The 116,800-nt window shown below is 43.6% G+C and overlaps 1 protein-coding gene and 3 long non-coding RNA genes across 8 annotated transcripts; 2 read left to right on the plus strand and 2 right to left on the minus strand.

The window, feature by feature from the left end:
* The first annotated feature begins 12,049 nt into the window (after positions 1-12,049).
* On the plus strand, positions 12,050-69,280 carry LOC130513865 (cadherin-18). 5 transcript variants are annotated; one of them, XM_057013050.1, is made up of 14 exons: positions 12,055-12,340; positions 16,364-16,456; positions 16,866-16,925; positions 27,902-28,472; positions 35,885-36,179; positions 40,318-40,437; positions 48,803-48,970; positions 49,427-49,614; positions 50,183-50,436; positions 52,865-53,001; positions 55,179-55,300; positions 56,387-56,504; positions 63,055-63,306; positions 68,456-69,280. In XM_057013050.1, exons 4-14 carry the CDS (start codon positions 28,242-28,244, stop codon positions 68,995-68,997), a joined length of 2,427 nt encoding a protein of 808 aa, XP_056869030.1. In that variant the 5' UTR covers positions 12,055-12,340; positions 16,364-16,456; positions 16,866-16,925; positions 27,902-28,241; the 3' UTR covers positions 68,998-69,280. The 5 variants fall into 5 exon arrangements, with proteins under 5 accessions (XP_056869032.1, XP_056869029.1, XP_056869030.1 ...); XM_057013051.1 differs by lacking the exon at positions 16,866-16,925; XM_057013052.1 differs by lacking the exons at positions 16,364-16,456; positions 16,866-16,925 and having other exon boundaries at positions 12,050-12,235.
* Positions 69,281-74,231: 4,951 nt separating this feature from the next.
* LOC130514128 (uncharacterized) lies at positions 74,232-75,795 on the minus strand. Its single transcript, XR_008946926.1, has 2 exons — positions 74,872-75,795; positions 74,232-74,560 (listed from the first exon to the last, which is right to left on the minus strand). It is a non-coding gene; the product is annotated as an uncharacterized LOC130514128 (long non-coding RNA).
* Positions 75,796-79,507: 3,712 nt separating this feature from the next.
* On the minus strand, positions 79,508-81,776 carry LOC130514130 (uncharacterized). The gene is made up of 2 exons (XR_008946928.1): positions 81,672-81,776; positions 79,508-81,549 (listed from the first exon to the last, which is right to left on the minus strand). It is a non-coding gene; the product is annotated as an uncharacterized LOC130514130 (long non-coding RNA).
* Positions 81,777-95,159: 13,383 nt separating this feature from the next.
* LOC130514129 (uncharacterized) lies at positions 95,160-96,910 on the plus strand. The gene is made up of 3 exons (XR_008946927.1): positions 95,160-95,566; positions 95,773-95,861; positions 95,945-96,910. It is a non-coding gene; the product is annotated as an uncharacterized LOC130514129 (long non-coding RNA).
* The last annotated feature ends 19,890 nt before the right edge of the window (positions 96,911-116,800 follow it).

Raw genomic sequence — 116,800 nt, forward strand, 5'->3', positions numbered from 1 at the left:
AATGGCTTTAAACCTCCCACTACACTGGCCCTGACCGCTGAAATGTGACAGCCACAGCTCAACCATTTCCTTTTTTTTTTTTTTTACTTCTGTGGAGAAAGGGAACGCACAAATGATCCTTGATCTGTGGTTACGTGAACTTAACAACCCCCACCTACAGTAACTCTCCAGCTGTGCACATAACAGGCCGCCCCTATCGTTCTCAGGTCACTGAGTGTTTACAGCAGATGAACCTGTCATTGTACATCATCGGTTATTGTTATAAGACTGTCCGGCTTTATAAATGATGCCTCCTTAACTCTGTTGCTGCTCACAGGCAGCTACAACCAATTCTGAAGTCAACGCTATCGGCATTCTGTGGTTGGAATCTGAATTTTATTGCACATTATACAGTTTAATGAGGTACGAGATTAAGACAGTGCCCTCACATTGCAAAGGTTGCATTAGCACACTGGATTCAAATGAGCGTGTTCTGTGGCTACCTCTTCCTGCATTGTTTGGAGAAAGCGTGATGGAGTGGTTGGAGATTACTCTATAAATCTCTAATATGGATGTCAGTTCTAGCTGTGGAATTTGTAGTTATTAGGTGGGGATTTGTTTTGACCCTGTGAGTTTGACCAGACAGTTCTCGTTTGATTTATGTCAGAGGTTGTTGCGTGATGGAATTATGCTACGCCGACAATTTGGAATTTGCATGAAATTTTCCCCTGGAGTCCTGCAATCATTCTTTTAAGAATGGGCATTCCATTCAATGTAGATTCATTATTAATTAATGGCTTTTAAAGCTCGTGTGTACGTAAATACATTTCTCAGGTAGTAAATATTCAGAGTTTGGTGAGAAAAAAAGGTTGGCGTGAATTCCATTAAACTGAAACATTAATTTACGCAGCAATTCCGCCACTGTTCTTTACAATGGAGGGGTAAAGTTGGGTGAGGGGAACGACTCAAAGTTGATATGTCCCAGAGCTCTAGCTCAACAGACGGATTTATTTCAGCTTCTGCATTAACCCGGGAAATAAAGGTCTCTGACACCTTCGGGGCAGGATGCTACTCCCTATCTGTGCTGAGTGGGCTGTCACAGGGTGGGTAGTATTGATTTGGTTAGTTGTAAGGGCAGCTTATAAGGGAGTTAACAGACAACAAGTTCTTATTGTCCTGTCTTGATCTGGATGTTCTCTGCGGACAGGTTGTCATGTCTCAAGGTCTGAATCTCTTGGAATAAAGGGCACCTAGCGACACTTTGACAGAATGACCTTAGAGCTGAGAATTTAGCTTTCCTGGCAGACTTTATAGTAATGGAGCCCCTGTTGCTTTTGTGTCCATCCAGGACAGTTACGGGCCTCATAAACCTCATTATTGATCCCGATAGCTCTTAAAATCGAGGCACTTAAACTCGGATTTCCAAAAAGGCCAAGTGTAAATGTTCACAGGTGATGCGTACTTTCAGGACATTCGTAAATTTACGGTCCAACCAACGGAGAACCCGTCTCAGCGACTGCAAAGCACTTTGCTTGCTTTGCGAGACGAGATGTATATCCTGCCAGATTAGTGCCACATTCCGCAACACAGTGACTGAAAGACATATTTGGTGGCAGATGCTGACATGCTTGACCTCCGCCTGTGAGCCACACAAAATGGATTATGAGGTTACATGCTCCTGATTCCCTAATCCCAGATCTGTCTCGCAAAGATTAGCACTGTTGAAGTGCACCACAATTTAGGCTGAGAAGTGACGCATCTTTACCACCTCCCCCACCAGGACACACCCGGGTTCGACCATTTAATACCTTTTCTTCACCACTGAAGGAAAACAGATTCCAGGATATAGAATGATGTGGTTCCAGCTTCCTGTTATGGGGAGATGATAAAAACATTTTTAACTGAATATTTTTAAATTGGCAATAGCATCATGTTTCAATTTAAAACTTCGAAACTCAAATTAAACAGAAAAAGGTTTACAAAATGTTGTTTGCAGCCGTTTGGGGCTTTCAGATAAATGTATTTAGACTGAAATAGAGAGTGATTAAAATTGTGGCATTTATTTGTGTGAGTTTCTTGCTTTTTACATTTCCTGGCGCTACATTTAACACCATTAAAATCTAGTTTGATGAAGCGCATATTTATTTTTAACTGTTCAAGGTTAGTTACCCCGTTCCGACACACAGAAGAAACACAGAATTTGGAGTATTTGGTGTTGTAGAACATGATGAGCTCCAAGGAGCAGAGTGTGAGACAGAGGAGAAGGCAAAGCAGACCTGCATACAGATGATGAACCATTTGTAAACAGCCTTGTTTCTCAGCGAAAGCACTTTAGTCCGCCAACAATTTTAAGTCTCCTTTAAAGGAGTTGCGCAAAAGTTGGTTAAAGTGAACATTATGCCGTTTATTTCAGGGTTCAGAATGTGTAATGCAGGTTTTAACTCATTAGATTTCTATCCTTCTTTTCTATGCTGAAATTAACCTCGTGCCGGAGAGACATTGACACTCATTTGGCTCCCCAATATTGGAGTCTAAGCCAGTTTGAAAGACACTGATGTCACTACATTGGCTCGTGCTCATGCAAGTGACATGTGACAGTGTTGATTTCCACTGAACTGTTTGCTTCAAGCTTCTGGCACCTTTCTGTCCATCTCATCTGCAGCGACTCCCTTCCAGACACGGAGGTGATGTTGCTGAAGGAAGCGTACATGTCACTCTGTGTTTCATCCAGAGTTCTTGTGTCAGCATAATGAAAAAAAGACTCGAACAGCCAAAATGAAACCGGGACCCAGCAGCGCCTCAAAGCTGTGAACCGAGTTTAACCAACTGAGATGGTTTAAGAGATATCAGAGAAGATCCCAGGGCCTATTAGTGTGTGATACTGCATGTGAGACACAAGCTAAGACAGTGGCTGACTGGGACTTCATTGCTACAAGGAACATTAGTCTAATTGGTTCCTAGACCACTGCAGTGCCACTTTATGTCTGAAATTTCACCACACTATAACTCACAAATCTCAAAAATAATAAGCTTCCTCAGGTGCTGCCTCCAGCTTTGCATAATGTGCCGCACACCATCCCTTGTATTTTTATTTTTTTGTTGTGTGTGAAATCAAGCCAATACATGACTAATACAGGTAGAGCCTCTTTAGAACACAAGCCATCAGTTATCAGCCTGTAAAGTTAATATAGACATTATAACAGTTATTTCATATCTCTTATAAGAATGAAAGTAGAGTTAAAAACCACCAGAAGGCTGAAATTCGTGCCGAAAGTAGAAGTTCTGGGTCTTAGGCACTGATCTTTTCTCCATCTCTTTTAGTCTGACTTGAAATTTATGATTGTGCCCTGACTGAAAAATGTTCTCATTTCCAGAACGAATAGCTAAATAATTTTAAATTTGCACATATATTAGCATAATCAAATAATGTGGGATTTGATTGTTGTTTTAGGCCAAAACATAATGATTCTGCATAAAACACACCAATCCAAACGTGATCCTTAGCTTGATTTAAAAATGAATGATTCATGGTGTGTTTTTAATCCTCTACTCAGCCCTGAAGCCTTTACCAGTAACTCAACGTGTTTATCTGTTTTTAACTTTTCTACTTAATTTTCTCCACAATGTCCACTAAAATGATCCTAAATGCAGATTAATAGGTGTATCATTTGTCACACAAATAACACACTTTCCTTTGAACACAAAACATCACAGCTAACATTTGGCCTCAATGATTTCATGTCTTCTTTCTCTGGCTTGTTAGAACACAATATGCATCATTGGAAATCAGGTAACACACGTCAATCAGTGACAGCACAGAAAATGTTGATGCTATACATTTCAAATTTGAGGCCAATGGCTAAACCCATGGGAATGCAAACATGATCCTGGATTAGCCACCAGGCTACCAACCTCCTACATTGGTGAGGGTCTCACCAATATATCGACGTCTCCATCCTCCTCTCTCATTGGCTGAAAACTGTGTGTGCTCCCTTGTTCTAGAAGTGACACACAATAAGTTATCAATGTCAGTGTGTGTGTGTGTGTGTGTGTGTGTGTGTGTGTGTGTGTGTGTGTGTGTGTGTGTGTGTGTGTGTGGAGTCTCCTCCTCTGGCCACCCCTCATGTTTCGCGACACAAAGATGGACTTATTGTGTTTCCAACCTCCACTGCAGCATCGTTCTGAAAGCAGTGTGTGCTCACCATCGCCCGACATGCAGTCTCTCATCCAGCTATTATTATGGATGATTCAGTGCTTTGTGGTCACTTTGCCTGCCCTGATATTAAACTACTGACTTGGATTTCATCCACTGCTGCAGAGCGAGGACCCGGTATCGATCACATCAATGATTCAAAGGGCAAAGAGTTGCAAGCAGCCATGAAATAGTGGCAGTAAACAAACATGTAATTGTTTATAGTATTTCCAAGTCCCAGAGATTTTCATTCACCAGTGTCAGCAGAGGGAAACGCCCACATTGTTTTAAAGGTTTAATCAAATGTAATGAAGTGGAATGTGAGATAAAGTAGTTTGCAGGAGATGGAATCTCCTGGGGAAATGACTTGACAGCGAAGGTTTTCCTGCGCTACCTTGCAAGTCGATTCAGCGCCGTCATGCTGCAGGTGAAGCCGCTCATGTAACTTATGCCGCTTTTGCTGACCTAAAAAAAAACCCAACCCACACCATAAGATGAAGGCACGAAGCAGAGAGGTTGAATGAACACATTAGAAAGAAAACAGAAAACTAAATCCACTCCCAGCCTCGTTTAAACACACGTGCAGATAGCTCCTAAAACCTCAAATTTAAGTGTCTGCATTTGTAATTGATATTGTGACAACCATTGAGGCTATGACAGCGTGTATTTAGCACTTGCGATTGTATCGTAAACCCACCCAGTAATTAACCTCAAACCCGTTGTGTTGTAATCTTTCACATTTCTTTTTTTCCAAAAAGAAAACAACTAAGAAGCGTAATTGGTGTCATTATATCTATTCTCGAATAGGCTGCAAACCTGCTGATGAAAAGCTTTTACAAGTTGTGTCATATTGAAGGATTTATGTATCAACTTTTGACCTTGTAGAAATGATTCACTAATGTTTATTCACACTAATCAGCAGTAGTGTTCCGGAAGAAAACAAATACAGAACAGAAACAGAGTAATTCATTAAAAATGAGAGAAGACGGCGTATGAGAGGGCTGCTGTGGTCACATTATCCAGGTCTGTTCATCGCCGGCTGTGACATCATCAATGTGCGGCGCACTCATGACGACATAGAGTCAAAAAAACAATGTTTTACTGGTCCGAGGCTGATCAAGTGAGCCAGGACTGCTGCAAGATTTGCAAAGGTGCCTTTGTTTTAGGGCAGCAGAGAGAAACCTGTTCATTTATCCAATTTATTATTTATTGAATTTATTTATTGGATTATTAAGCTTAAAGCCAATCACAGCTATTGTGATTGATCTTGATCTACAGATCACCGGCCACACTGGAGCCGACAGACTCACTGGGGTTTTCTTTGTGGCAGCAAACGTTCCCTCGCTCGCCCTCCGAGCCTGACCGCAGGAAGTGAAGTTGTTCTCCTGCAGCATGACACAGACATGCTTTACACGGTCGTGCAGGAGTAATGGTGTATACTTCACCATGTGAAACGCTAAATAATTCATTAGCGGCAATGCTGAAGTCTTGTCAGACTGTCCATAATTATAATGCTGGTTTTATCTGCTCTTCTTGTTTTTAGTCTCCTCGTAAATCTTGTGTGCAACAGGGGGATTGAGTGGCATTAAAAAGCAGTAACTGTGCAGGATTCCTGAAAAATGGCTCTTCCTTATGTTCATGTTCTGGCTCTGCATGCGCGATCTGTCATTATTGCCCTTTTCACATCTTCCCTCCTCCTCCTCCTCCTCAAACTGCTTCTCCTCCTCCTCCTCTTCCTCCTGTGTGGTTTGGAGCCTGACTTGCAGTTTTCCTGTGAGCCTTCAGTACTCGTTCCTCAGACTCCTGAAATCCTCAGACCTCTTTTCAGAAATGCTATTTTCCGAGCGGGCGCCCGCTACCTCTTAAAGAAGTAAAGTAAGTCAATTAAATGAGGCTGAGTATTAAATTCTGAGGAAATGTGCCCAAAAAACTGTCTCCAAAGTATCTCAGAACTGTGTCCACGGGAAGTTGGAACCTGTGGGCCGCAGGAATTGGATCCCATTCAGTGATAGAGACTTAGTGCACTTGGCCACTGATGTGGCTCACAGTCAGTTTGTTTAAATATGATCAGTGGAAAGTTCATCAGCAACAGCATCAAGAACAAACGTGTTGGTATTCAGGCATCGGTCTACAAAAGGCTGCGAGCCACAGAGTTCTGACTAAGCTTAGGAGTATTAAAGCTGAATTTTATATTCAGTTGTAGTGTTAAAGGAGCTATAGGTAAAAACTGAATTAACTGTAATCCTAAAGTGGCCCTGACACGTCAGCAGACGCCCTTTTTATTTTAGTTTAGTTTAGTTTCACAGTTCCTAGTTTTTATACTTGCAATCGTATTTTACTGTTTGAGGCCCTTCGTTTTTACAACTAAGGGATACTCACTTTTTTAACCATTTCTGTCTGATCCTATACTTTTTATCTTATTTTATTTTAGTTTATATCGTCAGTTTTTTCATTTTTTTAAGATAATTGTAACAGGGGAAGGTATTCTTTGGAATTCTGATGCAACTGAAATGAATATTATGAATCTTGATGCACTTAGTAGAAAGTAATTTTGATTTGAGCAAAATTCCTTTCTTTTTTACTGTTGTCAGTTAAATAGAATCCCATTAAACATCCCATCATTTCAGAATGGATGAAACTAACTGCTAATTACAACTAACACGTTCACCTTTTTCACATTTTCATCTTTTTAAGATTCAGTTTTGAAGTGGGAGATTGGACATTTTTAAAACTACCATCACCTAATCCAAGTCTGGAAAGAACAAATGTTACAAAATTATGTTTTGGTCGAAAAAACACCAAAAAACCTCTCTAAAACAGTTTTTCAAATAACCTGAAAGCAGACTCTGCTTCCATTCTGATGGTGTCAACAGTGTTTTGGCCGGTAGGTACTGCAGCATTTTCCAGTGAGCTAAAACCAGTCTGGCTCTGCAATGGTGGGCCGACGCGTGACCTTGATGCGTTTCAGCCCCGTATAAATTGCAAAAGTCCGGCAAATTCGCTGCTCCCACCTCCAACACGGCTCACCGCCTGCACCATTTGTCTGTGTCCACTGCGTTCACCGCGCACACTTCCACCCAAACCAGTAGCTTGAAATGAGATTTGCTCAAGCGACTAATCCCTCAGTCCTGCTTAACGGTGATTAATTGACCAAACATTGGAGGGTCCTCAGAACCAGCTCGTACTATTAAAAAAAACACATCCCCAACCAACAAAAATCTTTTTTTTTAAAGTTAATCACAAGTTGTTTAGAGAAGATGATGTAGTCTTGGTGAGCCATTATAAAACCATCAGGGAAATGGGCATCACGGAGAGAGATGGCTTTTGGATCGATACTCGAGTATCCCTTGAAGCATTGCACACTATCATTACAGAGATCTGTTTCTCCCACATACTGTAGCCTTAAAAAAAGCTCTCCCTGTTTACCATCCAACCGTCCAGGCGGGTTTACACTGATGGTCCTTTTTACTCCGACTTCCCCCAAATAAGTGGATAAAAGAACAATTAGAGCTGTAATGTTTCCGCTTTGGTTCAGAATTAAAACGGAGCAAGGGAGGAGATGAGCTTACGATCTTTGCTGTTCTTCTCCAACAGAAAAAGCCCATTTTAAGGGTCACCAGCACCTTTTAATGGACCCAAAATTCAGTATATCCGAAAGGAAAATAATGCTGCACTGGTATTTAAAAGCTACCTGCAGAGCTTTGGCCCCTTCTGCTGCCTGCCAAGCAGTTCATAAGTAACTGCAGTTGCTGCTCGCTTCCATTCTGCATGACCTCTCCTCGGGTATTTACGAAAACGTTGCTCCGTTCTGGTTTCGCTCATGAGCAAAATGAAAGATGCAGGATAAGATCCTGGACTATTAATGGACGCGGCGGTTTTAATCGACAGGAAATCTGAACCATCCAGACAAAACTGTCGGATAAAATCCATTTGAAGGGGTTTCTTCTTGTAATGACATTGAAGCGTAACCGAATTATCCAACCAGCTGAGATTAGGCTGACTTTTACTTTTACATGAACGACAGGAAACGACTTCCTTCTTACAAGCAGCATTAATTGTAAGATGACAGGCGTGAAGGAGAGAGGAGCAATATCACATAAACCTGGTATTTGTGTCACAGAGAATTAAAAAAGAAATAAAAATCCAGCTTCAATTTTTAGTACGAATGTAAAACTGGGGTCTGAAGACATAATTCTGAATAAAGCTTGAGTTAAATAAATATAAACCCCTGCAGCAAGCTTGAAAAAGAGGGATTACATGGATTGTTTTGTTTTAATTTTGTTTAATTTCTGTTTAATGACAAAAAAACCCGATCATCAATATGTTAATATGGCTTGAAGGTGCTGCCCCTGACCTGCAGCTGGAACTTGATCTCCTTTTTCGGGGGTTTGACTTTGGCTATATGGTAGCGAGCAGCGTCCAAGTTCAAAGCTAGATGGTTGGAATTTAATCACCGATTCCTAAATAAAGCGAAACGATGCATCGGAACAAGAGCCTCTGCTTTCATTTCTCTTTTTAACCGCATTCTCATGCTCGGAAGCTGTCAGGATGGGTTCCTTGGACAATTTTACATAACACTCCATAGATGTCAGACCTCATTTTTTTCGAATCTGTCTTGGGTGGACTGCAGAAACGAGGCGAGAGTCCTTCAGGCCTTTTGTATTTCGAGGTGTCACTGGACATTAAAACCAATATACTGTCACGTGATCACAGTTTTAATTGAAGCAGAAATTTGCATAGTGCATATCCACATTGTATATTTATTTCAACTGAATGCCAGCTCCAGGCAGGGATGATGGAATCAGACATCTTGGGGTGGAGAATGAATCCTAGATGATAGATATAGCTGTAGGCAGGAGCCTCTGACGTCTCGGAGACCTCTGTCTCTCCCTGTGTACTTCCTTTTGACTTCCGCTCTCACACCCCCTTGTTTCCATTGGCTAATCTATCTCCTTTGTAAGCACACTCCTCAGTTTCATCTCCCTGCCAGCACCTGAAGCACCCCCCCTCCCCCCGATTCTGTTAATGTCTCCTCCACGGCCTAATTGATGGCTGAAGACTAACAAGTTACCCTCCCACCATCCTGTCACGGTCTGCAAGACCTCTCTCTCACCATCCCTCTCACTCTCACGCTCTCTTCTCGCCGCCACCCCCCCTTCCGCTTTTCACCACGCCGTTCATTATTCACCGTGTTTCCCTTTGGATCCAGAGCAAGCGAGAGCATGGCTGAATTCACAGGCAGACTCAACAGTTTGCCCAGGGGCACCTGAGCAATGTATGCATGAATGGAAGGGACACGGGAGGAGGAGCGATTGATTGACGTGCTGAATAATTGAGTGACAGCAACACCAAAGGTGAAAGTCCGAGAATTAGGCCACCCTGCTGAGAAATAAAAGCAGTTCAGAAATGAGAAATGTGAGCTTTAAAGTGCAGATGAGCTCAGGGGTGGCGGTTGGGCGAGGTGTCATCCCAGCCTGTCACAGCCTGACGTTCCATCATGTAGCCTCGCTTTTGATCCAGACGATGCCGGACACCTTCCTCGGCACAGCCGACCCCGTGATTACGAAAGGGTGCTGATGGATTCAAGAACCCAGAGGAGAACCGTGCATGAAAATAAGGTCCACCAAGTGTCCTCGCACACTTGTGTTTGGGACATCTGCTGACCGCTCTCCACTGCATGCACGCTAAAATTTGATCCGACTGGCCAGAAGGCTGCACCCTGTTTGCCCGGATAGGAGGTGGCACGTTGTGTTACATGTAACGCACAGGATGTGTAGCACGCTGCCTGAGAAGCATCACGCACGGTATCGCAAAATGTTGGGGCAGATGAGCAAAACCTTCGGAAAGTAAAGAGTAACAACACTAAAATGATGGAATGTTTTGGGCAAAATTGGCCAACTCCGGGCAAGAATTCTGCTTACTTCCTGTCTAGACTAGCGCTAATGTGTCACTGGAATGTGTCGGAGCCAAGAGCAAATATGCCATGCTGCTCGGGGAGAAAAGCCACCTCCAGTGGATGTCTGCTGCCATGTGCGTCAGCGCTTCCTGCATGTGCTGGTGCCACAGGAAGTGAAGTGAAGTAGTGATTGAGTGAAAGCAGGCAACATGAGCTCTGGCGGTGGAATCTAGATCAGCCCCACTTGCTCACCAGGTGAGGTGGGAACAGATATTATATCAGAATGGAACATTTTGAATTCAGAACAGTTTCTTGTACAATTTAAGGCCCACATGGGGGGGGGGGGGGGGGGGTACAAGTCCAACTGGCAGCATCACCCTTTTGTAAAATTTCATCGGATCATCACAATGGTCGGCTACTCTCCAGTAGCTCCATTGTTCACCGACAAGCTAAAGCTAAAATACCTACAGTCTACTTAATCTGTGATAGAACCCAGCCCATTGCTAAGATTACAGCATGCCTGGATCTCTCGGACACCCGCGATACAGTTGCAGCAAAGGATGTTTTTGCCGCCCCCCTCCTTTTTTTTTCTCAGCTAGCAGCTCCATTCTGTTGTTGCGAGTCTACACTGTCAAATCCCAGTCAGATTACGGCCAGACGACGTGCATCATCAAAATGTCCCGCGGGGAATGAACGCTGTCACAGGCTGTCAGTGACACCAGATGTGTGGGGAAGGCGAGTGTGTTTTTTTTTTTTAGAGATTGACACAGTGCAGGTTGAGGCGCAGGAGACTACAGTAAATATCTGGAGGAAAGAAAGTGTGAGTTTTACATTTTTTTTGCTATTTTTTTACTGTACACAAAGAGGAAAATGTAGGTGCAGAAACACTCAAGAGCAAGAAAACATTTGAATGACTGACCCTTAGAGATGTTATACAAGAGGACGCTTATGTTTTTCAGTTTGACCTGATAGTGGACTTAATGTCTTCCCAAGGTTAGACTCAAAGTAAAACTATTTATAATAAAGCAGTTTACTGTTCAAAATCCACAATTTGCTTCTCACCCAAGGCCAGATCAGCAAAATATCTCTCTGAATCACCCACCTGGTACTCTATTTTTTATGCCTGCTGTTGCTTGGATGTTGAATTGACTAGAATAATTGGCGGCTGTGCGTTTGCTGATGGCGCCACTAAGCTCATGGCGGATAAAAACAAGATGCAACGCTTTGATTGGTTGTAGATCATTCTGTTGACAACTCGACCGGGACCTGGATGGTTCTTGGTTCAATACCCGGTGTGGACGAAAACATGGAAAGGGTTCTGATAGGGGAAGGTGCCAGAACACCCTCAGAGCAATGCCAAGGTACCAAACCCAGAACTGCTCACACAGGGCCCTGCGATGAGCTGGCGACTCATCCAGGGGTGGACCCTGCCTTTGCTCATATGCAGCTGGGATAGGCTCCAGCACCCTCCATGTGTCCCCGAAAGAGATTAAGCGGTCAAGAAAACAAAGCTTTTGGTCTCCAAAGTCCCCTTGTGACTAAAAGGACCTCCCGATGCCTTTAAAACATGTTGCTTGCTAACTTCTCTCCACAAAATACATTTGGAAACTAGACTTCAGACTTCCAAAATAATTGGAGAAATAACTCAATTATAGTAATGACAAACTATGTTATATATACTGATGTACGTGATGCCATTTGAACATTACATGGATTGGTCTATGTATACTTCCTGATCTCTATGTTATATAATCACGTGTTAACAGGGACCGAGATGGGTAATAGGGGGAGAGGTATACAAGGAGAGGGAGAGGGGAGAGAGAAAGGGGGCGTCTAATATAGAGGAGACGTGTCCGATTCTAATCGTCATGGATTGATGTGAAATCCAACCAATCGTGGCGCAGCGCTCGGGTCTGAGCCGGAGCCGTAGCCGGGCAGGATTGGAGGACGATTCGATGGGAGAGAAACGGCGCACAAGAGTCGGGCGCCTCTCTCACTCGGCCCGTCGTCTGCACGCATGCACACAGTCTCTCTCTCTCCCTCTCTCTCCCACATACACACACATGCAAACGCACACACACACGGAAAGAGTACTGGCTCTCCACTAACCGTGCAGTCAAGCTCTGCCCTGGAGAGGATGGCAGCGGTAGGGCGAGCAAATTGAGAAGGTGAGACGGAGGAAATGAGAAATGAGGAGGACCAAACTCAAACTTGCGCCCCATTTTCGCCGTTGATCAGGTGCCATGTGCGTCCACGACAGCGCGCGCGGGCAGGTAAGAGTCGCGTTAAGTTCTACCGGCCGGATGCTCTTTTTGGTGGGTTGGCGGAGTTTGTGCATGTGCACCTGTGCCTGCGACGCGGTGCCGAGACATCTGGCACAGAAAATACGAGTCGTGTCGCTGCGCGCGGGTGCGCGCCCGCCCTTGTCGGACCGTGTGCGCAATGTGCGCTGTGAAATTTGTTATAGAAAGAGGACAGGGGGGGAAATGTGGGTGTGAAACGCCGAGCCGTTCTTTTATGCACATCTTTGGGTCTTTGCGCACGCTGCGTATCGGTGTTGCGCCTGACGGACGGGCTGCTCAGAGTAGGAGTTGGGGGTTCTATCCGATCCCTGTGCCGCACCACTGTGGCCAGTCTGAAATTTACGCGCACTGCAGGAAACAGGCGTCCATTCATTGACTGCAGCTCCTCCAGAAGTGAGGCTCTCTCTCCCTCTTTCTCTCTCTTTCTCTCTCTCCCCCTCCGATAGAGATCGGATGATCAGAGCAGGAAGATCAGCTGGGTGATCGCTCAGTTATCCGAAAGGCTTAAACAGTTGTGTGACGCGTAAACCAGATGATTAGCTGCCCTTTTTTATGTTGCATTGATTGGTTCCTCTTGGGCTCAGAGAGCCGCTTGACTGTCAGTTTGTTTTATTAATATTTGGCCGGGAGACATCTGTCTGCGCTGGTTGCAAACATATCCATGACCTCAGAAATTATTCCGCGGCGTGTTTGTGGGACAGAGTGTCAAGATAAGCTGAAGCGGGTGTGTTTCTCCACGTTCTGACTAATTTATGGGAGCTCTTGGTCTGCTGTGCTCTGACTCTGATGCAGCAACTGTACTGTTTTTTTATTTATTTATTAACACCCCCCCCCCCCCCCCCCCCGCCCCCAGTGTAACTGGTGCCTCGGGATATTTGAAGCTGTTACTGATCCACTAGATGTTTAATGGAGCAGGCCTACCATAATTTATCCCCATTATCAATTCATCTTGCAATTATTTTACCATAAAATTGCTTAATCGCTTGGTGTTATGTCAAAAAGGGAGAGATGTCTTCACTGTAAAATCAATTTGCAAGATAAACAAGACCAGAACGACACCGTTTCATGTCCAAGCTATATAAATTATTAATACTTACCCCAATATTCAGAATCTTTTCAGCATGGTTAAAACAGTTATTTAACATTCATGGCTTACACTTGGGCAATCTGCTTCACAGGACCCCTGCTGAGCTCCCAGCCATCCATCCATCATGTCAGTCAAGTTTTGAAGTGGTAATGCATTCCCATGTACAACACATTATCGCTCGCTTCTCCCCACATTTGAAAGCCGCAGGACTGAGACACATTTACAACAGCCCTGCTGGGATTGCACGTGGGTCCGCGCACGTGCACCAGTCGCGTCAGAGTATGTGCGAAGGCGCGCATTGATCACTGTTCGCATTAGGGTGTGTAAGTCTGGGAGGAAAGGCCTGATCAGGAGCTGTTCCTTCGCTGATAGGAATGTTTTCGGAAATTTCAACAGAGGCTCTGGTTGGCTGGTAAACAATCAAAAATGCATAAACAAACATGTTTACTGTCACAGAGAGGCTTTTTTAGACGCTTGCTCTGTCTGGAGTACTTTTTTTTTAGGAATGTAAAAGCTATGCGTCGACAGGACACGTTCATCCCCAGAGTTAGCCTGCTATCCCATTTTTCGTGTACCCCACACTTAAACAAAGCTCTGGGGACGTAGCAAAAAACAGTCAAATCTTTTATATCCAGATATGGGATACTTCAGTGAAGAGATTTATTTTTTTCTTTTTTTTTGCCAGCAGTCACAGGGGCCTACGAGGCCTCAAGGGTTCCCAACAGCTAGCTGTATGCTATTAGCGCACTCATCTTGGTCATACAATCACCCAACCCTTCAGACAGGACTAAAAGCTTTCCAGTCTAGTTTCCTGTTCTTCCCATTTGTGTCTGAAAGGTGTCTTTTCCTTTGAAGAGGTTTGCAACCAGGTGTTATGTTGCACTCGCTCCATCTGGAATGTGTTCACCATCTCCATATAACAACAGTAATAACCACACGTTTGTACGGCCAAATGAACAAAGCTCACACGTCAAAAAGAGGAGTCTTTTTTTTTTTTTTTGGTCCTGGACCGCACAGACCAAAACAAAACAATACAAAACGCGCCAGTTTTCCACAGTGCGACTGCCATGTGTTTATATGCAGACTGGACAGGCCCAAAATGTGGTTTGTTGATCGTGGAGCACATTCCAGGGGCCATTTAGATGATGAATCATGCTTCCCTCGTAACATCAACAGCTTTTTTTTTTTTTTCTACCAGCAAGCAGATAGAGACTGTCCAACGTCTCCATCTGCCAAGACTGGACGGGGCTTTCTCCAAATAATCAATGGATAAAGGATAAGGATAAAAATTGATCCCACATCGGGGAAATTACACGTTACAGTGGTAGCCCGTGGTGTACAAAACATAATAGTACTAAAAGAAAAAAGAAAAAGACTATTATATTATGTACATTACTATGTACATTTTACAGTATATACATAAATTAAAAATTATGTACAGAAGGAGTGGCGGACAGTGTGAAGAAAAATGAAGGTGCAAATAAGATGTGCAAATAAGACATTCCAGAGGTAGTTATGGTTAGTTAGTGCCAACCCTGGGTTATTGGTGCTACATTAAGAGTTGTAAATGACTAAGAAGCGTCAGGTTCTGTGATCCGGTCTTTTTCTTTTTCTTTTTTTAAGCTTGTCGTGGAGTTTAGCTGCTACTTTTACTGTAAGGTTAGGGTTAGGGTTAGGGTTAGGGTTAGGGTTAGGGTTAGGGTTAGGGTTAGGGTCCAACCAAAGATTCACTTGTCAGGATTGTGTTTTCTCACGCTCAGCATCAAGCATTGAGACGAGTTTTGTGTTTGGATTTGAATTTGACAAGTTCATTTGGTAGCGGAAGGAAATAGCTCCCAACACTATTTATGGATCCAATAGACACTGAATTATAAATGATTTACCATAAGCATTCACACTTGCAGCCATTTGAACTAACATAAACCATTATGTTGTTTCAGCACTGAGGCCCCTATGACCTTTTGATAAAGGTGAATTCTTAGCATTTTCTAACTAAACCTGGCGACCTGACCATTTTGTCAGTAATTTTCATCGCAACCCTCCTTTTCCACTTGTGATCTCCGTTTGCATGAATAATCAAACACAAGATGACAAAAAGATGCAACCAGACTTGATACATGATACCTGTTACATGATTGGCTGCCAGCGTGTCACCCTCACTGATCAGCGATCACCATGTCAACAGGTTAGAGAGCGAATGCCTTGGTTCAGGCAGCCAACCTTGATTCCCAACTTCTGGTTTCAGTCGAAGGTTTACTCACAGCCATTTTGATTGATATCAATGACTCGTCTATCACCAAACAAATCGTTATCATTTTATCGCCCAGCCCCGTATCTCAACACCACTTTGAGATCATCCCATTGAAGCCCCTTGAATTGGCTGATGGACTAACAAAAAGGCCAATCAGGGAACAAATGGAAAAGGGTGAAAGATGTTTCCCATTAACTCTAGATGGCGAGCAGGTGTGGGCACCAGTGATCAGTCAGAGCACGAGAACACCGTGGACATATCTGAAAAGGATTTTCTTCTTTTTTTATTGAGTGATTTTTTTAATTCATTTTTTTTAGAAGTTGTCCACTGCCCCCCTGTGTTATGAATATTATTGCTCCCAAGCTTTCATCAGTATGGGCGAAAGCAGCACGGGGATGATTCATGGCGCTCGTGTTGACAAATATCCACGCCGGAGGTTGAAGCTCCGATTTAAAAAAAAAAAAACAGGATGGTGAATTTAAAGCGAGCGGTATAAATGGCGCCGTCTGGCCGCATGCAATTTATTAATGCACAGGTGAGCCTGCCATTCAACGACGGGTGTGCTGAAGCAAAATCAATGTTTGCTCCCATTTGCTTTAACAGGAAGGCAGAGGCAACGTTCCGTTACTGAACATCTTCCTTTCTGTCTGCGTAGAGACTAAGGAAGTGCAGGGACTGAAAAATCCACACGTAAAAGGGACGCGATTGCCGCCGATGGATGTGGAGGAAATAGTCAACCGTACCTCAGGTATAGAAAGGCTTGGCAAATCATGGAAATAGAGCCGTTGAGCGTATGCACAGTTAAAGAGTTGGGGCGCATTCATCCTTTATTTGGAGGATGAATTGCAATTAATCACAGTATATTCCTTCTGCCTTGAGTATTCTCTTTCTCTGCATAACGACATCAGCGTAGTGGGTACGCCTTTTGTTTGCATTCAGCTCCTTTCAAAGGAAATCTGCGTCTCATTTATTTTGGCACATCCTTTAACATACATGCGCACCCTAACGCACCAGTGTGCAGGGAGTAAACTGGGCCGACTCTGGGAATCCTGCTCAGGGAGTTTTTAGCCTTGATCAATGGTAGTTATACAATGTCCAAAACCTGCACATTGAAGACATGCATGAATTATTTATCCTCATTTGCCTTTATTGCCTAGATTGCTTTGAGTGGACGCTCAACTCAAAAGGCCTTGTCACATCCTGACGGCGAGGGAAAGGTGAGTCACGCCAGCTACTTCCCAGTGTCACAGTGCAAAGAGAAACCCTGATATGTGGCGCTGATAAAACACTGGCGTGCAGCGGCGCCTGTCAGGCTCTCTCAGCCTTCACGTGTGATGCCAGGAGTGGGAATGCTAATGCTAAGTCTGACTGTGCCAGCGCTTTATTAGTGCGAGATGGCGAGGGGAGAGATGGACAGAGCGTACCTAATGATTCACAGATCTGAGGTGGATGAGAGGGAAGCCACAGGGAACTGTCCAATACAGTTAGAGTGACTACGGGTATGTTAATGCTGCTCGAATAACTCTGCAAATGGCTGTAAAAGTCCAACCTAAATATAGATTTAAAATGTAATGTCCACTCTCGAGAGCATATGCATGTAGTAGAAACGAGACTGGATCCTGTGGAAATATTGATTGATTTTGACAATCTTGTCCAAGAAAATCATGCGGTAACCTGTCAATACTTGACACTTGGAAAAAAACCAAATGATTCCCTCAATCCGACTAAAACTGGACGACTAAAGTGCATGTTAACGCGTTAGTACTACTAACATTGGAGTCCCCCTTATCCGACTAAGACTAATGTGATTATAGGCACATGCTCAACAACCACCAGGCTGGCATCTGACCAGAGAACAAAAGCAAGTCTTGAAATCACAATGACCACAAGGGAGGGCATGCGTGTTATCTGTACAACAAGTACGTACAAGATGAACAAAGCTGCGCAACGGTCCTGCTTGTTCGAAAATGCTGCTCTGCCACCTGGTTCCAGTTGTTTAATATGTGTCTAGTAGCCCAACTGGATGTTGGATGTTGAATTTAGAGTATATATATAGTATAGCTCGTTTCATATGTGCGAATGCATACATTTTGGGCCCTTCTATTCAGTAATGCCCGTATGCATAAATGGCAATTTCAGAATGTTCCACAGAAACAATTCTGACAAAGCGCAGGTAAGAAACGGACATTTCTTGAGGGGAATCTGCGACTAGTTCAAACATGTCTGTTTGAATTACTCATCATTGCAGCAGAGGCCAAAAGGAAGCTGGAAAACAAAAGTTCACCTCATTCTAAAGGAGCCAAAAGGTGGAGGTGCATTTTTAAGAAAATCAATTACCGGAGAGGATTGAATTAATAGTTGAGAGTTTCTCACTTCACGTTTCCCTTTGCGTTTTTTTTTTTTCCCGTTGAAGCCGAAGTCTGCGGCGTGTAAGCAGATTTGCGCAAAGAACACGCTCCAAAAATTTGATTGAACCGTTCGTTGGTAGCAACATCTGCCTGCCTTCTCGCCCAGAGGACCACGCTTGTGAGCCCGCACGCCGTTGCCAAAGTGCCAGGGAACGCGCCAAAATGTCACACAGCTCTTTCTGCACTGGAACAGATCTTGATGTGCCTAAACAAGTCGCCCACCCAATGCCGGCGGGGGGGAAGGGGGGGGGGAATTCTGCAATCCGTAAAAGCTGTAAGGTCATGTTTTTAAGAGCAACTATCAAACACACAGCAGATGATTTAATGCAAATCTGTTTTTCATTAAACCAGGCGCTTACATCTTACACGTGCGGAAATTAATTAAACACTTATCTCTCACGGGTTACAAGAACCAAGAATTACCTTCTGTTTGTATTCTCTGCTGTCTGCGCTGGCAGAAATGTGAACCACCGAAACCACATTCCCTTCAATTATATACTTTTTATGACAGAAAACGTGAGCGATCCCGCTACGGCTGCCACTATTCACGATATCTTCTGTCGGATTAGCTTGCGTAGGGTTGAACTAGCTTACCCTGTACAGGTATAGCACAGTTGGGATCTTTGATCTAAAGGTCACACTAGAACCTCATTATCAGCTTTAATCATGAAGATTATAGACGTAAATACATCACTGAGATTTGATGTTAATTATTAATAAATTCAACGCCATTTCATGGCACGTTTGTTGTTCTTCACTGAGCTCTCACGGCTGTTACTGAACATCTAAGCCTTCACTTGACATGAGAGAGGACACAGGAGCCGTCCTTCAGCTGCATTACAGTTTTCTATTTAAAGCACACCCTCGTGTTGCTGTGCATCACCCAAGGCTTCACGGCATTGGCTGTTTTCATGACAGAACATCTGAATGCAAGCCAGACAAATTCTACTTTTAAATTTATCATCAAGGATCTTCTGCTCAGTCCCACCAGAGAAGATTCTGTGGTGTGTGTGTGTGTGTGGCCTACATAACCATAATTAGAAATATTTCATCCATAGAATATGAGGTTGACTGGTGATCATGTTGTTTTGTTAATAATTTTCTTTTCCTAATGGACCCAAGAAACAATGACCGACCAATCGAGCTGACATTAAAGCAGCAGTTTGCCAGGTGCCGAGTCCCACAGCTTCCCCTGAAGCTTGATAATATATGAAATCTATCCAAATATTTAGAGGGATCCATTCAGGGTTATGCTTTGAAGTGGACTAATGCCGACCTGCATTCGCAGCGTGGCGCCTGAGCAGTAGTAAAATGCAACGTACCCCCAAAATCAGTATTTGAACAAAAAAGACTGAAGAAAGTCCAGAGGGAAAGAATCCCTGCTGGTGAACCAGAACAGACAGACAAAAGAAAGAATGTTAGTTGCTTTGCATTGTATTTCTGCCAAAAATTGACTTTATATGGGGGATTTTCACAGTATTTTTTTTTAGCTTTTAGCAACCATTGAAGAAAAAAACAAAAACAACCCCGCCACCTTCGCACCCCATGTTTCCACATATGCTAGCGCACCATCATGCCACCCAGTGACTAATGCTGCCTCCCTTCATCTCTGTGGTTAGCAGTTTATTCTGTATTTGGATGATGAGGTGGCACCTTTGTCTGTTTCTGCTATTAACACACACACGTCTCTCTGTGGGCACTCAGAAAAGAGTGTGGCGAGCATCTGTGGAAATCTCTTACACTCCATCCTCTCATGAGGGAATTTATCTGGCAGTGAGAATGCACATTTATCTGTGTATGAAATGCTAATGTGAGTAGCCACAGCCTGACTGTGCTGGAGAGCACTGAAGGCCTCTCTTTGCACTAAAAGCCACCTGCTATGTGTGTTTTAGCATGTGTCAAAAGACAAGGTGCACCACAGCTCTCCAGACTGAATTTAGACAAGCAGCGCCTGCGCCGTGAGTCAGAAACATTAACAACATTATGTCTTTAAATCCAGCAAATCCTTAATTTCACCAAGAAATCCAAAAAGCAATGAAGAAGTGATTCACCGCTCCATTCATGAATCGATGGACGGAAAATGTATCCTTCATTTTCTTTTTTTGGATTAACTATTCAAGCTTTAATCAGGCCAGTGTGGTCAAATTAGCTCTGTCTTTTTTATTCATGATTTGCTTTATTGTGGTGTGATTTCTGCCCTACACACCCTTTCTAATAATCGATACAACTAGGGGGTAAACGAAAGGCTAAAGGTCTTACTGTCCATGAGCACGACAGGCAAATGTTAGATTCTCGAAGGTTCGTCCTCTTCTGTGTTTCACAATGATTACACAGGCACACAGAGAGTATCGATTGGCCTTCACAATAGGGTGTCCAAGTTGTGTTTAGGGCTGGCATGGAATTTTCACACCTGATCCCTTTTTAATCCTCAAACCTGAAATGTGTCTCGAGCCCGCCGGCGGTTAATCTGTGTATAGCGTTGCCCATATATGCATATTTTATGGGTAGCGCAGTTTCAGGTAGAAGTGAAAGATGCCGATGGATTCACATGAAAATCACATTCAAGGGGAGAAAATGTAGAATTTCCATGAGTTATCCGTTAATATAGGTTGTGTTTATGCTCTATATTGTCATTTCAGTTGCCAGTACTCAGACAGAAGTACAGTTTTGTTCATTTGACTAATTGGTCTAAATGGGACTCTAGTGTAAAGTGCACTATTGATGGATCTCAGCACAACATCGACACCGCACAGTGTCTCCAGAATAAAATATTATGGCTGCCAGCTCCAGAAGATGATGGTGTGTGTTGAAAAATGATGTTTTCCCTTGCAGTGTCCAGCAGATGGGTGCTGTCTGCTCCTTCTTGGCACCACCTCCATATGATTAGAGCTTAAGAATCCAGTCATTAAACACACAACAGATGGGACTTTTTCCATCTTCCACTCAGCCGTCAACAAGAAGCCAAAAACACATACAGCGGACTTGATAGGTGCTGGTGTGTGCTCGGATTTGACAGAAAACGGAGAGAAAAGAAACTAAACCCCCCTCCTCCACCGATATAATTGTGGTTCCTTCACATGGCCTTTAATCATGAAAAATGGTGTCAGATGTTCCTCGCCTTCATCTCTCCAACCTTGGGCTTATGTGCGAGGAGTGGCCCATATTGGATTTGGGCTAATGGAAGCGGATTGCTCGGACAGATGGCGATTGGAGGATAGTGCATTGGAAGGACAAATCATTGTTGACTTTGGGAGACACGGTGGGAGGAGGTGACTGACACAACAGCCAGCCCACACGACTCAGCGGGAGTCATTAGTGCAATGAGCCTAATTACCTTCACTGCTAATCTGTGTTTAAAAACCTGCTTATTTATTACTTTTAATTATGTAGCAAACGTTAGAGCGAGATTGTAAAGGCGAGATCCCGATACTTTTTTGCACTTTTGCCTGTTTGCTCTTGGAAGACAGAAATGCACAAATTCTTTCAATGTGCCACATTTTCAAACCTTCCAATGCCTAATTGTGGCTTCAGTGTAGCTCTGTGCTGTTCCTGGTCTCTTTGTGTTGAGGGTTTTGACTGCCTCTGCACAGCAAATGCTTCTGACAGCTTGGCATTTTTGCTCTTGTATTTCACAGCTAACAGTTTCATTTAGTCAGACGGGCGCTCTGTATACACACACACACACACACACACACACACACACACACACACACACACACACACACACATGCAGCAGACACCTCCAACACCTTCATCAAGTTATTTTTTTCATTCTTAATGTCTCATCGCGTTTCTACAATTGGCATCTGTTGACCAGCAGATTAATGACATTTTGATGCCTGCCTTACCTTCAGGTTGAGTAGTTTATACACATTTAAATATTAAACTTTATTAACGTGTGCAGTTGATTAGAGTCTAAATGCCCAGGGGTCTTAAAGATCTTCATTGTTTTCCAGCCAGACAAAAACTTATTCAGAAAATTAGAACTACCGTGCATGTGAGGACCAGTTGCGTGCTTTGGAGTAACCCAGTTAATAAATCAGTCAACAAGGTGACAGTTTCGTAGGAAGAGTTACCTCAAAGCAATCTACACAAAAGAGATACATTGCAGATGGACATTTATCAGGAGGTAACAATGCTAACTAGCTAAATGAAGCAAATTCTGAAAGAAATCCTCTTATTTCTGCTTTATTGATCCAAATTGGAAGGAAATTGTGTGACCCAGTAATAGCAAACATGTTCAATAAACAAGTCCAAGTGTGGTTCCTGTTGATTGAGCCTTTGTGGAAGTCCTGCTTGATGAATCCCAACACCTGTTCACTTCAATTTTGAAGCATGTCGAGGTGGTGCCATGCGTTCTCAGAAAAGCCCTGCTTTTTAAGCTGATTGAGCTCATCTGTTTTCTTTCACAAATAAGGAACTGGCTCAAATCACCCGGCAGGCTCTTAGCTTTAGAACACTATCACCTGGGTCTTGTTTTTTGTATCCTGTATCCTGTTCTTATTTTGTGCACCATAGCCCTTCTTTTTAGTGCACTTTTTTAATGTGCCATTCTACTGCCAGCATATTAGCTTTTGAACGACTTTCAACCTGAGAAAAATTTTGTAAGAACATTTGGTGAATTGGTTTTAACCAATTAGGCACATTAGGCACATAACGATACCAGGTATCGGTATCGACCCGATACCAGCCTAATTTCAGCCTTATATTGGAACTTGTAATAGATGCCAATACCAGTCACTGTTACTCCAGGCAAAAACAAAAGGAACTTATGTTGAGCGTTCTTCAGCAAAAGATGGTGGTGCCGAGTTGTGACACTATGGTGAATCACAACCTCACCTCCTGTCTATAGCGTTTATACTACAGAAATAGCACGCTGCCCACACAAAGATGGCCGCCATCATCAAGGAAATGTCGTCGGTTTGGGAAGTGCACAACACAAACTGGTATGAAGAGTAGTTCCTTTTAGGCTTTCTGACAATCTGATTGGCTACATCGGATCGGCCGAGAGTGGTATCGGTACTCGGTATTGGCTAACCCTAACCCGAAACCCCTTGTACTCTGAAAAAGTGGTATCAAGCATCTCTAGTTTTACCTAAAATTTCAAGAAAACAGTTAATCTGTTGAAAAATAATATAATTTAGGGTTTTGTAACATACACTTTTAGAAGTTCTAATAAAAGTGGAATTGGTTTGTTCAGAGATATTTTATACTATCTAAGTATTTCAACAGATCTAAACATTATTAGTACTGTTTTTAAACAGGAGAGGGGTAGTTGATGACGAAAATCATCCAGAAGCAGGATCATACCATGATCAGGGGAGGGGACTTTGGTCTGACCCAAAGAATCCATTTGGGAGGGGGGGGGGGGGGGGGTCAACAATGATGCCGAGTGCTTTTCGGTGTGAGGTGGATGTTACAGATGTCCACGAGTGATGGGGTGAAACAGCGATCATCCTCATAGCTGCATTCACTGTGTGCTGCAGATGCACACAGCTGCAGCCACTCAGTGACGCAGCTGCCAAGGCCGCTTTCAATAGTGCGTCTGTGGCAGCACACGATGGGTGCCAGGCCTCCAGAGAGCTTCAGTTTCATGGTGCTGTTAATCCACAAGAGGTCAATTAAACAATCCATGTTCAGGCTGTAATGACTCAAAGGGATTTTGTAATGTGATTTAAACAAATACACATTGAACATACTTGTCATTTGTGTTTTCCTGCTGATGCTCGTCTCTTCAATTATCCCAGACTACAGGGGACAAAGCGGATCAGGTTTTCCTTTAGTCCTTAGGTAAAAACCAAAGAAATCCCTCTCTTTCTTGCTGTTTTTTTGGTAAAGCAGGTTGGTGATGTGTGACCTTTGCCTTTGACATGAGCAGAAATCTGATAACATGACACCACACGTGACAGGAGGACATGAGTTATTAATGCCAGCAGACAGCAGACACATCTAGCATGCGTTCCTAATGTGTCTTCGTATCACTGTTGAGCATATTTCCACATTTTTAATTGTGGATGTCGTGGAGAGCTGCTGGCTGCTCCCTAAATAACCCTTATAAGACAGCCTGGTTCTGGTTCCACTGTTCAAAATGTGGGAATAAAGAATGTTTTTCATCGTCCTCATTGAGGGAGGTGTGAAAGAGCTTAATGGGAAAGGAGTGTGGGATGTATGTTTTATGGTGCATGCTTTTATGCTGCATATATGTGGATATATAGTATAATATAATGTCTGCAATATGGAGTGCGGAGTCAGCTTTCTCTGGCATTATGGAATTCATACCAAGCATACATCAATTCATTACATTCTCGTATGACCTTCCAAAAACCACATCATGTACTCAGAAACTTTCAGTGGCTGTGCACCAAGCCAGGTGTGCCACTTTAGTGTGTTCCTGGATTGTTTTGCTCCCAATCAAGATGATAATCAGACAATAAAGGGTTTGATTGAACGGAGTTGCGGGAAGCAGAATCGAATCAAGGAAGAAATATTCTCACTGTATCACACCGTGACTCACCCAGGTGCCACAATTATCCGAGTGATGGTGGGACTGTGCGAGTAGGCTTGCTGCAGGGATGTGTTATTAAGTCAGAGGACAGATCTTACACCTGCTCCGAAGCAGACATTTTGCAACGGAGCGACTCTATCGTTGCACCGAGGGTTTTGTCGGTGGCTGAAAGAGGACAGCTGAGACCGGATTTGGGTGTTCTACCTATGCAGATGAGAATCTTCCTTCCAGATTACACATGTTCGGTGTGCAGTTGGGCGTTTATCCTCAACGTGGCTTTCATCCAACAGACTTTGCCGTCTCTTTCCCTACTTGAACTGGCAGCAGTTATTACTCATTACTGGAGCAACGACGCCAAAGGCTGCAGTCAATCGGCACTGTTTGTACGTAGTCGTTTAAAACACGGATATTAGTCAGGGATTTTCAGCCTCATCCTAATCCATACATGTGACAATTTTTGTATTTGCAGAGAAATATTTGGTGATTATCCGTTAAAGTTTGTGACAGTCGCCGCTTGCATGAAGGCCTCGCTTCCGTCTCCCTCTTATGTTGTCAAACGTATTGTAAAAACGCAGCGAGCAGCAGCCTTTGAAGTCTGTTGGCTACAAGATCCTATTAAATATCAAATGCATGTTTGTCCTCGCCATAATCCCCACAAAGCTGCTATTCTACTGTACAACTCTCAACATTGGACCAACTCTCCTGCACAATTTGTTACTCCTATATTAGTCATGAAAAATAGCATCAGCTTTTTACTGATTCCCCTTCATTTTCAGCAAACTTGATTAATATTGCCACTTGTTTAAGCATTTGGTGAAATTTCATTTGAAAAACAGAGATTGGCTGGAAATTATGGCTGGTGTATATTAAAATGCCTATAGATTTTCTTGGCTTGTCTATCCTGTTTGAGGTCTCTGGAAGGCTATCGCAACTGCCGATGGGTGAAGGCAGGATAAACCCCTAGAGGAGTTGCCAGCCCATTGCCCAATGTGAGCATTCGAGGGTTTGGTTCCTTGCTGGGGTTCTGGCATCTTGCCCTACTACCAGAACACTTTCCATGTGTTGTCTGCACTGGGAATTGAACTGGGAACTGTCTTCTTCTCAGCCCAGTCCCTCGCAGACTGAGCTACCGCCGCCCCTGTCTTACTTCTTATCAACTAAATTATTTCAACTAAATGTCAGAACACGTGATAATTCAACTGTATCCTGGCCTAGAATATCTCACCCGTTGTGCATTGAAACCTCCAGCACAAAAGATATCACAGTCTGTGTTGCTGTTGTGAATCTCTCAAAATATACCCTCAGGAACTCTTGTCAAAGGTGCCACAAATATTCAGCATAACGTTGCCAAACAAATGCCTGAGAGGTTAAACTAGGGAAATTTTCCATCGCGGGATTAAAGGTCACCTGCACTGGGTGACACGGTGTTTACTGGCCATTATGTAACCCCAAAGGTCACGACCAGGAAGTAACATTGTATCAAAAGCCCAGCATGAGACCATTTAAAAAAGATCAGAAACTAACGGCTGCTCCCACATCAAAATGCAGCAACGTTTAGGTTAATCTGCTTATTCTTTCCATTTTCTAATCGAAACATGAATTAGACCCCCTGTCTCCTAAAAGAGGGGAATTAGCGCTGTGTTATCGTATCTTCTTTCACCCAGCAGGGTGACCGACAACAACCTTAAGCCACAGCGTCTGCTGTCGGCTTATTTCCTGTCCCATTGACCCAGACGTGTGAGGCGCTGCCCCCCCTTGTTCACTGAAGTGTTGTGATGATCTATAACCACCTGTTCCACAGCGATCATGTGATGCCTGTGACTTTGGGGGGAAACATTTTGAAAGTGTACTCTAATTATAGCACACTGTCACCCACATATGTTGGCATGAGTCTAAGCTTATAGATGATAAAACAATAGCCCTGATAGAGAGACAGTTCTTGCATAGATACTATATCTGTTTTTGCATTAACACTCGATAGGATGCCGCCTTTCTTCTCTATGTGCCATTGACATACTTAGTTTTATCCCATGACGCTTTATTTTATTCGAGAACACAGATATGTTCGTAACCCCGTAGCCTCACATGCCTCACAGTATGTGTACCATTATTTTAAGTGTACTCAGCAAAGCATGGCAGAGATGATAAAGTCAGCAAGAATCTTTCAGTCTCATTTGCAAATCAAGTATCCCTCTCCACGTATCCTGCTGACTCGAGTTTGAATTCAGTGCTCCTTGCTTGAGTAAAGGTCTCGTATCTGATTCCCGCTAAAGTGATTCTGAATCGGAAACACAGATTTTCTGTGTTTGTCAAGGTCGGCGGGCACAATTCTCTCACTTGGAAAAAGATCAGAGCAGTGATGACAGACTTCATGCTTCAGTAGCAATAAAATAAAAGCCCTCTGACATTCCCACAATGCGAGTCCTCCATAAATGTGGCACAGCTGCACACGCAGGGGTAATAAATATTCTCTCAAACATCACAGGAGACCAACACAACTCGAGAGGCTCCGTAACAAACATTCTACAATGTTCCAGTTTTTTCGGGGGGGGGTTCGTACTTCGGTTCCTTTTTCAATTATGATACTGATGCTTTCTCTTTTCCATTTCACTGCAATCTAAAATTGAGCTCTGTCTTATACGTGAGTGACTAGATGATTGGGGCTCAATCACAGTAACTCCTCTTCTGTCTGCAGTATTTAGTATTCGCCTCGAATATTCGCACATGTCTCGGTGGCTGTAAAACAACCAAACCCAACCTTTCCAGGCCATCCTTTGGTTGCATGGTGACGGTGCTAATTTGCTCTGATTTATGACTCGGACCCCACGGAGCAGAATCACCAGTCACTGTTTAAAATGTGCTGACACGGAAAATGGTCTGATACTGGGCGCTTTTTTTCGAGTAACAAGAAGACCTTCGACAGCACCTGCACTTTCTTCGTTCCTTTTTTCGTGCAGGTCCATGTCAGACAATCACACGGTCTGCTGCTGGCCCCTGTAAATGCTGCAAATGAGGTGTGGTGCTTTTTTTCGTGTGCGACTTTGGCTTATGCTGAAGTGGACTTGGGATGCGAGGGAGTATGGCAGCCCACCAGTTTGGGATCAGAACTGTCCGGCGGACTGCTCCCAACCACTGCTGCCAGTAATGCTGGCATACTTTAACAGATTTCTTGCTGCCTTTTATCACCGTCAACCAATTTGGCAAGGATGTCCTCATCTGTAAGGATTTATGAGATATCTATCAAATTAATCTTTTACTTTTTTCTCTTTCCTTCTTTCAGGTAATCCAGAATGGCTTCTGGAATTAACCTCCGGTCTTGGTAAAACAACCCTGAAATCTTTGCCCATTTGCACAGCGTCTCACTTCCTGGGGAATTTCATTATGTAAATATCTGTTTTTTTGATATTTTTCTTCATCCAAACTTTGGCTTTTTGGGCCATGAACCTTGGAGGATCTGCCGTGTCAGTTTTTTCCGCAGTTTGGATTTAGTGTTGACTCTGGACGTGGCGACCTTGTGGACCCGCAACAGTGGTTGAAGGTGGAAGCTGTGGCATCAGCGTTGGCAGGACCGCGCCACCTGGGAGCACAGGAAAACCTTTTTAAAGCCACACAGCAGCACCATGCGGATATCCACCACCTCCTGTCTTTGTCCCTTTCTGGTTTGCCTCTGCTTCATCCAGAGGTGTTCCAGTGTGAGCCACCACACCCCTGCCAAAGTGCCCACCAAAAACCAGACCAAACTGGCCAATGGGGAGACGGAGGTGCACCACAGGCCGAAGCGTGGCTGGATCTGGAACCAGTTCTTTGTTTTAGAAGAACACACGGGGCCCGATCCTCAGTATGTGGGAAAGGTAGGTGTCTTCATTTCAAAACAATGCAATTCACAGACATTGTTTTTTTGTTGTTGCTTATTACTCTTGGACATGTCTGTGTTTGCATATGAGCTGTTTTCCGATTAGCTTCTTAGCTATGTTCTTAGTCCATCTTATCAAGTTTAATAGAAGTGCTTATTTTATAATGTCCAATAAATGTTGGTCTTTTTAATGAAGGGGTGTGTAACAGCGCATCTATCCCATTAGGAAGACCTGCATTTAAGAGTGGCTGTGGTTTAAAACTGGGAATGACCCTCTTCATCCAGCTATCTCAAATATCAGATTTGGTCTCTGTGGGGACCTGATTTGATCTCAGAGGTAGAAAATAACTTACCACTGACAAAGAATACTTACAAGTGCTGAAGTCGGATTTTTGTTTGGGAAGTCACTGACTCCTGTTGAGGCCTAAAAGATTATAGTTTGTATTCTTTTTCAGATGTGTGTGGAACGAGAGGTTTCCTGGTTGTTGGTGGCGACTTTTCTGTTCATTCTCCAATAAGCCACAGGGAGCTGGTTAAGTCCTCTGCTTGCAGATTGTCTGCCCTTATCTCCAGAAATGTGTTTCTCCGCTGCAGTGATCATTATTCTTGACACTCAGGCACAGGCTAATCCCCTCTGCTGCTCTCTGAAAGAAAGGGAATGAGAATGGCAGAATGCTCCCTTTGACTGCACATATGTCTGTATTCCAACGACAGTGTTGCGGGAGGGGGGGAACGGCATGGAAGGAGGGGCAGCGTGCTTGGAAAAAATAGGAAAAATCACTTTCCATCTGATTTAGTCACTCTTAATAAGAAATGTGTCTGTGAAAGCTACTGGACAGAAGCAACGGATGAAACATTTGCTGCATATTCAACCCATCAATTGTTGGGACCAACTGGCTCCCCGTTGCTTTGGTGTGATGGATGTTGGTGCTAATTCTACTGTTACCTCCAGGGTGTTGTTGTTTGTGTGCATGTGCAGTGAGCAATGTTGATGACATCAACCACTAATCCTTAACTATAATAATGCAGCGAGAGGAAACAGAAACACTATTAAGGAATCAATTTGATGTGCATGTTTAAAGATGAGGCCTCCAGATGGTTAGCACAAAAAATAACATTAAATAATGTGGGTTGGACTGTTGTGCAGTGTCCTGTGCGACTGGGAGACAGAATGACCCTTAATTAGACAAAGACAGGCGAGGAGGAGGAGGTGGAGGAGGAGGATTAATGCACTCACATGTACTCTGCTCGGTTTTTTTCTTTCTCTTTCTTCCTTTGCTTGATTAAAAATTCTGGACATTAGCAAGCAGCAAATGAACAGTTCCACAGTGGGGAATTGCAAACACTTTGTCGATAATTGCCGTCTTCAAAACAAGGGAGCACATGAACCACCCGATGATTGATGAGATGTGGGGAAGAGTGGAGTCCAAAGGTAAAATCCTGGTTGTTGTGCATGGGAGGACAGCAGATATGGACTCAAATATTGGCTGCAAGGACAGGATGGAGCAGAGCCCCGTGTAAGACTCGGCCATGACAGCTGGAAATGTCATGTCTATATTTCGACGACACACCAAAAAAATAAATAAATAAATAAAGACAGTATATAGTGACGAGAGTGACTTCTGGGAATAAGTGAAGCGGCCAGTCTGTCAAGAACATTTTAATCCTCCTGAGGTTTGCTATAATCCCCAGTGACACCTTTCTGTGGGGCTGAAGCATTTGGGAAATGACAGCTTCGTGCGTGAGTGAGACACAAAATCCTAGTGTGACCAGCCTTGTCCCGCACCGAGTCAGGAGTTAGCCCGCTCTTTCAATCCGAGGGGCAAGGGTTTGTCCTCAACTCAGCTTGTAGGTTATTCCTCAAAAGTGACACGAATCTAAGAAGCTTGGCGTGAGCATTCCCACTGGAACGTAGCAATCGTGCGAAAACAACGACAGTGCGTGTGGTTATGCTGCGATCAAACCAGGACGGTTGAGCCAGAACCTTGTTAAAGCTCCCCAGTAAATAATTGAGATTTGACAGAATGGGTGCTCCAACCCGGGCGAGAAGGAATTCCCCTTGTCCTCCCCTTTGTTCACGCCCCAACCTGGAACACATGTTTTATTCATGCAGCTAAAAATGGTTCCTGCTGTGACAGAATCAGGCAACCGTATTGTATGTGCTTTGGGAAAAAAAGGTGATGGGTTTTTCAGGCTGTTTTTTACAATGTGAGTTAAGGCGTTTGTTTGTTTTTTTCCTGTTCTAAACCAATAAAGTGTAATATGAAGCAATATGGCTGAAAGTGACAGCTGTGCTTTACTGGAGGGAGAGAGAGAGGAATAACCCCAATGATCCTTAGTGACCGCTGGATGTGCACAGATTTCCTTGCACGACCCGCACCAATGCATTTTTGTGCCAATCCTGTCTGATAAGTGAGTGAACGGATGTTCCGGGCGCTTAAACAAGGTGTCTGTCATGCATTAATCAAACCGGCGGCGTCGCTCTTCAGCGCCGCTGCTCTGTTAATCGATTGATTTTAAACTGGTGGTTCCTATTTTTCTATTTTTGCCTCTCACGCGAGATAAGGTATTCCGAAGAACTAGAGAGTTGAGAGTTTCTACCCGATGTAAGTCTCCCCCATGAAAGCTTCCTGTTGGGATTTTGTAATGACTTGCACGCACAAACCCAAAGCCGTCCAAGAAACTTCAATCTTGAATGAAAACCCCCGAAACAGAGATATTGTCATGCTGATCGGGCGACCTTTTGATCCCAAAGTCAGATCATCTCGACTGTTTCGAACCGCAGCCTCAAAATGAGCGTCAGGGTTGCTTCCTGGGAGACGGTTGCTTCTCCGTGTCCCTGCAGATGTCAATGCAGAGGACGGCCGTAAGCGCCGCACGTCTCCACGGCGCCCCTCATTACTGAGTCTTGATGTATGGTCATTAGGCTGCTGCTCTGTCATCAGGCTTTACTGTGACTATTACAAATCAATTGGAGAGAAGCGGCTGCCGAGACGAGTTGATTGGGAAGGGGGGGGCGGGGGCATGGGCCCAATGTGGCAATAATCAGACAATCAAGCACACCCCCGCATAAAAAGTGATTAAGTCCTCTTGAGTGAGGTAAAGGAGCCAAGATTTAATCAAAAACAAACCCGCTGCCCTCATCGCTAATTACAAATATGAAGCCAAGGCACTGATCATCAGCAAGGGCGCACAGCCCACTGATGCCCCCTCCCCAACACACATTTCCCTTTCTTTGTGCCCTGATGATGGAAAAAATGTGCTCCCTGCCCTCGCTGCATGACCTGTTAGCAACGTGATGTTTGCAAACAAGGACAGCCAACGCTGCCATTGTGAGGAGAACCTGCCAGCTGAAAGACGCGACGGACAGAGCTGTGCGTGGCTGTTTGTGGATTTTGCACCCAGGCGGCAGAGTGACAACAGGGCGCGCTTTGGACCCCACCAAATACAGCAGAAGGGTTGTTTTTTTAGCCCTTCCAAGCTTGTTTTAAGATTAAGGACCTCACCAGCCTTCCTTAAGATGGTTAAGAGGTTCCAGCTTTCATTTTTTTCCTCTAATAAAATCTCACCAAAGATAATCAGATCAGCAGAACGCTGCAAGTGGGTGGACACAAGTGAAATGCACGCGTGCATGTTTGTTCACAGCCATCCTGTGCACGTCTAATCTTTCAGTCAGGCCAGATTCACAGTTCAAATACTGAACAAGTGTCTTTTTTCCCCCCCTGCCCTCATTAAATCTATCCCCAGATATTCTTGTTGTTCTCTGACTGATCTTGTTTGAGTGGTTCCAGGGTCCACCACTTCTATTTTACTGCTTTGGAGAAATGTGCAGAAAATAATCAGGAGGAGCTACGAAGGGCCCGTCTCGTGCCTCCAAGCTTGATGCTTTTGGTCATCATAAGTCAGCAGAGATACCTTAAGTGGAGCCGTTAAACGCAGCTATTACGACCGAGGTAATGCAAAAATATTTAGCGATAACACGGTTCAACCAGGCACGTCAATTATCTGGATCCAGGCGGAGCTGACCGGGAGGAGCCCAGCATGAAGGTCAAGCTATGCGGAGACTAATAATATTTCAGGGGGACACTTAATGAAGCATTTCCTCCCACAACCCTGTGTAATTGCAGAGAGGGCGTTTTCCGTCACACTCTCCAGAAACCCGGCACTTTTTCCACGCTTCGTTAATATTCGTCATCATCATGCGACTCCAGCTTTATTTCTTTTGCAAATGTGATGAGTTGAGTCGCCTACCACCGTGCGACGATTGTGTTCACAAGCAAAGCAATTGGCACTGGGTCCAAAACAAGAGCGGTTGTTCTAACGGCCCGTGGCGTTCCATCGGTCCACAGACTGGGGGGGGGACCTACTTTTCTCTGCCATGACTGAGCAGGTTTAGTGGTGTTTATGCTTCAATAGAGAAGTTAAATCCTTTGGCTACGTCGTTTTTGTGCTAATCCATTCACAGACACTCGATATTCTATTGTGTCCCGCCTCATTTGTTGTGCAGAACCGGTTGAGAGGGCTCAGTGGGGAAATAAAATTAATTGCCACGATCGTAACCGGAATAATCGCCCGGCCCTTTTCACATGACGGCAAAATGGGAAATAATAACTTTCTGAATTCTAATGCCGGCTGCTGATATGATGCTTTAGTTGCATGCTGTTAAAAATGTCACATTTAGGGAGTTGCAGCAGAAGCAGCAGCACCATATTGATTCGTGGCCCTGGAGTTTGAGCTCTTGTTATTCACGGTTCGATAATTTACAGCCTTAAATATTGTTGAAGGAAAAATATTTTGCTTACCCATTCCTTTGAAGTGCTGCAGGAAATGACATCATTTCCTTGACAGATTTTTTTTTAGTTTTGAGTGTACTCGATAAATCTGCTCCCATTTTAGGGCCAATATCTTGCTTTACGAAAGAAAAAAGGAATAAATTGGTGCGGCAGAAACATTTCTGCAGTTTCCTTTTCTGCTGACAGTTGACAGCTACTGCAGCTTGAGGCTGGTTGCAAAAACGGTTTTTGTTGAGGTATCTTCCGAGGAAATAGACTCTTTTAATTCAACCGAGGTTTTTGCAGCTTATCTGCAGCATGCAAAAAAAAAAAAAAAAATGTTTAGTTTGCTAATGCTGATTATTTTCAATTCAAAATGCAAATAACTCTTAATCAGTGTTGGTTGGCTGTGTGTAAAACAGCTTTTCACCATCCCAATTCTTATTTTTTTAACAATGTTTTTAGTCTTTTCCTGTGAGAGTAACTTCTGAGAACCTTTCGGATTCCAGCAGGTACTTTAATTTCCAGATAAATGCCAGAACAACGCAAGTTGGGAGGAATGATGGCTGATGACGATCGGGTTGAGAGTGTGGAGTAAACATCAAAATATGAGGGGACAGTCGGAGGGAGAGCACCAGACACACTCAGCCAGAGATTTCCCACTTGTTTGCTCTCCGAACGTGTCGTTGGTCCCGTTTAGCTGAGCGCGATTAATGACACGAATACTAAATGAGCGCTCTGATTGTCAGTTCTGTAAGGACAATATTCCTAACATGCTTTTATAACAGTCCTGCGATGAATAAAGCGACTGCTCACAGTTGTGAGAGAGTTCTCTTTTCTGCAGTGAAGGTCACCTTTCATATTATTCCAATCTAACTTCTGATGAACAACCTGGTTCAACAGGATCTTTAACGCCATCTAGTTACAGGCTTGTTGTGTACCCTGGGAAGTTCTGTCGGCTCTCATCAAGAGTCAGGCCTGCAATCATCTGTTCTGGTCCAGTTTTTGATGAGAGATTGTCCGCGTGGACAGAGTGGTAGTGCGTCTCCTGGTCCAAGTCCAAGATATTGACTAAGGCTATGGTTGTACACAGACAGCAAACACTAGTGGGGTTTAAACAGCAAAACAATTCTATTTGTCTTATCAGGGACAAATGTCCCATCGCATTTGAAACCCAGTCCAGTTGTATCCTCCATCTGCAGCCGTCCAATTAAAGCTTGGCTAATAACAGAGCTGAAAGGAATCGTGTAGCAATGAACAAGTGAATGATGCACTCAGGTACCTGGAATCTTCTCACGAATCTGCTGCACGTCCCTGTCCTTGACCTTGACCTTGATCTGACTTCAGTCTGTGAGGCTTCATTGTGTTCTCCCTGGTTTCATCTGGGCCTCCTCCAGATACTCCGGTTCCCTCCCACAGACCACAGCTACGCCTGTGCGCCTGTTTACAGGCTGACTGGAGATTTGCCTGTGGGTGTGAATGTGTGAGTGTGCAAGTAATGGAGTGTGGGACCCGGGCCAGTCTGGATTCGTGCTTTTTGCAAATGGTTGCAGCCTCTTTACTTTTTACAGCCCTTTTACAAATAAATAATATTGTAATGTAGCAAAGATGTGATAAAATTTTAAATCGTCGCCGGGATGTTTTTTTTACAACGAAGGTTAGAAGGCGAGGTTCCCCAGAGTTTGCTCCATCCGCTGAGAGATTTATTTAGCTGCCTGTTACGGGAACCTATAAAATAAACTTCTAATAACAGCAGTGTCTCTCAGAAGACATTAAAAACTGAACTGTTTTTTTTTCTTTTGCTCAATTCCCCTACGTAAAAAAATAATAAAAATAAAATAAAGCCAACTAAAACTCTGCGGGGAATGCTGGCATGTTTTATTCATGGGTGAAAATGAAACCGTTTAAATTACAATATTGCTTTGATGCCGCAGTTTGGAGACGCCGTCGCCGCGCTAAAGAGTGCATTTTGATATTTAGAAATCCTACAGCTGCAACCCGGCTGAACAATCCACGTCAAACCCCTCGGTGTCAATTATGGCTGAACGAGTGGCTTGTTTCCTCCCTTGTTCTTTCCTCTCCTGGTGAGAAGCAGGCGGCGCTTCTCAGCTCAGTCCCCCTCCCAAAAAAAACAATGCTTTTCTGTTCTAGTGGCGCTTGGGTACAGACAGGACTGAGGGGAACTGCTCAATAATGCAACGCTTGACTTCGTTTTTATTTGGGGAGTTTTCTGGAGAAGCTCTCGGACCTGAAGGGATCAGGCGGCCACTCCTTATTCCTTGAGCTTCAGCTCTATATGGAATTAAACTGAAACATAATGCGTCTCTCTCTTCTGCTTGAAATTGAATAAACAAGTAGCGTCTTGTTTAATGGCTTGAGTGAGTGTTAATTTGCTTCCTTTTTTGTGCCTTTATTCAATGTTGGAGTGGAGGGTCATTTCATATTGACGGTGGAAACATTTTTACTGAGGCTGATCTGCTCTTTGAGGCCAACAACTCTGACTCTCTTATGTTTATTTATCGTATTAATGAATCAGGCAACAACCAAGTAATAAGCTGTGATTTAGAGACGCACCCTTATGCTTTAAATGAACACACACTTAATTGAATTCTCGCCTTCTGTCTGCATTTCTTTGCAGCTTCACTCAAACTCGGATAAAGGCGACGGATCTGTCAGGTACATACTGGATGGAGAAGGAGCAGGGAGTATTTTCATCATTGACGAAGTGACAGGAGATATCCACGCCACCAAGAGCCTGGATCGGGAAAAGAAATCGCATTATGTCCTGCATGCACAAGCCCTGGACCGGTACACAGAGGAGGCCCTGGAACCAAAGTCGGAATTCATCATTAAAGTCCAAGACATCAACGACAACGCACCCAAATTTCCAGATGGACCCTTTGTAGCAACGGTGCCAGAGATGTCTGAAGTGGGTGAGTCACGCTTTGAAGCGAAGTGGATTTGTTTTACGACAGAGGTTCGTATGCCTTCAGCGAGAACTTGAGTGCACGGTGTTTAATTGATGACCCCATGTTTACAAGCCTTTATATCCCCGTGATAAAGAGAAGGAAATCCTTCCCCGCTGCCCCTGACATGCCGAGCATGTTTCAGTCGGACTCACACAAGTGCCGCTCAGAGGAAGAACATTTAAAGAACCGCCGTGTGACGATGTTCTTGGGAATGTTTGATCTTCCAAGCCCTCGTTTAGATGTTTGCTTCCCGGCGGCTGGGACGTCTCCTGGTGGGCAGGTCTTTATAAAGCACTCAATGGCGGCTCCGCAGACCTCCGCCACCGTTGAGACTGTGGAGCCTTTCACATTACAAAAGACAGAAAAAAACAAAACAAGCTTCAGCGCTCCTCCTGTGAGACAGCTGCTCCGCAGCACATTGTTTTGGAGCGTGGGCAAACCCCGAAAAAACGGAGGCCTTTTCTCAGTCTGCTGCAGTCTGGCTGACAGTACAAGAGCTAAAAATGGTATTATAGAGTTCCTCGAGTGTATCACAAAGCCTGCGTCTGGGCTGGCTTTTAATTTGTGCCCATCCGACCGGCCGAAGAGACGCCTCATCGGTCTCCTGCAGCACGAAGAGCGAGATGTACAGAAGGGCTTTAATATGCAAACCACAATAGACCTGTAGGCACACTCTGGAACAGTCAATATCGCTCTGGTTAGCCTGCTGAATATTAATGCCCAGACACCCCTGACACGCATACCACTCTGGAATTCACTGTATTTGTGTCTAAGATGGATGGGTCAAATGTGTGTCTTAATCCCCACTCAAAACGTTGCACTGCACCTTCCTTCGCTTGAATACTAGTTGATCGACAGCAAGCGGATGGTTCATTATCAGGTTGAATAATGATTCAGCGCTGAGAGCTGACGCCAGTGCGACGCACTTTTCTAAATGGTGAAAATGAGGAGAAAGGCCATCTTGTTGTCGAGCCACCAAAAGGATCCACCTTTCAAATCCCAGCAACCGCTGAGCTGTCCGGCTTTTTGGGGCTTTTTGATTTGGGTTCTTTTATCTGGTCTAATTTCATATGATTCATCTCTCCATCGCCGTGTTATTAAAGCACCCGCACTAATCCGTCCCTCCTCCTTAGTTTGAGTTGAGCCCTGCGGTATAAAGTCGTAGCCTTTCCCTGCAAACTTTTCCAGTGGTGGTGGAAAAGCAATCAATCATCAGCGGTGCCACTCAAGGGAATCCAGTCAAGAGTAAAGGGGGGAATAATTAGACCTTTTTTTAGCACCTCCAATGCTGATGTCTGTTCCAGTAATTCCTCTTCGGTTCAGTGTCTGCATCTTCAAATCGGTGGCAACAATCAACAGTCCTCACACTCTGGAGCACTAATCCTCTAGCGTTTGTCAATAGCGGCGCTCCCAAGTGCAGCAAGGGGCTGTCTGGGACTGGAGCGGCTAATTGGCAGTGATGTTCTTTCTTTCCTGCCTAAATTGATTCGCTGTAGACGGGCGCCGGTGTCCAAGATCTTCCTCTTTCGAATCATCCGTTCACCAGTGCAGTGATATTTTTGAGAGTGCAGATGAAAGGATTCTCTGTTTCCGAACCCGCAGTGAAGCAGATTTGGATGAACGTGTTGCAGATCCTGCGCTCTCGCTCCTGTCAAATGAAGTTAATACTGGTCTCAGGAGCAAAGACGAGGGCTTGTTTTGAAGGGTGGCTCTGATTAACTGAGTACTGTTGAAGCTAATGGACTGAAATTAAACCAACCCCCCCAACTTCCCACAATCAAGGAGACCCACAAGATCTCTCTACTCGCCTCAAATTTCGTTGGAATATCTCATCCTGTTTTCTTTTGGGATTTTTTTTTTTTAGAAAACCATGATTGGCTTTTTTTTTATTTCAGTGCAATTTCAGGCTTTTGTTTCTGAAAACTGCAGGAGAACAGTCAGCTGTATTTTTTGGAGATCTTTTTTTAATTTTTCTTTTATTTTTTACCACTCATGAACTCGATTATGGGGGCGCTCTCAACCTAATTAAAGTGGGAACAAAAGAGAAGTTGTGTCGAGGGCCCAGATATGGGTGGAGAGCTGCAGGTGAAAAATGTAAATGGGTTTAAAACAGGCAGATAATACGTGACTGGAGAGAGAATGGAAAATGTGAGCAGTGAAACGATCAATAATAGTGACAATAATGCTGTTATCAGGGAGTCCTCTCACCTTTATGGCTTGTCTGCGCGTCTTTTGTTTCTGTATGTGCAGTTTTAACCCTCACCCTAATAATTTTGAATAGAGGTTTTTCTAAGCATCTCTCAGTGGTTAGTTAGCATTTATGCTATCAGAGTGATTATTTTCCAGCAATATTTTATAAAGTTTAGATAACAGGCTGCTTCTATTACCTTGAAACTGCAGATTCTGAAACAATATTTAATTATTTAATAGAGAACACAGGTCTAACTATGACACATTTGAGCAATCGGAAAGGTCTGTGAATCATTAGTCAATATTATTGAAGGATTCTTTCCAGAAACTCGACATATTTCGTGGTTTATCCATGGCAATGTGACGAGGTGGCAAGGTGACGCCGGTGGGCGTCATTATGTAGTGTGAGCGTGCACAAAACAGCCTAAAGGGCACATTGACCTCTCACTCAGCCCGGCAACAGTGGCCACCTGCCTCGGCTTGTCTGAGAACAACCTCTGGCCTCAACACCAGAGGTCATCGGGAGGCTTCCAGGGAAGCATGATGTGAGCCACCATGGAAACGGAAACGGAGGTTCGCCAAGCAAACTGCAGGGATGGACCAGCAGCACTGCACCGACAAAAACAAAGAAAAAACTCCCTGCCTTTATTCAGTGAAACCTTTTAGGACGGGAAAAAGGGGCAAATACATTCTCAGATTTACTTCAGCAAACACATTACCAGAGTTGGATTGTCTATAACTCGTCACGGTCTATAGCCCCATTTTCCAGTCAGAATGTCCTAGGTTGCACCATGAAGCTTATATATTAAATAATACACACATGCTGAGATTCTCACATGCACTAATGTGTTATGTAATCACCATTACAGTGCACTCTTCATGCAATTAGGATGGTTTAATGAAGCCTGTAATGCTGTTTGATTGAAGCATCAAGTGTTCGATTGAACCTCAATGGCTCAATTTAAATCGACTTTCCCTTTGCATGCTGGTGTAAATAATGATTTTTGCAACTCCTTTTTTTTCTTTTTGGCTAACTTGGCTTTGAAAAGGTGCGACTCAAGCGCTCGACCAAGGCAGGAATACTTCCCACAAAAGACAAATAACGCAATTGTTGTAGTCACTCACTCCGAGATGGATCTTGTTGCACCATTTTAATCATTCTGTGAGCTTTTGATAAAGCAGACAAGATCAGCATACCGTGATGTGACTTCCTGGAGGCTAGGACTTGCTGCGGGAAACTGCGCCAAGCTGCGTTCAAGCGCAAAATGTGTCAACAGATGCAAAATGTGAAATCAGGAATAACAGTGATCGCCTCTGGTCAACATGCTTTTCAGATCCGGCCCGTCCTGACACATGTATCTCCAGGTTTAATTTTCACATATGACTGTATGAAGCAACCGGAGAAATATGAGATTTGAAAGCTACCCTGAGTAAGCTAGAATTTATACAGCATGAATATAAAAGCCAGCCGCCTTGTTTGGCTATCGAGATGTGAGCAGGGTCCAACATCAGATCAGCAGATATTAGTTCATATTTCACAACCATTAACGCTGCGTCAGCCTCTGCCAGACAAGGCACGCGAACAAAAAAGATGCAGGCACTTAGCATTCCGAAAGATCAGCAAGGTTCCAACGCACCATGGATTTCTCATCTGAGTCTGGGTTTCGCTGAAGCTTAGAGATTTAATAACGCCTCGAGTTTTGTTTTTTCTTTTTCACTTGACACAAACGACGGCGACCCAGGAAACATCCACCTTGTGATGTGTAACGGGAGGTCCTGAGCACTGCCTTAATGCATGTGGTGATTATGTCGCAACCTTTTTTGGAAATGGAAAAAGAAAGCTGTGCTTTCATCACCTGCAGCCCGTTTGTTAATCCTCACAGTTCTTCTAAAATGCTCCTTTTGTTCACAGGTACGTCCGTGTTGCAAGTCACAGCGAGCGATGCTGACGACCCCACCTATGGCAACAGTGCCAGAATAGTCTACAGTATTCTGCAAGGACAGCCATATTTCTCCGTCGACCCGAAAACAGGTGCGGTATCACCACATGCAACACTGACAAACTCACAAATACAGTAACAGTCAATTAAAAGAGTATAAGCCCCACGCGGCTCCACCGTCGGCGCCTTTAAATGATTAAAAGGGAAGTGTTTACTGCCACGGAGTCGGTGCCCATCCTGTCCAGTTATGGCAGCGTGTCTGAAATCATAAAAGCTAAAGCAGCTTCAGCAGAGTTATGGGCTACTCGGATGACTGCTGTATTATTGAGCATGCAATCCCCTTTTTGTGAGCTATAACTGACTCCTCAAGGGCCGGAGGAGTCATTTGTAGCGGGGCCTTCGCTACACCATTGTTTCCAGCCATTTGAAAGGAGGTAAAAAGCCACAACAGTCTTTTCCAGCCCCATCTATTGTCTGAGAGCTCTCAGCTGGAATCTATTAAATGTTAATAAAACTTTCTAAAGTGCCAGACATGGAACTTTTATGCCATGTGAAAGCTGCTCTGCTCTGAGAGGTGAGGGTGTTTTGATCTCTCTTTTGCTTTCAGGCAAAGTGTGTGTGTGTGTGCCTGCATCTAAGCTTGCCGCTGTTGCTGTCAGTTCACATGAACAACACTCCACTTGTATGTATGAATTGATTCTTCGCCGTCTTCAACAACTGCTGGTCCCTTTGAGACCACGGCGTCCATGTAGAACAGGAAGTCTTTGCTGTATGAGCAACCCATTTTTGACGGTACCTCTGGGGAAAAGGCAGCGAGGATTGATGGAGCAATTTCACGCCATTGTGATGAGGAACGAGAGGTGCTAATTTCTCAACGAAAGACAAAATTTTCTCCCACCGCAGCGCATTCGGCGCTCCCCTCGATTGGCTCTGTTCTTGCCAAGATTCGCTCCGAATCGTGAGCCGTGATTTCTCTTTACCTGCCGCCGTGCATCCAGCTTTTGGATCAGCAACGGCTTGTTTTTGCGCAGGCTGATTCGGTGCCTTGGCTGCGTTGTGGATGTATGGGGCGTGCAGAGGAGGCGAGAAGTGATCGAAGGCTTCGCCAGCTGCAGACTCTGCAAAACACTAGTCCTCCCACACAAGCTAATTTATACAAGCTGGCACTCACTTAACGCCACTGGCAACCCCCCATTGTGCCCCCCCAAGCACACACACAACTCAAATTAGGACAAGGAACTCCAGCGGTCAGTGAAGAATGCACATGGAAGGAGCTGCATATGCATGTGATCTCACTGAGCCTCAAAACAGTTGTGTTGGCATACCGCCGCATTTGCTCCTGCGTCTGTCTTCACCATCTATCAGAGCTTCGGCAGCTCCACATGTAGCTGCCCCTGCCATGCTTTAATGGGGCAAACGTCGCCGTGGGTGGTTCAGGTGGTATTGGAGGGATTAAAAGGGACATACAGGCACACGATTGCAACCTTTCCGCGTCCGACCTCAGTCTGGGGCCTCCAGACGGAAGTGGCAGATTCTACAAGGCCCATGAGATAAAGGAAAAAAGCATTTGAGGTCAGAGGGTAATGGCAGCATTTGGCGCACATATGGTGCTCAAAGGGATCCCCGAAATACCATCTCAGACTTGACCTAAATCCTCAATCAGCAAAAACACCGACACTTTTGAATGTTTCTGCTCCCTGCGGTCTAATCATGTCAGACTGGACTGACAGGCTTGTTTGTTTCGATAATTTATTGCTTCATTAAAATGAAGCCAAGTTAATGCTTTATTTGTGTTCATTGGTGTAATTTGGAGATGTTGAGGCTGGACAGGAATATCCAGTCTGCATCCTCCTGCCCGACCTGATCCAGGGGATGATAATTGATTTGATATCCTGGTCCTACGACAGATCAATAACGTAGTTACAAACCCTTAATAATGAATCAAATCCATTTTTTATACCAAATCCATTATGTGCCGCATATTTGAACTGGCGTCACACAACCGTTCAAGGTAGTAAAGAAAAGAATGTTAGATGGGTTACGATGTTCTAGGAATCATGCTAAAACTGTCATTATGGAATGAATTCATAGCTGAAATACTAGTCTTACTATAAGCCCCCAGCCTACTAATGTTGGATTCACGGCCTTCTAAATCAGTCATGAGGCAGGCAAAGTAAAATTAAGGAGGTACCAAGGCAGTGATTTAGAGGCGTACATCCATAAACCTGGGAGGAAGAGGCAGGTTAACACAAGCACACAAATCCAGCTGGTTAGCTTATCTGGATGTCTAGTAAAAGTCAAGCCTCAGACCTTTGGTCCCTTTGGACCTTTGTGCTTGTTACGATATACCCGGTAAATTCGGTTTTATTAGCTGTCCTAGCGGCTGTGACTGCACGCACCTTTGTAAAACAGATCCAGCGCAAGAAATGTAAAACGCAATGTGGAATGTCAGTTATTGGACATTGAACAATGTGTCAGTGTGTAATGTGAACCAAAGCAGAGGCCTTACAAGGGGAGAAAAGGCTAAAAAGAAATACTTAATGCCCTAGCAGTAAATCTGAAACCGTCAAAATGTGAGTGAAAAGTTAAGCCACGCTGACTTAATGTATGACAATATTGTAGATGCTCACCCAGCCGGGCAAGGCTCCAGCACCCTCCCCGCGACCCCACGAGGAAAAATAGCGGTCAAGTAGAAAATAAACATATAGAACAAGAGAGCTCTTATTTTTAAAAGAATCAGACAGTGTCGGCTTCTTTAAGGAAAGCTGGGTGATGGAGTGGGCAGACCTGTCCAAAGATTAAGTGCTCAGATGTTATAAGCTTTATCAGTTTAAATCTGGAAATAAATTGGGCCCATTTGACCCCGGAGGGCAAACTCAAGAGATTAGATGGAACAATTCAGAGATGCTAGAGTTCGATTCTGCATCCACGACCACAATCCTTTTACTCCTCTTCACCGTTGTTTATAATCTTCCTACTGTGCTTCTTTCTTGGCCACTTTATCCATTTGGGGTCGATGCAGGGCCCTATGTGAGCAGTTAGGGGATAGGTACCTTGGCCAAGGGTAGCCTTGAAGGTATCATGGCCCCTTCACCTACAACCAGCACACCTCTCGAGTTTTGTCCAGGCCGGGTCTTGAGCCCTAACCCTCAGCTCCTCAGCCCAGTCCCCCACAGACTGATATTTCCTAGCAATCTACAAGCTAAATACAAATTCCACTGCATGCTTGCATTTCAAAGACATGTTAATGACTGAACACAGAATGGTGCATTCATGCTCCCAGACTGACTAATTAACTCAGGAAAGAGAATCGAGGCAGCCCCTCGTCTCCACGGCAAATGAGATTCAATCACGGATGTCAACATTTAAATTGATGCATCTGTGATGGTGTCATGCGGCACACAAAAAAGCAGGGCTGGGTCTGGAATGAGATTTACTTCGCGGGAGAAATAAATGAGCGTGACACCGACTATGTAAAGACAGAAATATCACTGATACAGCAGATAATGAAGGGAAGCCCGGTGGGGAGGGGGATGTGGCATCTCTTTAGTATTTAACACTGACATGGCATCTCAAAATATTTGTGCTTGAGCTCTCTTTGATGTTTAATTTCTCAGGCGGCGCAGTGGTTTGCACCAGTCACCTCATTCCGGCTCGGGTCTGATTTGAATGACGTTAGCTTGATCTTCCCACCTCTGGCACCTGTGGGAGGAAAACCTAAGAAGCCAGAGGCAGGAAGATCAAGGGTGACCTGTCCCGGGTGTTGTCCCGACTGTTGAGATACACAAGATGGGTGGATTGTGTCGTTTCTCCCTTATGCTTGTCCCGAATCTGACTATTGGACCTAAAATGATTTGTCTTTATGGGTTTGACATTTAGCTGAGCTCCTGTAACTCCAGTGATGTCACAGGGTCATAAACCTGGCTGGCGCGTGTGTTTGACCTTCACATTTCTAATCTGAGCATTAATAGCAGTTTGAATTACAGGTTAGGAGAATTTAGCACTTGAATTTAGTGCCTAATAAGACTTTACAATCAGCTTGTATTTGCACATGAACAGTTTAGTCTGCTCTACACAATAGAGAGCAAATGCCAAACAAATATAAATGTCTTGTCAACCTTGCAAATTTCAGCAAATGTCATTTGGATATGTTTTTTTTCTCTGTACATACCGGTGCCATTTTTTCTTTCAACTGCAAGCTCAAAGCTGGCCTTCCTGGCCTTCCAGTACAGTTTGACCACTAAAGACAATGTATTTATCATCATCTTGTTCCCAGTCAGCCAGGAATAGCTTTTCTTTTAGAATTTCACAAGATTAAATTGACTTTGCCTCACCATTTCACTCATATCTGCTCTGTTGAAATTGTTTTTTAAAAATGGTCTCGCTTATCATTGTAAACCTTTTGTCAGGTTGAGCTAATGTAAAGCGGAGCACTTTGCTCTTCATGCTCACATATTTGCAAGAACAACATTAAATCCTGCTAAGGTGCCCTTTCAGGAGCCGCCCTCCCACAACACCGCCGCCACCTCCACCACCTGCTGCTGATGGTGGGACATGTCTGGGGATTCTGGCGCAGATGCGCAAGGGCGGCAGAACTGAAGCGCGACTGAATGTAAATCATGGAGGACTGGGGTCCAAACTGCCACCTGCATATTCTTCTGACAGAGGCTTTCTGGAGAACCACTGTCCCCATGATCACACCCTGTTTTATGAAGAGCCACACCGATGTCTTCCCTTGATTACACGGTCGGGAAATTTCCAAAAGCGAAAGGCAGCCGGACTTGAGTGTTCCTTATCTTCACAGCGACACATTTATCCTCTTTATAGTCCGGCACTAACTCCTGTCATTCCCGTCAACATCAGACATCTGTCGCTTACCCACACAGGCACCAGGGCTGTCCCACATCAGTTTCCTCCATGGGTAAACCATCCAACATCACACCTGTGCTTTCAAACACACACATCCAGTGACACACATCCTACAGAAGCCCCCAGTCTCTCATGGCGCCCAAATAGGCTAATTTCTCTGCGGATCTGGGAATTGTGGTTGGCTTTATTAACAGCGCTGACACATTTAAAGGCATTTCTGTGGATCAATGCCGACGTCAAGAGACAAGCTGTCAATTTATCAATTGGACGTTACAGTCTGAACTGTCATTTTAATCAGATCAGAACTGTCAGAACTGAACTGTCATTTTAATCAGCAGGAATTAGCACCTGGGTCTCCATGGAGTTTAGCACCTGGGTCTCCATGGAGTTTAAACAAGCAGTAAGCTCTTTTTTGGGGGAGGGGTAAGGGGTGGGGGGTGGGGGGGATTTATAGCTACGTCTGCAGCTGTAATCTATTTTTTTTCTTCAGGAATTCTATAAGAGTAGAGAAACTCTCGGATAAAACTGTATCAGATGGGCCAAAAACCAAGATTCCTGAAGCTACAGATTGAAGAGAGCTTTAGTAATCTCCTATAATCCCTTTTGTTCACCCAGGAGATTGGCCTTCCTTAGAAGTTTCCAGTTAGACAAAGAGGTGGATAGTGTGATGGTATCAACTCTAATAGACTGGGGAGGTCGAGGGAAAGGCTAACCACCTCACTGTATCCAATGGGTCCAGGGAAGCAGCTTCTTTCTCAATTATTTTCTAAATTAAACGAGGAACTCTGCAGAGATTTAGCAGAGACTATCTCAGGTATTACAGTTCAGAAACAGGAAATGGAGTTCAGAGGCGTCATCGTTCTGACAAAGAATTTCATCACGGAGCAAATGCGCAAGGAACACGTCCTTCTTTCCTTTGTCTTCTCCATAGTTGCTTTTTCCCTTTTCGGGGTCATAGGGAGGGTGCACATGTGGATGAAGGCAGGGTACACCCCAGTCACCAGTTCATTGCCGGGCGATGAAGCATTTGTGGGTTCAGTAGCTTGCTCAAGAGTACCTTGGCAGTTCTCAGATGGAGGATTCTCAGTTGGAAGGTCTTCTGGTAGTAGGAGATGCCAAAACACCTTCCATGTTTTGTCTGCGCTGGAGCTCGAACTGAGAACCCTCCACTTCTCTGCCCAGTCCCCTCAGACTGAGCTACCGCTACGCCCTGTCCTGAGTATTGATGGATTCGAGCCTCTTTTATCTGATTTAGGATCATCAGCTTTGAATGCAGGGAGGGGTACAAAAGATCAGAAACGTTCACGCTGGTGTCCACTGGTCTCTAATGAGCTGCTGCCAAGTACTGTCCAGCGGCAGCATGCCTGCATGCGCTGAGGGGTAATAACAGGCTGGAAAGGTCAGATCCTCCATCACAGTGTCGTTTTAATGGAAACGAGTCCACCTGCTTACACTGTTGTTACATCATGCACCTGAGCATGAACCTCGATTAATACCACCAAGGTTTTCTCAAGATGGTGTGCAAGCCCACAGTGACCCGTCAGTTGTTTTTTTTAAATCTGGGAATCAGTGTAGACATCAAACTGAACTGTTAAATCAACAGGATTGTGCTGGTTTATTCTTGGATCTGCATCTTTTAATATATTATGGGAGTCAGCTCTGTGTTCCAATCTAGGGATCCCACGAGTCCCTAAATAAATACAAGCTTTAATTCTTAGTGGTATTCTATTTGTGATTGCTATTGACTGCTGATGTTTCCAATAGTAACAATAGGATAATAATCCTTTGTGAGCCGTCTGTTAATGGCAGGAATAAGTCACTAAAAATCTAATGTCGTAATACAACAAATGCATTACAGACATTTTATTGAGCTACTGGAAAATCTACCTTGCAGTGAAATGAAAAACATGTTTGTTTGTATCTAAAAAGTTCTTGTCTGTGGCGCTTTCTGTCCCACTTAATGGCTGTTCCATTTCAGGCAGAACTAATGCACACATAATGACATCAGATACTATCAGACCCTGTCTGAGCCACCTTTGTATGCTTTAAAGCGTAAACATCAGCTGCATCTCTCCTTGTTTTATCTTACAAAATCCAGCTTGTCGTTTGTTTGCGTGGAAAAAGTTAGAATTTAACCACCCGGCGTGTCCTCCACAAATTAAAAAAAAAAGCTCAAAAAGCTGATTTTTGTGCTTTTGATCCCAGAAGGTCAGGCAGCATCAACCAGGAGAGAACCCTTTTCAGGTGAGATCAGTAGGTGACAGCGTGTTCACGCCGGCAGCAGCAGAGGCTCCAGCCTTGGCTCATTTACACCAAGAGACCCCATCAGGGTGTTATTTTTTAAAGGCTGGGGAGGGGAAAAAAAAAACTTCTGATGTTAATTATATTTCCTCCCCCTGCTCATGAAGCCGAACTCAGCATTTGCGTCTGGTTCTTCTGATGTTGGTGTTGCATTCTGCCATGTCTGAATTTCTATTTTCCGTCAATTTGCGGGCAGTGATTTCAGACTGCATGACCTCAATGACGGCTTTGAGCTGCGACACCATGCACCTGCCTCACAGCACAAACTAGCACTCAACACTACATCTGGGGGCATTTTATGGAGTAATTGCAGCCTTTCTTCAAACAGTCCCTTTCCTGTTAAATGTGTGCTTTCTTCCCATTTCTGTCGCTCTTGGAAATCAACACTTTGCTTTGTGCTGAGATCAAAACATTAACATTAACATTTACAGATTTGACTTAAGGAAATCTTGCTCCTTTATTCGGGAAAATTCCACTTTTGCAACACTGAACATGGCGCGACAGCGACCTCCCATTTAGCACCGTTCATCAGCACCATCTCATTTCCTCCCAGGTCTCACTGCCTCTGGACAAGCATCATGTAGAGTATTATTACAGGGTTCACAAGTTCACGGGAACATAAGTTCAGTGGTTGCCCAGAGGGTGCTGGCTCAGACAGAAAGTGAGGTTTACAATAAACGCTGCTGCAGCTAATGGGTCGCATTAGCCTTACTTAGTGTCGTGTCGCGGTTGTAGGATGCTAAAGAATCAACCTTCTGGTGCCGACGAAATTCATGCACAAACCAAAGTCTAATATAAACAGAACGATCAGAAATCACCACCTGACTAGCAAATCATAGGTGTAGAGCAGCAGGAGGCTCCACTAACTGACACAGTGCTTAATCAGTTCCTTACATGTCCAAGGGTGCTCAATCATTTCATTGGGAAAGTTAAAGGCTAACCTTGACAATCACAGAGGAACCCGAAAGGCTCCAGGATGAAAGCGGCAGAGATTTATAAATCCAGTCTAGCCGATAAAAAAAGATGCAGTGCTTTCAAGAACTCTGTAAACCCATGCTTGTTTGTTTCATCTCCACCTGCTCAAAAATGTTCTCTTTTTAATGTTTTATCTGACATGATTTTGGGGTGTGTTCGGATTTTGCAGCTAATCAGAAAAGACCTACCTTGGCTTTGTTATTGTGGCGTGTGCATTACCGTCTGTCTTTCCGCCGACAAACGGAACAACAGAGACATCGCTTTCCTCCAGTCTCCTGTATTTTTGTTGTTCTTTCCTCTTCAATTGTTCAGGAATCATTAGGACTGCCTTAGCGGACATGGACCGCGAAGCCAGAGAACACTACACGGTTGTTATCCAAGCCAAAGACATGGCGGGCCAGGTCGGAGGCCTCTCTGGCTCCACCACTATCAACATCACCCTGACCGACATCAACGACAACCCACCCAAGTTTCCTCAAAGTAGGTACAAAAGGCTCAATAGAGCGTAGCATGATGAGCGTAGCAGTGATGTCATGCCACAAGTTATACAACATTCTGGCTTCGTCATAAAAATCAGAGAACGAATCACCAATAGCCCGTTTTGCTGTTGAAACTCATTTTCTTCATTCAAGTCATTAATTCATATTGAGATTTTGTCTTTAAATGTCCCACTGGGTATTCTGCAACAAACCTCTTTCCCCATCTGCCTCAGAATTTGCTCTGCTTTGTCTTTGCTATCAGCCGCGGTTTGAGGTTTGTTTCCAGCCCAGACCCTGCAGACTATTTTTAATGATATCGTCTCATTAACGTATAGTGCACTGAATGGCGTCTGGTTCAATAACGCATTTGCACATTAATTTGAAGGCGGACAGTTTCTGTTTGTATCGTTTCCCTCGTTTCGACTCCTTTTGGATGCAAATGAACGTTTCCCCACAGAAAACTACCAGCTCTACGTCCCTGAATCGGCCCAGGTAGGGAAGCCAGTGGGGAAGATCAAAGCCAATGACGACGACCTCGGCATCAACGCGGACATCAAGTACAGCATCATCAATTCCGAGGGGGCCAACACATTCTCCATATCCGCCGATCGGGACACCAAGGAGGGCATCATCAGCCTCAAAAAGGTAAGACTACTTTACTTATGCTGAATCTACGATGCCAGAGACCCTGAAGTATCAGAAAAGCAGCAGCTCAGACTCCTTGCCTGGAAGGAAGAAATGATGGTGGGTAAAAAAACAAAATAAATGGACGCGCACCATTCACAATGTTAGAGAACAAACAGGATTTCCAAGGGTCTGCAGAATAGGAAAACAAGGGTCTCTTGCGGCTTTATTGCAGTGGTGTCGAGTTTAAATTTAAATGCTTTGTTTACAAGAAGCTTTAGCTCCTTCTGTTTGCAGCTAAATGGCAATATAAAATGATGGCTCCCAGCTTCTTTAATTACATACATTCCAGTCTAGTAAATATTTGTGCTTTCATTTTTATTTCAACAAGAAAAGGAAATCAAAACATGGAGGAACAGAATGACAATTTTCCCTCTGCAAACGTTATTATAATTCAGCATGCATTCTGTGTATGAATCCTACGTTTACGTGAGCTGTGAGCTAACATTCACGCCTTGAATCATTCCTCGTGCTTTAAAAAAAAAAAAATAGCCTAATCACATTGTGCCATGATTCACATTCCCAACAGCCTCTGAACTACGAGCGAAAGAAGTCCTACACCCTCCACATCGAGGGGACGAACACGCATGCAGACCCCCGTTTTTCCTATCTTGGTTCTTTCAAAGACACCGCCACGCTTAAAATCACAGTGGGGGACGTGGATGAAGGCCCGGTCTTCTCCATCGATCATTACATCATGGACGTGTATGAGAACGCGCCCAGAGGCACGGAGGTGGGTGCCGTGACGGCTCGAGATCCCGACAGCAGGAACAGTCCTGTCAGGTAAGATATATTTACAACAGATGTTCAAATGTCAGTAAAAACAGGGTCACAGCACCTAAATTTGCCATTCATGGTTAAATTTCCCCAATCAATGAAGCATCCTTCTACCCAAGATGATTAAAATCTTATATATTATCTATTTATGCTTTTTTTATGTCAAAGTCTGAACTGGAGCCATTGTGCGTTGTTGATGTGTAATATGTGCCGTATAACACGAGGTAATGCACCTGGTTCGCGTGGGTGCACATGGCAGGGCTAAAAAAGTTATTTCCCTCAGCCCAAAAGTGAACTTGGTTTTTGCTCTGCACCCATGATTTGCTTCATGATATTGCATCAACTCCTTGCCACTTGTTTCAATTTGAATTCCCTCTGTTGTCTTGTCCGAAATGATGGAGTGCACCTGCAACTGCTGAGCTCCTCCTGAGATGTCGGATTGCCGCTACATCGACGAGAAGCAATCTTCGTTGGAAGCCTATGGGATGATGGTTAAGGGCCCTTCCAAGGACCGTGGCTCTGGGGCTTTTTTATTTTTTTTAAAAAGCATTACGGAGAAAGTTACGGAGTTACCAGCTGCCCCGCAGTGGCAAATTGTTGGGCCCTTTAAATATGGCAGGGACACAGATGCAGCTCAAATGATCCTCCTGTCTGATTCTGTTCAAGATATGAAGGACCAAAAAGTGACACTTGCTTGAACCCAGAAAATAAGCTAAGAAACATAAGCAAAAAAACAGTCCCCCCCCCCCCCCCACACACACACACACACGTGTTCGCATCAGAAGGCAGAAGAGATCAGCGTTTGATCGTCTGTTCTCCGAACGCATTAAACGAAATAGCCGCATTATCACATGTTGGTTTGAAATCGACATTTAGTCAAACTAAATCTCACTGCCTCGTTACCTCTGGTTGCTCTGGCGCATTACCATAATGATCAGGAGCGCTCGTGTGAGTGCGCTGGTGCGGGTACCACCAAGCACAGCGGGGGCTCGCAGCCCTTTTGACTGCCAGTTTTCCTTTCAAGTGCAAAGAGGCGAACTATCAAAGTTGCTTTGTTGTCGCCGACTGTATCATTTGCAAGCGCTGACATTCACACAGATAAAAGAAAACCTGAGAAATTAATCAACAGAAACAAACGGCACAATTGTGAATAGAAGTAGAAGTCTGCGGGTTCGTTCGTGGTTCGGTCTGTGTCATTGAGGAACGTTGCGGCGCTGGTTTATTCCTCATCTCTCACGTCAATTGGAATTGTTGACTTATTACCCAGGGGCACGCGGGCTGGATTAAAGGTGTAAATAGGCCATTAAGAATAAATTAGGGAACGAGCAGTCGATGATCATTCCCTGCCTGCGTTCATGAGAGGCTGTCTGCTTTGTATTCCACAGGCTGCTTTGATTGAACAACAGCGTTGCTGGAACATTAACGGCACTGTCAGCACCCCCTTTTGTCAATTGGACATATTGAAGATAATTGCACTTGTAATTGAAATATGTATTTTCAGGCCATTTTGCCCAGACATGAAGTCTATTTATAGTCTGGAAAATGTAGAATCATTATTTTGTCATTTTATAATGTTATCATAAACACATGTGTGTAATTAAAACATTTCTTTAAAATAATTGTTGGTTTGTTGGGTCTGTCAGAGGACTATTAAATATATTAGATGATTGTAAAATTAACATGAGGAGCCATTGTGCGTTGGGTTGTGAAAATATTATAAATCCATTACCAATTTCTCTATAGTACAGGGTGGTGGTAGCCCAGTCTGGGAGGCGGTAGCCCAGTCTGGGAGGCGGTAGCCCAGTCTGGAAGGCGGTTGCCCCGTCTGGGAGGCGGTAGCCCTGTCTGGGAGGCAGTAGCCCAGTCTGGGAGGCAGTGGCCCAGTCTGGAGGGGACTATGCTTAGAATGGAGGCTTCTGGGTTCAAGCCTGATTGCGGACAAATCTTGGGAGGTGTTCTGGTAGCAGTGTTGTTAGTTGCCAGTATAGTGCACACCCTTGAGCAAGGAAAAGAACTTCCAAATTCTTCCATACAGTAGGGCTCTGGATCGATAGTGCTGCATTATTTCAGCATGGTTAACAGTGTTGATGTGTAGCCCCAAAATTGGTGAGGTGGAGGCTGTCAGCTCAGTCTGGGACACGCAGCCTCTCTGCTGCACCGGGAGCTCCAGGAAAAAATCCATTCTTGTACAGTAAGCAGGTTATCCAGGTGAAAGCCGAAGCACAAAACCTATATTTTTCAACAGAGAGGGTTTTAGATTATGTAACTTGTCCTGACTTGTCTGTTAGCTCCTACATTTAGAACATCTAAAGTAACAATAACAAATATGTGTTTATGCGCCTTAACACTGTTTTTGAAATTTTAAATACCTATTAATTCTGCTTTCTGTAGTTATCTATGTTGTCTTTTACTACCGGTCTTCTTCCCCCAACAGATATTTCCTGGACAGTAAAGAGGATGACGAAAGGTACTTCCGAATCGATGAAATCACTGGTGTCATACGGACCACGAAGCCCCTGGACAGAGAAGACATAACTTGGCACAACATCACTGTGATGGCTTCAGAGGTTGGTAGGTACCCAGGGCTTTGTTGCGGTTTTCTGCAGCTGGGCTTTTTTTTCTTGTTTTTATGACGCTATCTTCTATAAGTCTGCCTCAAACTTGATGCTTTCCCATTTCTCCTAATGCATTTATTTATTTATAGGTAGATATATACATTTCCAAAAATGCATTAACCAGGAGATCAATGCCATATTTTTCAAGAGAGTCGGTCTACCTGCGATTCAGTCACTGTCCAAACTTTTCATTTCCTGTTTGTCAGTAAACACCTGCACCTGTGTGCGGCACGCCGTTGTCTTTGCACAATTACCCGCCGCATCCCAAGCGCAAATATTTAACTGCTGCAAATTTACACCTCCGGGGGACGTAGCGAACATGTGAAATACTGCCGCGCTCACAGTCATCTCTTCTAGCCTCCAGCTGACATCATTACAAGTTGTTGTTCAACTTGCTTTTAAATCAGCGGTGGTTTTCCGGCCACGACAGCACGAATTAAAAAGCAAATCTGAAGATAACAAACGATGAAATGAACTGGAGGCGCTATGCTTGATTTCTTTTCTTGTCCCGATTGCGCCCCCTCCCTTTACCAGAAGATAACGAGACAACCTGCGGGGACCATAAAGTCAAAGGTTGGGACTCACAGTGTGTAAAATTGGAGGCAGGATCAATATCAACAAAAGGAAGGTGCCATGAGAACGATGTTAAGGCTATATGAGTGTGCACCGCACGCAGCTGTCCTTTAAAACCTCCAGCACCTGAGTGGGAATGAATTTGTCCAAATGTTTGCACAGTTACTGAATAAATCATGTTAATTTAGCGGGAATGTTGTGATTCTGATCAATAGTAGTCGATACGTTGCACTCCCGTCCATTCATTTTTCATACTTCCATATTAAAAACTCGACACTTTGCAAGGTGAGGGCGAAAAGAGAAATTAACAATTAAAGTCTGGAAACAAGGATGAAATGACCAATTTGCATTTTGATTAGACTATTCAGATATTTCTCTTATAATTAACTGCAAAATGAAATGAATCCCAATTGTTTTAATGTGCTTTCATACATTTAGGAAAATAATTAAATCGATTGAGCCGTGGCTAACACAGGAACTCCTATCAGGTAACTTGGATCATTTGCGGTCCCAATTAGGCAAATCTCTCATTAGTCAACAGAGGCGCTTGAATGCTAATGTTTCCTTTATCTCCTCACTCCTCTTTAACATTCAGAGATACACGTGTGCTCCAGGACACTGTCAAAAGGCGAATAAGTTCTTAACTCTCCGACAAAGCAAGGACACACCGTTCCATAAAACCAGCTGCTTTACTGCACACACACACAGACACATGCACACACGCACACACAGAATTAAGGCCCACGCTCATCATTTGTTTAGTGTTAGTAGATCATCTCGCGTGACACGGCGGTGCTGACCGTGAGGAGGGTGTTTGGTAAACCCTAATGCACAAGACACAGCAAAATAAAAATGTTGAGACATTTCTTCCACAGACTGCTGTGCCTGCATGGCTTATGGCTTTTGTGGTATTGTGTTGTTTTTTTTACCTTCTATTCAAGGAAGACTTTGCTGAGTGAAGATGCTATTTGTCAACACTGTTTCGCTGCATGCTCTGAAGTGTCACAGTAAAGCTAAAAACGGATGTGCAAATGCTGAAAAACAAGCGGGATCTGTGCAGTGGGCTCGGTATTTTCATTTTAAAAGTGTATGTTCACTTTTGAAGCGTTTAAAGCCAATTTCCAGGCTGATAGTCTGACCCACAGGTAAAATTAACTATCAGATCTTAATTTAGTGAAGCAGATCATGTGTCTGGCTGTTCATTTCAGTGGCAGAAGTGGCCATTTTGATGTCATTAACACGGGGAGTTGAGGAGTTATTAATTTGCTTCCATCACGAGCAGGGCTAATAATACATCAGAACCAAGCTCATGAGCTGGAAATGAAACAGCTGCCCAGAGATGTGGGGATGTGCTTTAGTATGCAAAACTGCCTTCTGCAACACTGCACCCGCTTCACGCCCTTTTGTGCTTTCATACTGGCACTACTAAGGCAAAATCCTAAACGGTCTGCGAGAGGATCACAGTGTTTTGCTGTTAAATGACACAGTTAATGTCGCACCACGGTGTTCAGGGCTCATGGCACACTTGACCTTGACGTCTCTCTTGCCTCCCTCTTCCAGACAACCCCAGCCTCTTGAGTCACGTCCCCGTTACTGTCCAGGTGCTGGACGTGAATGACAATCCACCAGAGGTGGCCGCAGACGAGGAAATCATCCTGTGCGAGAGCTCGAGGCCGGGACAGGTGAGTCTGAGAATCAATGTTTCACCCCAGGAGGAGAGTGATGAAAGCGGTGCACGCACCCGGGCTGGATCCTCCACTGCGTCAAGGATCCGCATTGAATGACCGTTTTCTTCAGTTTGGGTTGATTCCTCAGAGCTGAGAGTGGGAGGTCACCGCTGGAAACTGTTTGACCATCGCTCACTCTAAATGAGCATCGTTGCCGCGAAGCATGACAGCTCTAAATCGAAGCTCATTCCACTTTTGCTCTCTGGTCTTTGATTCATTCCAATTAAGGGGTTTTTAGATGGAGAGCAATCAGCAGCATGGAGGTTGGCAAATGGATGAGTAGAGACTGAAAAAAACAAAACAACGGAGTACATTTTTGAAGGATTTTAAAAGTTTTTGCTTTATAGATCCTCTTATCTCTTCAAGTTTTCCAAATTAACTCAAGTGCTGCATCATTCTCTATAAACCCCCCTTAGCTTTGTGGTCTATGTTCACGTGCATTTGAGAGGGATATCACCTACTGACTTTGCTTCAGCTCCTTTTTGGGTTACCTGCCTACAGTCCTTGGTTTCTGCGTCAGAAGACAGTTTGTCGCTGGTAAAATTGAAAGTTCATTGTTCTCACTGGGGCACATCGTTGACATTTTGACTTCAATCAAAAGTCAGAGATCAAGGCTGAAGATTTGGGAATGAGAGTTATTAAACCTACTGTACCTCCTGGCATTTATTTTTAATTTATTTTGGAACTATGATCTTTCATCAGCTCAACAGCAAAGAAATTGCAAATTCCTTATGGCATTTGAACCACAGGTAAACAGTGTTGTAGTAAAAGATAGCACAAGCTAAATGTTGGGAAAATTCAGCACCCCACCCGCCCAGTCAAATCTTTCTAACAGTAATAGAGACTATTAATTACTGAGCTGGCTGTAGGTGAGAGGGACTCTGACCATTTACAATCAACACGACCTGCAGCAGGAGCTAAATTGGCTCCTTGTTTGGCACGCAATTAGAGGGAAATGTGGTTGTAATGGGTTGCTGCAATAATTAAATGTTGCAGTTGTTGCTTTTGGAGAGTAATTTATTCCACTTCCTGCGATAACAGGTGATCCAGACTGTAACGGCAGTGGACAAGGATGACTTTGCCAATGGACAGCGGTTCGCCTTTGCCTTGCCTAGCCAGCTACCAGTCAATCCTAACTTCACCCTGAAAGACAATGAAGGTAAATAAAGTCATCCGCAGGGTTGCTTTCATCTGTTCAGCCATTTGCTCAAGTTTCAAGATCCAGTAAGATTTCCTCATATTTTACATGTGCAAAGGAAATGTGAGCAGGTCGAAAAGAAAGGAATTATCTCTGAGGCCGTTCTACATAAAACACTGGTCGTTAAGGTTTGACATGTTTGTGTTATTTAGTGGACTGCCCACAGTGCAGCGCTCCCGTTCGCCGCCTGCTCACTTCGGTACATGCTGGTGTTAGTGTGGGCAATACCATGGCAACCATCTCAATCTTGGGTGAATACCGCGCCTGGGGTTGGTCTGCAATCACGGGGCTTTTAAAAGCTTTCAGCACGAAGATCCCATAGTTACCCACTGAGAGAGAAAGTTCACAGCACTCCAGATGGATCTATGAGCTCGAGAGGGGCAGGTAAAAGCAAAAGGAGGGAGAAGCACAGGGATTAAAAAAGGAAAAAAAATCAATGTGATAACAGGAGATAAGGTCGTTTAGCTCTTTGTCCACTTAATGTCTTAGCACAAGCGATATCCTTCCTTCTGGACAAGGCACATTTGCTGTGTTATTTCAAAAAAAAAGTAGCCTCCAATGAGATGCAAATAAAACCAGATTGTTTTGGGATTCACATAATATGTTGTAGGGCATTATAGTTGCAGCTTGGTGGTTACTCCATGGAATAATTACCGCGACGGCAGTAGCAATTAGCAGAAATGAAGACATCTATAGAATCATCAGTTCTGCTCACAACGTAAGCCTTAAGGATGACTGTGTTGTAATTATTACTGGAGCCTGAGTGCAACGGGCAAATTTCATTACGAGGCAGCTTTTCGCTAAAGACTGCTCATGTTCGTTATGTGAGCTTGTCACAAGTTGTCATCGATGTTGTTCTGATAGTAATGTAATTTACACCCTTATCATAGACTTTCAGGCAGTACCTTGGAGACCAACGCTTGAGCTCAAACATGGTGCGTTAGCAGTTCTGCAGCCTTCCCCAGTGAATTTTTTTATATACGTTTCCTCTTTATTCAGATTTTTTCATGCTCCTGATACGTGTACCTTAACTGTGATTTAGGAGGCTTTCAACGCTAACTCATAAATATGTATTTATCTGAGGAGGTGCCGCTTCATCGCAGTAACATGAACAAATACATCACAGACTTAAGATCCTTTGCTTGGGAGTCTCTTTGCACAAGAACTGGCAGAGTTTTCAACTGTATTTCTGTGAGATAAAGCACCTGAGTAAGAGCAGTTCGAATGGATTACAGTCTTTTGGAGCAGATCTCTACGGAAAGACCTGTGGATTACAGTCTCTGGACAGGATTGACCTTTCAGGCAAGTCCCGGATCAACGTCAGGTCAGATCTGCCGTGAGCAAATTAAACTGTGAATAAGACGAGTTCATATCAGCCTGTCAGCACTTTGAGTTCTGAAAACATAGTCCTCAATGTTTTCGGAGTGGAAAGTGCTCTTTCTTCAAGCACTGATGGCATTCTCCCCCTTCACGCTGTTTGAATAATGGTGCTTGTTATGCTTTAAAATGGAACTCCTGCTGGATACATCCCACAAGTTTTTCCAAATATATATGTGTGGGACAGATGCTTTTTATGTCGGAAAAAGAAAATCCACATTCTCCTAACTTAGCAAAAGTTGAGGAAAGTCCGAAGGCATGTTCTGATTGAACAACCACATTTATAGTTTAGTATATCAAGCTTTTATATACAAATTGTCCAGAAATACATAAATGCACGGTTGTAAACTCAAAAGACAACCCCCCCCCTAATGGAAGCAATATGTTTATCTTACTTTCAGTGTGCACTTCTGTTGTCGGTGTGCATTTCCTAAAAATTGCTTCTGCTGTTTCAGCCATCGGGGCCGCTCAAAGGCTATGTGAATGATAGCACAGATACAGTCAAGTCATTCCACCGAGACTCTCGTTCTGTGCTGTGTTGGCAATATCCAAAGTTGGAGAAAAGAGACACAAAGCACCCCCACTGTTGACTCTTGTGTCTGATAATTAAAGTAAGCTCTTCCCGATTGAAGCCATTTCTCATTTCTGTTGTAGCAGTCCAACAGTTGCTGCTGCTCTGAGCCATACCCCCTAATACCCCCCTCTGTTATTGTGTGAGCTCCAAAAATCCCTCTCAGTCACTCATAAGACTAACACTCTCCTGACCTCCTTTCCTGCTCAGTTACAGTTCACTCACAAAAGAACATGCTAAACTTTGATATGTGGCTCCATTCAAAGTTGTTTTTTAGAGACTTAAAGTTTCAGATTCTCGTAGTGGAAGTTATTTCCTGGTTGCAATACATTTGGTGGAGGGACCTCTACCTTGCAACTGAAGACTGTCTGTGCTTGTTGAGCTTTCCTTTTGCAAATAAAAGCAGAGCTCTTGGAAAAAAGAAAATGTATCCGTGCTGCAGGTCTAGACTCCGACTATTTGAAATACCATGAAAAACAAGAGACCATTTCACAGTATGTCAAAGCTGTTTTGTTAAAAGACCAGGCTTATACTTACATGCACTTATGTGTAATATTCAAAATGGAATGCACTGGCATTTTCTGCAAATTATGAGGAGGTTATGATCTCTAAATAACCTACATTCTTAAATAGAACAATTGAATTTTGTAGGCATCTTCTTCCGGTGGGTACAGGCTTTTTTTAGCTGTACTGTAAGCAGCCCGCTGATATGTGGGACATTTAATTAGATTTCATGTCATTCAAATGTAACTCTGAATGTGCATTCGCCAATTATCAGCCTACACAGAGTCACTTAAACAAAGAAGAGAGAACAGTGGTTAGAACAACAATTTTTGAGTCAGGATTTCATAAGTAATGGTTGACATTTGCTTCACTTGAATTGCGAAGAAGGGTGCTATATTTTCAAATTATAGCACAATTAATATTCTTTATTTATGAATCTTCTCATTTTTATCCGGGGCCAGGTTGAGGTAGAAGTAGTCTAAGCAGAGATGCCCAGATTTCCCTCACCCCAGACGCTTCCTCCAGCTCTTCTGGGAGTATTCCGAGGTGCTACCAGGCCAGCCAAGAGACATGGTCTCTCCAGCGTGTCGTGGCTCTTCCTCGGGGCCTCCTCCAGGTCAGGCATGCCTGCAATGCCTCCCTAAAGAGGTGCCCAATCCACCTTAGCTGACTCCTCTCAATGCAAAGGTGCAGTGGCTCTCCTCCCAGCTCCTCCTGAGTGGCTGAGCTTCTCATCCTCTTTCTAAGCGAGTGCTGTGGTCATCACCCAAACTTCATGACATTAGGTGAGAGCAGGTGCGTAGACTGGCCGATAAATCGAGAGCTTTGCCTTTCAACGGTACAGTATATCAACCGCATAACTGCACCAATCCACCTGTCCATCTCACACTGTTGATCTCTCCAACAACCCAGCGAGGGCTTGACCTCGGACTTGGAGGTGCTGATCCGAGCCGCTTCACACTGGGCTGCACACTGCCCCAGCACATGCTCAAGGTCCTGGCTTTTTGAGGCCAACAGGACATCATCTGCAGAAATGGTTCCCAAACTGGATTCTCTCCAGCCCCTGGCTATGTCTAGAAATAATTTCCTTAAAAAATTTGAACAGATTAGGTGATAAAGGGCAGCCATGCCGGAGTCTGGTTGGGCTAACACCCATGAACTCAAGCCCCCTTTAGAGCTGGTCCAGTGTTCTGTGACCAGGGCAAAAATCACATTGTTCCTCCTGAATCTGGAGCTGGACTTTATTACCTATTTAAGACACACCTTATACAATGCTATGCATGCTCTCATTAGTGTACAAAGCACCTCTTTATATTAAACAAACCAGTAATCTTTTGTAAAAGCCTTTTATGCAGGCAGGAAAGCCTCAACAGCCGCCAGTGCTCCGTCAGAGCTGTGAACCAATTTGTTTGCAGCATATCAGAGTAAAATAATACCGGTGTTCTTCAGTCCTTTATGACTATTGTGGCCGAAGCTTTTGGCTAACATATAATTAGTGTGGATAAACAAAATACAAATGTCTGCAACAGAGACCTTGGTGTGAGAGTGTATTTTAACCAAAGAGAAATACAAACAGCATATGTCAGAAGGCAGCCAGATCATTAGTAAACCCACTGCAGTCATGGGTTTACAGCGAAGCCTCCCTGACTCAAACTGATTCTCGCTGAGGCGGTCAAAAGATTGTCATATTTCTCTGAATATTCTATTTTTTGGATGCAACACAAACAGAATAATACCTAAAGAAGGTCTAAACAGGAGCTATGGTGTGCTACATTTGATCCCAGAACCATAAGGAGCTGTGGTTGCCAACTGGTGATGCAGATCTGGTGTGTTGGATTGAAACATATTTTGAATGCAAAATACACCAGGATGATGGGGGTATCAAGGCAAACAAGCCAGAAGAGCAATCTGTTGCTGGCAAGTCTCAAAGGCCCAGACCAAAAAGCAGAAAGTGCAACAGAAATCCAGACACACCTACATTCTGGAGCCAAAAGAGGAGAAGATGGATGTTTAGATTTGACAATCTTTACATTATTCTTCACATTAGGGTATAAGTGTGCTGCAGTGCTAGTTCATGCAGACTCTGATCCGCAGTCTCCACACACCCACAGCCAGAACATGTGCATGTGGGCAAGTGTGAAGTCTTAAGATGTCCGTGTTGGGTTATTTTAGTTTCTGTTAAAAAACAAACAAACAAAAAAACCAATCTTACGCCACGTGCCCCCAACTAGGTCACACTTTCAACAAGCGGCCTCTTCCGGACAGATGTCGGTAGTATCTGTCCGAGCCTTGTCCACCTTCACACCCATCATACTGTGCCTCACACTTTGACCAGGCCTTGGATTGGACACCTGAGTCATCATCAGCACTTTCATCATGCAGCATCTGGAGGTGGTGGAGTATCTGGGCTCATCGGGAACCATTCACAAATCAGAGGGGATCCATCCCAATTGGTTTGGTGCTCTCGCCCTGCGCGTCACCTGTCTCTTTCAAACCTGCAGAAAATCACATGTTCAAATCATCATACTCATTGGTCCTCCGGCCTGGAATTAGCATGACGTAATTGTTGGTCACGTATTTGCTGCAGTTGGTTTGAGGACCCGCCAACACCCATCTCATACCTCTCCTCCTCTGCATCCTCTGCTCTCCATTTGACTCGTGCTTACATGTAACCACACTCGCGCATTCCTCCTATATTCACTCCCCCTCTCCTTTTCTAATCTTCTGACTCCCTATACCGCTCCCATGTTATTTGCATCTGGTCTCCTAGCACCCCTCCCTCCTCTCCCGCATCTGTACGCTGATGCGGCGGAACTGTGAGCCTCAGTTAATAAAGCTTGAAGTGCAGGTTGTCATTCAGACTGTCGATCATTATAATTATTCATAGATGGTGCAGAGATTGGAGTGGGAGGGAAGGTCTCAGAGCAGCAGCACCACAGTACTGCACAATGGAGGTGTTTGTACTTGCAGAGTAAAATGTTGTCCTGTGCATGATTTGGCTCTTTCTTTATCCAACTTATCCAACAATATGAAGGTGCAAGTTTCCACTCAGCATGTCAGCAAAAGGTCAAATGCCCCAGACACTGGTTTCCAAACATTATGTAATTCTTTGGCTTCTTAGATTAACTAATGATCTCCCGCTGAGATAACCCATCTTACATAGCCGACACGAACCAGGAAACTTGCGTGTTAGCGGTTAAACCTCTGGTACAGATTAACAAGTAAAGCAGGCTTGTGCTCGTGTTAGCTTCAAGGCACACGAGCATTTTCAAATGAGATCTGTGTGGGCTGCTAAACGAAACAAAAACCAAAATGGAAAGACTGTTGCATTGAAAGAAACTCAACATATTTTTTTCCTTCTCTCGGGTTGGCGCGATAAAACGAACGCGATCCATTCAGGTCAGTGGACGTTGCTTCTCTGTTGCACTGCAGCACAGATGCATTTAAGCATGAGTGCTGCTCTGGAGCACCAAGTGGACAGCAGTTGTAGGAAAAAGGCTACAGCTTCAGACGTATGTCAGAGCCTATAGCATTTGAAATGCAACAGCTCTATCTGTGCCTAACGCTCAAGTGCATGAAGAGGGAGACGAGGATGTAATTTATAGGTGCAAACAGGAGCCATTTATGTCTCTTCCCCTGCTGATAGTAACAGGTTAATTAAAAACAAATGTCTTTCAAGGCTTCATTGGAACTGAACGCATCGGGATCTGTCTGAAAGCTGGAAAATTCCTCCATATGGCTAAGGAGACTGATGTCAGACAGAGATGTTGAATATGCCTTCAAATGGAGATATGAACTAATATTTTGCCACGCCTGCTTGTTGCCAACACTTTACTGAATTTCTCCACACAAGTTGCCTTTTCTCCTCCTCAAAATTAGATTCTTTGCAATTCCGGTTTGCCCTTTTGTGGTTCCAGGAACAACTGCTGTTTTGCAGCACATCAAAATAATAAATGGAGAATTCTAGTGGCCAAGTGGAACTGTAATCAGCAGATCTTTTTCAGGCATTTTTCGGTCGGTTTTGTTAATTGTACCCGTGTCTTTTTAAAATCATTTTAGACAGCACAGCCAGCATCATTGCCAGGCGCCGACGGTTCAACCACCTCACCCAGGAACTGTACGAATTACCCATCGTGGTCTGGGATGGAGGGGAGCCGTCACTCAGCGGAACCAGCACCCTGACGCTGCGGGTGTGCCCATGCCAACGCCACGGCAGAATCCGCGCGTGTCAAGGCGAGGCGTTCCTGTCCTCTGCGGGTCTCAGTACAGGGGCTCTGATTGCCATCCTGCTGTGCATCATCATCCTGCTGGGTAAGTTGGGACAGAAGCCTTGGTGGTAGCGGCGGGAGGGCGGTGCCCAGGGGCAAATATCCTGCTGCCAATGGCCAAGAAAGCATAGAGGAAGAGGAAAAGATGGCAGGGCTTCACGGGGGTAGAGCAGGAGACAGGAAAAAAGACATTAGGGCACTGTTAGAATTTAGATGAGGACAGTGGGACTTTTGTAAATGGTAGAGGGAACGGGCTGAAAAATGTAAAAGAGATGAAATAGTCTCCACTTCAAAATTCAACTGTAATCTTCTAATAGAAGTGAATTATCTGTGCCATTACTCACCTTGACATATCTCTAATGTCACCTGCAGGGAAAAGCACAAGCATGAAGGAATATAGCGATGGTCATCACTGATATCGCTGATGTTTCTGGCACATGTGACAGATGTGTTCTGCACTGCAAACATCCAAGCTAATCAGAAATACAGGCGCTAAAAGCAACTGTGACAGTGTCAGGGATTTTCTATCCGAAAGACATGTGATGTTTTAACCCCCATTTTCTTGGAATCTTTCTGATTTAACTCGAGATAAACGTGCTGTGTTTGTCGAACCCCCAAAACAACTGAAAATGGTAAAATCAGATGCCAGACTGGCAGCATGTTGAGTTCCTTAATCAGTGTTCATCTGCAACCAAGACACAAGGAATTCGCAAATAGCAGCAGAGATACACGCACTGCAGAGATGGCGGGATTTAAGTACAATAGTTGATGAGATTGGAAGAAAGTGTGCGCAACAGGAAGCTTCAGTTCACTGGAAACTGTTCCCAGACCCTGAAATCAAGTGCATTCCAAAAGAAAATCAAAGTGTCTACAGTCAGCCACATGGGATAAAAGCAGACCAACCCAAACCATTAGACCACTGGAGTTGGGATTTTAAATGACATTTTAGCGATTCACACAACTAATTAAGAAAAACATCGACTGGATTTAAAAATAGAGCCTGCTAATGAATAACGCAGCTCTAGCAAACCACCAAATTACCTGGCTCTTAACTTATAAATCCTATTTTAATTAGTTTTGTTTTTTTACTTTTAAGATGTGGGAGGATGGATGTGTATTAAAATTACAACCAGCTGTGAAGGAGCTGAGCTACAACCACTTTACAAAACAGAAATTTTATTTCATGGCCTTCCATATCCCCAACTGCTTTGTTATTAGCACATTTATATTACAGTGGTAAAGCTCCTATATGCTACTGTTGATAGCTTATTCATATACCATTGATCTTCTCTCTATTTCAAATTAAAGCCTGGTCTCTGCACCCATTTGGCACAACAATACAGTATAATCATTGCAGCACAAATGAGACATCTTCAATGACCACCTCTACTAACTAGAAAACACTTTCATAGGCCCATGCGTGTGTGGAGGATTGAACAGCAGTAAGGCATCAACTGGCCTTGGCTCGGCTTCCAAAATCATCTGAATTGTCTCTTTCAGACGTTTTAATGTAGAGCGTGGAGAGGAGCATGAAAGGAATATAGTTCAAAGGCAAGCAGGTCATGAACTCTGAACAGTGCAGTGCTGTGTATGAAATAATAAAAGATGCATTATAGGAGAGACAGCTGTAGGATTTCAGTATTCAGCCTGTAAACCGCAGCGAGGATCTGAACTGCAGGTAGAGCTGCAGCCAAAAATGTCCGTATTAATATTGATGGGGAATGTAGCTTCCTCCCCCTGTGGCTGACCCTGATCAGGTAACATATTTTCACATCCAGGCAGAGCGTAATTGGCTGCTTTAAACAAGTGGGACGACAGGCACTGTCCAAATGTAATTGCATTTTTTGCACTGTGTGACCTTTTCTCCGGTGCCACACAGAAGGATTTTTTTCTCTATGGATTATTGTCGTGCTGATTGGCAGACATTTAATTGAAATCATAGAGAAGGTACAGCACTGACCAATGATATAAAAAGATACATTGAAATTAAGCTCCCTCTATCGCATAGCCCAAAGAGATGGAAAAGTTAATATTATCCAAATGATCCATCTGGGAGTCAAAGTCAGTGAGAAATGCAGTTGCATAACGACCAAGTTGCTTGCCAAGTCACTTATGTATATATATATTTTTTTGTTTTTTTTTTTAAGTTTAAGTTCTAAGCACAAATAGACCCAAAAATGTTGAGTTTCGGAACCAATGTGGATATGAAGATATCAACTTTGGAAATGTAGATGAGGAAGTCATCAGCATATAAAGAGACCAGCTGCACAAAGCCCCTCACTGCTCAAACTTGTGATGTCAGAGCTGCATGGAGAAGCAATAGTGAGCAGTTTGATGGCACTAAGGAACGCGGGGGGGTTCAATTTGAGTAGATTGATTACAATTAAATAAACAAGGGATTTTCTCTGCCTCAAGTAATCGAGTAATTTAAACTTAAACCTCAAAGTATTTTGCATGGATCACTTTTAAAATTGCACAAGTACCTTGTGCCACCCATCGAAATGAAGGAGGAAGTTGAGAATGTTTGGTAAGAAGCAAGAAAATGGAAGATTTGAGGGAAAGCAGCAGTAATAACAACATTCACACCTGTTTAGTGTGACCAGAAGCCATCCTTTGCCTGGCCATGTCTGCTTTTTGCAGGAAGAGTTTCATGCAGGATTTTGTTCTCCTCCAGCCTCAAACAAGTTAATCAAATTTGCGCTTCCTCTGTCATTTACTCCCCCGCTGAAGGGCCCACCCTGTCACTATCTGAAATCTGTGTCCGATTCCTCAATTAATTGAAGGAATTCTCAGTTAAATATGCGCTTAGTAAAATATTCGATAGCTGTAGCCCCCAATTTAAATTATGACATTAATTTATGTTCAAGATGACCCATTAGTTGTGTTTATTAATTGGGTTTGGCTGTCTACTGTTGGATTAAATGTCAACATTTCCAACCCACAGTTTGTTTGTCATTTTACTTTTTTCCTACTTTCGGGGGCTTTGTATACCTGACATACCGGTAGATTAATCAAACATCATTTGTGTGCCACCCCCTTGAAACTCGCCTGATTCTTCTTCCCTGCAGGATGTAAGCTTTACTCCAGAGCCTTGTGACATACCTGTCATCCATCCACTCTCATCAGTCATGTTGGGTGCATGTGGAGGTGAAGGAGGATAAAGGGAAACAAAAAAAGTCTAGGGAAAACACTAAAGCACGTCTCATCCTGATGCCAGATTAGTCCCCAGCTACAGAACATAAAGATAATCAAACACTAAACACAAACGCTCACTAAAATTAGCACCAGACCAGCAGCACATGCACAACTATCTTGGGTTTTGAGCCAGCTGGTGTTTGAAGGCTGTGCCCGGACCTGCAAGAGGTTTGGGTTTTCACTCTGTTTCGGTCTGGTAGTTCAGTAATACACCAGTGTGAATGGGATTATTCTCACCTGCCCGAGTCAGTATAGAGTTCAGGCTTGGTGTCAATGCATCTTAAGGTCTATGTCTTCCCCCAGGCTTAAACCTTCTCTTCGAGATTGCTTTCTAGCAGGCCAACATCTCATGCATGCCTAAATCTCCACAATATGTATACAAAAAGTGCACTGCATCACTAAAGTAGATTAGCAAAAGTGCATCAGTGAATCCTAAATATTATGAAACGTGAGGCCTTTACCTCTTCTTAATCCAACATCGACACCTTTACTCCTCTAATCCAAAGAGGCTGATCTAACAAAGTGTGCAACTGTTTAGATAAGCACACCGTATAGGCTTCAGAATGGAAATATGCTGAAATAAACACAGATCAAGTTTAAGGGGTGGGGGGGGGTTCATCCGCTCAATCAAATTTTTTTCAGCTCCCCTCAACTTTCATGTTTTTCTTCCTGCTGAAATGGATATAATTTAATGGCGCAGCAGAGATGCCTGTGCAGAGCATTCAGCTGGCTCACTCCTCTCTGATAATGCGGCATAATGAACTCTTTTTAGATATAGTGCCCGTAAAAATGTCTTTCCTGGGCTGTCGCCATGTTATTAAATGCATATTAGTGTTAACATTTTCCAGAAAGGTCATCGCTAACCCAAAGAAGTGTAGCTCTCATTAACTTGAACAGGTTCAGAGCATGTCTTCAAATATTACTCCGCTTCATGACTTCATTAACAGTTAGAAAAGATATATCACACTCTAAGCTACTTATCTGCTGGGGCTTGTTGTTATATTTCCTCTAATATGGTTTAGCATCATTATATAAGTGGTCTCCCCATGATCAAATGAGACCTATGCTGTTCACCTTCTGTTGTCATAACGATAGAATCCTAATGTGTGTCATCATCTCAAATGCTTACATCCGCGCTATCAATGCACCCGCTGCTAATGTCCGCTACTGCGCGTTATTGATTCATGCTGCTCGTCGCTTGGCCCATTTCAGTGTAGATACGACAGCAAGTCGGATAAATATGCACATAAAATTTGTGTTAATTTGCTTGGCTGTTTATGAACCAAAACATGTTTGTCTGTCATGAACAATGAACCACTAGACAACACCGATACACAGCAAAGGATATTTGCATAAATATAAAACATCACTGAGCATTATGGCCACATACAGCTGTTCAAATCCTTTTATGGCTCGGAAACACAAATATCTTTGTCTGTTCTTCTTTTGGGGGGTTGCCTTTTATTCTGTTGTCTTTAACAATACAAGATCGCAAAAACTACGGATTTGATGGGACTCTTTATTGTCTTTAATTCAGATCTTCTCCATTACAAACGGCCACCGGGGTGTTTTTCAAATCAGTCCTACGAGGGACGCAGACCAGTAGGTTTCTGTCCTACCAGGTCGATGTCCACAGTGGACGCAATTATCTACCTGGTAGGAAAGAAAACCCATTTGGATTATATTTGAAGTGTACACTTCTTTTTTCTTATTAAGCCCTTTATTCTTTCAAAATGCATGAGCTTACGGATTTCACTACTTTTGACCTTTTGAACTCGGGGTGTTGAACTTCAGTGCTTAAAGGCTGTGATCCAGCAGGTTTTCTGAGCTACCAGGTAGACAACTGCTTTCACCTGGTATGTCATCGTGGTAAGAAAGAAAACACGACTGGACTGAGGAACCCTGGTTTATACTGACAACTGTGTGTCTTGCACATTAAGATTATGTATATTTGTAGTTGAGTGACATGTTTTTTTGTTTGTTTTTTTCATCCCCAGCCATTGTTGTTCTCTTTATCACACTGAGACGTAGCAAGAAAGAGCCCCTTATCATCTCTGAAGAAGACATCCGGGAGAATGTGGTCACCTACGACGACGAGGGTGGAGGCGAGGAGGACACCGAGGCCTTTGACATCATTGCCCTTCGCAACCCAGCTGCAGCTGAAGAGCTCAAGTTCCGACGGGACATACGTCCAGAGGCGAGACAACACTGTGGTCTGCTCCGCAGCCGCCGGAGCCCGTCGGTGGACTTGGATGACGTGGACGTGCAAGAGTTCATCAAGCAGAGACTGGTGGATGCCGACTTGGACACCAGTGTGCCGCCATACGACTCCCTGCAGACCTACGCGTATGAAGGCCAGGGTTCGCCCACAGGATCCATCAGCCCGTTGGACTCTCCCGGGACACAGTTCGAGCAGGATTATAACTTCTTGGATGAATACGGGCCTGATTTTCAGAGACTGGCAGAACTGTACGGACGTGCAGATTCAGATGTGTCCACCGTTTGTGATTCCAACCTTGTGCAAACCAAATCCGTTTGAAATGCTTTTTTTTCAGCTAAATTTCCATGAAGAGAAAGAACAAACAGAAATGCTTTCAAACCACTCTGCTGGTTTTTGTTGTTGAACTGGAAACCCTGCTCTATTTTTCTTTTTTCATCTTGTGCTTTTGGATCATGGGTCGTTTATCTGAAAGCATTAATGACTTTGAGATGGAAACAAAAAATAACAATGGGGGAATAAAGGAAAATGATATTTTCCTTGGTGTATATTTTTTATTGCCCAATAAAGTCTTGAAATCCATATGAGTGGATATGTGAAAGAACGGCGTGTGTCTTCGTCCTTCGTGAATGAATTCATCAGTGCAAATTGCAGTTTGAATCGTCATGGTGGGAGACATTACCGAAGGTGATTCACCCTGCAGGAGGTGATTGTGTGTCAGCCCTAGTGGCAACCATCAGACCTCCCAGCAAATGAGCACAACTTTGCACTTGTCATTTGCTCATTATTGAAATCAGTTCAACGCGAGAACAGTAGAGCATTTACGAGACTCTTTGTGGAGGCAAAATAGCTTGTTTACAAAGATGCGTTAAATTCGGATTTGCCCAGATTCATTGTCAGGAAGAGTTAAGATTTCAAAGTATAATGAGAAATGCAATCCTGGCGTCGTGACGAGCGTAACGAGCAGCGCTCCTGGAATTTGTCTTGTGATTTTCACACTAACCCACAGTAAACGTCAATGTTCACCAAATATGCGACAGCAGCTCAAAGATGGATTAACCTTTTTAAGGAAACAAGAGTTTCTGGAGTGTTAAAGTGTCTGTGCTTGGTGTGTTTCTGCTCCAAGCCACTGCGGAGCGGCGAAAAAAGACCTTGCGAGCACACTGTCAATATGTGTTACGTTTCCCAATGTTAAAAATAAGACAGACACAGCATTGAGTCTCTGGCCAACAGCCATGTGCAACTGTAATGTTCACATTCTACACCAAATTACTGGGAATATTGTTCGGTGTATGCTGTGAAATGCTGCTCTGTACCTCCACAATCATTTTGGCAGTATTAGAAAGTCAGTATTGATGTTCAGAGTCTTTTTATTATTATTATTTTTTTTTTTTTTCAAACTTGACTTCAGAAAAGGACAGAAATGATATTTAGGAGGGAAAACAGATCAATGCCCCTGAGGTCTTCAAAAGATACCTTTATTTTTGAGATGTTTTCTATGGGAGTCACTGAAAAGCTAAACAGCGACAGGTATTCAAGGGCTGCAACATGGTTCCCCTGATCCAGAGAACCAAAGCAAATGAGAGGAATATAATGAATGAAAAAACATCAGAAACCATCAGAAATAATGCCAGAGATGATTGTGGCCAGTTATTTGTTAAATTATTGAGACAAATCAAAACCCAAAGATAGTCTGAAGCCCAAATGACTAAATTACTGTATTTTTGGGGACAGGGAACTGCTGCCGGCCTGTAACTCATCAGTTTTAACAAGAACCAGCTAAAATAAAATTTCATTTATTTTTCATGACTTCACACAATCTTTTTATGACATTAAATGGAAGGATCATAGCTAACCCCTACCTCTATTAACAAAATGACTCATTTTATATTCACTCTACAGTACATGCAGACAGAAAGAAAGATTCACTTCAAAGTTTCATTTATGTTTTATTTTTAGTTGTGGACCTTTAAGAGGAACTTTTTTTCTCTCGTCTCATTTCCCGTCATCAGATGTTTAAAAAGGGGGTCATGTCTGAAAAGCCTCTGCTAGCAAGACAGAAAACATGTTTTATTGATTTCACGATGGTGAGGAGTTAAATTAACATCCACCTTCTACTTCAATCTTCGTCCTTTATTTATTTTTATTGAGAGAGCAAAAAAAACTCTTTCAAGAATGGCCTGAGACACGATAATACACTATTACAGCTGTTCTGAACAGCTCAAGGTCAAGGTTTTCGGCCACAGAGAATGAATAGCTACTTCCAAAAACTATATCCAAAAAGTTTGTAACGCATTTTTGTTTTTTTGTTTTGTTTTTTAATTTGCATGAGTTGTGCATCAATTTTACGGGAATGGTGCACTCATCTTTCAACCATCTTCCTTTCATGCATCATTTCACACAATCATGCTCTCACAGTTTGATTGCCCAGGCGGGCGCGGCAGGAACAAAACCACAACTTTCTCCAGGCAACAAATGTGCTCCCAACACTCCTGGAGGTTGGACAAAAAGGATAATTCCAAAGGTAGTTTCAGTCCGTGCTGGGAATATTTACAGCAGAAAAATGCCTCAGATGGAATCAAAGCACAGCCATTTAACGAGGTAAGAGGGTCCTGGGGGAACTATTTAAGTGTCCAAATGTTCGTTTATCTGTTGGACTAAGCACAAAATGGGGAATAAAAAGGGACAGTCCACCAATTTAATTTTTCATTGAGCTCATTATTCCGAATGTGACTCACTTCATATTTTTTGTTGCTCTTCAAATGCTTCATCAATTAAAAAAATTAATGACAATAATCAACTGTCGCTGCTGAATTGGAGATTATTAGACAGAAAACCCCAGACTTCAGTGTTTTCCATCTGTAATGTCACTGCCTGCTCTTGCGCGGAGGTGGAAAATTCCTCTCACTCTGCCACGCCCCCTCTTCCTTACGCACCTGATTTGTTTTCACCATTTTCACCTGTTGGTCCCTCTTAGGTAGTATTTAGTCCACTGCAGCCCATGCCTGCTTTGCCAGGTTGCTTCATGCCTGACTCTCCAACACTTTCTTCGTTTGTACTTACTGGTTTGGACCCTGCCTGCCTTTGACTGTTCTTCTCCGTGTCTGCCCTGGTAAACTTGACAACCTTCTGTCCCCAATTAACAGTGTTTATTCGGACTGTTTCCCATTGTGTGTAGTGTTTCTGCATTCCATGGAGGTCCATGATTACTTCTGTGCTGTTTTCTCCAAGTCTTCAATAAAGCCTTTTATTAAACTGTCCAGAACTGCTGTGCTGCGAGTGGATCCTACCACACCTGTGTCATTTCCTGTAATCATCACTGGGGCAGTGGTAGCTCAGTCTGTTGGGACCAAGGCTGAGAAGAGGAGGGCTCTCGGTGGTAGTAGGGGAGGGTGCCAAAACACCTTCAGAGCATTGCTAAGGTACTCTTGAGCCAGGTACCAAACCCACAATGCTCATATAGGACCTTGCAATGAACCCATCCAGGGGTGGATCCTGCTTTTGCCCATTATGTACCCTAACTTAAACCACGGCTGGGGACCAATGTCAACATGAGATTTGGATATCAAAATAGCAATCTACACGCAAAATTCAATCAAACGTCATAGTTGACAGCTTGTGTCCCAGAATGTGTCTTCAGATGACAGTAGGAGAGCACTTCCCTTAATTTTTACCTAAAGAGATAAAATTACAATCATTTTTTGTTGTTAAACAAAACCTGCAGTTGAGATTTATTTGCTTCAATTTGGTGTGTAATTATCTAAAAACACTGTACTTGATCCTTTGTACCTCAAGCGTCTACACTGTTCTGTACAAAAATCTAATAATTTCCTCCCCAGACTAATGACTGAACAGCTAATAATTTCTAGGACTGCAGCATCATTCCAATTTAAACATCGTACTCATGTCACTCATAGCCACGCAATTCCCATTTGCAATAAATATTCTTGGACAATTCAAACATGTCCCCACCCATGACTGGAATCCAGAAGTAATTAATTAACTTGCGAGGTGATTAAATATGCATCACACTTACGGAATAAGTTTTGGCCAGACATAGAACGGAAGTTTTAATTGGGTAACACATGTTGTAATGTACGGAGAATGCCAACACGTGGTCTAGTGCGAAAAAATAAGTGGTGAGATGAGAGGGGGTTTACATGGATTAAACTGTCCCCCCTCCCTGAATAAAGATTTGTTCCTCATAGAGCCATAATCTATCAAGGCTCTGCCCATATGTTTCCAAGATAAGGCAAGGGTAATATCTCACAAGCCGTATGAGGATATGTGTTGAGGAAATAGCTCCTGGGCTTTATCTTTTGTCACAAGAAGGAGAATAGATTACCGAGGAAAATAGTTGTCCTATTGGAAACGCTGATGGTTTTCATGATGTTTTACTGCTTCCTTCAACCGTAACGCTTCGATAAGTCCATTCGGACAGGAACAACACACTTTCTTGCTAAAACAGATTAAATTGACCCTGAAATATCAGTTCAAGGGGAGATGTGTGTTCATGTTTATGGATTTGTCCATCTGAAATGGAGAACGCTGAAGGCCGAGGCCTCTTGACGGCCTGTCAGCCACTGCTGCTTCTCCTTTGAGGTCAGACTCCCCCTAGAAGGTTTAAATCTGTTCACATGGAGCAGGTTTTAATGCAGGAAGCCTTTGCATATTATAAATGTTCATGACTCTGGAGTATGCGAAGGTGAGTCAGAAATAAACAGATCAAAGCACCTAAAAGTCTTTCAAATTCAAGCCGGTTATCATTAAAGTTGTCTTGCCCCAAAGTTGTAGAAAAGCTGCAGAGGCTTGTTTTCACTTTGCAAAAACTTTAGACTTCAGGATGCAAAGTGACGCATCTGTGTCACATCTTATCCCACTGATGCTGAGGGTCCATAATGGGAAAACCGTATGACTGAATTCAAGCTTTGAGAAGGGGTCTTTTTGGAATAGAACCCTTACATAACGCTAACTCTTGCCTTTAAAACAGCTTCACAGATTTTAAGGGAGAGGGGACAATGGGCTGATTAGCATTTGTCTCTCTGACACTTTGTCATGCTGTATAATTTCCTGTGACATGAGAGGCTCAACAATGAAGAATTAAAAGATCATGGTTCAAAACAGCAACATCACAGAGACAGTTGACCTACATAGCCATGAAAAGCAAGAGCAGAGATGACACGGGGAAAGGCTGCCGCAGACTTTCCTCACCCTTGCGTGACTAATTTCAAGCTACATGATGAAACTGAAACCTCCATATCGATGCAAAATGCATTCATGGGCTGCTTAAAGCACTGGATTAGCTGCTAATCTTGAGAAATTATCCAAATGGGAAATTTATCTCACTGTGGACGAGTTACACCATATGAGACGGTTTTTAGGGGGGGGGGGGATAAATACTGTATAGCCCCAACAGACCCCACTGTATCATCAGCTAAAAATGGATGACATCTTTTTCCCCCTACATTTCTTTGCCCTTTAATGTGCAGAATCTGAACCAGTGCTTTCTGATGACTGTTGACTGGAGAATGAGAAAGAATGAACTATGTGCAGTGTCACAGTGTCTTTACATCCTTTATTAATGTAACATTTCTGCATCTACACGTCTAAATTAATGAATGTAGAAGAAATGAAATATTGCAGTTGTCGTATGGTAGCTCAGTCTGTAGTGGTTCAGACATGGAGGGTTCTCAGTTCAAGTCCCTTCCGTGTTCTGGTAGTGGAGAGATGACAAAACACCTTCAGAGGGTCACTGAGGTACCCTTGAGCAAGGTTCTCAACCCCCGAAATCAGGGCCCTGTAATGGGCTGGTGCCTCATTCATGGGTGTACTCTACCTTCACCCAGATGCAGCTGGGATAGGCTCCAGTACCCTCCCTGTGTCCCTGAAACAGAAAAAAGTAGTTAAATGTATTAAAATCAGAAGTTTGTAAAATGTAAACTTTTTCACATCATCAAGGGGGAAAAGGGTGGCAAAGGGTGCCAGAGTCTCTTGCTTAAGTTTAAAACTTCCTGAAGAACATGAAAAGCTTTTAGCCTGAAACTCAGTAACTTAAGTTCTCAGTTCTTAAACTCCAAAATTTGCCGCAGCAAAGAATCTGTAAACAACAAACTCTGCACATCTGGTTGGATGGAAGACTCAGTCCCAAAACCATCACAACTACAGCTACAAAGGCATAAAAAGCTGAATTGTCACTGTGGAGGATAATTGTTAGGAGTCCTGGGTGTTTTCCCTCTCCCCCTCCCCTTCTGTGTCTTGTCTGCTTTCAGGCTGGGCGGAGCGGTTTCCTGACTCTCCCCCGTTGGGCGAGCAAGGCACACCTGTGACCGATCTCCTGTCATTATCCACACCTGCCGTTATCCTTAAAAGCCTGATCAACTCTCCACTCATCGGCAATTTGTTGTTAACCCCCCGTGGTACAGCCTGGCTCCAAAAACTCTGTTTACATGTTTGGTTCCTCGAAACTGTTACCTGTCGGGAACTAATTGTTCGTCTTTCCCACGGATCGTCTCTCAGATGCCTGCTCCGGTTTAACCGTGTTTGTCTATCACCTGCACCCTTTGGCTCAGTTCTGAACTTGGAGTTCAGTAAACTTTGATTTCAACCTTACCCTATCATTTGTGTCTGCATTTGGGGGCTCGATTCATGTCTACAGATTATAAAAATAATTCTAACATTAGACTTTGGAATCATTACTTAACTTTTTTCACAAAAACAAGTATCTTGACTAATTCTGTGTATTTGTATATGTACACTTCAAAGCTTCGAAGGTGTGAGTCTTAAAGTTCCAGCTGCCCCTGAGAAACAGAGTTGTCGTGATATTATTACTATGTATTATTATAGTGGCTAATAACTGCGTTGAAAGAAAACACTCTGGAACATCTCCAAAATGCTAACATCTGGCCCACTTCCTTAAAATTTTACCAAGTCTGAAACATTTTGAGGTATTTTTACAGATAGACAGACACACAGACTTAACAATATCTGAATTATATGATGCAACTTGATATTAAGGCGAAGAGAAGATAGTAGTTTAGCCCATATTGGCCAATTGCTGTTGAGTGACTGGAAATATTTATTCACAATATCTGTACAAGACTGCTAACTGTTTAGTGGCAGTGGCTGCAATCGATTTTCAAGGGGCCTCACTCACACCGTTGGACGTTTGCCTGCTACAAATTCGGCCGACCAGATCTGCTGCAGATGCATTGGCAGCTGGATTCAAGAAGTTAATCATAATAGTTTGTTTTCCATCTTTGGGGCACTGTGGGCCAGCATACTGCAGGGATGCTGTCAGCACAGCTAATCAATGCTCATTGGGTTCACTCAATTAACCATCCTGACAGTTTCCAAATCACTGGCCACCAGAACCACCAGCCCACTTAAATCCACCAATTGAATTAAATGTGTCACAACTCCCAGAGTCTTCAGAAGATTTTTGAAGAGTGTGATTGATTGACTCAATATCAGTTGTGCTCTCTGATGTCAACAAAAAATAAATAAATTGGGTTTCCATACCCCTTTTGTCTCTACTCATTTTGACTTCCAGTAGATTCTAAGGAATTCAACATAAAAGAATTCAAATTGCATGTTTAACTATTACTAGACTAGTTGATGAGGTTTCTTTTTTTAATATCCTAACCTGTCTGGCTCAGTGTGATTACTTGGCTTTGTCTTTATTTACATTTCCCCTCCGAGACATTCTCCACAGAACTAGACTGGTTTTGTTGGTGCCAAGTGTGATTGATGAGCTCCAGAATCAAAGCACAACTGCACAATTCCCATGAAGGACAACAGGGACAGACGTGCTGAAAAGCCCACCCAAACACAGGAAAACCCTTCTAATGACTGTAAGCGTCCTGTGAGAAGGGAGGCATCCTTTGGTTGGAGCCTTGCTGGGATTTGAAAAAATGATAAGTTTGATCGTCGGCCCACTTTTCTCTAGTGACAGGAATGATGGCGCCGGCTCCCTGTTCATCGGTGATCGGTTGTCATGTAGACCAAGTGTACTCATCTGTCTTAAAAATAATTAGAAATTAAGAGAATAATAAGGTCCATGGGGAGATGCAGACAAGACTCTGGGCTGAATATAGGAATAAACTTTGTATATGTTTGTTCAGGGAGAGCATTCTTGTATTCCATTTTTGCCAACAGGAATGTAGATCACCATGGCAACTCTTGCTGAAAGCTGGTCCGGTGGTATGTTATTATGTAGCAAAGGGATTTATACTTTGACATAATATACAAACACCTTCAAAGACATCTGAAAATGCTGCTGCTTTGCACATAATTAGGATGATGTCGCCTCAAATGGCTGCTTGAATATCCCAGCCACCACTTGTCGATAGCAAGGATTGTCATGACTGCTAGTGTCTAAAGTGCATTTTTGGGTTTGTTTTGTTGAAGTCCTACTTGGTTTGACATTTTATGGTGGAATTTGAGCTTTCACCCCACTTCCGTATTTACTCTGGTCTTAAAAGTGGCAACCATTTGGAAATGTTTAATTGGGTGTAAGTACATTCTGAATGTGCTTTTTATTTCTGTATATCTATACAGTTTCCCCCGTGTAATGCATGAATGTAATGCAATGGCTGAAGGGTTCCTCTACAGACTTATTCAGGATTTCCCCAGTGTTGTTTGCATTATCGATGTCCTACACGTTCCGTACATATCTATATGCAACCTCTAATGGTAACATTTACTTGCAAGAAAGTTAATTATGCTTCTTCGTCCTGCTATTAGGTTATGACACCTTTATTTAACAGCTCTGTTAAGTGAGTTTTGATGAATGAAGGCACTTCCACCATCCGGTGATTGAGATCTTTGCAGTTACATAACTTAATTGAACCTCTTTTATTCCCTTTCTTGCCATCATAACAGACATAATGAAATCAGTTAGTGATGTGGAAAATCAGTGTATTTTGGATGAACAATAAACTGGATAGTATGACCAACTTTTTTCTTGCGGCCTATCATCAAAAATGCACAATGGACGCTCAGCAGCGATGGACCGTTTTGGATGATTTTGTTTGATTGCTGCTAAGTCGATTAAGTACTACTGCAGCTAGCTGAACGCCTCCATTCGGCGTTCATCTCCGATAACGTTTGATCAATAAAAATCATTTCAGTTTCATTCCAGCAGTTGCGGTTCCATGTCTTCTTAATAAGATCAGATCTAAATGTGCACTAAGGGGTGGAAAATATGGAAAATTATAGAATAGAACCATGGAACGAGGAGATAAAGAAATGCCCAAGAATAGGTCACAGTCACAGGGATTGGCCAAATTACGTATAAAACCCTGACTAAGTGCATTGAGTTCAGCACAAGGACCAGTTTTAATATTATTTCCATTGAATGGATGTAAATTGTAGTTTTGTATATTATACAAACAACCTGCTATGAGGGGCAATATGTTGCAATCTTGTTAGTGTGTATAATTGCATTGGTGGCCCTGCTGATTGATGTAGATACTATAAATCACTCTAGGGGCTATTTTCCTTACATCTGCATGTTCCACCTGACAGCAGTGATGCAGTGTTTGTTGCGTTCAAATGTCCAAATTGCGCTGAGAAGAATATGCACAAAAAAGGATGGATACTCAAATCCTTTGAATTTTGAATTACGTGACTTGACAGCTATGTTGTAAAATGTGTTTCAAAATTGAAAGGAGGAAGAGGGTGAGAAAAAAGCAGTCTAAGAACAGACAAAGCAAGCACAGGAACCAGGAAACCATGTGTGATCCACTAGCTACCTTCAAAGAAAGACAAGGAAAGGGGAATAAGGGTGCTCAGAAGAGAGCAATTGGTCCTGTAACCAGAGGGGCGCCCCTGAGCAATGCACCCAATCTCTGCCCATTGCCCCTCCCTGGCTAGTGCCTGTTCACTACTGGTGCGTAAAAGATGGGTTAAATGCAGAGGTCCATTTCACTTTCACTAAAGGGTGCATGTGCAAATATCTTGGTTTCTTTCTTCCTAACTAAACCAACCATAACCACAGTAATTGACCACTACACCCCCGTCTTAAACAGAGTGATCACGCAGACACTTAAAAGAAAAATCCCCATTTCAGTGAGGGAAGAAACTGCTACATATTCCCTGTGGATGCTCGAGAAAGCACATTTTCATTAAGTACTGTGTGTGATGCTCTCGGGTTCGACTCATGCACGCCCAAATGACATCATGGGGGGGGGGAGATTCCGTCTCCGTTACTCTGAAGCAAATAGTTTGCTTTTATGTGGCTACTGCAGAGCACTACTATGTCCGAGGTGACATAATCTCCAAGGGAAGATTATTTAACAAGACACGCGAGATGGCAAAAACAGATAATTAAAATCCCACTACGCAACACTTTATTGTCTTTGCCACCTCATTGTACTCCCAGTGATGGCCATGTTTGCAACATGAGGGAACAAGAAAGGGACAAAAGAAACTTGCTGCCAATTGACAGGGAGTCTCCAGATTATTTCTGATATATTATCAAATATTGTTTTCGTTTTAAGTAAAAGTGCTTTGATGTGATTAGAAAATACCTTATTCTGAACTGAATGCACTTGGTCGGGCTTGTATATGTGATGTGGCCTTTTCCTGTGACATATTGTCAGGCGCTTTTGTACACAATATACACAAAACCAAATGTATACAATGAGCATGAGCCTGAAGTCCACTGACTCCTTCTGTTGGGAAGTCATAGGCCAGCAAAAATGGGGAGTGAATCAATATCTCAATTTTAACACTTGCAAAGTGAGAAAACAGGAGTGTAATATGTCACGGCAGGTACCTGGGAACCAGGGAGAAGATTGATGACTCTATGGAGACCACATCACAACAGTGCTGCTACGTGGCCAGAGACTTTATTTCTCTTTCTGTATGTACAGTGACCAAAACCCACATTATGAACAATGATGGTCGGAGTGGATTTGAAAGGGTGTTCCTGTCTGCAGTGGTCATAAACACATAGTATAAACATAATCATTGTGGTAGACTTTATTTGGGTGCTGTGGCCTCTGTAGCAGGGTAATGTGCAAAAATGCTTCGAGGAATGATGAGTTTGAAGTGTTGACCTGGAAACCTCCCCAGATCTGAATCCAATTGAGCATCTGTGGGATGTACTGGACAAACAAGTCTTATCCATGGAGGACTCACCTCATAATTTACAGGATTTAAACAGCCTGCTGCCAAATAAGTTGCTGCCAGATGCCACAGCAAACCTTCGGGTTCCTGTGAAGTCTGCAGATCAGGTTTGTTAGCAGGTAGTCATGCCTGAGTGGTGTGCGTCTCTATAGAAAATTTGCCTGGCTGTCTTATAAATGCGTGATCTGATGTGATCTGCGGCTCCCCTGATGCGCTTTAGTATGATTTGGCTTTACAAGATGCCGAAACCGGAATTCTGGGGGACTCCAAACACAATTTAATCACTTTCATATCTATCAGGAGACAAAAGAAAGGTGATGTGAGCAGGTGATCTGAAAGGGTGCGCTTGGCTCTGTCGTCCCTGCTGCACTCCAGCCTTTTGGCTCTACAGTCCTCATTCAGAGGGGGAAAAAGCCCTGCAGAAACACAGGCTGATGAGGTTTTAATCTCCAAACCTGTAATGTATGTGCCTAAAAAGCAGTGCTTTAATATGCTTACCATAAAAAAAAGAGTAATGAGCGAATTTGTCAGTTCTGTTTCTAGCATCATAGCTGATCAGTCTGGAGATGATGCATCAAATCAGCTTGTCGTTTACTCATCGTGGTGGTGGCTTGTCAGAGATATTGATATCCCTCCACTGGGCTGAAAATATGTTGAGTTGACTCATTTATTACTGTCAACATTCACTAAATAAGATGGTAAATAAGCAGGCTCTGCTTTGCTATCCGCACAACATTTGGCAGCTGTTGTCATGTGAATAACTACGATAGAAAAGCCAGAAAAGACAATATTCACCCAAATATTTCAGTCACCTGGTTGGGGGATAAATCACAACAACATTTTATTCTACACTGCTTTAGTGTTTCTGGGATATACATGATTAAATTATTTCTGCTTTACTATTTTTCTTTTTTTAAATAGCTTTCCATTTAAAAAAAAATTGTATCTTAACAAGACTGCAATCACCCAAAACAAGAAATGAAGAATTTTATGCATCTAAAAAGGTTCTTGTCAGAGGAGAAATGGTGCAAGGCTCCTAATTAACCTTTTAGAAACCAGGAGGATCAGCAAATCTGTGGCCGTTCCTGGATATTCTATGAAATACAGACACTCTCTCTGCAACCATTTTTTTAAACACTCAATGTATATTCCACCATATAGCTTTCAAGGCCTCGCAGCTCAGCGTAGTTTACAGATGTTGAGGTCTCCAAAGAAAAAATATTCATTGATGACAAGAGTAAGAGTTGGGTTTTTGCTGGATTGGAGATCAAAGACAGCAGCAGTATTGCGGCTTGGATCCACCATATGTCGTAGTATGTTCAAATGCCCATGGGGCTTCGTGGCACAATGAATAAAAATGATAGCATTGATTCTGAACCAGCTAATGGAAAAGAAGGCTGCTGACCACGATTGATGAACCCCTGGAATCTGTAGGAGATTGTATTAGTTCCATTGTTCAGTTGGTCTTCGTACACTTTTGTCACCTCTCTTTTTCACTCTGACCCTCTCACACCTGTCTCCTCGGCTCCGCCCCCTCTTTGTGTATTCCATTTCCTGTCTGTGCCACTTTGTCTTCTTCCCTTGTGGTTCTCGACTGGTTTTGTACTCCTTCACATTAGCCCCGTGAGCTGCTCTCCAGTTGTATTGATTTTCTGTGTATGACGATTTTCTGAAACAAGTCGACTCGAGTGGCCGTCCAGAGCTCACAGCACGAAACCCCGGGAACACACACACCGGAATAGGCTGCAAAGGGCAGAACAGGGGAAGATATCAAACAGAATAACACGAAGAAAAAAACAGCACAGGAATGTAAACACTGAGAAAGTAACAAAGCGGATAAAGCACATCGCCATTAAACGTCTAACCTGGTTTTATCACGTCAGGCTCGGCTAGTTTTGTGTTTAGTCCCAGTTTATGTTGTCGCGTGTCTCCCGTATCTGTGTCTGTATTGGTTTCTCCTGGTCTGCCCTCACCACCCCCCCCTCCCCCTTCACCTCACTCTGCCCGACCTAATTACCCACGTGTCTTCCTCTTGTGGCTCACTCCTCTCATGTCATGGCGGCCTTTAGAGATTTTTAGAACCTCTTGTGTGCAGTTTGGAAGAAAACAATCAATGACCCCAGTGTCTGGTGGCTCCAGGGGAACAAAAATATATATATTTTTAAGGCCGCTGAATGTCTTTTCCCCCAAAGAACTTTAACTCAAAGCATTTAAACAGCAAAGAATGCAAAAGAACCAAAACTACCTATACTTCTGCAGCCCTAGTTTGGCATAAAGACCTCTGTGTTTTGCCTGCTGTTGCCTATTTTCATACTGCTGGTTATTTATGTCCAAGGGCAAAGGTTTCCACACTCTATTATTTCTGAGAGGCCACCCTATTTGTGCAGGACATGCAACTGCACTGATTGGATGGGCCGCACTGCGTTTAAGTGTGATTGTACCAACAGCGTCCCTCATTAGACCCTCAGTGACCTGGCTTGCTGCAGTCCCTTCCAAACACAATGGCCCATCTTATTATATCTATTTCTCAGCCACCTTACTTTTCCGTGGAGGGTTTTTGGCAGCCACTGTCAAGCTGTTCGAGATCATGAGCAACTGGGACCTTTTGTTCATCACAACATCTGCACACTGACAAGGTCTGGCGCTGAGCTCATCCCCAAAACAGGTCCTTTTTTTTTCTTTTTTCCTCTGCCACCTGCCTGCCTGAACTCTCTATGTCCTTCTTTGCCTCCGGCGCTCATCACAGCTAAAGTGGGCTATATATAAAATGATGTTCACTAACCGGACTAGAAAAAGCTCAATATTTTTTTTCAAACAGATATATGGCATTCCCTCTGGTTTAGCCAGCTCTTACTTTTGTGTTCCCGCTTTTATGCGACGATCCATTTTTGGAATTCCTGTCTGGATAAACCCCTCTTCTACCAAGAGGGTTTGCTCTCTCTCTCTCTCTCTCTCTCTCTCTCTCTCTGCCTCCCTCCCACACACAGTCCTCCTCTGTGTCCTCTATCATCATGCCTGCAGAGCTAAAGCTGTCGGGCTCCCCACCTGCACAGTCTTTGGAGAATCCCGTCTTACAGAACATTATATTCTCCTGCCACTGAATGCAGCAACTGGGGCACTTTTCCAGCTGTGTAAACATTGGTGACACTATTTTGTATATTGAATCGGGGATCTGCCAATTGTCCAGTCCTAAATATGCCTTAGTGTTTAATATGTACATATATAAAGCTGGTGCCAAATCCCTGGTAAATGTCTGTACACATGAACCACACTCAAACCTGTACTCTGAACTCTACACAAGCTCTTTTAGACACAGCTCCAAAGTGCCTCTTCCTCCTGGAGGTTGACATGTTTGTTTGTTTGTTTTTTTTTTGGGGGGGGGGGTCACAAAACAGGAGGCAATTGATGTATCAGCTCATCTTCAAGATGCAACCAGTTTGCCGCTAGCTAATATTTTTATTGATTGTTTTGGCTTGTGATGACATAGGTCAACCTAAAAAGGCCAAGTACCCATTAACTGAACGGTTTATCACCACCCAGCAGAGCGGGATGTACCTCTGTCAATAAATTGATCCCCCTTTGTGGACGTATTATTTCAGGATAGTAGTTGAATGGAACAGTCATGTCAAACTACTGCGTTGTGAAGACAACTTTGGGCAATGAAGTGGTCAAATTTCAGACAAATTTCAGCCCAATGGACTTCTAAAACTGCCCAGGTTGATGCGGTTGGATGAAAGGATTTAAATAGTCTTTAATTAGTTCTGACAACAAATCAGTAGCACCGATGAACTGTGAATAGCCATTACCAGTTCATTCATGCCAAGTAAAAGGAAAACATAGCTCTGCTCACGCATGGAGGAAATCCTAAAGATGGTTCATGAAAACCTCTAAATAGGATTATACTGGACCCATCCAGATGATGTAAACCGCATTTGCATCATATTTACCCCAACACATCCAGCGGGTTCTGAGCATGACTACTTTCTCCGCCCATCTGAAGGCCACAACGACCGAAGGTTTTACCGAGACCGTGAACATTTCCCAGCCCTGCTTGCACCCAAACGTGCATGACTGCCAAGCAACAAATGGCTGCCAAATGCAAAACCACCGTGAGAGACCAGCATTCTCTTTGGATTTTAACCAACAATTCAGAATCATTTTCTCCACCAGCAGATAAGTTTACTTTTTGAGGGGGGTTGGGGGGGGGAGTGGATTGGCAACGACACAACGCTGTTGCCAAGACACCATTTGCGACTATCACTCGCCTCTCGTGTGGAACGTACAAACACTGGCACTTCTGATATCAATGCTTCATCAAATACAAAAATATTTACACATGTAATCTAATAGATGTGTGGAAAAAACAAATAAATGTGTGGTATTATAAAATAACAGGCTTATGAAAGCCGGAGGTTGCACCTGAACACGCTTCATTATTGGATGCGACGGAGTGGACAAGCGAATTTCCCCCGGTATTGCTTCCATGCGCCTATTTGCAAGTACCCGTTTGGATTTTTGCTTTTGTGGCTGCGACAAGGGTAAATCCTGTGTCACGTTTGCAGGCTACATTCACTCTGACTAACTTTAGACTGTCAGAAGGTCGATCTAAAAAAAATTTTCAAATGTGACTAGAAAGGGTTTTTTTTTTCCATAAATCCCAGAATGGAGGATACCTGGAGAGTCACATTCGAAATCCTGCAGTGACACTCGTGTGTGATGCTGCATGATAAACACACGGACCGTTGCCATGCCGAAGGCTTGCTCTGCCTGAATAAAGGAATTAATGACGCATGCTTTCTAACCTCTACCTTACCTACAGGCACACTTCGATCTGTGTCAATACACCTCATTTCTTCCATTTTCCCTTCTTATTACTCTGATTCACCATAACGAATGACCATTAGGTTCGAATCTTTGCAGAAATATTCACAGGCTGCTGTGAGGGGGATGGCGGGGGGTGCTCCTCTTGGCCACACCTCCTGACAGGCACAAAAGGAGGCAGTCATTTCACCCCGGCACTGGCTTTTAGTTCAGTTCAGGGTAGATTTTTCAAAGTTTGCCGTTTGTTTTTAAAGCTTTGAAATGGTCTTGCAATGCTGTGGAATAACGTCACACTGAATGCTCGCTGCTCAGTTATGCAATGTTTTCAAGTCCGACCCATTCTTCAATTGCTGAAACATTTTCTTGCAGAAACTCTTGTTTTTTTCCAATTTGACTTGTTTTTTCTTCCATCCAGGCACCACTTGCATTTTACTCTGAAACACAAATGCTTTTTACAAAATACTCCAAATCAAGAATGCTTCCTGGAGGTGCAGATCTGTGGCCACTTGCTGTTTTATTTGGCCCAAAAAAATAAAATGAAAAAGAGAGAAATACACAATAAAATCTGAGGTCAACAAAAGCTATTTTGGAAATTGAAACTGCTTTTATTTAATTATTTCTCTCAGTGTCAGCTGGAATGATCCTAAAAGTGGAACATGGATATTTTAATCAAGGAAAGACAACTTACCTATTTCATTATTTTCTCTACAACAGATCACAGCAGATGAAGATGGATAGATCACTGTCGTCATACTAAAATATGCAACAAATGATGAGCTTTGGGCTCCTGTATACACAAACCCTAATAGTTACCCAGTGTGGGATCCTATCGTCCCACCCGTGCACTGCTGGATCTGCTCATCATCCCACTTTCACCACGTTATGTGATTAATGAGTCACTGAGTCTGGGGTTGTTTACCATATGTCAACTGGGCTGGTGTTTATTCTCGGAGCAGCTCAGACGCTTCTCACCAGGACCTAAAAAACACTCCATGGAGTCCAAATGTCACCGTCTGCAGCAAGAGCTCATCTGCAGTACGTCTCCCAGGCAGTTCCAAATTTTCTGGGGTTTATTAGAAAAGCATACCACTCCCACATGCAAGGAACCAAATGAATAAAATCAACCATGGATATTGGAAGGATAAAGGTCTATGTGTCTTCCATTTTTTTTCTTCTCCTAATTGCACCCAATGTCTTGCCCGTAATGGCCTCTCTCCACTACACAGGGAGCAGTCACACGTTAATGAATGCTGCCATTTGCATGCCCAAGCAGCTTCTAAGGGTCTATCAAAGCAAATTGCCTTATCTGGAATGAACGAGACCCCAACAATGACTGGGTTTTGTAAATGAGCCATTATCCATCTAAGGCATAATCACATCGTGGCCGTCAGCATGCTGCATGGCCTTACTGAACAATTTAGATACGTACCTCCATCTAATTGATAATTTCAGGATACCTTCACAGGTCGGTTGATGGACACACTCCTGAGTGATTAGCACAGAAAAGGGCTGGATGTTTTTGATGTTCTGGGACAAGTGGCAGAGAGCATCGAGGCTTGGTCAAAATGGGACCAGCCTGTACTGCTGCAGTCGAATTAGCTTTCTAAAGTGCAAATGTGCAAAGCACGAAGCAGGTGTCCTCCGAATAAATAGCAGCTTTCATTAAATGCATCCCTTTCTCATAGCAACTGGGATGTTTTGGGCGTTTTTTTTTTTTTTTCAGTTTAAGGCTTGTATTTTATGTTTGTGTTATTATCCCAAATTGCCCTATGAAGTGCCCCCAATCTGCATAAATCAATTTTAACACCAGAGCCTCTTCTGCTGTAGGGCTACTAAATTGCTCACACTATTGTTACATTGGTAAATTTAGACAAATAGATGCCAACTGCACATTTATTGTCTTTTGAGGACATGATCATGCGGTCTGAGAAGATCATGAGGATTGTTAGAATACTACTCAAAGGTTTTGGCCCATTCTGGACTTCCGTGTGTTATTTTAGGTTGAACCTTGTTTTTTTTTCTCAGTAGAAGCTCATCAAAACATTAATAAACGTAAAACCCCAGCAGGATTCCTAATGAGGAGAGGATTCTATTCTAATTTGTAATGTAGCTGAGGTGAAATGTAAGGTTCACTTTGGATCTATTTCTATTTACATTTCTGTTTAAAGGCACCATTTCTGTCAACAGTGACCCAGTATGGTAAGGTGTATCAGCAAATAACTCCCGTTGAATTGCAAAGTCGCATCTCATGGTTTGGGAATGTAGGGGACATTATTGCTTCAGGCGTGTAGCTTCAAAGGTCCAGATTGGAGGATTTCGTGATATCTAGCACTGAAAATACAAACCCTAAGGGTTCCACACGAGTCCTCAACTCCTTTTGTATTCAAGCGTCAGAGAAGTCTCAAATTTTCATATAATTATCATTATTTTTAAACGAAGAGCATTGATTAGAATGCCGATGATACCCAGAGTCTAACAAGCACTAAAATTGGTCTCAACGGCTAAATGAGGAGCTCATCAAAAAAGAAAGAAACTGCAGGGTTATCGCTTCACCGCTGACAACGGCTGACACGTTCTGCAATGGTTCCTCGTTCCCGGGTTTTAGAGGCCGTGTTTTTCTGCCTTTTGTGAATAAGGGGAATGCTGCTTGGTGGAATTGTAGTGCTGCATCAGGAAAGGAAGCAGGCTGACAGGGCATCATCGGTGAAAGTGTGGAGGCATAGGTGCAGCGGCAGCTTGGTGTGTTAGCACTGCAGTGAATGAACAAATGACTCACATTATCAGGTAGGTGTCAAGTGAGGCACCACAGCAGATGGGGAGGCGCCTGACTGTGCGCTATTGATGCTATGATAATCAGTATTGCTATCAAACAGCTAGTGTGTTTATACATGTCACCACTAATTGGATGTTCCCCACTTCTGTTGTTGGTATTGTCTGTCTGCCAGTGCTGGGAATTGCAAATAGCAAAAACACACTGCAAACAGTGTGATTTTCAGTGTTTGTGCCATGGTATTAGCATAGTGGACAAATAGTTTAAAAGGGAATCTCCTGCCGAATGTCAAATATCGAGTTAGATTTGCAGTTGGTGAGTCAGTTTAAATTTTTCAAGTTACTCAAACTTGGATTTAGTTAGGGGAGTAGTTTGACAGTGACTGGTGTGTTTTCCTTCCTTGGGTAGCCCATTTTCTCATATTGCTGAAGATCTGATATACCAGCAGCCATTCTCACCTATGTCCTATAGAGCATAGAAACACAACCTCCTCCCTTCTGTATACATTAAATCTGTGTGCCCCAGTGTCTAATTGTCAAATTTGTGAGCATACAGCCCTTAGGCTGAAACCGCTTTAAGGTAATTCAGTCGTCGATTTAATTTCTTGGGCTGAAATGTCAACCAAATGAAAACACACAACTCTAGTGCCAGAACATCTGCGTTCATTGTGCAGATATGGTGTAAAACGCTGTGACAAGCGCAAACGAGACCCACACCTGATGTAAGAGACGGCAAATGGATATGAGCAGCCGACGACGGAGATTACAGGTCAGAATGCAGAAACCAAGCAGGCAATTAAAAACACAAGTATGTGAGGCGTGCAGCCTGACATCTGCGGGGAAATGAAGTGAAGGATAGAGCACGTGCACGCTCCTTTGTGTTGTAAACAAAGGATAATGCCCTGGTTGGGCTTCACCTGCATTTAATGTCTGTGCAGGCAGCCAGATATGCTAATGTGACACGTATTTGAGGGGCGCAAACAATTGCTCAGCCAAGCTCTTCTCCCTTAGGGAAAGAGTGCTGCAGAGTAAAATTCGACCTCTTACTTTTTTTTTCTTTTGCAAACATTTCTGCAGCCAGGGCACAGTGTGCATGCCAAAGAAGCCAGGAAGTACATAGAAAAAATGGGATTAGTGCAGTGGACTCTGTTACTGATTTCCATATGTTTCTGACAGCAAGATACCAGCTAGCTAAAGCTGGGGATAAAGAGAGCCGCTGTGTTGCACTGCAGTGCAGCTTACATAAGATTAAGGTGCACTCATTGCAAATAATTACCGCCCACAGCCTTTTTGATGGATTCTTCAGGGTTTTTTGTCACTGCATTTGTCTTGCACAAGTGCCACTTGGTGTACTGACAAGAGAAAATTGCATTTATAGTTGGAAACTTTCATGCTTAGGTTGCAGTAGAGCAAAATCCTGGCCCTGTTGGAAAAGTACCATCCCCATGGCTTCATTTTTTTTTATGCAAATCCTTTTTTATATCACACCTACCTCTAAATAACCTCTTCTAAACTGCCGATGAGGATCTGTAGTTTTGGCATGAAATTCCTTTATGAAAGTGTTTCTTCTTTCACATCTAAGACTTCCAGGGATTTGGGAGTTTTAGAGGAACTGGGCCGTAGATGTGATGTGTGTCTTTTCCAAAAAGACTATTAACCCAGAATGAAAGGTAGCCTCGAACTACTTGCTTGATTAGATCAACGCAATTTTGTAATCGCAAGAGTCTGAGCTTTTAATATGGGAAAAACGTTCTGCATGTTGGTTTAACACGCTGAAAATCGTGAGATGGAACTCAACCGGGCCTCAGAAGACTGATAAATCTTTTGAAAACTTATTTAAATTTCGCTCTGCGGGGCCATAAAAGCATGTACTGCAGATTATTGCGGCGTGTGGTCTGACTGTTGATCGTAAATTTCCAAGGTTGCTGGTGGGATTCACACGTGTATCTGACGCTACAAGGTCGAGGTCACGCTAGGAATTACGCTCTGCCCCTAAAGCTGATGTTACGGCTGCTTCGGAGCCTTGCTGCTTTAAATGCCGAACATAAGTTTAACCACGCATCCTAGTCCGAGTCCAATAAAATGGTTCCTAAATGTACAATTGCATTTTATGGAACACACACCCATATGCAATTGTTCTCTTACATCACAGTGAAAAAAACATAGAGTTCCCACAGTAGCTTTGATGGTCATGAGAGAGAGCGCACCACTATCAGTTTTATTTTTGCGTCACCAGAACATGTCAAGGGAAGTGTATGCTAGCCAGGTCAAAACCGCCATATAGCAGGCCATCTATTCCATTTGCTCCGGTAGGGGTTGTGAAGTCATCAAAGCATATAATCAGTCGTCAAAAATCCATGCTGGCCATAATAGGCTTTACCGGCTGGTTGATTGAATCTGAATGTGCCATAATGACTGTAGTTGGAAAGCCTTTCACAGCACTTAATCACTTTGGATAATTAAGATTACGATCTTGTATTGTACAGAAATTTCAAAGCTTACGGCTGAGCCAACAGGTTTGCAGGCATCAGCAGAAGGAAGCAAATACTTAAAATGGTGTGTATTAATATCGGAGACATAATGAGGAGCTGGACAAGGTAAAGAAGCACTGAGTTGATGATGTTACAGCCATGAGCTGAAACATGGTAGAATCACCATTTAAAATAAGACAATCAGAGTTGCATAACCTGGAAAACCATATGCCACTATGTATCGTGTTTACATAGGCAAAAGACGTGTTGTGAACTCAATTGTCTCAGAGTCGTCGTCAGATGCTGATGTTTTACTGTTACTGTGCTGTCGGATCAATCTAGTCGGATTTCAAAGCTAGACAACTGTGGCCACGTGCGAAGGACCTACTCTGTTGCTGATTGGACACTGCAGAAAAGACCACCACTCATAGCCTTCCTTTCAATGTGACTCATCTCATTCCCTTTACCTGTTGGGGTCCAGGGTTCCGGGTCGTGTCTGCTTGCTTCTTCCTGCAGGGAGCGTGGAGGAGCTGATAATTTGCTACAGCTGGTGCTGCAGGCAGGCTCACCTGTTGGCCTACTTCAGGCCATCTATTTGAGGACAGGGCACCTGTCTACCAGCGTGGGAGAGTTATTGTATCCGAATGTTAAAGCTGACTCCTGTTTCCTCATTACTGGTTGTTTGCAACTCGTTTGAGACTCTTCTCCCTGCTCATTTGAGGTCTCCACACCATCCTGTTGGACTGGAAAATGCGCAGGACTTGACTTCCATGTTGTCTCCTCACTGGAGCTCTATCTGCGCCCCGGAAGACTGGACGAGTGCTTTCCTGTGGTCCAGGAGGACTTGCTCTTTTAATAAAGACTTGCTTTTTGGACATTTCCCACTGTGTTTTGCCTGCTTTCGGGTCCTCGAAAAACCCAAATTTAACATTACCATTGTCAAAGTTTCTCTTAAAAGCTCATTTTAATCAGATATCAATTAGGTCAAATGGCAGAAAAACATATCTGGAATCATGATGCATTCCCTGAATAAAGGATCCAAATAATATAGATATGAAAATTAAAACCAGAGAGTTCCACTGAGAATGATCATATCTTTATCACCTTCATTTATCCCGGAAAATGCCAAACAATTTGCTTCATAATACTACTTGTAAAGTTCGCCTCATACTTCCTACTCTTGGGAACAGATCTTAAAATATACAGTTTGATCATAATGTGAGCGTAGAATTTCTTATTTGGGGCAGCTTGAACACATTTAACACAGTTTGGCCAAATGTTCAGACCAGATTCGAGAAATATTTGTTGTGGTTTGAATCTGTAAGTTAGATTGTTCTGAACGTGAGTCAAAGCCCTGTTTGTACTGAGCACCTCCATGGGGATCGGAGAAGTTTTGAGAGAGAAACCTTAACCTTGGTGCTCCGAGGTCAGTCCGACCCAGGCTGATTGCTTGGTCCTGTAGAGCTATTCTACAGTGGTCTTTCCAATAAAAAGCTCAAATTAAATGCCCATTCAGGTGGTCACAATTGCATCCTTACATGTTATCAGCTGCCTGATGTGATGAGTGACCCTGTGGTCATCAGTCTGGCCCCACAGTCCATCGATCCTGCCATCATTACACAGGGAAGAGAAGGAGCGCCTTCTGCTCCTGAGGTTGCATTTGCTGTCAGTGCATCTCTCAGAGGAGAACACTAATGAGCAATAAAGTCATGGCTTTTACACAAAACCACACACAAATACTCACAACATTGACTACCGGGGGCCAGTGATCATATTATGAGACACCAGAGAGAAGAAAAGCTTTGTTGTCAGTGGGTAATGAAGCTGTGGCAAGGAGCAAGTTGAGATGGAGCGAAGCTAATCCTACAGTTCATGCCACATCTGGGCTCCAGATACATCTCATTTTCCTTGAATCAGATAATCAAAGGTAAGCAAACGTCAACGCCACAATTATCAGCGGTGGGAGAGGTAATGAGATCGGCTACAAATGATCACATGCGCTATTCCAATTTGTTTCCATGTCACATTCCAGCGTATACAAGCTGGCGAAACTCTTTAAGAAGACACTACGCCTTAAATTTCTCCGTAGCCTTGCTTTTAATTACAATGTCAAAAGCAATGGTGGAGATCAGTGCTGACCACGCAAAGCTGACAGCCAAAATATCGTCTTAGTTCAGCCACACAATTAAAAGCTTTCAACAGAGTAGCAGAATATCAGGAGACCCAGACTAAGACCATATACCTCGACAAGTTCACTATTTTGTTTTTTTTTGTCGATTTTGCTTTTATATTCTTGTTAATCATAAGCATCACATAACAAAGTTCCTTTGTCTCAAAAAACAAACAAACCAGTTAGAGTAAATCTGTTATTATAGCTTTATAAAAGCCAAAAGGCCTCAGTGCGATTATATGTTATAAAATCATGTTAAACAAACCGAGACTGTAACAAAAATTTATCTGAAAAGAAACTAAACGGCATGCTTTTTTCTTTGGAATGCTCTTACTTATCTCTAAAGTTTAGAAGCAGCAACATCTCTCGACTGCATATAAATGATGCTCCGTTACCAGCGACCACTGTCAGTATTTCACTGATGGCAGTTTTAAGTTTGCGCTCTTCACTGTTCACCAAAAGCCCAGTAAAAACAGGGGATGGACACATGGGACTGTTGTCATTCCCACCTCACAAAAATATTCCGGCGCAAATGAGGTGTCATCTCACATGGTGCCGGTATTAACGAGAGTCGGAGTGCAGCGCACATCTGCAAAACCACCTCCTATAATAATCTGCTAATTAAAAAATGGCATGCGCAATTACAGCTGGAAATTCATGATCCAATAAAGTCGGAGCATTAAGGACGGTATCAACTTCCCCTAAAGTAGAAGGGCAAAGGACAAATATATTATCCGCAGCAAAGTAATTATCATGATGAGCAAAGGGCAGCATTTTAATACAGCAGAGATGGTGGTGCATTAATGTAAGGAGTCATCAATTTAAGACCGCACAGGAACTAGCAGGAGCTGGAATCTTTCAGCTGATGTTCACCATTTAAATCCACATTGGTTGTTTACTGAAGAATCCTGGTGTCCAGATAAGGGTTGACTTTCCTCTGAGCGTGTTTATCCCTCTGCCTCCTTCTATGATGGGCTGATGAATTCTTCTCTTCTTTGCTTTAGCTGAGCTGGGCCCGGTACCCATCTACAGAGTCTTTCCTTCCTGTTAAAATGATCCTCTTTTCTCTGCTTTTCTCACCTGAGGTGAATGTCTACGAACATAAGAAAAACTGTGATATTTGGACGTTTTTAATGTTTTTATCCTTTGATGTTGGAGAAAACAAAAAAACAAACAAACAAAAAGTTTCAAAGCCATGACGGCGTGAAAGCACAGAGCGCATAAAATATCAGGCAAAACAATCCTCTGCACCTGAATCTACAAGAAAAAACGTTTCAATTGATATGAAGATTGAATGGATCACTGAAGAGGGGGGCAGGACTCAGGGGGTTGAAGTAAAATGAGGGAATTCATTGTTTCCCGCTCCAGAATAAACCAAAGCAGTTTACAAAGTGTTTCTATTTGTCCAAAGACAAACTATTCCTCCCGAATAGATGCCGTGCATCAGGTGTCTGATCTAGTGCAAATTGCTTCGTTTTGAGGGTGTATTTCCCCCCTGGTTTGCGCGCCTTTGCCCAGTCCGCCACGCCGTCTGTAAAGTCAGATTGGCTGTGGCACCACTTTAAAATGCAATGAAGAAATTTGCACTCTGCTCAGCTCTGCAACCCCCCGTGTCATCCCTTGAGAGTTGAAATCATGTTCACAATAAGGTGTGTGTGTGTGTGAGGGGGGGGTTGACAACAACAACATCAGAGATCTGAATCCAGAATGCTTTAACAAACTGAGGTAATTCCTTTATTTTTACACTACCAAATGCATTACATAAATAGAATTTTGCAAGATTTTGAGTTATCAACAAGTTAGCTTGTATGAGTCTCACTGATTCTCCTTCCCGCCTGGTGCAGATGGCAGAAAATCTAAATTAATCCCTCTTCTCGTCGTTTTGAGCACGGCTCATCTGCATCTCTACCGATCCCCACTTAGCAACGAGTGGATTTGCTTTACTGTAATTCATTTGTCTGCTCGCTGAACATTTTAGGTGCTGTGGTTGCGGAGCAGTTAGCCGCACCTCCTGCCCTCTCTAATGGGTTTAATCATATCAAGGCAATTATGAAAGCAATTGTGCAAACAGGACCATTTGGAAATGTTTACAATAAATGCTAATTTAAATGTAATCACATCTTATCCTGAAGACATTCACACCTACACGTCTTTGCCCTTAGAGATTTCCTCCACTAGCATATGAGTCTGTACTTGCATTAAATGAAATACTTGCAATCACTTAAAATGGCCTGATGACTTTGTCTGCTGTCCGAAGGCAAGTTCCATATGCTCCCAAAAGCAACATTTTTGCAAGGAGGCTAATTTCACAGCAGGATTGTTTGTGGACAGCGGAGCTCATGTAAGTTTATGAGGTTTGTTCTCTGAAGAGATGAGAGAAAAGTGCTGAGAGTCAAACTGAGTAAATGAGAAACTGCAATGAAAGACTAAGAGTAAAAATCTGAAGCAATAGTGTCTTCGGAGGCTGGCGGTTGCTCGCTGCGCATGCTAATCTGCCTACTGTTCGAGAACAGACACGGCTGTTGATGAAGGGGAGTTTAAAGGGTTAAACCGTGTCAGGGTGCCAGGGATATCAGTGTTTTTCTCCTGAGGAAAATCCTCAGTCAAGAGAAGTCCTCTCACTCTGAGGAGCTCAGGAAGAGTTCAGACAGTCAGACATGACTGTGGAACTCCTGTTGATGTCAATTAATGTTGTGTTAATTGATCTGCCATTGACACCATCATTCCCATCATACTTGGAGCAGAGTTGTGCTCCTTCTCACAGTGGTCGCATTCCATTTGATCTCGATCTTCATCTCGCATTAACTTATGTTGCCAGTGAACCTGAAAGGTGGGGGGTATCTCAGGCAGACCATTCTGAATCACATTTAAGCTCAACCCCTTTTTTGTAAAAAAAAAAAAAAAAAAAGAAGAAAGAAAAGAAAATTAAGTTAAATGGTGGCTATAATACTATTTACCGGAGGAGAGCCAGCTGCTTTAGGTTCTTGGCAACAACAGCATTTATTTACACATTCACAATGTTTAAGTGCGCTTGACAAAGAGCCACTACTTATAGTAATTACTGGGATGTGGCCGTGACAGGTTCTTTTTGACATAAGTTGAAACTACCAGCCTTGGTGTGTACTAAAATCAAAGATCTTATCTTGGTTGTTATATCATCAGGTTTTCAGCAAATTTGATTAATTCAGTCGACATAATACCCCCTCATTGAATTTGTTTCACTCTTTTTATTCCATCACTCTGGGCTTTAATGAAATTCTGACAGGGACAGCACAGAGCCAAGGATGTGAGGATTCCCATCTCATTGGATGAGGCACAGATCTCAGGTAATACCCGTCAGATCATTTTCCTGATGGCAGCTTACTCTGGCAGGTGCAAGAAGAGAGAATTCCGCCATCTCCCAGCTTTCAGCTGTTTGTGATAACAACAATCTGATTTGGAGTTTGAGGGAAGAACTGAGACTTTCCTTTTGTGTTTTTGCAAGGAAACATGCAGCCCGAGGCCTTGCTATCGACTAAAACCAACCTTGGTAAGTCAAACATAAGTCATGTCATTCCTTATTTGTGACAAACTGCTGTTCGGCATCAGGCCTTTAAAATAGCATGTTGATACCTCTCATTCCCACAGCGCTCCTGGTGGACTGTGTGGGCAGAATATTTCAAATAACTGCACCTAATATGGTCAAAGTAGTTCTTGACTACATTACTGTCTCCTACTTTCTCATCTTCCTCTCAGTCGCCTAGTCGGAGCAGGGAAGCTGGCTGAGTTTGAAAGCATCAGCTCATTGAAGATAATGGGAAACTCATGGGAGTCCTGTCACAGCTGTGAGACAATTTCTGCAATTCATGCGTCAACCTTTAGTGAGGAGGTACATCTGCTTTTTTATCTTTTTCTGCTGGGCTCTAAGGCAGAACTAATGGAAAGGAGACACATATACAGCAGTGGGCCACCGACCTTGTGATAAATCAGGGGACAACTGCACAGGAGGTGCTAGTACTTGGTGCGTTTTTTTAATTTTTTTAAGAGTCACAGATTCGTTAGGATAAAATAAGCCCATGCAGGAAATCTGCAAATAGAAGTTCCACCGCAACAATTAAAAAATGTCACATTTCTGCAAACACATTTGCAAATGATTAAACACTGGAGACTGAAATAGTTCTTTAGTCACGCAGAAGCATAACATTTATAACCACAGTGATGTAAAGTGATGGTACAACTGCTCTGGGTAGTTATAATCAGAGATCAACATAGATGAAAGGCTGGCTTTCAGAGTATTCTCTGAAAGCGTATTCTTCTTCCCTGTTTTCCTGTTCTTCTTGACTGCTTTATCCATTTCAAGGTCAAAGGAAGCCAGCAGGACCCTATGTGAGTATATGGAGGGTTGCTCAACGGTACCTCGGCAGACCTCTGAAGGGGTCCTGGCACCTCCCTCTACTAGCCAAATGCCTCACAAGCTCTGTCTGCACCGAGGCTTGAAGCAGCTTGAAGCACTACGAATGGATGGATGGATGATGGATGGATGGATGGATGATGGATGATCCTAATGACTGTTTATCAGTGAAATGTGTTGTATGTGCTATTGTTAATTGCCTAATAAGTTTCAGTCTAAAGAATCCTGTTTCTTATCTCATTTATCTCAATGGGAGCCCCTAAACAAGAGGAGATAAGCCAGAAGATCACAAGCAGTGCTGAGAGTGACAGCTACATTTGAAGATGCCTGTGTAGATTTGTGGTTAATTCCCTGGTGGGTGTGTGAGAAGCAGTGAATACATTTAAACTTTGCAGACTGGATGATGCAAGTGAAAGAACTGTCTTCGACCCATCAGTTAAAACGAAACGAGTTAAGTGGTCAATAAAACCATCCTTCAACATCTGTTTGGGTTGAGTCAGACAATTTCTAATTAGGGGAGGCAGGCGGGGGTTTGTCTTTGCTGAAGCACTAAACTGATGACTGACTAATCATGGGGATTCTCAGCTCCTGCAGAGATTGAACCCGCAACCTTTTGCTTAGGAGATAGTCTCTGCGAACAGGAAGGCACCCTGCGGTGAGGAGTAAAGAAGAGCTCACTGCCTCATTCACTTTCAACAATCTTTGTTGCCATTCCCATCACTCACTCCCATGACTACCCCGAGCGTACTCGGAAAACCCGCTCCACATTCTTCCTGTTGCCCCCACTGTTAATTTAATTGGTGTTTTAGCTCCAAGTGCGGTTTGGTCGGGGTTGGGCTGAAGATTCAAATCCGCAGTTAACCTACAACAGTCTCCTGTGGATGTAACAGCTCCTGTCGTTGCCCAGACATGAAAGAGCTCCAGAAATCTCTGCCAGCAAGGTCAGGGAAACGTTCCAGCCGTCCTCCTCTCTTTTAACTCGGCAGCACCAGGTGGGAGCTGAATAACAACTGATGCTTTTTCTGTGCTTTCACTAGCATGAAAAAGAGTGGTAATTGTTTACTCTGTGCGCACACAGTCGGATAGCTAGGAGGGCTTATCCTTATTATGAGCGAGTGCTGCAGCAGAGACAAAGACGGGAGAGGCCTGTTTGCCCTAGCTCCCCAGAGGGGGCTCCGTTCAACGGCAGCCTGATGGATGCTCGTGCTTTTGTTCTAAGGGTTTTGCACAAGCTAAGAGCGATACTTTTCTACTGTTCTGCATTTATGAGGCCCAAACTTTCTCTCCCTTCCCCTCGTTTCCCTTATTTTTTCTTCCTCCGCTGTTTCTTCAAAGAATCATACCTGGCAGACTATCTCCCGCTGAGAGATTTGGACTTGTGGGGCATTTTGATGTCATCTGAGGACGTAATAACTAAACTGGAAAAAGTTTCTGGGGTTGGGGTCTGTTCTCTTTGCAGAAACGAATGTGTTATCAGAGTTTACAAAGAAATGCACAAGATTTACAATCACGCCACATTGTGGCGATTATGGACAGAAACAGGTTTATAGCGTTTGACATGAAATCAATGTGCCACTATATCGGAATTGAATTCAAAAAGGTTCTCCCACTCTTCAGAACAGTGCTCCCTCTCTCTCTCTCTGTCTGTCTTGTGCTCGGATGGAGAACAGCAGGAGACGAGTCACTGGTGTTGTATTGGAAATCTATAAATTCTCCACCTGTCTGCGCCCCCATCTACGCTTCACAAGTGAAACATCATTGTGATCAAACGCCTTTGGGTCACTATAGAGCACGTTGGTTATCAGCACGGCAATTCAAGCAGTGGCACTGATAAAAGTTGCCCCACCCGGTCGTAAATGGGAACGCCAGCAGCAGAGCCACACGGGACAAATTATGATTTATATAAAACGCAGTCGGTTCAGGTAATTAAGGATGCTTGCATTGATCAATAGCATCATCTTGTAAAACTGGAAGCTACGGCCTTTTGTAATTAAAGGACCTGACTGGGGGCCGATAAATTGTTTTTTTTCTTTAAAAGAAGAGGAATGCGGCTGATAATGTGTGACAGATGAGGATAAGGATATCACGCTGACTGTGCCATGGACAGTGGAATCGATAAACAGCGAAGACTTGAGATAAGATTTCACCAAATGTGTTATTACAAGGACAGAATAATAGGCTGCCCTGTCGGGATCAATGGCTGTTTAGGCAGTCCAATACCTTGCCGTTGACATTTATAAATGATTTCAGCTCTTTGGTTTTTTTTATGGGGGACGCAACCAATTCAACCTTTAAATACTCATTTGAACCTGTAAAAGAAGATAAAATCAGTCATGTGATGAGCGATTGAATTGAATTTGACAGCTGCTGAGAAAGAGGGGGAAGAGTACAAGTTCCTTGTACGCGGGCACGCTAGTCCAGCTGTCGGGGAGACAGTGTCGGTGTGCAGACGCCGCCGCGTGACAGCAACACATTGCACAAATTAACAAAGGTGACTGCGTTTTTATCTCAAAGTGGAAAGGAATGAAGACAGAGCTTCCGATGAATGGCATTGAAATCAGCGCCATTCAAATCTTCCATCAGTTTTAAAAGTAGCGACCGACCTAGCATCTCTGACGGCATACATTCCCGCTGGCCTGGTGCACAAGCACAGGCGTGTTGAGGGCCATCGGGGAGGCAGCTGTGACATTTTAAGTCACTGAGCAAAAAGATGCAAATGATTTCCATCAAAGGGTCTTTCTTTACTGACATGGGAGGGAGAGAGATGCGTGCGGCTAATTAACATTCAAATGCCAACAGCGTGTATCTCTCACTGCTGAGAACAGAATGAGGGCAGCGATGCTTTCAACACTTCTTTTCCTAGATGGAGCCCCACTGTGCCAACAAGCTGCTGTCTGTCTGCTTGTGTTGTGTTTTTATGTCCCTCCAAGTTTAATGCGCTGGCCGCAAGGGGGCTGAGTCGCATCGAGGTGACTCGGTTTGCCAAGTGCTGCACCTTTTCATTTGCGGAGAATATTCTAATTGTTTGTGCTGGAACACTGACTTGGGATGCTTAAATAGGGAATAGGTAACTGGAAATAGAGCTCGATGAATTGTTACAGGTGATTTTTAGCCTGAAAATGGTTTTTTTATTCGTCCAGATTTATGAGAAGTGACTGCAACAAAATCTGGGACATTAAAATTACAGCGTTATTACCTGTTACGAAGAACAATGGAATGTATTTAAGATGTACATAAATGTGGTAAATGTGCTCACCACCTCACCGCACCATGGGAAATATGTCTTTTGGGCTAGACAGCACTGGACAGTTAAAGTCTATGTGCCACATCTAGTGTGGCAGTCTAGAGCGGCACATCTCTACTGGAACATGAGAACTTCGGTAGGTCCATAAAGTGTCTTCCACAGATATGAGTGAGACTGCAGCCACCATGCAGAGCCATTTTGGGTCCCAGATTAAAAGAACACGGTTTGCAACAGGTGTCAAGGAAGTGGGGCAACCTGAGGTGAAGTGAGCTGCGAAACTAAATATTCATGGTCTGGGGCTCAGAATATGGGTTTGATGGTGTTTCCTCTACATGAATCAGCACAGGAATGGTTCTGTAGGTAAAACAATGTATATACATGGACTTGGGACCTAAAGATAATGCAGAACATCTGTGTAGACTAAATAACCTCTAGGCAGCCAGTGCTCAGGAGTTCAGGGGGATCGTAGCTGCCGCATTACACCACACCAATGCTCCAATTATACAGCCCAAAGTAATGTTTGTTCCTGTTTTTGTTCCATTTTCACTCCATTTTGTGAACACACCTGTTTTCTGTTTGTGGTGATTAGTTGGTGGATATTTAAGCCAGTCTGCTCTTCTGCCAGGGCCAAATTGTGGGGCTAAGTTGTATGTGTTTTGCTAGAGCCTTTGTGAGTGTGCAACCTTTGTTTTAATCTTGGGATTGTTTTTTTTGGGTTCTGTTTTTGTTAGTTATAATCAGAAGGATTTGTTTGCATTCTTGAGGTTTTTTTTCTGTTGCACTTTTTTTTTTTTTTACCAGTTATTGTATGATGCTAAAGACCTGCTGGTCATGAAATACTTTACTGCTTTACTGCGTTGCCTCCTTGTGGGTCTTTCTTCTCCGGAACCCTAACACAACGTTTGCAATCACAAACATCTGACATTACTAAAGTTACTGAAAGCGGGTGTCAAAATCGTTTATTTTCTCCTGACTTGTAAGATTAAGCTAAATTTGGTTAGTTTGATTCTACTTAATGGCTGCATCATGAATGGACCCTCAGGCCTGAGGCGTAAACATCAACGTCTGTCGACTAAGTGCTGTACAGTGTTTTGAGTGTGATTACGGTGCCTGCTTTGGCCAGAAACTTACACATAGCCCCTTTAAGTGCCCTTTAAATTGAAATTTTTTTTATCTCTGAAAGATTTTGCCATTACAGAGGCTCAGTCCAGAAATCCTTTAATGCCTTTATTTTAGCAATGAAAGGCTTCTCGGTTTCTTTTGATTGAAATAAGGAGATTACTGCTTTTAAAGTGACATGATGCCAGTTTCCTTTTCACAAAAGACAGATCACAGTCTTATACAATAATGTAATGTCAGTGCAGCCCAACTAAACAGCTCCTGTCAACATTGAGGCAACTCAATTGCACCAAGCAGCAATGTCATAAGATGGTTGGACATAAAATTGCAGTTTTAAAGTCCGGCCAAGTGGGGACAAAGTTTCACAGCAGGGCTGCAGCAACTGGAGCTAATGTCAGGCAGATGCCTCTTTCACACTTCCCCTCTGCCAGCAGCCTGCTGAGCGAAATTCATCCAGCAAATTATGCATTCATTTTGGAGGCACATATCTCAGTGCAACCACAGCTCAGGTTGTCCCGTTTATTGCAGTGGTGAACAAATGAGATTCCAAATGGAGATGTACCGTCATGTTTGGGATCATTTTTCAACCCTGCGGGGACCACAGGGCTCTTCCACCTGCACATTAAGGCTGGCCATTGATTATGGCCGAGCTTTCATTATACTCACGTCATTATTCCGTATGCTAAGTCCCCGGAGCAGGATGTTTATCACGCTTTCCGTCACAGAGGCTTTCAGATTTGGCTGGAGTCAGCGTGGATTAACGGGAAGAAAACAAGACAATTGGGCTTCGTTTTAGTCAGACCAAAAGGTCTGATACCACCAATGAAGTGTCCTTTCATACTGGGACAAAAATATCTTCAAATATGCTTGTTTTTCTTTTCTTTTCTCGTCTACTTGACACCGGTGCCAACAAAGCTATTTTTTTCCTTCTTCCTCGGGTTAATTATCCAAGATTTATGTATTGCCATGGAGATGCTGGGAGATTTGAATGCCTAAGGATCTAATTTGGCAGCACACGTGTGATTCAGAACAAGAAAAATGAGTTCTCATGCATATTTTCCCTCAGATGTGTACCACAAATGACATTAAGCGCCCAAATTGTGTGAACATACCTACAAACATCCATTTACCATGTCACACTGCAGCGACAGACATCTTTAGCATCGTATATTCATCGTCCAAACATTTTGACACCATATTGTGCTTCGACAAAAAGCATCGTTTTCAGTTTCAGTGGTTTCAACAATGCCGCTGATACAGTAAAGAACATTAATCAGTGCAAAACAATAATAATCGGTCTCCAGTTTTAGGATGCCAGCTTTTTTCCAGTTTCAGCTGCATTATTCACAATCAGAAATTGCAAGTAAGAATAAATCAGATGTGTCAAAGGCATCGAATGGATCAAGATTATTGTAAATAGAATGTGTAATTTTGCCTCTCCTCTGTGGCTCTGACTCAGGCGTTCTCAATGTGTTTTTCTTTGTGAAAAGTTATTTTCTGGCAATTTTCTTGATTCAGTGCGGGTGTCCCTAGACAGAGGACAGCGTTCACTGCAGTGATTGTAAAGCCCATGGAGGTGATGATTGTGATGATTGTTATTTTAGGCTAGGACACTGGTTGATACACTAGCAAGTACTCCAAGGGTGAAAAAAGAATATCGAATTTAAGCAGAAGTTCAAGCTTTGCTTCGAGACTGCTGGTAGAATCTCTGTTAGTTATACGCATCTCTGGTGTTCCACGCAAATACTTTAAGATAGGAAGAAATATTTACATTTTGAAGAATTACATATTCGGCATTATATGTGCACAGGGCTGGAGATCAACTATGTAATTAAAAGCAAAAAGAGTCTCATTTTATCTCTATTCTTGGGAGGAAGCCACTCTTCAGTTGGTGTAATTGTGGCCTCTTTGGAGGCAAAATCTTTACCCCAAATGAATTTACTGAAACTGTTGCTTGTGTGTGTGTGTGTGTGTGAGGGAGAGTGGGAGTGTGTCTGTACGTGCATGTGTTGTATCGGCTCCTCAATGGTACAGTCTCTGCGGGACTGTGATGAATATTTTAGAAAGATTTTTTTTTTTAGCTGGCAGTCTCTCAGACTCACTGCAAATATAAATGAACTAAGTGTGAAATCCTGCTGCTGTCGAAACTTATGAAAATGTGACTTTTGCAGAAGCCCGCTCCATCTGTTGTTTCGAGTTTCAGGGATTTCAACCGTGCTTTAAAATAGCTGCAACTGGGAGTTGGAGTGTTTCGTTTTCCTGTAATCGCACAGGATTGTGCGTGATATGTAACAACCTGGAAAGTTGTCGTGGCACCAAAAGGATGACATTCTTCAAGCGCCAAAGGGCAGATTGAAGCTGCGTGTAAAAGTCACTTCGGTCCCGGTGTCAAAATCACAACAATCTGACCAGCCACATGGGTTAGCAGAAATGAGGTAACCATACCTCCACTGTGATGATAAATCACATTTACTTTTGTGAAAACAGGTCTGCCATGAATTCAAGATCAGAGTTCTTGCATCTTGCTGCATCTGAGGCGGTGATTTGTTCAAACATTTAAACAGGATACCCCAGCGTGTGATATAAGCTCCATTTTTGCTCTTTAAGCAGCACTGGGAAGCAGATAACTAATGAGAGAGCGAGGCCCTTTTTCTATCTGCTGGGGTCACATTGTCTCATTAATTGCTCATGAATTATCACTGTACATATGCGAAACAGCTGGAGGCCATTATGATTCGGTTGGTAAAATACCCCGAAGAGCTCAGCATTGCTTTAGAGTTGCGGGTGTAGTCGTGTCGGCTGTGCTGGAGTCTGCTGTTCCTTCCTGCCAAACAAACCAAAATGGTTCCTCCCTCTTTCTTATCTGCAAACACAACGAGGCAGGTGACTCATTAACATTCCGTGGCTGGTGCAGGATTAAGGGCTTTGCCAGTTACTCCCCCCTTCCAAAAAGAAAAAAAAAGAGGAGGGGGGAAAAAAAGTGGTGTAATCAAATTATTTAAATGACCTCGACTCTTCAACCTTCACAGTCAAATCGGAAACATTTCCGCCAGGCTTGGCCTGAAGCCGTCTCATATCAGAGGGAAGTTGGGGGGGAGCAAATGTCACGGGGGACAAGGAGGCAAAAGATAATGAACACAAACCATCTAAATGGGGAGTTAATTAAAATTGCTCCCTCAAAGATGTATTTTATGTTTCAGTAGTGGATAAGGCGAGACCCCTCACTAAAAAGGAATTATCTCCTCTGTTTATTTCCTTTCTCTGCAGGCTCACTGTGTCTGCAACAAAAAGCTGGGTAGATAAATGCATCCTTCAATGACTTCTCCTCTTTATCCCACTGTGCTGGTGGTTTGAGGGTCCTGCGTGGAGTTTTGCTACAAATGCTTGCGCGTGTTTTTGTCTTTCTGCAGCACTGATGGAAAAGTGGGTTGGGACATTACGAAAGCGTCCGTTGGATGCTCAGAACCTTTGTTGTCCTTGTTGATGCTGTGACAAGTGTCCAGATGTTGTCCAGCGGTGAGGGACCCAAAGTGACATTTGGCTTATGTGGTGATGGCAACCTGCTTCTGGAGTGTAAGCAGGATTCATTTCATATTTGACCACCAACCCCCCCCCCCCCCCCCCCCCCCCCGCATCAGTTTATGAAACCACACTTCTGCCTTTAAGACTCATCTCGGCCAATCGGACTTGTTTGTTTGTGACCTCCCTGGTGTGAATTTCAACAATCTACTGTGAGCGTCTTTGTCTCTGTGCAGGGTGTCTGTTGGCCTGCAGGTAATTAGTGTAGCGCCTGTTGGGGGAAGCCAGCGTGGGCTCCCGTAACCAGACAAGATAAACATTGACTCAGTCCTCCTCTTTCGTCAGTGCGGTTAATTAAGCTGTGCACTGTTTCTTTATTTATTCATCTCTAAAAGGGCGTACTTGAATTCAATGCCCCATATTAATCCACAGTCATCAGGCCCACTGCGTCAGCACCCCTCCCCCAATGGGAGCACTGTCGTTACTGGTTTGGCATTCGTGGAGCCAAAATGGTTTGGAAAATGGAAGGACCGATTTAGTGGGACCAGTGTTGGGGATCTTCAGCCTTTGTGGTGTGGTCTTGGAGCTTTTGGGTTTTTTTACTCTTGAACTTTCACAACTTGGTTAAAAAAATAAAAAATCATCTTTGATCGGCACTTTTCTCCTGCCTGTATGTGAGTGGTCTGTGAGCTTCCATCTCGTATTCCATCAGCAATTAGACTCAAGGTCCAAAGCGAAACTGGAATGTCGTCGTTACTCTTTCGAGAATGTCCCTGTTGTTCAGGGCCTATTCTAAGCTGAACCATTCCTCGTAAAGATCTATGCATTTTTAACACCTTTGAGTGGGCCTGTGGTCATTTTATGAGCTAGTTTTGTTATTTCTTTCTTGGTTGTGTAATCAGGCAACACAGTGTATATTACAAATTAATGTTAAAGTTAAGCCTGAGCACCTGTTGAGGGAAGGCCAGCCACACCAAACCAAACAAGATAATTCTCATCAAAGTCGTCTCCTTCTTAGTGGTGTTTGCACTTTTGCTGCCGTCACGCTGTGACAACTCAGTGGGCGATCACCGTGGTTGCAATAGAAGATAAAAACTTCATTGATCTCTGCAAATGTACAGTGAAGCTCTTTGCTGTGGAGCTGTGCCAAGTGACTGGATCCAGATCATGGTTGGGCAATCAATAGAATTGACAGCAACATAACTCCAGTCTGGTGTGTTTGGTGCAAAAAAAAAAGGGAGGGGGGGGGGATTGGAATGAACATGTAAGAGCAACTCCACTGAAGGAGTTCAGGGAAGAATTAATGCTTCATTGAAATCTATTACATTTTATTATCTATTATTCACCACAGCTTTGATATGCGACTGCACAATGCGCAGATCTTTGTAGTGAAAGGCTCCTAAAGTAAACGTGCACAATTCATTTCCTCGTTCAAATCCCAGAAAATCACTCTGGTAATAAGAATCTTAAATATTGATGTGGAAGCGTGAGAGCGGAGCGCCAGCCTCTCCAGTATAATTCCCGTGTTTAGCACCATTAAGGCACGATTCAATAAGTTAATGTAAATGTCAACATCCTCTAAATTCCCTCCGCTCCATACAAATGAGTCTCCCTGTGCTGAGCGTGGCAGTCACACTGTTGTGCTCTGACTCGCTGATTAATTGCTTTTGTCTCTGCCCACTAAATGTTCGGCCTCTACATTGAACTATAAGAGCCCACAAAGGTCCCGTAACCTTTGAAAGATGGCGCTAATGCCAACACTAATTTGCCAGGAAGAATAACCACCACTCACACGATCTGATGGGGGTGTTTGTTCAAATCTGGTCTTTTGTGACAACATCTTCCTGGGCAAAACAAGAAGGTACTATAAATGGTCTCTTCCAAAGCTTACGTTCACCCCAGCCCTCCAACAGTTAGTGTTACCATTACAGTACCTACCCCAACGCCGCCACCGCCACCAGCTTTCTCATCCCCTTTAGTCATGCGGCACATTCTTCCCGCTGCAGAATGATTCATTTCTCATTTCAGCTGGACACTTGAAGCAAAGCTAAACCTCGGGAGGGGCTGCTCCCCGTCCCCTTGGAAAAACCCAGCACGCCTTCCTAGGCTAAAGGCTGAAGCCATTTTTCAGTGTGCCTAATTTATATTTATATTGTCAGTCCCAACTGGGACTGTGCTGATACAGCAGCTATCAGCACTTCATTTTCTGATGTTCCATCCACTGTTTTCCTGTTTGATATGGGAGAGACAAACACAGTTCACGGCAGGTTCTGCCCCTGGACTCCATGATTAGATAGGTTGATGCAGAGATAATAGGAGGGAAGAGCTGCAGCTAATGTGAGGCTGTTGGACAAGGTATGTGAGTTGCACAACAGTTAGCCTTGTACCTCGTTGTTTTTATAGTGACGCAGATGTAGAGAACACGGCGGAAGCTCAGTCTGTTGGGGAACTGGGCTGAGAAGCGCAGGGTTCTTGGCTCAAGCCACAGTGCAGACAAAACATGGAAGATGTTCTGGTAGTGGGGAAGGTGCCAGAACACATCCAGGTCACTGCCGAGGTACCCTTGAGCAAGGCATCAAACCCGCAAATGCCCACATAGGGCCCTACGATGAAGTGTCCCAACCAGGGGTGCACCCTGCCTTCACCCATATGTGCACCCTCCCTGTGACCCTGAAAGGGGAAAATGGAGGAGAAAAGGTAAGTGCTTTTCATTTGCCTTGAAAACACAAAGCTAAAAAGGAAAACCCTGCTGAGTATCCGGGCTGGCAGATCGTTCATGGGACAACGCTATCAAACATACAATCAATCCGGGATGTATTTTTAATTTTTGAACATTAGAGTTGTGATGAGGAGTGACTGAGCGTTCCATTTGTGCCACTGCCGGGCACTTCAGGTAATGGATATAAAAGTCCACACAGGGGAAATATCCCCATATCTAAGACCCAATCCGAGAACAATCCCCCCACACACATCTTTTCTTTTTCTCCCTTGCAATAGATTAATAATGTCCTTACGTGCACAGAGCCAGAAATAAAATCCACATCGTGTACAAGACCCCCACCCAGAAATGATCATTCAACCCTTCGTGGGGGTCCTTTGCCTCTGGCCATGATACTCCTGAGACAGCCAGCCACTTGCAGGATTTCTCCCTTGATCAACAGCAGGACAGGTTGCTTTGATGCACCCCCCCACCACCACCGCCACCACCCCACCCCTGCCCCCACCAATCCACCCACATTTTCATTGCCATTGACAGCACCTGATAGCACAAATTCCCCAGAGAGGAATCAGACGGAGGCAGAAGAACAGCAAAAATGAACGTGATGTGGGAAAGCAATGAGGACAGCGCTGTTTGTGTTGACCCCGGGGCAACGTGAGATAATGATCGTGATCGTTCCGCTGACACCGGGAGGCACTTGGACACTGGCCAATCAGGACATGCTCGTTTGCATGCACAGCCCATTAGGAGAGAAAGTGGGAGGTAGCATCTCGCGCTTTTTCTTCAGCCTCGACGAGCATACCGCCTACCCATCACAGCGGAACCTGCAAACAAGACTTGTTTAGCACCCCCCCACCGCTCCCACCGACGGGGCTGTTAGTGCAGCTCTCCTTCAGTATTCATGGAGCGACATTGTAAGTGGAGACCAACTTTCTGCACTTTTTGGCTCAGGCGCTTCGGGTTCAAAGTAAACGTATGACACAGACAGTCCAGCAGCAAAAAAAAACCCTCCCCACTCACCAAATTAGACACTCATTTAGCATTCACCACTCACAGAAAGATGCTTACAAATAATATTATGCTCTAAACTTTGGTCTTTAGTTGACCTTCATTTCTGGCGCTAATGGGACTGATTACCGCTGCCATGTAAAGTAAAGGTGACTTTAACGCGGCAGTGGTGCTTGACAGTCTGGTGATGTGGGCGATAAGGTGAATGTTAAAAGCATTTCGTTGCCTCCTGGGTTTTTCAAAACTTTTAATCAATTTCCGGCCTCAAGTCAAAGTCAGAGGTTTGACTTCGGTGGTTTCCAACCATCATCCCACACTGTTTAACGGGAACGTCGGGAAGATGGGGAGCGTCTGAATGTCAGATCGATGTATTGATTCCAACAACTTTCGTTTGTCTTGATTCAGGCCATTTCTGGAGGGTTAGCCTACCTCCTCCATCTGCCTCCTGAATCTCACAGAGCAGAATGAGCCCGAGAAGGAAGATAAGGCCAAGCTTTCCAACAGGATTGCTGCTGTCTCAGTCTGTGACCTCAAAGCCAGGATGCTGCTGGATGTGCGATTAAATGCAGCGGGAATAAAAAAAAAAAAAAAGGCAGACGGAGGACAAGCGGGATTGAACAGAGGCGAGGTGATAAAAGCTGTATCAACGAGTCAGGGGTCAGCCCCTGGAGGTCATCTGTATGCACGTTTGGCCCATCTCACAAGCACACGGGGGAAATGAAAAAGGAGATGGGGGAATAAAATGATGGGGGGGATTGGGTGTTGTACATGCGGGCGACAAGCTGACATGGAGGAGAGACTAACAGGGCTCCCATGATACTCCGCAGGGTGAGAGGCCTCCTCTGATTTTGCAGCAGCGATATGGGAGCTGACAGGTTGTGGGTAGATGGGGAAGGGGGGAGGATGAGTCCAACAACTCCGACATGACACTTCCAAAAACGAAATTAGCGCTGCTGAGAGATGATGTCTCAGGCTTTCAACACCTCGCCGCCGGCTTCAGACGCAGCGGCTGGTGTAATTACACCTCCCCTACTGGAATGCTCTAGACGGGTGCTTGCGCCGCTCCCTGTCAGTTCCCACTGCTGAAAGACCTGTCAACATTGTTATTCAGGTGTTGCACATCCACTGTTGATGTACACATACAGCTCCCCACCTGACCCCCCCATATGGAGAACTTTCATCAAAGGCCACTTAATCAATAGCCGACAGGATGAGGGCGTCTCTAGATTGTGACTCCTCCATGTCAGCCCTCACCCCCCCTCCCCCCACTTTATTACCTTATTTCTATTTTTCCTGGGGGAGGCAGTCTGCAGGTTTCATGGTAATTACCCCCAGCCTTCTCCACAACATTCCTCACCTCTCTTCACCTTGAAAGCATCGTCGCGTGGAACTTCGCATTTCTTCACAGATGGAGTTAAATTTTGCAGCACAAACTGTCCGAATGGAATATTCAGTAGGTAGGGGGTGGTGTGGGTGGCCTGCCTTTCTGTGATGCCAGCGTCACACTTTGCAGCTGGGAGTGAAAATAATCTTGGAAATGTATTTGACACAGTGATAAACTACATTTACCACACTGTGCTGCAGCAGGAAACGCTTCTCCCCTGAGCAGCCGGGCAAGGATTGCTAGCCAAAAGCCTTCGACTGTCTCCGACCAATCTCACTTTGTGCTTGCGTGAGTGTTTTCTAGATTAGGTGATCATTACGAGCCCACATGAAACAATATACTTCAAAAAGAGTGACACAGAAGGAAACCTGAGGCTCTGCACTCCGTCCATTTGAAATTTAAACCACTTTGATATGGGTTTCCATCATGTGCTAATATTCAGCCTCTTTTTTTCCCTCTCTTCTCTCCAGACCAAAGCCTCGCCGGAGGACAAGAAGAGCCTACTCTGCAACTCAGATAGCCTCTGAATGAGCGTGGGAGGGTTCCACACCAAAAAAAAGTTGCACAACAAGCCAAAAAAGACAGCCCGATTATTTCCTAAATGCCGTGTTTCTCTGAATAAGTCACAGTGGTGATCCTCCCCGTGATGACTGCTGATAGCAGCAGAGAAAAAACAGCGCTGGAGTGCATTTGCATTTTAATATGCCACCAACTTCCTCCTCACCGCTCCTTTTAGGAATATATTAAGGAGTCATTAATCTAGAGAAGCGTGTGTTTCATTTCATGTCACCAGTAGCTTATTAAAAACATACAGACAGCATGGCCTGCTAACGTCATGTGACCAGTGTGGATCAGAAATAATCTCAAATGTTGTCATCAGAAGCATCACTACGCTCAATAAAAATCTCAGCAGGGGTTTCTGCCGGTGCAATTACACGTGCCAAATACAAGTGGGAGAGACACCAACTGTGGGGAGCTGTCAGAATATACCGGTTTAAACAGCATCGGAACTGCTTCTTTAGCAACTCGTTGACACTTGCCTTCAGTAACAATTACATTTCTCAAATCTGTTTTGTTTTAATTAAAGTATTAGCTCCTCTAAACATCGAGGGGGCAAAGCCAATTAACGGAACTACTTCAAACAAACATACACACTCCAAAAATTGCCAATCATGGGCAAAACATTTTAAAAAAAGAAAGGGTACTGAAATTTGCAATAATAGGGACTGCATAATACCGTAAAGTAACAAGACTCGTGTCAATCTCACACCCCACTTCCCCACCAGGAGCATTACAGAGATAGCATTCGATGCTCGTGCTGCTATAATGGACAACTCGTGCACACCATTTCTATTAATGCCTGCTCTGACACAGAATGAAGGGTGTTCTGACACAAGCTTGAGCTGCAAACAGGCCTCAGCCACAACAGTTGTAATCAGCTCAGATCACCTCTGGAACGGAGAGGAACCCGGCTAGCGTTCGCTCACCAGACCTCCACGTGCATGTTTAATCGCTGCTGCTACGGTTGTGCGAAGGTGCGAATCTGCTCCCATCCAACACTGCCACAGTACCCACCTGATTCTTGTTCTCCTATGGCCTTGTGGCTAATTTGCATTGATCACTCCCCATGCTCTCATTTACTGCCTTGCCTGTTTTATTAGCAGTAATGACTCTCAAAGCCTTGGTGCCAAAATAAACCTCGTCAGTTTAGCGGCTGTAAACCTTCTATAGGATTTGTGTGATGATTAAATTATGTACAGCACTCTCATGACGGTATGGGAATACAGCCTGCTCCGGGGTTGTGCCGAGAACACTGAAAACCAGGCAAACAGCTCCGGCTGCTGACACAACTCGTGGGATTTTTGCACTCTCGGATTAAAATGCAGCACTTGTTTGGAAGGAATTTGTCTACACGAGCGCAGATCAAAGCCGAGCACCTCCCCGACTCCAATTCATTGTAGCCGTAGTTACAGCTACACCGCTTACCACTGTAAATCAAGTGATTACAGCACCGAGTGATTATTGACGATCCACCCGTCAGACTCATTCCTAGCGCCGCGTGTGATGGGAATATATCGACGAATATTGTTGACTTCCATCCCTGGGAAGAAAACTGCAAATATCCAACTACTGCACACCTCAGTGGGGCCTCATCAAAGTTTACTTTCTGGCTTTATCACGTAAGGTGTATCATTCTTAATTGCAGTGGAAACTTAGTGTAAAATCACTCATGCTGTCTTCAGAGCAGCGGCGTGGAAACAAATCCTCAATCCATGTTTGTCGTATCAAAAAGTCATAAATATTCATTTAGCCAATTATGGATGGCAACTAACTGAACAGAGTCAGCACAGGCCACTTAAGGAAGGGTCTGTTCTTTTGTGCAGCCATTATTAAAGCATCATGAGAATGTGAAATCAAAGCACTGATGGTATTAATGGGCATATCTATCATTTACCTCCTTTCCTTTCAGACATTTACAAGTAATGAGAGCTGCAGCATTCTCATTATTCCCCCTTTTTCTTATCCAGCGAAGAACGTCAAATGAATAAGAATCAAACAAAGCGGTAATACAGGAGAGATCATAAAATATTAGCGAAAGGGAAAGGGGAAGGCGGTGGTGGTGGTGGTGGCGGCAGTGGTGGCGTGTTTCTCTGGTGAGATGAGCTTTGGAGGGAATGATGAAAGAATCCAATATATGATTCACAAGTAGTGTAGCCCTGCTGGAGGATGAGCAGAGATGGAGCAATATCCACCACATCGGGTCATCATATTGGCCAAAATCACCACTGGAGGATGAAGGCTGCTGAGACGCCATTGGGTAATTTGGCTTTTCTCAAAGGGGGGACGGTCTTTGGAAGTCAGAGGGGTTTGTTGCCATTTCCCACTGAAGAGCTGTTGTTCAAAAAGCGAAAGTCAAAACAAAAAAATACAAATGATGGCGTTTAGATTAATAGAGCTACAACAGTCCGAAACATTAAAAAAATAAACCTTCACCCAGAATTTCCCAGAAGCTTCGCTCATAGTTGTTTCAGCTGTAAGTTACAAATTGGATGTTAACTCCTGTGTCGTTCCAGGAAGTCAATCAAGGAGTGGAGGTCCTGGTGGACACGTTTGTATTCTTCTTCTGCCCAGTGTTCCACTCCAAACCCATCCTGAGGTCATTTTAATTCCATCCCGTTCGACCCTCCAGACAGTTGAGAAAGGTGTCCCTTGATTACTAAAAGCCTCAGTAAATGGCCAGCTGAACTCTCTGACTCTTTCTTACATTTTTTAGTCATATTCATGCAGTCCAGTATTTAAACCTTCTCCTTTGTGTGTGCCCCCCCATCCCAGTGAAACTTTCAGGTGAGTCAGAGAAACTCTCAGACTTTCAGGGGACAAAATAAGCTTTTCTGTCTTCTCTTCTTGGCTTTGATGAATGTAGTTGTTTTTTTTTTTTAAATAAAGGCATAATAATTAGCTTTTCTATGTCATAGCGGGCTTCTTTTTAATGAGTTTGTTTTACTACTTTTCCTGTTGTGAAGTGGCCTCCCAATGTGCAAAAAGTGAAAAGAAAACATGGGAATTTAGAATTGATGAACAAGGAAAATATTCACCAATGAGCAAACTGGGATTCCACAAATGCTGGTAAATGTTACCTTCCGTGTAACCCAGCTGCAACCATGTTTCTTTCACAATGCCTTTAGAGTAGGGAGTACTTCCTATTCTCACCAGAATTAAATGAATGTTCTCCTTCAAAACCAGCTGTTTTACCACAGAAAGACTGAAATATACATTAGAAATGAAGCCTGGAAACGCACTGCAACTCGCCGTGCCTTACGTAACAATTACAGTAGCTGTTGTAGCTCCATCTGATGTGATATTTGTTGTCCATCCAATTACCGTATGTCTCTCTGATTGGCCGCCTCTGTGGATATTGACATATGAGGTGATATTTGTTTTCACGGGATGGAGAACAGCAAAAATCGGGGTAATTGAGCCAACTTTATGGGATTTCTAAGGGGATTATGGCAGTAACTGGTATTTGGCACATTGTTTGCATTGATGTTGTTATTTACACTGCCAAAGTTTCCTCAGGTAATAAAAAATGGCAAATGTTACATTTTCTTCCCTCTGATCAGAGCTGCTGAAGTCAGTCTGAGACTTTTTTATGGTTTGAAAAGTGGCCGGGAGGTCATCCCAGGCTGCATTCACAGTTTGATACACTATCCTACCTGAAATTATGGTTTAGCTGTTTCTGGATTCAGTTCTCTTTATATTGGCTTATCAAATCCTCACCTCACAACCACTCCATTCACCCACATATTTCCTTCCAGCACAGCGTGCCGCTGCTCGAGAAAATGAAAATATGAGATTAAAAAAAAGACTGCCAGTTTTATGAGGAAATTAATAGCACAGTCCAGAGCTGCAGATGGTTGAAATGCTCAGGACAGGAGCCCCAGCACAGGGTGGACAAAAACCTTATCAAGTCATAGAGACATCTATCTATCTGTCTGTCTGTCTGTCTGTCTGTCTGTCTGTCTGTCTGTCTGTCTGTCTGTCTGTCTGTCTGTCGTCCGTCCGTCCGTCCGTCCGTCCGTCCGTCTGTCTGCGTGTGTGTGTGTGTGTGTGTGTGTGTAAGACCAAAGATTGGGAACCAGAAACCTGGTGGGCAGTGGAACGCTCATTCCTTTCTTGGACATTCCTGTTTCTACCAACTATCTGTTGCGTTTCCTCTTCCAGTTTTCTTGGAGCGATGCTCAATCAGAGAATAAGTAGCGGAAGCGGAAAAAAAATCAATGAGCCACATCTGTGGAAACAGGGGCTCCTTCTGGCCAGATTGTTAGTCTCTGCTGCTATTTACACAACTTTCAAAGACCACAGTGGATTCAGACCCTGAGCCCAATTATGGGTAAAGCCTTTGCCATCGATTTCTTTTCATCCTGCGTGCCGGCGCTGATGTGGCTGTGAGCTGAACTGGACTCATCCCCCCTTCCTGAAAGTAGAAAGCTTTGTTTCAGTCTCTTTGAGCCCTTGTGTCAGGAGGAGTTGTGTGTCTTTCGGTGAGTTTCTCTCTCAGAGGTCAAACGAGCAGGCTCCCGCCACGCATTATTTAAGGGCCTTTGGCGGCACATGAACACGGCCAACGGCATCCCTCCGTGGGTTGGAAAAAGAACACAAGATAGTACACAGGCTGCAAAAGTTTGAGCGGTCTTGAATAAAAGTCATGAAGAAAATATGAGAAAGGCGTCTCTTTGTGAAAACAGGTGCTGACTGGACGCATTTCTGCGTCAAAAGAAGGTGGAAATAAATCAATGTCACAACCGGAGTTAATGTAAAGCGTGTGATGGCCGGTGACAGTGAGTGATGACGGCGTTATTGAGCTATAAACTGCAGGCCCAATTTGACAATAGCAATGGTGCGCTTCCCGGACGGATTCTTGTCAGGCGTGAAAGGGAACCATATGTCAGACTTTACTCTGTCTGCTGGATGTGGTGCGCGAGGGGGGCGGGCGGCGATTCTTTGTCATTTCACAGATTGAGATCTCCGAGTGGCGAAGGTCATCAGTCAGGGAGGAGTGGTCAGGGGATGCCAAGTGAATTAAAACTGATTGTGGCGTTAGGAAGAAAAAGCTGTCACAGTGATGAGCCAATAAAGAGTCTGCGAGCCACCCACAAGGGGAAGAAAATGAGAGGAGGTGGGTTGTTTTTTATCAGACACAAAACAGCAAGAATAAAGTCAAACCGTGGAAAACAAAGCGGAAATCTAGCGTTGAAAAAGGACTCGAACGTTTGAGATTAACACAACCGGCACACATGAGCACTTCTATGAAAGGCCGTGCAGGTGAAACTAGACTTGGGACTCGGTTCTAGTCACAAAGAGATGCTTTCTCTTTGTCTAGCGATCGGCGTTGGGACCGTGAAGAGATTGTGAAGTTAGCTTCCCATTCGTAGCTTCCTGTTTGGCAGTAAATCCATCATGGAGAGCAACTGTTCTCTGTCGACTGTCTGTTTTGTACCTCTTCTCCATGTGAAAACATTTTAGGCATTTTGTGTAACACACTAGCTTTCAATTGTGATTCTTTTTTTGCATTTTCATGAGTAGAATTTCCCTTTGCTGCTGAGTAGGAAACTACCCACAGACAGCTAACTTCTCCAATGCTGATACCTGTATTTGAGAGCAAAACAGGAAAGACACGCAGTGGTATTTAGAGGTTCAAAAGTGCAACTTTCAGCTTTTTTATCGATATTTCGTCTATTTTCTCAAAGTGCACAGGGGCAAAAATGTACTTGTCCTCATTCTTTTTCTCATGGGTGGCCCTAATCCATATAGTTCAGGTGTAGCATCATAAGTTGACATAATACTGTAATCTTAATATTATATCAGCACAGAACCTGTTGACAGGAAAAGTACTGATGATGCTCTGCATAATGAAACACAGCAGTGAATTAAAGGTCCAAGTTTTTGGGAAAAGCCTCCCGAGACAGCGCCTTTGACCTCATTGCCACTGAACTATGTCCAGCAGTATCGTGGTGAAAGCCCAAGGGGGCTCGATAACAGTGGCGGCGTTCAGGAGGGCGAAGAGAGATTGAGAAATAAACCGCACTGGGATGCCCGTTGGGATGGCGATAAATGACATGAAGTCTGTGTGTCAGCAAACACGAGATAACGGCTACACTGAGAAATGTAAAAGAAAAAAAATAGAAATAAGAAAAAAACTTGGAGCAAGAGGCCGCAAGAATAAAGATAATTATTTTTGATAAGGGGAAAATGGGAAAAGGGTAAGTTGATAAGTGCAAGGAGGGTGACTGAACGTTGCTGACAATAATATTCTCCTGCTGGCTTCAGCCAGCCGCCTGCATAGAAAAGGTTGGACCACTTTGGGGAAACGCTCTTTAATCTTTTCAGCGGCTACAGCTTCATTCTGTGTAGCTTTGGTAACTCTCTTTTATATTTAATAGAGGCGACATGTGACAGAGGCCGTCCAGTTGGCTGATTCCTCATCCTCACTGCTCATGATATAATTGACAAAAATTAATCTGAACACCTGGAGGACGTTTTGAGGAATGATTTCACTGGGTAACACATGGGTCTGACAGCTGTTTTAAACAAATGTTTGGGTGCAGAATCCAAAACTGATCTCAGTTTTTCTCTGTCACATCAACTTTTTGAACAATAGGATCCCCTGTAGTTCAGAGTGGCCCTATAGGATATTGATATGGGAGTATTGGGAGTATATGGGGAGTTGAACACACCTCTCACCGCACTCTCAATTGTGACTGCACCAAGTTGCTAGGTAGCTGTAGATGAGTCCAATCATAATCAAGTCTGATTGCAGCTAATCAGTGGAATTTTGCTTATCTGGAAAGCTGTGGAGAATAAACACTTGATGTGCTACAG

The sequence above is a fragment of the Takifugu flavidus genome, chromosome 17 (genome assembly GCF_003711565.1).
Source record: "Takifugu flavidus isolate HTHZ2018 chromosome 17, ASM371156v2, whole genome shotgun sequence".
Taxonomy (NCBI): domain Eukaryota; kingdom Metazoa; phylum Chordata; class Actinopteri; order Tetraodontiformes; family Tetraodontidae; genus Takifugu; species Takifugu flavidus.

Excerpts from the sequence above, each read along its gene's own strand:
- LOC130513865 (XM_057013052.1), top strand. The coding sequence starts at position 28,242 with ATGCGGATATCCACCACCTCCTGTCTTTGTCCCTTTCTGGTTTGCCTC. Across the intron at positions 50,437-52,864 it reads AGCAGGAACAGTCCTGTCAG|ATATTTCCTGGACAGTAAAG; the intron begins GTAAGATATATT and ends TTCCCCCAACAG. Across the intron at positions 56,505-63,054 it reads CACCCTGAAAGACAATGAAG|ACAGCACAGCCAGCATCATT; the intron begins GTAAATAAAGTC and ends AAATCATTTTAG.